This window comes from Lepidochelys kempii, chromosome 1 (assembly GCF_965140285.1).
Source record: "Lepidochelys kempii isolate rLepKem1 chromosome 1, rLepKem1.hap1, whole genome shotgun sequence".
NCBI lineage: Eukaryota > Metazoa > Chordata > Testudines > Cheloniidae > Lepidochelys > Lepidochelys kempii.
The window spans coordinates 1,941,241-2,078,689 of record NC_136380.1 but is presented as its reverse complement, the minus strand read 5'-3'; the positions used below and the strand labels follow the sequence as shown (position 1 = coordinate 2,078,689).

The 137,449-nt window shown below is 45.3% G+C and overlaps 8 protein-coding genes and 2 pseudogenes across 8 annotated transcripts; 5 read left to right on the top strand and 5 right to left on the bottom strand.

Moving 5' to 3' along the window:
- Positions 1–8,153: 8,153 nt before the first annotated feature.
- On the bottom strand, positions 8,154–9,152 carry LOC140911801 (olfactory receptor 52M1). Its single transcript, XM_073345700.2, has one exon. The coding sequence runs from the start codon at positions 9,150–9,152 to the stop codon at positions 8,154–8,156; it is 999 nt and encodes a 332-aa protein (XP_073201801.2).
- A 16,522-nt stretch (positions 9,153–25,674) lies between these two features.
- On the bottom strand, positions 25,675–26,673 carry LOC140911605 (olfactory receptor 52K2). The gene has a single exon (XM_073345019.2). It carries the CDS (start codon positions 26,671–26,673, stop codon positions 25,675–25,677), a length of 999 nt encoding a protein of 332 aa, XP_073201120.2.
- A 9,604-nt stretch (positions 26,674–36,277) lies between these two features.
- LOC144930842 (olfactory receptor 52P1-like) lies at positions 36,278–87,003 on the bottom strand (annotated as a pseudogene).
- LOC144930240 (olfactory receptor 52E4-like) lies at positions 56,173–57,201 on the top strand. Its single transcript, XM_078851778.1, has one exon. It carries the CDS (start codon positions 56,173–56,175, stop codon positions 57,199–57,201), a length of 1,029 nt encoding a protein of 342 aa, XP_078707904.1.
- Positions 65,661–66,689, top strand: LOC144930239 (olfactory receptor 52E4-like). Its single transcript, XM_078851777.1, has one exon. It carries the CDS (start codon positions 65,661–65,663, stop codon positions 66,687–66,689), a length of 1,029 nt encoding a protein of 342 aa, XP_078707903.1.
- On the top strand, positions 76,174–77,202 carry LOC144930568 (olfactory receptor 52E4-like). Its single transcript, XM_078852946.1, has one exon. The coding sequence runs from the start codon at positions 76,174–76,176 to the stop codon at positions 77,200–77,202; it is 1,029 nt and encodes a 342-aa protein (XP_078709072.1).
- A 6,175-nt stretch (positions 87,004–93,178) lies between the features above and the next one.
- LOC144930710 (olfactory receptor 52R1-like) lies at positions 93,179–94,125 on the top strand. The gene is given in 2 exon segments (XM_078853534.1): positions 93,179–93,803; positions 93,806–94,125. Coding segments are annotated over 2 exon segments (945 nt in total).
- Positions 94,126–97,992: 3,867 nt separating this feature from the next.
- Positions 97,993–98,934, bottom strand: LOC140914443 (olfactory receptor 52K2-like). Its single transcript, XM_073352273.2, has one exon. It carries the CDS (start codon positions 98,932–98,934, stop codon positions 97,993–97,995), a length of 942 nt encoding a protein of 313 aa, XP_073208374.2.
- A 7,080-nt stretch (positions 98,935–106,014) lies between these two features.
- LOC144930835 (olfactory receptor 52R1-like) lies at positions 106,015–117,777 on the top strand (annotated as a pseudogene).
- Positions 117,778–129,668: 11,891 nt separating this feature from the next.
- On the bottom strand, positions 129,669–130,610 carry LOC140913429 (olfactory receptor 52D1-like). Its single transcript, XM_073349855.2, has one exon. It carries the CDS (start codon positions 130,608–130,610, stop codon positions 129,669–129,671), a length of 942 nt encoding a protein of 313 aa, XP_073205956.2.
- Between the last annotated feature and the right edge of the window lie 6,839 nt (positions 130,611–137,449).

Sequence of the window (137,449 nt, the reverse complement as noted above, 5' to 3'; positions counted from 1 at the left end):
ATTAAGGCCGTGAATACCTTGTGCATGAGGAGAGATTAAAACAAACTGGGATTTTTCAGCTTGGAAAAGAGACTAAAAGGGGATATGAGAGAGGTCTATAAAATTATGACACGTGTGGAAAAATTGAATAAGGAAATGTTATTTACTCCTTTACATAACATGAGAACTAGGGGTCACCCAAAGATATTAAAAGGAAGCAGATTTAAAACGAACAAAAGGAAACATTTCTTCACAGTCAACCTGTTGAACTCTTTGCCCGGGGAGGTTGTGAAAGCCAAAATGGTAACAGAGTTCCCATAAAAACTAGGTACGTTCATAGAGGATAGGTCAATCAATGGCTATTAGCCATGATAGGCAGGCATGGTGTCCCTAGTCTCTGTTTGCCAGAAGCTGGGACTGGGTGATGCTAATAACTTGGTAATTGCCTGTTCTCTTCATTCCCTCTGAAGCACCTGGAATTGGTCACTGTCCGAAGACAGGATACTGGGCTAGATGGACCATTGATCTTACCAAATATGGCCCTTCTGATGTTTTTATATAGAACCCACATTAATCTGCCCCCATGGTAACCCACTAGACCCCACTCCTCTCCCACAGCTGAGATAGAATCCAGGAGTCCTGACAGGGTCTCTGTCTCTACAGAGTTAGTAACAAAGTATATATATAATATATAAATAAATATATAAATTTTAAACCTAACCAGTGTCTCTTATGTGACTTGCTATAAGATGTAAGAACATATTGGTTTTAGATATGAGTGGGTCAAATACTTATTTCATTTTCTTTCTTTCATATAGGACTTAGATGCAGTGCTCTTGTCAGCTATTTCCTAATTTATCTGCCAATAAACTAGAATTTTTCAAGAGTTTAAGGCAACCTTGGAATCACGTTGCCACCCTAAAAAAATCTGAAAAAGCTACATTCCAGCAGGGAGGTGGAAATGACAGGGGCGGTGCCTTAGGGGGAAGAGGGAAAGCAGGGGTGGAGTCTTGGCAGAAGAGGTGGGGTTTTGAGCAGAGTTATAGGGTCCATTTACCAGCAATTAGAAAAATGGCAAACGAGTGAGACTGATTCCCCAGATTGTCAAACTGACACAGCACAGTAAGGCCAGGAAAAGGTTTAATGTCTCTGTCACTGTCCAGTCAGTAATTCAGTGAAGAGGGCTGTCATAAATATAAAGGGAAGGGTAAATGCCTTTAAAATCCCTCCTGGCCAGAGGAAAAATCCTCTCACCTATAAAGGGTTAAGAAGCTAAAGGTAACCTCGTTGGCACCTGACCAAAATGGCCAATGAGGAGACAAGATACTTTCAAAAGCTGGGAGGAGGGAGAGAAACAAAGGGTCTGGGCCTGTCTGTTTGCTGCTTTTGCCGGGAACAGAACAGGAATGGAGTCTTAGAACTTTTAGTAAGTAATCTAGCTAGGTATGTGTTAGATTATGATTTCTTTAAATGGCTGAGAAAATAGCTGTGCTGAATAGAATGACTATCCCTGTCTGTGTGTCTTTTTTGTAACTTAAGGTTTTGCCTAGAGGGATTCTCTATGTTTTGAATCTAATTACCCTGTAAGGTATCTACCATCCTGATTTTACAAAGGTGATTCCTTTACTTCTATTAAAAGTCTTCTTGTAAGAAAACTGAATGCTTTTTCATTGTTCTCAGATCCAAGGGTTTGGGTCTGTGGTCACCTATGCAAATTGTTGAGGATTTTTACCAAACCTTCCCCAGGAAGTGGGGTGCAAGGGTTGGGAGGATTTTAGGGGGAAAGACATGTCCAAACTACGTTTCCCAGTAAACCCAGTTAAACTTTGGTGGTGGCAGTGGAAATTCCAAGGGCAACCTACCTTGGGGAAGTTTTAACCTAAGCTGGTAAAAGTAAGCTTAGGAGGTTTTCATGCAGGTCCCCAAATCTGTACACTAGAGTTCAGAGTGGGGGAGGAACATGACATGGTGGCAGCATGGTGGGATTAACCTGAAATCCTTTTGAGATCAATTTGAGATTTTTTGAACCAGAAAAACAGATTTTAAAAAGGAAATATTTTTTTTCCTTTGGGGCTGCAGGAAACGAGGTGCAACTGAAAGCAGCTAGCTTTTTCTCTGCTTTCGGGCCAGAGCAGAAACAAAAGGGGATTATCTTTGTGAATTGCAGGTTTTGTTTGCCTGGAGGCAGAGTAATTAACTCCTGCAGGGAAATGCACAGTCTTCGCAAACCAAAGGTTTTTTTTTCCTCTAAAAGTAAATGGAGGGGGGGGGGGGGGGTTGTACCCATTTGCCTGGAGACAAAAGTGGCAGGGTTTTTGGGGTTTTTTTTAGGATTTTGATTTTTTTTTTACAAGAAGCACTGGTTTGAAAGGAATTTTTTTTTCCTCTGGGCTGCTGGTAAGCAGGTTTCCAAGTAGTTGGAGGTTTTTTGCTTTGATTTGGGGCCAGAGCAGAGACAAAGGGAATTGTCTTTTTCTGTAGGCTGACAATCACTATCAGAGAATAGGCATCCTATTCCAGCACAGCAAAATTTTACAGCCAAGTTTTCTTTGTTTATTTCTAAAACTCAGGTGTAAAGTTAGTTAAAAACAGAGAGGTTAGGATGACAGAATCCATAGCTCAACAAAAGCTGGAATTAGCCAGATTTCAGGCTGAGGAAAAACAAAAGGAACATGAAAGACAGATAGGACATATGCGGCTGGAGAAAGAGGTACAGGAGGCTGCCCACAGGAGGGAAATGGAGGCAAGGGCCAAAGAACTGGAGGAGAAGGAAAAAGAGAGGAAGCTGGAGATGGAGAAGGTAAAGGCTCAGCAGAATATACCAACAAACCCTAGCAATCCTTCTCCAGGTACCACTTCCCATCCCAGAAAGTTCCCCACCTACAAGGCAGGCGATGATATGGAGGCCTTCTTAGAAAACTTCAAAAGGACCTGTCTTGGGTACAGCATCTCTACCGACCAATACGCGGTAGAGCTGAGGCCGCAGCTCAGTGGATCCTTAGCTGAGGTGGCAGCTGAAATGCCTAAGGACCACATGAACAAGTATGAACTGTTATAATCCAAGGCAAGAGTCAGAATGGAGATAACACCCGAGCATTCTCGTTGGAGGTTCAGAGCCCTAAGGTGGAAACCAGACGTGTCATTTACCCGACATGCCGACCACATTGTGAAACATTGGGATGCCTGAATATCAGGATCAAGTGTTGAATCTCCAGTAAATTTGCCCTTACTAATGCAAATGGAACAATTCTTAGAGGGGGTTCCTGAGGAAATAGAAAGATACATCCTAGATGGGAAACCCAAAACTGTAATCGAGGCAGGAGAGATTGGAGCCGGATGGGTGGAGGTGGCAGAGAAGAAGAAAACTGGTCACAGTTGGAGCGGAGACCAGAAGGGACAACCCCAGACCACACCCTATTACTGGGGGCCTCCCAAAGCCCCACCTACGTCCCAAAGGACCCTCCAGACCCCTTATCGTCCCACCACCCCGTTCTCCAGCAACCCGCCTTGCCCCAGTGACCCGTCAGCTCTACAATGTCTTAAATGTCTTAAAGCTGGGGCATGTAAAGACCAACTGCCCCAAGAACCCCAACAGATTACAGTTCACTGCACCGGACTCACACCAGAGGTCCGCAGGCCCCGATACCTCCCAGATATGCTTGGAGCGGAGGGAAACTGTGAGTGTGGGTGGGAAGAAGGTTACTGCGTGGAGGGACACCGGAGCACAAGTGTCATCTATCCATGCTTCCTTAGTGGACCCCAATTTAATCAATCCAGAGATCCAAGTGACGATTCAACCCTTCAAGTCCAACTCTTTCAATTTGCCTACAGCCAAGTTGCCTGTCCAGTACCAGGGCTGGTCAGGAACATGGACTTTTGCAGTCTATGATATTTATCCCATCCCCATGCTGTTGGGGGAAGACTTGGCCAATCATGTGAAGCAGGCCAAGAGGGTGGGAATGGTCACCCGCAGCCAGGCAAAACAAGCCATGAGGCCTAGCTCTGTCCCGGAAACTTCTGTCAGGACCTGGTCAGAAGTGATGGATCTGGACCCCAGGCCAATGTCTGCAACAGCAGTAGTGGATCCAGTCCCAGAGACCCAGACGGAACCAGTCCCAGAACCGGAACCAGCCGAACAACCAGCACCAGACCCATTGCCAGCACTGAATCCAGTACTTGCAACCTCAACACCAGAGGGCACCACTGAACAGGCAGCAGCCCATAACCCTACACGAGTGGCTCCGCCAGAGCCTGAACCCCAACATAGTGTCCCAGCGGAGAGCGGTTCACAGTCAACGGAAACAGCCCCATCCACTACATCGCTTCCAGAGGGAACAAGCATAGATCCACAATCCAATGAGGAACTGATGTCTCCAGCATCAAGGGAACAGTTCCAGACTGAAGAGAAAGCAGATGAAAGCTTCCAGAGAGCTTGCACGGCGGCACAGAGCAACCCACCGCCTCTCAGCTCTTCTAATTGATCCAGGTTTGTTGTAGAAAGAGGACTTTTATACAAGGAAACTCTTTCTGGTGGACACCAGGAAGACTGGCATCCTCAGAGACAGTTGGTAGTTCCAACTAAACAACAGGCCAAGCTCTTGAACTTAGTCCACAATCACCCTAGTGGCCATGCTGGGGTGAACAGGACCAAAGACCATTTGGGGGTGTCATTCCACTGGGAGGGAATGGGCAAGGATGTTTCTACCTATTTCCAGTCTTGTGAAATATGCCAAAGAGTGGGAAAACCCCAAGACCAGGTCAAAGCCCCTCTCCAGACACTCCCCATCACTGAAGTTCCATTTCAGCGAGTAGCTGTGGATATTCTGGGTCCTTTTCCAAAAAAGACACCTAGAGGAAAGCAGTACATACTGACTTTCATGGATTTTGCCACCCAATGGCTGGAAGCAGTAGCTCTAAGCAACACCAAGGCTAAAAGTGTGTGCCAGGCACTAGCAGACATTTTTGCCAGGATAGGTTGGCCCTCCGACATCCTCACAGATGCGGGGACTAATTTCCTGGCAGGAACTATGGAAAACCTCTGGGAAGCTCATGGGGTAAATCACTTGGTTGCCACTCCTTACCACCATCAAACAAATAGCATAGTGGAGAAATTTAATGGAACTTTGGGGTCCATGATACGCAAATTCGTAAATGAGCACTCCAATGATTGGGACCTAGTGTTGCAGCAGTTGCTCTTTTCCTACAGAGCTGTACCACATCCCAGTTTAGGGTTTTCCCCATTTGAACTTGTATATGGCCGTGAGGTTAAGGGACCATTACAGTTGGTGAAGCAGCAATGGGAGGGATTTACACCTTCTCCAGGAACTAACATTCTGGAATTTGTAACCAACCTACAAAACACCCTTCGAACCTCTCTATCCCTTGCAAAAGAAAACGTACAGGATGCTCAAAAAGAACAAAAAGCCTGGTATGATAAACATGCCAGAGAGCGTTCCTTCAAAGTAGGGGACCAGGTCATGGTCTTAAAAGTGCTCCAGGCCCATAAAATGGAAGCATTGTGGGAAGGGCCATTCACGATCCAGGAACGCCTGGGAGCTGTTAATTATCTCATAGCATTCCCCACTTCCAACTGAAAGCCTAAAGTGTAGCATATTAATTCTCTAAAGCCCTTTTATTCCAGATAATTAAAGGGTTGTCAGTTTACAGCCCAGGGAGGAGACAACAATGAGTGGCCCGAAGGTGTCTACTATGAAGGGAAATGTGCTGGTTGTGTGGAAGAGGTGAACCTCTCCATGACCCTTGGACGTATGCAGCGAAGCAGATCAAGGATCTGTGCACTAGCTACGTGCCAACATTCTCAGCCTCCCCAGGACTGACTGAATGGGCATAACACTCCATTGACACAGGTAATGCTCACCCAATTAGGGTCCAACCTTACCGGGTGTCTCCTCAAGCTAAAACTGCTATAGAACGGGAGATCCAGGATATGTGACAGATGGGTGTAATCTGCCCCTCTGAAAGTGCATGGGCATCTCCAGTGATTCTAGTTCCCAAACCAGATGGGGAGATAAGTTTTTGTGTGGACTACCATAAGCTAAATGCTGTAACTCGCCCAGACAACTATCCAATGCCACACACAGATGAACTATTAGAGAAACTGGGATGGACCCAGTTCATCTCTACCTTGGACTTAACCAAGGCGTACTGGCAAGTACCGCTAGATGAATCCGCCAAGGAAAGGTCAGCCTTCACCACACATCTCGGGCTGTATGAATTTAATGTACTCCCTTTCGGACTGCGAAATGCAGCCGCCACCTTCCAAAGACTTGTAGATGGTCTCCAAGCAGGATTAGGAGAATATGCAGTAGCCTACCTTAACGATGTGGCCATATTTTCGGATTCCTGGGCAGAACACCTGGAACATCTACAAAAAGTCCTTGCGCACATAAGGGAGGCAGGACTAACTGTTAAGGCTAAGAAGTGTCAAATAGGCCTAAACAGAGTGACTCACCTTGGTCACCAGGTGGGTCAAGGAACTATCAGCCCCCTACAGGCCAAAGTGGATGCTATCCAAAAGTGGCCTGTCCCAAAGTCAAAGAAACAGGTTCAATCCTTCTTAGGCTTGGCCGGTTATTACAGACGATTTGTACCACAATACAGCCAAATCGCTGCCCCACTGACAGACCTAACCAAACAGAAACAGCCAAATGCCATTCAGTGGACTGAAAAGTGTCAGAAGGCCTTTAACCACCTTAAAGTGACACTCATGTCTGACCCTGTACTAAGGGCCCCAGAATTTGACAAACCGTTCCTAGTAACCACAGATGCATCCGAGCACGGTGTGGGAGCAGTTTTAATGCAGAAAGGACTGGATCAAGAATTCCACCCTGTCGTGTTTCTCAGCAAAAAACTGTCTGAGATGGATAGCAACTGGTCAGTCAGTGAGAAAGAATGTTACACCATTGTCTACGCCCTGGAAAGGCTACGCCCATATGTTTGGGGACGGCGTTTCCACCTGCAAACCAACCATGCTGCGCTACAGTGGCTTCATACCGCCATGGGAAATAACAAAAAACTTATTTGGTGGAGTTTAGCTCTCCAAGATTTTGATTTCGACATCCAACACATCCCAGGAGCATCTAACAAAGTGGCTGATGCACTCTCCTATGAAAGTTTCCTAGAATCAACTGGTTAAAATCATCCTTGATATGTGGAAAATATTCTTAGTCTTTATGTACTTGGTAGTATATTTAGAGGTGCATGTGTCTTATTAACTCTGTTTTTCCTAGACCTCCAGGAAGAAATCCCAGCCAGCGTTTCACCCTAGCTGAGATTTGGAGGGGCATGTCATAAATATAAAGGGAAGGGTAAACCCCTTTAAAATCCCTCCTGGCCAGAGGAAAAATCCTCTCACCTGTAAAGGGTTAAGAAGCTAAAGGTAACCTCGCTGGCACCTGACCAAAATGACCAATGAGGAGACAGGATACTTTCAAAAGCTGGGAGGAGGGAGAAAAACAAAAGGTCTGTGTCTGTCTGTAGGCTGCTTTTGCCGGGGACAGAATAAGAATGGAGTCTTAGAACTTTTAGTAAGTAATCTAGCTAGGTATGTGTTAGATTATGATTTCTTTAAATGGCTGAGAAAATAGCTGTGCTGAATAGAATGAATATTCCTGTCTGTGTGTCTTTTTTGTAACTTCAGGTTTTGCCTAGAGGGATTCTCTGTGTTTTGAATCTAATTACCCTGTAAGGTATAGACCATCCTGATTTTACAGAGGTGATTCCTTTACTTCTATTAAAAGTCTTCTTGTAAGAAAACTGAATGCTTTTTCATTGATCTAAGATCCAAGGGTTTGGGTCTGGTCACCTATGCAAATTGGTGAGGATTTTTACCAAACCTTCCCCAGAAAGTGGGGTGCAAGGGTTGGGAGGATTTTGGGGGGAAAGATGTGTCCAAACTACATTTCCCAGTAAACCCAGTTAAAGTTTGGTTGTGGCAGTGGAAATTCCAAGGGCAAAGGGTGAAATTAATTTGTACCTTGGGGAAGTTTTAACCTATGCTGTCAAAAGTAAGCTTAGGAGGTTTTCATGCAGGTCCCCACATCTGTACCCTAGAGTTCAGAGTAGGGGAGGAACCTTGACAATGGCCTAGAACCAAGTCACCAGTCAGCTCTGCACGGGGCTTGTTCTGAGCACCAGAGCACCAGGAGAAACATTTACACTCCTTTATGAGTGAAGAGCTGGAGCAGCTTGTCACGGATCTCTTTGGTCCTCACACCGTAGATGAGGGGATGTAGCAATGGGGGCACCACGAGGTACACGTTGGCACTGAGAATGAAGAAATGCCGAGGCACATTGCGGCCAAAGCGATGTGTGAGGGAGGAGAAGAGATCTGGGATGTAAAAGGTTAAGATGGCACAGAGGTGAGAGCTGCAGGTCCCAAAAGTCTTAAGCTGGGCGTCCTTTGTGGGGAGGCTGAAGATGGCCCTAAGGATCTTGATATAGGACATGGCAATAAAAGACACATCCAGACCAGTCATCAAGAATGCAAAAGAGAGGCTGTAGAAACTACTGACGCTGGTGTCGGTGCAGGCCAGCTTCACCACAGCTATGTGCTCACAGTACGAGTGGGGGATGATGTTCGTTCTGCAATATGGCCACTGCCTCGCCAGGATTGGACAGGGCAGTGAGAGAATGCTTCCACGCAACACCACGGCCAAGCCGATCTTGGCCACCACAGTGTTTGTCAGGATGGTGGAATGTCTCAGGGGATCACAGATGGCCACGTAGCGATCAAAAGCCATGGCCACGAAGATCCCAGACTCCATCGCTGAGAAGCAGTGAATTACGTACATCTGGATGAGGCAGACATGGAAATCTATCTCTCTGGAATTAAACCAGAAGATGCTCAGTATTTTGGGCAGGATGGATGTGGACAGGACCAGGTCGGTGACAGCCAGCATACAGAGGAAATAGTACATGGGCCCATGGAGGCTTGGCTCCGTCTTCACTACTAACAGTATGGTGAAGTTCCCCAAGACAGCTAATACATATATGGTGCAGAAGGGGATGGAGATCCAGACATGAGCAGCCTCCAGGCCAGGAATGCCCATCAGGATGAAGGTGGAGGGGTTGGTGAAGTCGGTTGTGTTGGAATCTGACATGGAGTAGGGGAGAAGGTGTCCAACTCTGAGGCAGAACGGTGTCTCCTGCATGTACCGTATGTCCCCCTGACTTCCTGTATGTGCCCAGGGTCTAGTGCAGTACAAATGCCTGGAAGGAGAGACAATGTTAATATGAACAGTAAAAAAGAAGTAACAAAAAAAGAATCACTTCTGTAAAATCAGGATGGTAAATACCTTACAGGGTAATTAGATTCAAAACAGAGAATCCCTCTAGGCAAAACCTTAATTTACAAAAAAGACACATGGGCAGGAATATCCATTCTATTCAGCACAGCTTAATTTCTCCACCATTTAAAGAAATCGTAATCTAACACATACCTAGCTAGATTACTTACTAAAAGTTCTAAGACTCCATTCCTGTTCTGTCCCCGGGAAAAGCATCACACAGACAGACCCTTTTTTTTACCCTATCCCCAGCTTTTGAAAGTATCTTGTCTCCTCATTGGTCATTTTGGTCAGATGCCAGCGAGGTTATCCTAGCTTCTTAACCCTTTACAGGTGAAAGGGTTTTTCCTCTGTCCAGGGGGAATTTTAAAGGGGTTTACCCTTCCCTTCATATTTATGACAGGCACCATCAGGAAACAAGAGTGTGGATACTGGTTATCTCTCATTGTTCCTTAATGCAATGAAACCCAGGCTAGAGAGTCCATGCTGTAGGGACTTCCCCATTCACCCAGAAACTGAAAATCTGAGAGTGGAAAACAACCAAACCTTTGTCAAGACATGTTGAGACAGACATCTCAACTCGAACAGACCTCAAGGAGAAGACCTGTGTGTCACTGATAGCAGCTCCATGGAAACCCTGGCTCATTTGCAGGAGTGGCCTGTCAAGGTTCCTCCCCCACTCTGAACTCTAGGGTACAGATGTGGGGACCTGCATGAAAACCTCCTAAGCTTACTTTTACCAGCTTAGGTTAAAACTTCCCCAAGGTACAAACTATTTTACCTTTTTCCCTTGGACTTTCGCTGCCACCACCAAAAGTCTAACCGGTATTACTAGGAAAGAGTCAGTTTGGAAATGTCTTTCCCCCAAAAATCCTCCCAACTCTTGCACCCCACTTTCTGGGGAAGGTTTGGTAAAAAATCCTCACCAATTTGCGTAGGTGACCACAGACCCAAACCCTTGGGTCTTAGATCAATGAAAAAGCATTCAGTTTTCTTACAAGAAGACTTTTAATAGAAGTAAAAAGGAATCACCTCTGTAAAATCAGGATGGTCTATACCTTACAGGGTAATTAGATTCAAAACACAGAGAATCCCTCTAGGCAAAACCTTAAGTTACAAAAAAGACACACAGACAGGAATATTCATTCTATTCAGCACAGCTATTTTCTCAGCCATTTAAAGAAATCATAATCTAACACATACCTAGCTAGATTACTTACTAAACGTTCTAAGACTCCATTCTTATTCTGTCCCCGGCAAAAGCAGCCTACAGACAGACACAGACCTTTTGTTTTTCTCCCTCCTCCCAGCTTTTGAAAGTATCTTGTCTCCTCATTGGTCATTTTGGTCAGGTGCCAGCAAGGTTACCTTTAGCTTCTTAACCCTTTACAGGTGAGAGGATTTTTCCTCTGGCCAGGAGGGATATTAAAGGGGTTTACCCTTCTCTTTATATTTATGACATGGCCAAAACAAAGACAATGTTCAGATGCCTCAGTAATGGAATGGAGAATAACTTGCTCTGGACATGAATTCAGTTTTGGTCACCCAGTCTCTATTAAAGGATGTAGCCAATAGAAACAGGCTTTCTGGGACAGACTGTGAGAATGGGGTAGGCTGGCATATGTGGACAGGCTGAAAAGTTTTGGACTGTTTAGTTTTGGGAAGAGACAAAGAAAGAATGGAAGTGATTCATTCAATTCATTCATTCAAATGTACCGAGAACAGTTCCCAAGCAGTAATATCTTTGGATACTTAATGCTTCAAAAGGTCTAATCCCCAGAGCTGAGACAAATTATCAGCAAATCTGACTTAGAGGAAAAATGTGGACAGAAAAATGGGAATGAAACTTAGGATTTCTTTGAGGATAATTTACTAGATAGCTAAAAAGTCACAATTCCAGAGTCAAGAAAGTGGGCAAGTTTGGATAAAAAGCCACGTCAGTGGCAAAGTGAAGGCAGCAATTGGGAGGTTGGGCGGGAGAAGCAGTATATAACAAATGGGGAAAAGGAAAAATAGATAGCAAGCAATACAAATCAGAAGTTATAAAAACTGATGAGACGTTAAAGATATCAGGGAAAAACCCATGCTTGGCAAAGCTACGGATCCCCAAAAGGAGACCATTAAGTATTTTAAGAACAAAAGAAATCCTAGAGAAGATTTATGCCAATTACTAGTGGGAGAAAGGAAAGTTGTTAATGTTGCAGAAAAGGAAGAAATGGTTCAAGAAATAGTTTTGTTCTGCATTTGGAAAGAAACTGTATAATGAACTCATATCACCTGAGGTGATGAAACACTTTCCAGTCCATTAGCAGGCAAGAAGGATGTTAAACAGCATCTACAGGAGAACCTTAGAGTTATGAACACCAGAATTACAAACTGACCGATCCATCTCTGTCTGGTGTTGTTCTAGCCTGCTATTAAAAATATCTAATGATGGAGATTCCACAACCTCCCTAGGCAATTAATTTCAGTGCTTAATCACACTGACAGCTAAGGAGTTTTTCCTAATGTCCAACCTAAATCTCCCTTGCTGCAATTTAAGCCCATTGCTTCTTGTCCTATCATCAGAGCTTAAGAAAAACAATTTTTCTCCCTCCTCCTTGTAACAAAAGTTTATGTACTTGAAAACTGTTATCATGTCCCCTCTCAGTCTTATCTTTTCCAGACTAAACAAACCCAGTTCTTTCAATCTTCCTTTATAAGTCATGTTTTCTAGACCTTTAATCATTTTTGTTACTCTTCTCTGGACTTTCTCCAATTTGTCCACACTTTTCCTGAAATGTGGCGCACAAAATTGGACACAATACTCTAGCTGAGGCCTAATCAGCACGGAATCGAGCCGAAAAATTACTTCTCGTGTCTTGCTTACAACACTCCTGCTAATACATCCCAGAATGATATTTGATTTTTTTTGCAACAGCATTACACTGTTAACTCATACTTAGCTTGTTGTCCGCTATGACCCCTAGATCCCTTTCTGCAGTCCTCCTTCCTAGGCAGTCATTTCCCATTTTGCATGTGTGCAACTGATTCTTCCTTCCTAAGTAGAGTACTTTGCATTAGTCCTTTTTGATTTTCATTCTATTAATTTCAGACCCTTTCTCCAGGTTGTCCAGATCATTTTGAATCTTCATCCTATCCTCCAAAGCACTTGCAACCCCTCCCAGCTTGGTATCATCCACAAACTGGTAGGGGATTAGTTCAAACAAAAGTCTAAGAATATAATTAATGCCAGTCAACAAAACAGTTTATGGAAAACTGTTCTAGTCAAATAAACCCAATTTTGTCCTTTAATGAGAGTGCACGTTCAATCTCTCTGAGACATTTGATTTACTGAGGAAAACAGTCAGATAAAAAATGAACCGTATAGAATATCAGTAAAGCTCACGTTAAATGGACTAAAAACTAGCTAACTGATGGAGGTCAGAAAGCTGTTGTCATTGGGCTATTGTCAGTCAATGGAGTTTTTTGTAGTGGTGTTTGATATTTACATCAACGATCTGGAAGCAAATAGAAAATTACTGCAGATAAAATTTGCAGACTACCCAAGGATTGGCAGCGTGGTTACCATGAGGAGGCCGGGGCAGGCGCACCGATTGATCTGGAGCATTTTGTGAGCTGGGCCCATGCAAACAAAAGGTTTTAGTGCTGTCAAATGCAAAGTGACCTTCAGAACAGGGAAGGCAGGCACGACCCATAGACTAGGGCACTATATTATGAACCTGCAAAAGGATTTAGGGGTCTCCATGGAAAACCAACTCATTGTGAGCTCCCAATGTGATCTTGTGGCCAGAAAGGGTGATGCAATCCTCAGATACATAAACAGGGGAGTGGTGAGTTGGAGTAGGGTGCCATAAAAAAGATGGAGAAAAGTTATTCTTTCTTACCACAGCTGGCGGGACAATGGGACAAGAGTCAGTGTGTTCAAACTGCAGGCTAGCAGATTTAGATGATATCTCTGGAAAAAACTTCCTAACTGGAAGAACGGTAGGGCAATGGAACAGATGCCGTGAGAGGTCATAGAAGCTCCTGCAATGCAAGTTTTCCAATAGAGGCTGGATAGTCATCTGTCTGGGATGGTTTAGACATTCTGTATCTCGGCAGGGGGTTAGACTGGATAACCCTTGTGGTCCCTTCTCACCCTGTGGCTCTATGATTCTATAATCTAAAATCCTAGTATAAATCAGGTTTGAGTCAAACACAAGGTATTGGTCCCAACACCGGGGTAACTGAGTGAAATTTAATCACCTGTGTGATACAGGAGGTCAGAATGGATGATCTTAGGCTGCCTTCTGACATTCAACCCCAGGAATTTATCAATAAAGGAAGTTGAACAGGCGTTTATATTTACTCTGTCTCACAACACACAAACACAGGAACATTCAATTACCTTGAAAGTCTGAACATATAACACTGAAAAAAGAAAATAGTTTACATAATCCATAGTTGGCCTGTGGAACTCCTTGCTACTGACGTTACTGGAGCAGAGAGCATAGCTAAGTGGGATTCACGAATGGATTAGCCATTGTAGGTGGTGATCGTGTCAGCACTTTTAATTAAGGCTGTCTGACACCTCCAATGGGGAGACCTTATTTTCAGTTGCCGATAAGTTTGCCAAACTTTAACAGTTTGGACTGAAATTTCCCACCCTGGTTGTCAGCTTCCGGCTGAATGGTTTTTTGAAAGTTTCAGCCATACCAGTTCAGCTGACTTCTCGAATGAAGCTCGGAGCCAAGATGTCTCGCCCATGTTGAAAAATGCTTACAATTGTTCCAGTGGGGAGCTCTTCCACCTCTATGCTTTCCAGCAGATAAAAGTCAGGCTACAACCCTCAGCATTCCCCTTCCTCCACCCACCTGTTCGCAGCCAGAGCCCTGAAATGGAAGAGGAGGATGCAACAGTGTCTGTGCATTAACAAAGCTGGCTCCTCAGGTCTTAGTTTTAACTCCAAGAGAGTTTTGCCTCAGCAGGGCCTGAGCAAAGTACGGACCACATCCTCTGAATTTGGTCTTCTATTGTCCATCTACTAACACCTTTCCTCCTGAAGGATCCCCTCTGCCACTGAAATGCAGCCACTTTTGGGCTGGAGGCCGTCAGCCGGGGCACTCATCCCATATGGCAAGGGCCCTGGGATGTTTAATGATTGTGCAGAGCTCAAAGAACCATGGCCTTACTCTCTATCCCACTACACCCATGTTACACTGGGTTTGTTGAGTAGGTGACTCTTCAGCAAAAGATGGTACCTGTGAATCCTGAGATGAAAGTGTCCTTCCCAGGAATCCCCCTCAGGTAGTCGTGTCCCACACGTCTCTCAGCCCAGCATCTGCCGCAGCATCCCACGCAGAGAGCCAACACTGGGATGTGCATGGTTTATAATATAGCTCTGTGCAATCCCAGGGGGGATCACTCTGCCTCTAGGGGAGAAGCAGCATCTGGATGTGAACAGGCTGGACACAAGCCTGCCTCCACCTCTTTTCTCTTCATCTAGTTTTATGAGTAAACAGTAATTAAGGGACCTTCCCAAAGGGAGATGAGAACTCTTGGACTCTGTGCTGAGTCAGAGAGGAATTGGCTGTTCTGTGTATTTGTGTATATTTAACAATTATAGTTGATTAGGAAGAAAACTAGCTACAATGCCTAGATCTCTATGGGGTTTGTAAAAGCCCAGGATGGCTGGGTAGAAAGTACACAGACAAATCTGGAGACAGATGACTGAGGGGAGACACAAACACTTTCTGCAGGCACACAGGGAAGTCGCTAAGAGATCAGAGATCAGTAATTGCCCCATAACCTCAGCCATGCGGAACGCAATGCCATCCACAGCCTCAGAAACAACTCTGACATCATAATCAAAAAGGCTGACAAAGGAGGTGCTGTTGTCATCATGAATAGGTCGGAATATGAACAAGAGGCTGCTCGGCAGCTCTCCAACACGAGTTTCTACAAGCCATTACCCTATGATCCCACTGAGAGTTACCAAAAGCAACTACAGCATTTGCTCAAGAAACTTCCTGAAAAAGCACAAGATCAAATCCGCACAGACACACCCCTGGAACCCCGACCTGGGATATTCTATCTACTACCCAAGATCCATAAACCTGGAAATCCTGGGCGCCCCATCATCTCAGGCATTGGCACCCTGACAGCAGGATTGTCTGGCTATGTAGACTCCCTCCTCAGGCCCTACGCTACCAGCACTCCCAGCTACCTTCGAGACACCACTGACTTCCTGAGGAAACTTCAATCCATCGGTGATCTTCCTGATAACACCATCCTGGCTACTATGGATGTAGAAGCCCTCTACACCAACATTCCACACAAAGATGGACTACAAGCCGTCAAGAACACTATCCCCGATAATGTCACGGCTAACCTGGTGGCTGAACTTTGTGACTTTGTCCTTACCCATAACTATTTCACATTTGGGGACAATGTATACCTTCAGATCAGCGGCACTGCTATGGGTACCCGCATGGCCCCACAGTATGCCAACATTTTTATGGCTGATTTAGAACAACGCTTCCTCAGCTCTCGTCCCCTAAAGCCCCTACTCTACTTGCGCTATATTGATGACATCTTCATCATCTGGACCCATGGAAAAGAAGCCCTTGAGGAATTCCACCATGATTTCAACAATTTCCATCCCACCACCAACCTCAGCCTGGTCCAGTCCACACAAGAGATCCACTTCCTGGACACTACAGTGCTAATAAACAATGGCCACATAAACACCACCCTATACCGTAAACCTACTGACCGCTATTCCTACCTGCATGCCTCCAGCTTTCACCCTGACCACACCACACGATCCATCGTCTACAGCCAAGCTCTGCGATACAACCGCATTTGCTCCAACCCCTCAGACAGAGACAAACACCTACAAGATCTCTGTCAAGCTTTCTTACAACTACAATACCCACCTGCAGAAGTAAAGAAACAGATTGATAGAGCCAGAAGAGTTCCCAGAAGTTACCTGCTACAGGACAGGCCTAACAAAGAAAATAACAGAACGCCACTAGCCGTCACCTTCAGCCCCCAACTAAAACCCCTCCAACGCATTATTAAGGATCTACAACCTATCCTAAAGGATGACCCAACACTCTCACAAGTCTTGGGAGACAGGCCAGTCCTTGCCTACAGACAGCCCCGCAACCTGAAGCAAATACTCACCAACAACCACATACCACACAACAGAACCACTAACCCAGGAACTTATCCTTGCAACAAAGCCCGTTGCCAACTGTGCCCACATATCTATTCAGGGGACACCATCACAGGGCCTAATAACATCAGCCACACTATCAGAGGCTCGTTCACCTGCACATCCACCAATGTGATCTATGCCATCATGTGCCAGCAATGCCCCTCTGCCATGTACATTGGTCAAACTGGACAGTCTCTACGTAAAAGAATAAATGGACACAAATCAGATGTCAAGAATTATAACATTCATAAACCAGTCGGAGAACACTTCAATCTCTCTGGTCACGCAATCACAGACATGAAGGTCGCTATCTTAAAACAAAAAAACTTCAAATCCAGACTCCAGCGAGAAACTGCTGAATTGGAATTCATTTGCAAATTGGATACTATTAATTTAGGCTTAAATAGAGACTGGGAGTGGCTAAGTCATTATGCAAGGTAGCCTGTTTCCTCTTGTTTTTTCCTACCCCCCCCCCCAGATGTTCTGGTTTAACTTGGATTTAAACCTGGAGAATGGTCAGTTTAGATGAGCTATTACGAGCAGGAGAGTGAGTTTGTGTGTGTATGGGGGTGGGGGGGATGTGAGAAAACCTTGATCTATGCAGGAAATAGCCCAACTTGATTATGTAAAGAGTTGTCACTTTGGATGGGCTAGCACCAGCAGGAGAGTGAATTTGTGTGGGGGGGTGGAGGGTGAGAAAACCTGGATTTGTGCTGGAAATGGCCCACCTGTTGATCACTTTAGATAAGCTATTACCAGCAGGACAGTGGGGTGGGAGGAGGTATTGTTTCATGATTTCTGTGTGTATATAAAGTCTGCTGCAGTTTCCACGGTAAACATCTGATGAAGTGAGCTGTAGCTCACGAAAGCTCATGCTCAAATAAATTGGTTAGTCTCTAAGGTGCCACAAGTCCTCCTTTTCTTTTCTCCTCAGTAACTATCATCATCCTGTGTAGCACCTTTAATTGAAGGATCTTAAAAACAGCTTGCAAACAAAAGCCACTATGAACATATCCCCATTATACAGACAGGTAAACTGAAGCACAGGGAGACACAGAGAATGGTGGCAGGTTGACAGACATAACCCAGAAGTCCCGACTTCCTTCTCGTAACTTTGGTCTCTCCATCACACCAAGGGGGAAATGGACTCCCGCTCTGGCAGGGACTGTTCATTGGGTAGGATGCAGAAGAAAGGCTGGAAGAGGGAGCCTGAGCCTTTGCCATCCTCTCAAGGTGACTCCGAGGTTCTCAGAACTAGCTGGGGTTTGCGAGCTCCCAGCTCCTGGGACTCCACTACTGCTTCCACTTAGAAACCTGCCAATGGATCACAGTCATGGAGAGCACTTTGGGGGAAGAGACTCAGCAAAAGCAACACCAACAGGATGTTCCTGTGGATAGACGGCAGCCAGCAGCCTTTCCTGAGGACCCAGCCCTCCACTTCCCACCCCAAAGCTGACATGGAACAAGTGTGGGGTGGGGGGGGGGGGGGATGCTATAGGCAGGATAGAGACTGGATTAGTGTTTGCATTGGATTTGTTCTCTCCCTCTTGGTTCATTTCCTCCCAGTCTCTCCCAGGTGGAATTGAATTCCCACACCTGAACTCACTGCCTGCTCCTCTGGTTCATTGTGGGTATTTCTCTGGTGCAGTGTACCTGTGTTTTTAAGCACTGGAATGAGACTGAATGAATTCTCCTGTCTGAGCCCAGCAGGGGTGCTGTGTCCACCAGTATTCAAGTTACTAACCCTATGTAGCTGGCGAGCATGGTTGGATCTTCCTCTCTAGCTAAAGACAAAGCATTCTTAAAACTACAATACCCACCTGCTGAAGTGAAAAAAAAAATAAAACAGATTGACAGAGCCAGAAGAGTACCCAGAAGTTACCTACTACAGAACAGGCCCAACAAAGAAAATAACAGAACGCCACTAGCCATCACCTTCAGCCCCCAACTAAAACCTCTCCAGTGCATCATCAAAGATTTACAACCTATCCTGAAAAATGATCCCTCACTCTCACAGATCTTGGGAGACAGGCCAGCTTGAAGCAAATACTCACCAGCAACCACACACCACACAACAGAACCACTAACCCAGGAACCTATCCTTGCAAAAAAGCCTGATGCCAACTCTGTCCACATATTTATTAAAGTGACACCATCATAGGACCTAATCACATTAGCCATGCCATGAGGGGCTCGTTCACCTGCACATCCACCAATGCGATATGTGCCATCATGTGCCAGCAATGCCCTTCTGCCATGTACATTGGCCAAATTGGACAGTCTCTACGCAAAAGAATCAATGGACCCAAATCTGACATGAGGAATCATAAAATTCAAAGACCAGTAGGAGAACACTTCAACCTCTCTGAACACTCAGTAAAAGACTTAAGGGTGGCAATTTTGCAATAGAAAAGCTTCAAAAACAGACTCCAATGAGAAACTGCTGAGCTTGAATTAATATGAAACTAGATACCATTAACTTGGGTTTGACTAGATACTGGGAGTGGCTGGGTCATTATACATATTGAATCTATTTCCCCATGTTAAGTATCCTCACACCTTCTTGTCAACTGTCTAAATGGGCTGTCTTGATTATCATACACAAAAAAACTACAAAATTTTTTTTCTCCTGCTCATCTTAGCTCATTAACCTCTCACAGTTTGTATTTGCAAACTGGATACAATTAACTTAGGCTTGAATAGAGACTGGGACTGGTTGAGTCATTATAAAAAGTAACCTATTTCCCCTTGTTCATTCCTTCCCCCCCCCCCCCCCCCCCCTGTTCCTCAGATGTTCTTGTTAAACCCTGGATTTGTGCTGGAAATGGCCCACCTTGATTATCATACACATTGTAAGGAGAGTGATCACTTTAGATAAGCTATTACCAGCAGGAGAGTGGGGTGGGGAGAGAGAAAACATTTTGTAGTGATAAACACCCATTTTTCATGGTCTGTGTGTATAAAAACATCCTCACTGTATTTTCCACTTTATGCATCCCATGAAGTGAGCTGTAGCTCACGAAAGCTTATGCTCAAATAAATTGGTTTCAGAGTAGCAGCCGTGTTAGTCTGTATTCGCAAAAAGAAAAGGAGGACTTGTGGCACCTTAGAGACTAACCAATTTATTTGAGCATGAGCTTTCGTGAGTTACAGCTCACTTCATCGGATGCATACTGTGGAAACTGCAGAAGACGTTATATACACAGAGACCATGAAACAATACCTCCTCCCACCCCACTCTCCTGCTGGTAATAGCTTATCTAAAGTGATCACTCTCCTTACAATGTGTATGACAATCAAGTTGAGGCATTTCCAGCACAAATCCAGGTTTTCTCACCCCCCACCCCCATACACACACAAACTCACTCTCCTGCTGGCAATAGCTCATCCAAAGTGACCACTCTCCCTACCATGTGTATGATAATCAAGGTGAGCCATTTCCAGCACAAATCCAAATTTAACCAGAACGTCTGAGGGGGGCAAGGGGGTAGGAAAACACAAGGGGAAATAGGCTACCTTGCATAATGACTTAGCCACTCCCAGTCTCTATTTAACCCTAAATTAATAGTATCCAATTTGCAAATGAATTCCAATTCAGCAGTTTCTCGCTAGAGTCTGGTTTTGAAGTTTTTTTGTTGTAAAATAGCGACCTTCATGTCTGTCATTGCGTGACCAGAGAGATTGAAGTGTTCTCCGACTGGTTTATGAATGTTATAATTCTTGACATCTGATTTGTGTCCATTTATTCTTTTACGTAGAGACTGTCCAGTTTGACCAATGTACATGGCAGAGGGGCATTGCTGGCACATGATGGCATATATCACATTGGTGGATGTGCAGGTGAACGAGCCTCTGATAGTGTGGCTGATGTTATTAGGCCCTGTGATGGTGTCCCCTGAATAGATATGTGGGCACAATTGTGATTATCATACACATTGTAAGGAGAGTGGTCAGTTTGGATGAGCTATTACCAGCAGGAGAGTGAGTTTGTGTGTGTATGGGGGTGGGGGGGGTGAGAAAACCTGGATTTGTGCTGGAAAGGGCCCACCTTGATTATCATGCACATTGTAGGGAGAGTGGTCACTTTGGATAAGCTATTACCAGCAGGAGAGTGAGTTTGTGTGTCTGGTTTTCGGAGGGGGGTGGTGAGAAAACCTGGATTTGTGCTGGAAATGGCCCACCTTGATTATCATACACATTGTAAGGAGAGTGATCACTTTAGATAAGCTATTACCAGCAGGAGAGTGGGGTGGGAGGAGGTATTGTTTCATGGTCTCTGTGTATATAATGTCTTCTGCAGTTTCCACAGTATGCATCCGATGAAGTGAGCTGTAGCTCACGAAAGCTTATGCTCAAATAAATTGGTTAGTCTCTAAGGTGCCACAAGTCCTCCTTTTCTTTTTGTGAATACAGACTAACACGGCTGTTACTCTGAAAATAGTTTGTATGGCAACTTCCAACTTATCTGTATGTATTTATCTATCTTCTTACTATATGTTCCATTCTATGCATCCGATGAAGTGGGCTGTAGCCCACGAAAGCTTATGCTTCAATAAATTTGTTAGTCTCTGTCAAGGTTCCTTCCCCACTCTGAACTCTAGGGTACAGATTTGGGGACCTGCATGAAAACCCCCTAAGCTTATTTCTACCAGCTTAGGTTAAAACTTCCCCAAGGTACAAACTATTTTACCTTTTGCCCTTGTACTCTATCCCTGCCACCACCAAGCGTCTAACAGATATATAACCAGGAAAGAGCCCACTTGGAAACATCTTTCTCCCCAAAATCCTCCCCAAACCATACACCTCCTTTCCTGGGGAAGGAATAAAAATACTCACCAATTTGCATAGGTGAACACAGACCCAAACCCTTGGATCTTAAGAACAATGAAAAAGCAATCAGGTTCTTAAAAGAAGAATTTTAATAGAAGAAAAAGTAAAAAGAATCACCTCTGTAAAATCAGGATGGTCAATACCTTACAGGGTAATTAGATTCAAAACATAGAGAATCCGTCTAGGCAAAACCTTAAGTTACAAAAAGACACAAAAACAGGAATCTCCATTCCATTCAGCACAGCTTATTTTCTCAGCCATTTAAAGGAATCAGAATCTAATGCATCTCTAGCTAGATTACTCACTAAGTTCTAAGACTCCATTCCTTTCTGTTCCTGGCAAATGCATCTCTCTCTCTCTCTCTCTCTCTCTCTCACTCACACGCACACACGCACACACACACAGAGCCTTTGTTTATCCCCCCCCCCAGCTTTGAAAGTATCTTGTCTCCTCATTGGTCATTTTGGTCAGGTGCCAGCCAGGTTATCTTAGCTTCTTAACCCTTTACAGGTGAGAGGGTTTTGCCTCTGGCCAGGAGGGATTTTAAAGGGGTTTACCCTTCTCTTTATATTTATGACAGTCTCTAAGGTGCCACAAGTACTCCTGTTCTTTTTATCCTGTGGGTGTTACCGAGGAGCAAACACATTTGAAATACTGGTACAGAGACAGTATTCATAACTATAGGTTCAAAAATAATACATGCATACAAATAGGGTAACCATATTCAGGAAATCATAACGTTTCCATTGATATCTTACATGATATACATTATAATACATACCATAATCATATCACTGTGGTAAGTATGGGTGTTGCTTTGCACTTCACCCCTCCCCCCTTAGTTTACTGCAGGAGTGTTAATCACAGAGGTCTGCCTCAGTTTCCTCTTCCACACAGTAGACCAGGTTTATTAGATTCCCCTGCTGTGACAAGATTTGACCTTGTTTACAGGTGTTAGTGAGAAGCATTATCCCCATAGGGCTGCTTGTTTACTACTCCTAGCTTGTCCAAAAGCTTTTTCTTAATATCATGCATATTACATCTTTTCATAGGAATTACCACCTGTACCAAATTCTTTATCTTTTAACACGCCCACCAAATCTTTTGTCACAGGTAGGCATTTTCAAGTATTTTTATTATAACACATTTTTTGCTTGGACAGTTTCATTTGTTCAAAACACATTGTGTCTTTCAAATCCTCCCCGACTCTTAACACATGTTTAATTGCTGATGTTCATTTCCCCTCAGTGTTCCCTTCAGTGTGGGATCTCAGTCTAAGGTCATTTTTGCTGTCGTGGTTTTCCAGGGTCTGGTGAGGTGAGGATGTAAGGGGACTTTGCATACTGAATAGCCCTCTCTGGAGCTGCTTCCCAACCCCAGGATTATGCTCAAGCAAAAAATCCACCAACTCCCATTTCATGCTTTCCTTGTGATCCCCAGTCCCAGCACTGGGACCTAGAGAGCTGTGATCTGTGCTCTCTGGAATAAGAGGTGTGTCTTCTCCCAGCAGCTATTTCATAGCTGATTTCTGTGTCACCCAAACCCTGGTCCAAAGCCTGACCAGTGTAAGTTTCTTACCCAGTGTGCCCCCACCCTCAATGTGGAAAGGACAATGCACCAGCCCCTGTTCCTGAGCCGATGTCCCTTTACACTTCAAACAACACACTTGTGATCTGGTGTGCCTGGGGCAGCCCTCAATGGAAATGCCGAGGTCAGGACGGGCTGCAAAAGGGAGAGCAGATACTCCCAAGACTGGCGGGTAACACTGAAATTAAAGTCCCCAAACAGTCACAAACAGTGCTTCTTATCCCCCACACTGGTTATCAAGAAATAAGAAAAGAAATCACACAGTCCTCGGGTTGCATTCAAGTTCTCTGTTTCCCAATCAGCACCTAGGTCCAATAGAGTGAGAAGCTTCTTAAAAAAAACTCTGCTCATATATTCAAAATGTTCTTCTGACCCCAAAGAGTCAGCCCTGTCACCAGGTCAGTATATTTGGATCTTATCCAAAATACCACGCTGCCAGCCAATCCTTAATGTTTAAAACTAAAGGTTTATTATAAAGAAAAAAGAAAGAACAAGAAGAGAGGTGTTAAATGGTAAAACTGTCACAGACATACAAAGACTTCAGAGTCTATATATCAGGTTCCCAGCGGTATTGGTGAGTTTGCTGGCTTGAAAGTCCCTCTGGAGCACGTCCACAGCTTGGCTGGGTCATTCAGTCCTTTCAGAGCTTCAGTTTGTAGCAAAGTTCCTCCAGAGGTAAGAAGCAGGATTGAGGGAAAATGGAGAAACTGCAAATGCCTTTCAAAGTCTTTTGCCATGTGGCCTGTGCTTCCTTTGTTTCAAACACAAGCTGCCCAGAACATGGCTTGAAAGCCTTAGAGTTCTGTCCATAGGCATGTCCCTGTGTGTCTTGCTGAGCCATAAGGTGTATCTGCCTTCTCTCAAGAGGTCAGTTGTATGGCAGTGGTCCTCAATGAGCCATCAAGCTGGCTAGGCAGTGCTGATGCCAAACTGACTTGGGGTGTCACCCAGAAGCATGGCAAAAGTTTGAAATACAGAGATATGCATCTATAACTCATAATACAAAGGTAATACAAATGCATGCATGAGATTATCATATCTGGCAAATTATAACATTTTTGCAGATACCTCACATGGTATATCTCGTACAACTCATTGTGATATTTTACTATATTATTATTCACAATATTGCCTCAATCATAGAATCATAGAATCATAGACTATCAGGGTTGGAAGGGACCCCAGAAGGTCATCTAGTCCAACCCCCTGCTCGAAGCAGGACCAATTCCCAGTTAAATCATCCCAGCCAGGGCTTTGTCAAGCCTGACCTTAAAAACCTCTAAGGAAGGAGATTCTACCACCTCCCTAGGTAACGCATTCCAGTGTTTCACCACCCTCTTAGTGAAAAAGTTTTTCCGAATATCCAATCTAAACCTCCCCCACTGCAACTCGATTGTCCCCCAGACTCCATACACTGTTGCAACACTGTTCTAGGTAAAAACTATAAAGAAGATTTATTAACTGCAGAAAGATCATTTAAAATCTATTAGCCCATCCACAGAAAAGTCCATCAGGTGGAGATAAGCTTCTTCCATGGCCCATTATGTTGACTGAGGGCCCATCAAGTTGAATAGTCCATTCACACCATAATTTTTCCATTAGCACCTCACATGATAAATTTTGTACAAGATTTGTTTTAATAATATAACAATGGTGAATACGGGGATGCCAGGGTGCTGCTTTGGGGTACAGAGTGTCACAGCAATATGTCTATGGAACTAGAGCTCTCTGAGGTCCAATTTTGTATTTTTATATAAGCCATACATCCAAGTCCTGGAAAAGACTGCATTCTGGTCTGTGCCACAGGAGAAAAGCAAGCCGAGGTATAAAGCAAAGGAAAATTAAAGAGTGATTTCCCCACTACCCATCACACACACAACACGTGGCCCCCTGACAATGATTAGGGGTATGGAATGGCTGCCATATGAGGCGAGATTAATAAGACCGGGACTTTTCAGTTTGGAAAAGAGAGGACCATGGTGGGGGAGGGCATGAGAAAGGTCTATAAAAATAATGACTGGTGTGGAAAAATTGAATAATGAAATCTTATTTACTCCTTTATATAACACAGGAACTGAGTGTCATCCAATAACATTAATAGGCAGCAGATTTAAAACAAAGAAAAGAAAGTATTTCTTCATAGTCAACCTGTGGAACTGTTTGCCAGAGGATATCATCAAGGCCAAAACTATAACATGGCTCCAAAAAGAATTAGATCAGTTCCAGGAGGAGAGGTCAATCAATAGCTATTAGCCAGTATGGGCAGGGATGGTGTCCCTAGCCTCTGTTTTCCAGAAGCTGGGAGTGGAAGAGAGGGCATGAATCATTTGATGATTGTGATGTTCTTTTAATTTGCATGGAAGCACCTGGAATGGGCCACTGTCAGAACATAGGTACTCTATCTGTCCCCCACTGTAACCCATTAGATCACACTCTGTTTCCAAGCTAAGGTAGAACCCAGGAGCCCTGACGGGGTCTCTCTCTCTATCCGTAGACTTAGTAACAAAGTAAGAATATACATTAAAATTTTAAACCTAACCAGTGTCCCTCAAGTGACCGGCCACAGGATGTCATGATATGTTAGTATTAGAGCTGAGTGATTCAAATATTTATTTAATTTTACGTCTTTTAGATAGAAATTAGCTGATAGGAGCATTAACGAATAGCTAAATTACATGCGAAAAATTAGATTTTTCAAGAGACTAATGGCCCCAGGAATCACCCTTAAAGTTGCCACCCCGACCAAAATCTGTAATGGAGAAAACTTTAGGTCCCTTTATGAGTAAATAGCCGGAGCAGCCTGTCCCAGATCTGTTTGGTCCTCACCCCATAGATGATAGGGTGTAGCATTGGGGGCACGAGCAGGTAGGCGTTGGCAATAAGAATGTGGAAATGCAGGGCCACATTCTGACCAAACCGGTGTGTGAGGAGGGAGAAGAGAGCAGGGATGTAAAAAGCCAAAATGACACAGAGGTGGGAGCTGCAGGTCCCAAGAGTCTTGAGCCGGGCATCCCTTCTGGGGAGGCTGAAGATGGCCCTGAGGATCTGGATATAGGACACAGTGATAAAAAAAAAATCCAGACTGATCAAACAGAATGCCACAGAGAGGCTGTAGTAACTACTGACGCGGATATCGGCACAGGCCAGCTTCACCACGGCTATGTGCTCACAGTATGAGTGGGAGATGATTGTGGTTCTACAATATGGCCACCGCCTCGCCAGGAAGGGAAAAGGCAGGACAAGTACGCTGCCACGCAGCACCACGGCCAGGCCAATCTTGGACACCACGGAGTTTGTCAGGATGGTGGAATGTCTCAGGGGATGGCAGATGGCCACGTAGCGATCCAAAGCCATGGCCACGAAGATCCCAGACTCCATCACTGAGAAGCAGTGAATGAAGTACATCTGGGTGAGGCAGGCACTGAAATCTATTTCCCTGGAATTCAACCAGAAGATGCTCAGCATTTTGGGCAGGATGGATGTGGACAGGATCAGGTCGCTGACAGCCAGCATGCAGAGGAAATAGTACATGGGCTCATGGAGGCTTGGCTCTATCTTCACAATGAACAGAATGGTGAAGTTCCCCAAGATGGCTAAGGCATAGATCATACAGAAGGGGATGGAGATCCAGACATGGGCTGCCTCCAGACCAGGAATGCCCATCAGGATGAAGGTGGACGGGTTGGTGAAGTCGGTTGTGTTGGAATCAGACATGGAGTAGGGAAGAATGTGTCCACATGTAAGGCAGAATGGTGTCTCCTTCATGTAACATATGTTCCCCCTGACTTCCTCTATGTTTCCAGGGTGTATGGTGAGGGTCGGAGTACAAAAGCTTAGACAGAAAGGCAATGTTAATATTAGACACTACATGCACTACTGGGGGCTGTTCTCATGGGGGAAGCAGATCGGTCGCTCCTCACACACTGATACATGACATTTTCGTTATTCAGATAAATGAATTATTAACAACTGACTTTACTAATGTCAATTCCATATTTCATGGTGCTCCACATTTCAATAATTCCTACACGTCATGGTGTGGGAAACCTTAAGAGGCACCAGCAGGAAACACAAGTATGGATACAGACATTCTTGTTAAACTCTGTTCTTGTTAAACCCTGGATTTGTGCTGGAAATGGCCTACCGTGATTACCATGCACATTGTATGGAGAGTGATCACTTTAGATAAGCTATTACCAGCAGGAGAGTGGGATGGGGGGAGGTATTTTTTCATGCTTTGTGTGTATATAATAAGATCTTCTACACTTTCCATAGTATGCATCTGATGAAGTGAGCTGTAGCTCACGAAAGCTTATGCTCAAATAAATTGGTTAGTCTCTAAGGTGCCACAAGTACTCCTTTTCTTTTTGCGAATACAGACTAACACGGCTGTTACTCTGAAACCTGTCAAGTATGGATACTGGTTATCCATCATTGTTCCTTAATTAAATGAAAGCCAGCTCGGAAGTTCACGGTGTTGGGAGTTCCCCATCACCCAGTTGCTCAAAATCTGAGAGTGAAAAAAATGAAACCTTTTCCAAGATGTGTACCATGGGAAACATTCAAACTAGAACAAACCTCAGGGAAAGGACCTGAGTGTCATTGATAGCAGCTCCATGGAAACACCTGTCCATTCGCAGCACTGGCCAAAACAAAGACAATATTCAGATAACTAAGGAATTGGATGGAGAATAACCTGTTCTGGTTATGCACTCAGTTTTGGTCACCCAATCTCTCTAAAGGATGTAGCATTTTAAAGGGGGTTTCCAAGACATGCTATGAGAATGAGGGAGGTTGTCATATGCAGAGATACTGAAAAGTCTGTAACAGTTGAGTTTGGGGAAGAGACAAAGAAGGTGGCATATGATAGAGGAGAGAAAAATAAAGAACGGAACTGATTACATCCACATGGACAAACAGAGAACAGTTCCCAACCAGTAATATCTATTGACATTTAATGCTACAAAAGGGTTAATTCCCCAAAGCTGAGGAAAATTATCCAGACATTTCAAAAGGATCTTGAAAAACTGGAGAGGTTGCAGAAAAGAGTGACAGAAATAAAATGGTTCTTTGTAACAACCATGTAAAAGAAGCAGTGAGAGATAAAAAGGCATCTATTAAAAAGTGGAAGTCAAATCCTAGTGAGGTAAATAGAAAGGACCATAAACACTGCCAAATTAAGTGTAAAAATGTAATGAGAAAAGCCAAAAAGGAGATTGAAGAACAGCTAGCCCAAAACTTAAAAGGTAATAGCAATATGTTTTTTTAAGTACATCAGAAGCAAGAAGACTGCTGACCAACCAGTGGGGCCACTGGACAATCGAGATACAAAAGGAGCACTTAAAGACAATAAAGTCATTGTGGAGAAACTAAATGAATTCTTTGCTTTTGTCTTCATGGCTGAGGATGTTAGGAAGATTCCCAAACCTGAGCTGTCCTTTGCAGGTGACAAATCTGAGGAATTGTAACAGATTGAAGTGTCATTAGAGGAGGTTTTGGAATTAATTGAGAAACGTAACAGTAACAAGTCACCGGGACCAGATGGCATCACCCAAGAGTTCTGAAAGAACTCAAATGTGAAATTGCAGAACTATTAACTATGGTTTGTAACCTGTCCTTTCAATCAGCTTCTGTACCCAATGACTGAAAGATAGCTAATGTAACGCCAATATTTAAAAAGGGCTCTAGAGGTGATCCAGGCAACTACAGACCAGTAAATCTAACTTCTGTACTGGGCAAATTAGTTGAAACAATAGTAAAGAATAAAATTGTCAGACACAGAGAAGAACATAAATTGTTGGGTAAAAGTCAACATGGCTTCTGTAAGGGGAAATCGTGCCTTACTAATCTCTTCGAGTTCTTTGAAGGGGTCAACAAACGTGTGGACAAGGGGGATCCAATGGACACAGTGTACTTAGATTTCCAGAAAGCCTTTGACAAGGTCCCTGACCAAAGGCTCTTACGTAAATTAAGTTGTCATGGGATAAGAGGGAAGATTGTTTCATGGATTGAGAACTGGTTAAAAGACAGGGAACAAAGGGTAGGAATAAATGGTAAATTTTCAGAATGGAGAAGGGTAACTAGTGGTGTTCCCTGAGCGTCAGTCCTAGGACCAATCCTATTCGACTTATTCAGAAATTATCTGGAGAAAGGGGTAAACAGTGAGGTGGCAAAGTTTGCAGATGATACTAAACTGTTCAAGATAGTTAAGACCAAAGCAGACCATGAAGAACTTCAAAAAGTGATAGGACAACAAAATGTCAAATGAAATTTAATGTGGATAAATGTAAAGTAATGCACATTGGGAAAAATAACCCCAACCATACATACAATATGATGGGGGCTAGTTTAGCTACAACTAATCAGGAAAGAGATCTTGGAGTCATTGTGGATAGCTCTATGAAGACGTCCACGCAGTGGACAGCAGCAGTCAAGAAAGCAAACAGGATGTTAGGAATCATTAAAAAAGGGATAGAAAATATGATGGAGAATATCTTATTGCCCTTATGTAAACCCATGGTACGCCCGCATCTTGAATACTGTGTATAGATGCCATCTCCTCATCTCAAAAAAGGTATACTGGAATTAGAAAAGGTTCAGAAAAGGGCAACTAAAATGATTAGGGGTTTGGAACAGGTCCCATATGAGGAGAGATGAAAGAGGCTAGGACTTTTCAGCTTGGAAAAGAGGAGACTGAGGGGGGATATGATAGAGGTATATAAAATCATGAGTGGTGTGGAGAAACTGAATAAGGAAAAGTTATTTACTTGTTCCCATAATATAAGAACTAGGGGCCACCAAATGAAATGAATGGGCAGCAGGTTTAAAACAAATAAAAGGAAGTTCTTCTTCACTCAGTGCACAGTCAACCTGTGGAACTCCTTGCCTGAGGAGGTTGTGAAGGCTAGGACTATAACAGGGTTTAAAAGAGAACTAGATAAATTCATGGAGGTTAAGTCCATTAATGGCTATTAGCCAGGTTGGGTAAGGAATGGTGTCCCTAGCCTCTGTTTTTCAGAGGGTGGAGATGGATGGCAGGAGAGAGATTACTTGATCATTACCTGTTAGATTCACTCCCTCTGGGGCACCCGGCACTGGCCACTGTCAGCAGACAGGATACTGGCCTGGATGGACTTTTGGTCTGACCCAGTACGGCCATTCTTCTTACGTTCATCAGCAGCGGGTGGGGGTGCACAGAAAAGTGTTACATTTTGGTCCATGATACTAGAGCAAACTTATCACCAGTAGAATAGGTCCTGGGATGCTTCATGGCTATGTAGGGTGGAAAGGACCACCAACATATTCTCTAGCCCATCATTCCCATGTTGCACTGTGTTTGTTGAGAGGTGAGCTCCTCAGCAAGAGACGGGTACCTGTGATTTCTGAGACAGAAGCGTCTTCCCAGGGAATCCCCTTCAGGTAGCCGTGTCCCACACCTCTCTCACCCCAATATCATCATCAGCATCCCACACCGAGAGCTGACACAGGGGTGTGCACCGTTTTTAATATAGCTCTGTGCAATCCCAGGGGGGATCACTCTGCCTCTAGGGGAGAAGCAGCATCTGAATGTAAACAGGCTGGAGGCAGGCCTGTCTGCACTTCTGTGTTCTTTATCCAGCATTAGGAGTAAACAGTAATTAAGGGACCTGCCCAAAGGGAGATGGGAACTCTTGGGCTCTGTGCTGAGTCAGAGAGGAATTGGCTGCTCTGTGAATTTGTGCATATTTAAAAATGATAGTTTATTAGTAAAAAAATAGGGATGATGCCTAGGTGTCCTTACGGCCTGATACCCTGTAAATGCCCAGGATAGCTGGGTAGATAGTAGACAGACAGATCTGGAGAAAGATCACTGAGGGGAGGTACAAACCCTTTCAGCAGACAGACAGGGATGTTGCTAAGGGATCAGAAATCAGTAATTCTCATCAGTAACTATCATCCTACTAAAACAACGAGGAGTCCTGTGGCACTTAAAGACTAACAAATTAATTTGGGCATAAGCTTTCGTGGGCTGGAACCCACTTCGTCAGATGCATGAAGTCTTCCCTTTTAAGCCCTGGAATGAGACTGAAAGAATTCTCCTGTCCGAGGTAAACGGGGCTGCCCTGTCCACCTCTATTCAAGTTACTAACACTGGCAAATGTGGTTTGACCTTTGTCTGCAGCTAAAGGCAAAGGGATTTGGCTGGATTATTGTGTTGATTATTTATTATCATTATTTGTATTGTGGAAGCCTCCAGAGGCCCCGCTCTAGTTCAGAGCCATTTGTTCTGGGTCCTTCATAAACACAGGAGCTACAGCCAGTTGACCAAGGAGCTTATAAATCACATTAAGAGAAGACACAGTTACTGTGTGTATCAAATGAGAAAGGGGACAAGAGGGGAGCTAGGGGAGCAATACCCTTAGAATGGGTGGCTACCTTGGTTGCTGGGAGGGTTTGAGATATCTAAAACGCATGGCCCTGCCCTGCCTGTTAGAAGCGTGTCCTGGGCCTCTAAGACCAGAGCACGTGTTCGGGGGAACTAGACTGGGCCTAGCGAGACTGGGCCATTGAGTGGCGGCTGCACCAGACACACAGCTGGGAGCGCGTGGCTCTCCGTTAGCTTTTGTAACTCTGCGTTAGTTCTAATCACACCTCCCTTCCTTGACTGCAGTCTGTGCCTCCTTCTGATGATTTCCCAAGAAAACCCATGATATCAGAGGGGAGACCAGAAGAGTGGGCAGAGAAAAGAGGGCTGTAGTGAAGGAACAAAGGTGCCATTCTAGAGATCGAACAGCTGAAAGTCCCCAAGGAGTTGAAACTCTCAGGTAATGCAGCAGACTCCAGGAAGAGATTTTTGAGATAAATCAATGCAAGCAGCTAGGTTTGGTGAGAAAGACCAGGAGAAAATTGCAATTTCTTAAACATTACAGGACTTGAGGCAGTGTCTACATTAGCACTTTTGTTGGCAAAGTTTTGTCGGCCACAGCTGTGAAAAAACACACTCCTGATGAACAAAAATGCTGGCGTGGACAACGCTATGTCAGCAGGAGGCGCTCATCGGTGGTGGTTTAATTATTCATGCAGGAGAGCTCTATCCCATCGGCATAGAGTGGTTACATGGCAGACCTTACATCAGCTCATCTACAATGGTACAGCTGAGCCACTGCAAGGACTGGGTGTAGCTATAGTCTCAGTCAGGCAAACAGAGCCGGTTATTACACAGTTTTGCAGAAATTTCAAGAGCCCTGAATAGAGCAAAAGAGCAAACATTCAAAAGGCAAAAGTTTCACTTTAGAAGAGATAAAAAAGGCAAGTCCCTTTAAGAATTCCTGACAAATGTAAGCAGGGGAACAGTCCTGCTCCTGTGGGGAACTTTCCTGGCTTAAAGAAAAGGAGGACTTGTGGCACCTTAGAGACTAACGAATTAATTTGAGCATAAGCTTTCGTGAGCTACAGCTCACTTCATCGGATGCATCCAGTGGAAAATACAGTGAGGACCCATTTTTTTCATGTTCTGTGTGTATATAAATCTCCTCACTGTATTTTCCACTGAATGCATCCGATGAAGTGAGCCGTAGCTCACGAAAGCTTATGCTCAAATAAATTGGTTAGTCGCTAAGGTGCCACAAGTCCTCCTTTTCTTTTTGCGAATACAGGCTAACACGGCTGCTACTCTGAAACTGTAAGGAGAGAGATCAAGGAAGGTGAGCTATTACCAGCAGGAGAGTGGGAGGGAAAAAAACCTTTTTTTCGTGATAATGAAGGTGGGCCATTTCCAGCAGTTGACAAGAACCTGCAAGGAACAGTAGGTGGGGGGGAGGGAATAAATATGGGAAAATAATTTTACTTTGTGTAATGAGCCATCCACTCCCAGTCTTTGTTTAAGCCTTAGTTAATTGTATCCAGTTTGCAAATTAATTCCAATTCAGAAGTCTTTCTTTGGAGTCAGTTGGCAATTCTTCAACAAAAAAACTTCAAAAACAGACTCCAACGAGAGACTGCTGAATTGGAATTAATTTGCAAACTGGATACAAATAATGAAGGCTTGAATAAAGACTGGGAGTGGATGGCTGATGACACAAAGTAAAACTATTTCCCCATGTTTATTTCCCCCCTACAGTTCCTCGGACGTTGCACTTTGGACTTCTGGTCTTCTGCTTTCTGTCTGCATAACAAGAACCAGGGGAGAGGGTGAAGGGAAAGCCCTGTAACATCTTGGTGCCGTATTCGGATGCATCATGTTGGATGAGTGAATAGCAACCAGATAAGTCCTCGTCCCCAACAGTCCACTGAATTTCATCTGCCATTGTGTTTCCCAGTCCCCTGTTTTGTGAGATCGCTTTGTAGCTCTTCAGAGTCATTCTCACCATTTATTCCTACCCTTCTTTTAACAGGAGTACGTTGCAATGCTTTCAGGTTCATCCTACATGGCAAGCCTTTTGTTATCTTAATCACCCATCCTCAGTTTATAAACAAATTCCTTGCCCCAAGGGTGGAGGCCACAGAGAACTCATCACATATCACACTGAAGCTGTGTTGCAGGTGACAGCTCCATCTCCGGTCTGGCGTGCACTATGACCAGACATCCGGTGCAAAACTGAAGGTGGGCTAGAGACCCCCAAACTCCCTAAATGGTGCCTCTGCCCAGCTGGGCTCCTTCTGCTCCAGAGTGGGATGGAAGCTATTTCTGTCTGACAAGGAGCCTGCCTGCAGGTAAAATGCGGCAGGGGCTGCGGTGGGTTAATGACCCGTCGCCTTCCCCAATCCTGCAGAGAGACTCCCAGATCCCTTTTAGATTGGACTTTCCAGTTGAAAAATGAGTACCTGGAAACCCTAAATGGCACCCAGATGCAGAAGCCAGACTCCAACTGGTGGAGAAGCTAGGAGTTCGAGGAGATCCCATATGTTTGGCACCCTTCATCTAGATAGATGGTGATGAGCTAAAGCATAATGTCCAAATGTGGCTGCAACCTTTAACATAGAGGATACATTGAAGTAGGTTGGCACAGGGGCTTTCCTAAGTTCATACCCTTTTAAAGTTAAGAGGTACACCACAATTTGGAACATGGAAAGAACCCAAATAACCAGTTAGGACAAAAATAACAAATATAATTCCTAACCACAAAAGGGCCATGGTAAAGTATGGATGTATATGATAATAGGTTAAAATAATGAATACACTAACTGATAGGAAAAAGACGATCCAATATTAGTAAGATGAGGAAATGCAAATAAGGAAAAGGAGAAAAAAAACCCCTATTGAATATGCATGAAATATAATGGCGTCAATGTAACATATTATAAAAGTGACATTCCAGCCTAGGGCTGGTAGGAGAGAGATGTAGTCCTTGGGAGGTGCCAGAATGATGGCCACTGGTGATAATGGGGAAGGTGATGGTGATATGGAAGATGATGACCAACGTTTCAAGTTATTCTACAGGAAAAAGTGAGAATATATGGATGGGCAGATGTACATTCTGTAGTATCTTCATCTACCTTACTGAGTTGGGGTGTTTCTGACTGCACTAAATATATGAATAAACTACATTTGTAAATATAAAGAGTTCCAATAGTGTGAGCATTGCAACTGTGCACATCGGGGTTCCCAACTAAAGAATAGTTTAAATAAATTTCTCCCTGATCTTGGGGCAAGAACCTGTCAACCCTCAAAGTGATATCTGGGGATTCTTAAATAATCAATATTATTAATACATAATCTAAAGAGCGGGCAACAAGATGTATCTGCCCACTACCCCTGGACATAACCCACTAAACCCAACTCCTCATCCAGACCTGAGGGTCTCTCTCTCCGAAAAGTTAGTAACTAAGTAAAAATATACATTAAAATTTTAAACCTACACAGGGTCCCTTAAGTCACCTGAAACAAGATGTCAGAACATGTTAATATTAGAGCTGAGTGAGTGTAATATTTATTTAATTGTATTTCTTTTAAACAGGAATTAGACACAGTGCTCCTGTCAGCTAATTGTTAAATTATCTGCAAAAAAATCTAGATTTTCAAGAGCTGAAGTAGCCCCTGGAATCACAGTTAAAGTTCTCTACCCTTCACCAAAATCTGGGAGTGGGGGAGGGAGGTGGAAATGATCCAGTGAGTAACAGAGGGAGGTAGAATAGAGGAGCAAGTGACAAAGGTTGGGCCTTGGGGGGAAGAGGCAGAGCAGGGGTGGAGTCTTGGTAGAAGAGGTCGGGCGAGGGGCAGGGTTTTGTGGACCCAGTTACCAGCAATTAGAAAGGTGGCATCCCACTGAGTTGTACATGAACTGATTCCCTAGGTTGTCATGCACAATAAGGTCTGGGAAGTGTTTAATGTCTTTGTTAGGGGGCTTATTCCTTCACCCACTTACTTCCCTGGTCCTTCTCTCATGAACAGAGAGCAACAATACCCGAAGTCCAAAGGTGCAAACAATTCGATGTTTATTGGGGTAAACTTCCAGCAAGCGTGATTCCAGTTTCCTTCCTTGGGTGTTCCCCTTCCCAGCTTTGACACCACAGAGCCTTACAATGTGTCCCTGTTCCCATTCCTGCCCTTAGCCAAACATGATTCCAATCTCCCCACCCCGATTCCCTGTTCCCATTTCCCACCCCCCCTTACTTCCTGATTGACTGCAGACTATATAGTAAAACTTGTGTTCTGCTTAGCTATACCTTAACCAATCATTTTCCTGAAATTTAACCAGTCCTAACATATTGTAACATGATTATGTAACCATTATATCGCATCATCTTCATTAGTTTACACCCAGCAAAATTAATTATACAGCAGACAAGAACAATCCCAGAACCAGACAGAGATTATACAGACAAACAATGGGGAAATGGGGACTACAGTGATAGAACAACACAGAAAAGAGGATTTCACATCCCAGCTATTGATAAGTGAGTTCTTGCCAGACAGGATGCTATCAAACTAAGTTTCCTTTTACATCTTCTTGGCTCTTCCCTTTCTCTGGAGGGGATAGGCACTATCAGGACATGATTGTATCCTAACAACCCCATAGCACCTTCTTTCAAGGTGACTAGTTTGGGATGTGAGGAGGTGGCCGGTCACTTTCCAGCTTATGGCTGCCTCTGCTGCTTAGCCAAAGGCCTTAGCCTACGAACAGGGCCACAGACGGTCACAGGGAGAGAAGGCCCTTACACCGGCAGTCAGTGACTTTGATTCTTTCTTTTATACCTCTAGAACTAGCTAAGTGATAAGAATACACCTAAATTCTTAGAGTCTAGGCCTTTACAGACAGGCTTGAATATCTATATCTGAACAGTCTTATTGCCAGTTTATTCAGTGATTCAGTGAAGAGGGCCCAGCACCATGTCACCATCCAGTTCTGCAAAGAGCTTGGTCTGAGGGCCAAAGCAACAGGAGAAAGCTTTAGGTCCCTTCATGAGTGAAGAGACAGAGCAGGCTATCCTGGATCTGTTTGGTCCTCACACCATAGATAGAATCATAGAATCATAGAATATCAGGGTTGGAAGGGACCCCAGAAGGTCATCTAGTCCAACCCCCTGCTCGAAGCAGGACCAATTCCCAGTTAAATCATCCCAGCCAGGGCTTTGTCAAGCCTGACCTTAAAAACCTCTAAGGAAGGAGATTCTACCACCTCCCTAGGTAACACATTCCAGTGTTTCACCACCCTCTTAGTGAAAAAGTTTTTCCTAATATCCAATCTAAACCTCCCCCACTGCAACTTGAGACCATTACTCCTCGTTCTGTCATCTGCTATCATTGAGAACAGTCTAGAGCCATCCTCTTTGGAACCCCCTTTCAGGTAGTTGAAAGCAGCTATCAAATCCCCCCTCATTCTTCTCTTCTGCAGGCTAAACAATGATGGGGTTTAGCATGGGGGGCAGCAGAATGTACACGTTGGCAATAAGAGCGTGGAAATGTAGGGGCACATTGTGGCCAAATCGGTGCGTGACTAAGGAGAAGAGAGGTGGTATGTAAGAGACTAGAATGACACAGAGGTGGGAGCCACAGGTCTCAAAAGTCTTGAGCCGGGCGTCGTTTGTGGGGAGGCTGAAGATGGCCCTGAGGATCTCGATGTAGGACAGGGCAATAAAAAACCCATCCAGACCGGTCACCAAGAATGCCACAGAGAGGCCGTAGTAACTACTGACACGGACGTCACCGCAGGCCAGCTTCACCACAGCCATGTGCTCACAGTATGTATGTGGGATGATGTTGGTTCTGGAATATGGCACCTAATCGCCAGGAAGGGGTAGGGCAATACGAGCATACCTCCACACAGTGCCACTGCCAGTCCGATCTTGGCCACGATGGGGTTTGCCAGGGTGGTGGAATGTCTCAGGGGATGGCAGATGGCCACGTAGCGATCCAAAGCCATGGCCACAAGGATCCCAGGCTCCATTGCTGAGAAGCAGTGAATGAAGTACAGCTGGGTGAGGCAGGCACTGAAATCGATCTCCCTGGAATTGAACTAGAAGATGCTCAGCATTTCGGGCATGGTAGACATGGATGTGACCAGGTCGGTGACAGCCAGCCAGAATGTTCACACCTGCTCAGCTGCATCCCATATTAACACCATTCACCAGCGTTAGATTATGTGAAAGAATCTATAAACAACTAATAAAACAAGCTTTAACATATTTAACATCCCATGTCCACTTCTTTACACTATACATGACAATATTCATTAAAACAGTTTGTACAACCAATAACATAATAATCATAGAATATCAGGGTTGGAAAGGACCTCAGGAGATCATCTAATCCAACCCCCTGCTCAAAGCAGGGCCACTCTCCAATTTTTGCTCTAGATCCCTAAATGGCCCCTTGAAGGATTGAACTAATAACCTTGGGTTTAGCAGGCCAGTGCTCAAACCACTGAGCTATCCCCCTACCCCAACTCTCTAAGTTTAACAGCCAGTAACCTCTTAGTAGTTCTCTGGGACTTTCTTAAGACTGGTGGTTTACTTGATTAGGAAGAAAACTAGTGTCAAGGTTTCTTCCCCACTCTGAACTGTAGGGTAAACATGTGGGGACCTGCATGAAAGACCCCCCTAAGCTTATTCTTACTATCTTAGGTTAAAAACTTCCTCAAGATACAATCTTTGCCTTGTCCTTGAACCCTATGCTGCCACCACCAATCGTGTTAAACAAAGAACAGGGAAAGAGCCCACTTGGAGATGTCTTCCCCCCAGAATATGCCACCAAGCCCTACAGCCCCTTTCCTGGGGAAGGCTTGATAAAAATCCTCACCAATTTGCATAGGTGAATACAGACCCAAACCCTTGGATCTTAAAAACAATGAAAAGGCAATCAGGATCTTAAAGGAAGAATTTTAATTAAAGAAAAAGGAAAAGAATCACCTCTGTAAAATCAGGATGGTAAATACCTTAGAGAGTAATCAGATTCAAAACATAGAGAATCCATCTAGGCAAAACCTTAAGTTACAAAAAGACACAAAAACAGGAATATATATTCCATTCAGTACACCTTATTTTCTCAGCCATTTAAACAAAAGGAAATCTAATGCATTTCTAGCTAGATTACTTACTTACAAGTTCTAAGACTCCATTCCTATTCTGTTCCCCGCAAAAGCATCACACAGACAGACAGAACCTTTGTCGTCCCGTCCCCCCCCCACTCCAGCTTTGAAAGTATCTTGTCTCCTCATTGGTCATTTTGGTCAGGTGCCAGCGAGGTTATCCTAGCTTCTTAACCCTTTACAGGTGAAAGGGTTTTGCCTCTGTCCAGGAGGGATTTTATAGTTCTGTATAGAGAAAGGTGGTTACCCTTCCTTTTATATTTATGACAACTAGCAATAATGCCTAAATCTCCATAGGATCTGATACCCTGCAAGTGCCCAGGATGGCTGGGTAGATAGTAGACAGACACATCTGGAGACAGATGATTGGGGGGAAATAGGAACACTCTCTGCAGGCACATGTGGCTATCACTAAAGGGTCACAGATAAGTTATTTTCATCAGTAACTGTCATTATACTGTGCCACAACTTTCACTGAAGGATCTTCAAATACCCTATCAAAGGAAAGTCCCTATGAACATATCACCATCATACAGATAGGTAAACTGAGACAAAAGGAGACATGAATAGGCAAGGTCTGACAGAGACTGAGTAGCAGTATGACAGAAAGAACCCAGGAGTCCTGATTTCCCTGCCATAACCATGGTCTCTCCATCACACCAAGAGGGAAAGGGACTCCCACTCTGGCAGGGGCTTTTCATTGGGTGGGATGCAGAGGGAAGGCTGGAAGAAGGATCCTGAGCCTTTGCCATCCTCTGAAGGTGCATCTCATGTTTTCAGAACTAGCTGGAGTTTGTGAGGTCCCCACTCCTGTGAGGTGTGAACTCCAGGACTCCACTTGCGCTCCACTCAGAAACCTACCAATGCATCACAGTCACTGGGGTCACTTTGGAGGAAGAGACTTAGTGAAAGCAACACCAGCAGAGTGCTCCTGTGGATAGAGTGCAGCCAGGGTCCTGTCCTGGGGACAGAGGCCTCCCCCTCCTCCCAAAGCTGGCACAGAACAAGGGGGGCACTATGGATGGGATAGAGACTGGATTAGTGTCTGCACTGGAGTTCTTCTCTCACTCTTGGTTCATTTCCTCCCAGTCTCTCACAGGTGGAATTGAAATCTAATGTTCCAAGCTGAGTCAGACTTTCCAGGACAGCACTAGCTGGAGGGTGCTCCAGTTCCCATATAGCTGAATTCTCTGCCTGCTCGTCTGGCTAATCAGGGATATTTCTCCAATGTGGAGCACCTTAGTTTTAAAGCTCTGGAATGAGACTGAACAAATTCTGCTGTCCGAGCTGAGCAGGTGTCTCATGTCCATTTGTGTGTAACAAACCACAAAGGAGGTAGGCAGGGAGATGGAGGAGTAACAGCACTAAGAATGGGTGGTTACATAGGCTGTTGGGTGGGTGTAAGAGAGCTAGAATGCCCAGCCCTGCTGTGGCTGTTAGAAGTATGTCCTGTGCCTATAAGAGCAGAGCTCATGTTTGGGAGAACTAGATCGGGGCTTGTGAGAATGGACCATTGAGTGGCGGCTGCACCAAACAAACAGCTAGGAGCACATATCTCTCCATTAGCTTTTGTATCTCCACTTCAGTTCTTATCATGCTTCCCTTCTTAGACTGCAGATTGTGCCTCCTTCTTATGAATTCCTGTCATAAATATAAAGGGAAGGGTAAACACCTTAAAAATCCCTCCTGGCCAGAGAAAAAGCCCTTTCACCTGTAAAGGGTTAAGAAGCTAGGATAACCTTGCTGGTACCTGACCAAAATGACCAACGATGAGACAAGATACTTTCAAAAGCTGGAGGGGGGAGAAACAAAGGCTCTCTCTGTCTGTGTGTTGTATTTTGCTGGGGACAGAACAGGAATGGAGTCTTAGAACTTAGTAAGTAATCAAGCTAGATCTGCATTAGATTCTGATTCCTTTAAATGGCTGAGAAAATAAGCTGTGCTGAATGGAATGGATATTCCTGCTTTTGTGTCTTTTTGTAACTTAAGGTTTTGCCTAGAGGGATTCTCTATGTTTTGAATCTGACTACTCTGTAAGGTATTGACCATCCTGATTTTACAGAGGTGATTCTTTTACTTTTTCTTCTATTGAAATTCTTCATTTAAGACCCTGATTGCTTTTTCATTGTTCTTAAGATCCAAACGTTTGGACTTTTATCAAGCCTTCCCCAGGAAAGGGGGTGTAGGGCTTGGGAGGATTTTGGGGGGAAAGACGTTTCCAAGTGGGCTCTTTCCCTGCTATATATTTGTTAGACGCTTGGTGGTGGTAGCAATAAAGTACAAGGGCAAAAGGTAAAATAATTTGTACCTTGGGGAAGTTTTAACCTAAGCTGGTAAAAATAAGCTTAGGGGGTTTTCATGCAGGTCCCCACATCTGTACCCTAGACTTCAGAGTTGGGAAGGAACCTTGCCAATTCCCAAGACAACCCCAGTACCAGAGGGGAGACCAGAGGAGAGGACAGAGAAAATCTCGCTGTGGTGAAGGAACAAAGGAGCCATCCTGGAGATGGAGCAACTGAAAGCCCCCAAGGAGATGAATCTCCCATGTCATGCAGTAGACACCAGGAAGAGATTGAGACAGAGTTTTGAGATATATCTTTTCAAGCAGCTGGTTTTGGTGAGAAAGAAGACCAGTAGAAAATAGCAATCTTCTTAAACAGTGCAAAGCTCAAGGCACTGAACGTCTTTACTATCGTGCCACTCAGACTTTGTCTACACTATAAGTTTTGTTGGTAAAACTTTTGTCAATCAGCAATGTGGAAAAAAAAAACCACCCTCCTGATTGACAAAAGGGCCGATGTGGACAGCGCTATGTGAAGGGAGACATTTGTTCAGGATGGTTAGTAATATAAGGACCCTACTGTCAATAAAATGCTAACCCTTGACCCCTTAAACCCCATCACTTGACCCCTTAAACCCTGCCATCCTGTCACCGGAAGTCCCACCCCATGGGGATATTATTTCCAGGGTCAAGGCTGCCACATGACCGGAAGCAAGGTGTGTCATGTGACCCCTCTAACAACTCCTCCCACTTCCCTCTACCAATCAGGAGGGTTTTCGCCCCTGTAGGACCGCTCCGAGGGGAGATATGACCAATCAGGGCGAATTCCAGGGTGGGGTGTCCTGTCTGGAAGTGAGTCGTGTGACCCCTCTAACAACTCCTCCCACCACCCTCTACCAATCAGGAGGGGTTTTGGCTGCATAGGACCACCCCGAGAGCAGATTTGACCAAAAAAGTACAGGTTCTGGGATGGGGTGAACCACCCAGAAGAGGGGCATATGACCCCTCTGCCAATCAGAGCACAGCACCATCAGCCCATAAGTCCCAGCACCAGGCAGAAGAGGCCATCTTTTACCAAGAGAGCGTGTTTTAGAAATCGTGGAAACATGGACTCCTTCACCACCCCTGTGAGAACTTTGGAATTTGTTTTAGCCCCAAGTGTCTTTGACAAACCGTGGAGAAAGCGCTACATCAGCAGGAGTTCCGAGCAGGAGGAGGGAGCGACGGAGGGGAGCCCTTTGGCCCAGCCATTGATGGATATGCCGGAACACGAACCAGAAACCCAGCTGCTTGTGAGGCTCCCCGATGAGCGTGATGGCCTCTTGTTGTGACCAAACCGGAAGATGCCTGCTTAGAGCGTTATATTGACCATCTGGTCCGCACAAAAAGTTACAGAACCCTGCTTCAGAAAAAGGCTAGTGAAAGTGAAAGAATGGTGAGGGGCCAACCAGGCGATATAAAACTTGGTAGCTGTATTTTTTTTTAAAAAATCAATTGAAAAGGGCTTTGTGACTATCTGTGCTTCTGTTAGAAGGTCTCTGGCCCCTAAGGGAGCTTAAAGTTTTTTTTTTCTTTTTTAATGGAGCATCTTGGTTTGTTTTCAAGGAGATGTATGTCTTTTAAATAAAAAATAAATAAATTGTCTGTGAGAACCTAGCTCTTGTGTCTTGTGTAAGAGAGACCCATTGACAGCAAAAAGCTGAAATGTATGTTGTGGGAAGGGAAAAAATATCCTAAAAATGTGTTTACAATAAAACAAACAGGGATGGTTCAGACATGCGGTTGAGTACAATAGAGCTGACTTATTCTGTTGAACTGAATGGGTTTAACCCCCCTCACTGAATAGCCAAGGGTGACTGTGATTAATCACCCTTGTTCCCATAGGGTTAAATTTTATGGGGGTGCACCCAAAGTAAGGGAGGTGGGTGGGTGAGGATGGTGAGTTCTAATTAATATGAAATTAAATAAAACCTCAGGAGTTCACAGATGCTATTGGACAGTTTAAATATAACCCCTGGAGCTGGCAGAACTCTATTGGACAGTTTAAATATGACCCAGGAGTTGGTTGAAGGCTATGGGGCACTTTTTCTAGAAAGCACCCCCACCCCACCAAACTTTAAGCATGAAAGAAACATGTTTTTTTAAAAAAAAACAAAAACAAGCCCCAAGACATTCATTGATATCTGCAAAGGGTCCCTAACTTGAAATGGTTACTGTAAGAAGGCCCAACAGGTGAAAAAACTATGTATTTGAACTTAAAAAAAGAAAGAGAAAAGCAGCCCAGTCGTGCAGACAACCTATTACCCCCCACCCCAATCACAAAAGGGAATGCTCGGGAGGGGGATCCAATCAACCTGCTAACTATTTTGAAACAAAGAGTCAGAATGGTATAAAAGCCTCAGGTCGCTTGGAGACTGTCTCTTTCACCAGAAACTCTCTTGAATTGCTGCTGGACTGCAAGAGGAGGGATGCTCCCTGTTTTTAACTCTGAAAAGATATATTCAGATATATACACAGATAGTCACAAAGCCCTTTTCAATTGATTTAAGTTCAAATACATTGGTTTTTTCCCCTGTAGGGCCTTTTGACAGTAACCATTTCAAGTGAGGGACTCTTTGCAGATATCAATGAATGTCTTGGGGCTTGTCAAGGTTCCTTCCCCACTCTGAAATCTAGGGTACAGATGTGGGGACCTGCATGAAAACTTCTTAAGTTTGCTTTTACCAGCTTAGGTTAAAACTTCCCCAAGGTACAAACTATTTTACCTTTTGCCCTTGGACTTTCGCTGCCACCACCAAACGTCTAACCAGTATTACTAGGAAAGAGTCCGTTTGGAAGCGTCTTTCCCCCCAAAATCCTCCCAAATCTTACACCCCCTTTCCTGGGGAAGGTTTGATAAAAATCCTCACCAATTTGCATAGGTGACCACAGACCCAAGCCCTTGGATCTTAAGAACAATGAAAAAGCATTCAAAAAAAGAAGAATTTTAATAGAAGAAAAGGTCAAAAGAATCATCTCTGTAAAATCAGGATGGTAAATACCTTACAGAGTAATTAGATTTAAAACATAGAGAATCCCTCTAGGCAAAACTTTAAGTTACAAAAAAACCGGAATATACATTCCATTCAGCACAGCTTATTTTCTCAGCCATTTAAAGGAATCAGTATATAATGTAGATCTAGCTAGACTACTTACTAAGTTCTAAGACTCCATTCCTGTTCTATTCCCGGCAAAAGCATCATCCAGACAGAGAGAGCCTTTGTTTCTCTCCCCACCCCTCCAGCTTTTTGAAAGTATCTTGTCTCCTCATTGGTTATTTTGTTCAGGTGCCAGCGAGGTTATATTCGCTTCTTAAGCCTTTACAGGTGAAAGGGTTTTGCCTCTGGCCAGGAGGGATTTTATAGTTCTGTACACAGAAAAGTGGTTACCCTTCCCTTTATATTTATGACACCCCCCAGCCCAAATCACAGATAGGGTGAAATGCTGGCTGGGATTTCTTCCTGGAACTCTAGGAGAAAACAGAGTTAATAAGACACATGCACCTCTAAATATACTACCAAGTACATAAAGACTAATAATATTTTCCACATCTTAAGGACGATTTTAACCAGTTGATTCTGGGAAACTTTCACAGGAGAGTGCATCAGCCACTTTGTTACAAGCTCCTGAGATGTGTTGGATGTCGAAATCAAAATCTTGGAGAGCTAAACTCCACCGAAAAAGTATTTTTGTCATTTCCCGAGGCGGTATGAAGCCACCGTAGCGCAACATGGTTGGTTTGCAGGTGGAAACGCCGTCCCCAAACATAGGGGCATAGCTTTTCCAGAGCGTAGACAATGGCGTAACATCCTTTTTCACTGATTGACCAGTGGCTTTCCCTCTCAGACAGCTTCTTGCTGAGAAACACTACAGGGTGGAATTCTTGATCCAGTCCTTCCTGCATTAAAACTGCTCCCACACCACGCTTGGACGCATCTGTGGTTACTAGGAATGGTTTGTCAAAGTCTGGGACCCTTAGTACAGGGTCAGACATGTGTGTCGCTTTAAGCCAGTTAAAGGCTTTCTTACACTCTCCTGTCCACTGAACGGCATTTGACTGTTTCTTTTTGGTTAGGTCTGTCAGTGGAGCGGCTATTTGGCTGTATTGCGGTAAAAATCACCTGTAATAATTGTCCAAGCCTAAGAAGGATTGGACCTGTTTCTTTGACTTTGGGACAGGCCACTTTTGGATAGCATCCACCTTGGCCTGTAGGGGGTTGATAGTTCCTTGACCCACCTGGTGTCCAAGGTAAGTCACTCTGTTTAGGCCTATTTGACACTTCTTAGCCTTAACAGTTAGTCCTGCCTCCCTTATGTGCTCGAAGACTTTTTGTAGATATTCCAGGTGTTCTGCCCAGGAATCTGAAAATATGGCCACATCGTCAAGGTAGGCGACTGCATATTCTCCTAATCCCGCTAGGAGACCATCTACAAGTCTTTGGAAGGTGGCGGGTGAATTCCGCAGTCCGAAAGGGAGTACATTAAATTCATACAGCCCGACATGGGTGGTGAAGGCTGACCTTTTCTTGGCGGATTCATCTAGCGGTACCTGCCATTGAAAATACTCCATGCATCTGAAGAAGTGGTTTTTTTACCCACAAAAGCTTATGCCCAAATAAATCTGTTAGTCTTTATGGTGCCACTGGGCTCCTTGTTGTATTTTTAGTACACATTTGGATGACCAAAGGAACCATGCAGATATAATAGACTTTGATTTCTCTGAGCTATTTGATTTACTATGGGGAAAAAATCAGAAAAGAATGAACATTCTACAGTATCAGAAGAGCACACGTTATATGGACTAAAATCTGGCCAACTCACAGATCTCAGAAAGCTGTTGTCAATGGGCCATTGTCAGAGAATGGGGCTGTTTCTAGGGGTGCTGCAGGGATTAGTTCTTGGACCAATGTTAGTCAATATATTCATCAATGATCTGGAAAGAAATATAAAATAACTGCAGATAAAATTTGTGCACAACCTAATGATTGGCAGATTGGTTACAATGAGGAGGCCAGGGCAGGCATACAGACTGATCTGGAGTATTTGGTGAGTTGGGCCCATGCAAATAAACTGTTTTAATACAGTGCAAAGTGAGCCTCTTAGAACAGAGAATGCAGGCACAACCCCCTGACTAGGACTCTGTATTATGGAATGCAGGGACCCTGAAAAGTATTTAGAGATCAGTGTGGAGAACCAACTCCTCGTGAGCTCCCTGAGTGATGTTGTGGCCAAAAGGGCTGATGTGATCCTTGGATGCATAAACAGGGTAGTGGTGAGCTGGAGCAAGGGAAGGATTTTTTCCTCTGCACATGGCATTGGTGAAACCGACTGCATCCAGTGCCAGGCTCCACATTTCAAAAAGAATATTGAATAATTGTAGTGGGTCCAGAAAAGAGCCACAAAATGAATGGAGGCTGGAGAAAATAGCAGACTTAAAGAGCTTCATCTGTTTATCTTAAATAGTAATACCAGGCTCTTTAATCTGGAGGAGAGAGGCAAAGCAAGATTCAATGGTTGGAAGCAGAATCTAAATGAATTCCAGTTGGAAATAACTACCAAATAGCACTGACAGTGATTATCCTTTGGGACAGCTGCGAAGGGAATTGGTGGATTCTCCAACTCCTCCCGTCTGCAGATCCAGACTGGATGCTTTTCATGATAATATGCTTGAGGGCTTGTCCACAAATTAAATGCTACAGCGGTGCTGTAATACTGCTTCAGTGTAGACACTACTTACGCCGACGGCAGAGGTTCTAACTTCATTTTTCTGTCCAAATTTTTCCCTCCCATCAGTTTTGCTGATAATTTGCTCTAGCTTTGGGGAATTAGCTCCTTTGAAGCGCTAAGTGTCTATCGATATTACTGGTTGGGAGCTGTTCTCTGTTTGTCCATTTGAATGTCATCAGTTCCGCTGTTTATTTTTCTCTCCTCTATCGTATGCCCCCTTTTATCTCTCTTCTCTAAACTCAACAGTCCCAGACTTTTCAGTCTGTCTGCATATGGCAACCTCCCCCATTCTCATAGCCCGTCTCAGAAACCCCTTTTCTTTCTGCTAGATCCTTTACAGAGACAGGACGACCAAAATTGTGTGCATATCCAGAGCAGGTAATTCTCCACCCCTTTCCTTAGGAAGCCGAACATTGTCTTTGGTTTGGTCACTGCTTCAAAAGAGCAGTGTTTCCGTTGAGCTGCCATAAATTATGCCCAGCTCTTTTCCCCGAGTTATGTTTTACTTGGGATGTTTCCCCCGGCACATGTCTTGGCAAAGCTTTGATTTTTTCCATTCACAGATTTTCAGCTACCAGGTGAATGGGGAACTCCCTACAGCATGAACTCTCTAGTCTGGGTTTCACTGCACTAAGAAACAAAGAGCAATAAGCAGTATCAGCCCTCATGTTTCCTGCTTGTGTCTATTAAGGTTTCCCACTCCAAGACAAATAGGAATTATTGATGCATGGAGCACTACAAAACATGGAATTGGCATGAGTAGGGTCAGGGGGGCATAATTAATTTCTGTGAATAATGAAAATGTCATTTTTCAATGAGTGAAGAGTGAACAATCTGCTTCACCCCTGAAACAGCCTCCGCTAGTGCATGTAGTGTCTCATATTAACAGTGTCTCTCCATCCAGGCATTTCTACTGTGACTGTCACCCTAGACCCTGGGCACAAACAGGAAGTGAGGGGAACATATGGTACCTGCAGGAAACACCGTTCTGCTTTAGAGTTGGACACCCTTTCCACTACTCTGTGTCAGATTCCAACACAACTGACTTCACCAACCCCTCTATCTTCATGCTGCTGGGCATCCCTGTCCTGGAGAAGGCCCACGTCTGGATCTCCATTCCCTTCTGTGCCATGTATGCCATAGCTGTCCTGGGAAACTTCACTATCCTCTTCATTGTGAGATAGAGCCGAGCATCCATGGGCCCATGTGTTATTTCCTTGGCATGCTAACTGTTAGGATATAGATATTCAGGCCTGTCTGTAAAGGCCTATACTCTAAGAATTTAGGTGTATTCTTATCACTTAGCTAGTTCTAGAAGTATAAAAGAAAGAATCAAAATCACTGTCTGCTGGTGTAAGGGTCTTCTCTCACTGTGACAGTCTGAAGCCCTGTTCTTAGGCTAAGACCTTTGGCTAAGCAACAGAGGCAGCCATAACCTGGGAAGCGACCGGTCACCTCCTCACATTCCAAACTAGTCACATTGAAAGAAGGTGCTATGGGGCTGTTAGGATACAATCCTGTCCTAATAATGCCTATCACCTCCAGAGAAAGGGAAGTACCTAGAAGATGTAAAAGGAAACTTAGTTTGATAGCATCCTGTCTGGCAAGAACTCACTTATCAATAGCTGGGATGTGAAATCCTCACTTCTGTATTGTTTTGTCATTACATTTCCCACATTGCTATTGTTCAGAGTGACTTTCCTTTGCTAGGTGTTTTCAAGATCCTTCGATTAAAGGTTCTGCACAGTATGACGATAGTTACTGATGAGAATTACTCATTTCTGATATGGTAGTGATTGCCCCGTGTGTCTGCAGAAAGTGTTCGTGTCTCCCCTCAGTCATCTATCTCCAGATCTATCAGTCTCCTATCTGCCTATCTGTCCTGGGTATTTTCAGTGTATGAGACCCTATGAAGACCTAGGTATTATCCCTAGTTTCTTTACTAACCATCCATAATTTTTAGTAATACACAAATGCACAGAGCAGCCAATTCCTCTCGGGCTCAGTGGAGAGCCCAGGAGTTCTCATCTACCTTTGGGAAGGTCATGTAATTAGTGTTTTCTCACAAAGCTTTATAAAGAGTGCAGACAAGCTTCTCCCCAGCCTGTTTACATTCAGACTATTGGGTAGGGGCTGAGTGAACCCCACTGGGATTGCAGAATGCTATATTACAAACGGCGCATACCCCTGTGTTGGCTCTTGGCGTGGGATGCTGCTGCAAATGCTGGGGTGAGAGAGGTGTGAGACACGGCTAGCTGAAGGGAATTCCCAGAGAAGACACTTCCATCTCAGGAATCACAGGTACCCATCTCTTGCTGCTCCCAACATGGGCATGATGGAATCGAGAAGGGGCAGGATGGGACCGAGGATAAGTCTGTGGCCCTTTCCACTCTGCACACCCATTAAATAGAATCATAGCATATTAGGGTTGGAAGAGACCTCAAGAGGTCATCTCGTCCAACCCCCTGCTCAAAGTAGGACCAATCCCCAACTAAGTCATCCCAGCCAGGGCTTTGTCAAGCCAGGCGTTAAAAACCTCTAATAATGGAGATTCCACCACCTCCCTAGGTAACCCATTCCAGTGCTTCACCCCGATCCTAGTGAAATAGTTTTTCCTAATATCCAACCTAGACCTCCTCCACTGCAACTTGAGACCATTGCTCCTTGTTCCGTCATCTGCCACCACTGAGACCAGCCAAGCTCCATCCTCTTTGGAACCCCCCTTCAGGTAGTTGAAGGCTGCTATCAAATCCCCGCTCAGTCTTCTCTTCTTTAGACTAAACAATCCCAGTTCCCTCAGCCTCTCCTCGTAAGTCATGTGACCCAGACTCCTAATCATTTTTGTTCCTCTCAGCTGGACTCTCTTCAATTTGTCCACATCCCTTCTGTAGTGGGGGGGATGAAAACTGGAACCAATACTCCAGGTGTGGCCTTGCCATATATTCCCCTTGCCACAAATGATGATTATGCTCCAGTATCATGTTCCAAAATGTGCCTCTTTGCTATGCCCCCTCCTCGGAAAATGTACTCCAGCCCCGAGATGGCTGCATTTCAGTGGCACAGTGGATCATTCGAGATGAAAGGGGTTAGTAGATGGACAATAAAAGGCCAAACTCTGAGGCAGTTTCCCGTACTTTGCCCAGGCCCCACTGAGGCAAAACTCCTTTTGAATTAAGAACTGAATAAAGATCTCAGTTAATGTAGAGACACTGTCACCCCTCCTCTTGCATTATGGAAACTCCTTCAAAGAAAGGTGTCAAAAGGAGGGTGAACAGTTTTCTGTCTTTCCTTCTTGGATGGTTCAGATGCAACAAATCCTGCATCTTCACAGGGCTTAGGCTACCTGACTCCTGCAGTGCCTTCTCACCCTGCGGCTCTATGATTCTATGATGTGAAATCTTGCATTTCAGGGCTCTGGCTGTTGCTGGGGGGGGGCACTAATACCTTGTTTTTATCTGCTGGAAAGCACAGAGATGTTAGGGCTCCTCCTTGCAAGATTGTTAAGAATTTTTCTATGTGACCAAGTCATCTTCTCTCTTAGCTTTGTTCAAGAAATTGACTGAACTGTTATGACTGAAACTTTCAAAAAACAATTCAGTCAGATGCAGACACCAGCATGGGGAATTTCAATCCAAACAGTTCAAGTCTGGAAAATTTATAAGCAACTGAAAATAAGTCCTCCTAATGGAAGGTGTCAGACAACCTTAACTAATGGTGGTGCCACCAGCACCACCGACAATGGCCAATCCATTTGTGAAACCCATTCAGCTAAACTCTTTGCTCCAATAATGTCTGTGGCAAGGAGTTCCACAGGCCAAATATGGATTTTGGAAACAATTTTCTTTTCTCAGTGTTATATGTTCAAACTTTCAATGTAATTGAACGTTCCCTTGCTCGTGTGTTATGAGACACCTTAAATATAAATGCCTGAACTACTTTCTTTATCGATAGATTCATAGAGTTTAAGAGTTAAAGAGATGGTTAGATCACCCAGTCTGACCTCCTGTATAGCACAAGCCATAACATTTCACCCACTTACCCGTGTATTGAGCTCCATGACTTCGGTCTGTTTGACTAAGGCCTGTTGTACATTAAGATTTCACATCATAGAACCATAGAGCCACAGGGTGAGAAGGCACTGCAGGAGTCAGGTAGCCTAAGCCCTGCGAAGATGCAGGATTTGTTGCATCTGAACCATCCAAGAGAGAAAGAGAGAAAACTGTTCACCCGCCTTTTGAGACATTTCTTTGAAGGAGTTTCCACAACCACACCAGACACTCGATTCCATTGTCCTACAGTTCTTGCAGATAGGAAGTTTTTCCTGAGACTTAGTTTAAATCTGCTATGCTGTAGTTTGAACACATTGCCTCTTGTCCTGCCCTCTATGGTAGGAGAGAACAACTTTTCTCCATCTTTTCATAGCAGCCTTTCAAGTATCTGAAGACTGTGATCATGTTACCCCTCAATCTCCTATATTCGAAACTAAAATTACCCAGTTCCTGAAGCCTTTGCTCATATGGCTTGCATTGCATCCCTCGGATCCTCTTTGTCTCTCAACTCTGAATCATTTTTAATTTCTCTACAAATTTTCTATATATTTGTGACCAAAACTAGACACAATGCTCCAGCTGAGGCTTAACCAGCACTGAGTATTAGGGTACCTTTGATGACTTGTAGGCTATCTCTCTCTTAATAAAATGGGAAATTGTATTTGCTTTTTTTGAAATATCAAAAAAATCCACATGCCTGAGAGATGCAGTTTGAACTGGGGGAGGTCTAGGTTGGATATTAGGAAACACTATTTCACTAGGAGGGTGGTGAAGCAGTGGAATGGGTTCTCCAGGGACGTGATGGAATCTCCATCCTTAGAGATTTTTAAGTTCAGGCTTGACAATGCCCTGCCTGCGATTTGTAATGCTTTGAGCAGGGGGTTGGGCTAGATGATCTGCTGAGGTCTCTTCCAACCCTAACCCTCTATGATTATGATTTACCTTTTTTTTTTTCTGGCTCTGTTGCTGCCTGGCTGCATATCAGTGTAACCCCAGTGTAGACAGCATGAGGTCAACAGAAGAATTCTTCCATCGACCTAGCTACCACCTCTCGGGGAGGTGGATTACCTATGCTGACAGGAGAACCCCTGCTGTCAGAGTAAGTAGTGTCTACATTTAATCCCTATGGCAGGGCTGCTGTAGCATGTAATTTGTAGATAAGCCCTCAAGGAGATCTTCCAGAAAAGCATCGACTCTGGATCTGAGAAGTTGGAGAATCCATGACTTCCCTTCACTGTTAGGTTAATCTTCATCAGTGCTATTTGGTAGTTATTTCCAACTGGAATTCATTTAGATTCTGATTCCAACCATTGAGTCTTGCTTTGCCTCTCTCCTCCAGATTAAAGAGCCTGGTGTCAAGGTTCCTTCTCCACCCTGAACTCTAGGGTACAGAGGTGGGGACCTGCATGAAAACCTCCTAAGCTTACTTTTACCAGCTTAGGTTAAAACTTCCCCAAGGTACAAATTAATTTTATCCTTTGTCCTTGGAATATCCACTGCCACCACCAAACTCTAACTGGGTTTACTGGGAAACATAGTTTGGACATGTCTCTCCCCCCAAAATCCTCCCAACCCTTGCTGGGAAACTTCCTGGGAAAGGTTTGGTAAAAATCCTCATCAATTTGCATAGGTGACCACAGACCCAAACCCTTGGATCTGAGAACAATGAAAAGACCTTCAGTTTTCTTACAAGAAGACTTTTAATAGAAATAGAAGTAAAGGAATCACCTCTGTAAAATCAGGATGGTAGATACCTTGCAGGGTAATTAGATTCAAAACATAGAGCATCCCTCTAGGCAAAACCTTAAGTTACAAAAAAAGACACACAGACAGAAATAGTCATTCTATTCAGCACAGTTCTTTTCTCAGCCATTTAAAGAAATCATAATCTAACACATACCTAGCTAGATTACTTACTAAAAGTTCTAAGACTCCATTCCTGTTCTGTCCCCGTCACAAGCAGCATACAGACAGACAGAGACCCTTTGTTTCTCTCCCTCCTCCCAGCTTTTGAAAGTATCTTGTCTCCTCATTGGTCATTTTGGTCAGGTGCCAGCGAAGTTACCTTTAGCTTCTTACCCCTTTACAGGTGAGAGGATTTTTCCTCTGGCCAGGAGGGATTTTAAAGGGGTTTACTCTTCCCTTTATATTTATGACACGTGGTATTACTATTTAAGTTAAGCATTTGAAGCTCTTTAAGTCTGCTATTTTCTCCAGCCTCCACTCATTTTGTAGCTCTTTTCTGGACCCACTACAATTATTCAATATTCTTTTTGAAATGTGGAGCCTGGCACAGGATGCAGTCGGTTTCACCAATGCCATGTGCAGAGTTAAAAATCCTTCCCCTGCTCCAGCTCACCACTCCCCTGTTTATGCATCCAAGGATCACATCAACCCTTTTGGCCACAACATCACTCAGGGAGCTCACGAGGAGTTGGTTCTCCACACTGATCCCTAAATACTTTTCAGGGTCCCTGCATTCCATAATACAGAGTCCTAGTCAGGGGGTTGTGTCTGTATTCTCTGTTCTAAGAGGATCACTTTGCACTGTATTAAAACACTATTTGCATGGGCCCAACTCACCAAATACTCCAGATCAGTCTGTATGCCTGCCCTGGCCTCCTCATTGTAAGCAATCTGCCAATCGTTGGGTCGTGTACAAATTTTATCTGCAGTTATTTTATATTTCTCTCCAGATCATTGATGAATATATTGACTAACATTGGTCCAAGAACTAATCCCTGCAGAACCCCACTAGAAATAGCCACTTTCCCTGACAACGGCCCATTGACAACTGCTTTCTGAGATCTGTGAGATGGCCATGTTTTTGGTCCATATAACATGTACTCTACTGATATTGTAGAATGTTCTTTTCTCAGAATGTTTTCCCCTACTTAATCAAATGCCTCAGAGAAATCAAAGTTTTCTATATCTGCGCGGATCCCTTGGTCATCCAAACATGTGCTCTCATTACAGGATGAAATCAGGCTCATTTGACAAGATGAGTTTTCCATAAACCATGTTGCTGAGTAGCATTAGTTATATTCCTAAACTTTTTTTGGAACTAATCCCATACCAGTTTTTTCATTGTTTGATAAACTTTTCCATTTTTTTAAAGTTTCCCTGTATCTTTTCATAATTTACATTTATTTATTGTCCTTTATTTAACACAATACTGTACTTTTCGAAAAGGACCTGGGGATTGCAGTGGACGAGAAGCTGGATAAGAATCAGCAGCGTGTCCTTGTTGCTAAGAAGGCCAACGGCATATTGGGCTGTCTTAGTAGGAGCGTTGCCAGCAGATTGAGGGAAGTGATTATTCCCCTCTACTCAGCACTGGTGAGATCACAGCTGGAGTATTGCATCTAATTTTGGGCACCCCAATGCAGAAAGGATGTGGACAAACTGGAGAATATCCAGCGGAGGGCAATGACAATTTTTAGGGGCTGGAGCACATTACTTACAAAGAGAGGCTGGGGGAACTGGGCTTATTTACTCTGCAGAAGAGAAGTGTGAGAGGGGATTTGATCGCAGCCTTCAGCTACCTGAAGGGGGGTACCAAAGAGGATGGAACTTGGCTGTTCTCAGTGGTAGCAGATGACAGAACAAGGAGCAATGGCCTCAAGTTGCAGTTTGAACTGGGGGAGGTCTAGGTTGAATATTAGGAAACACTATTTCACTAGGAGGGTGGTGAAGCACTGGAATGGGTTCCCTAGGGATGTGATGGAATCTCCATCCTTAGAGGTTTTTAAGTTCAGGCTTGACAAAGCCCTGCCTGGGATTTGTCATGCTTTGAACAGGGGGTTGGGCTAGATGATCTGCTGAGGTCTCTTCCAACCCTAACCCTCTATGATTCTATGATTTACCTTTTTTTTTTTTTTGGGGGGGGGAGGGTCTGTTGCTGCCTGACTGCATAATTCTGGTACCACATGAGATGTGTGGTTAATCGGTCACTTTGTAACTGTGGTGGTCATAACTCTAGCATTCTACTGTAGATGCTGTTTAACGTCCTCATTGATTGCTAATGGCCTGGAAATGCCAAACAAAAAATACAAATCTTTTTTTCTGCAAGATTATCAAATTTCCTTTGTCTCTCTAAAATTTGGCCTAGTTTTTTCCAATATTACTTTGTTCTTAAAATACTTAATCACCTCCTTTTTTGTGATGCGTAGCCTGGCCAAACATGGATTTTTCCCTGATGTCTTTAATGTCCCTTATCATTTTAATAAAGTGCAATTTGTATTTCTTGCTATCTGTATTCTTTCCCCCCCCATCCATTTGTTGTACATTGCTTGCCTCCTCCCTGCAGTTCATGCCTTCACTTTGCAACTGGATCAGATTTTTAGTGAAAGTTGTCTGCATTCTTGATTTATCATTGCTTTGTAGCTATGTAAGAAAGTCTTCTTAAGGAACTCCCGAGTTTCATTCCCATTTTTCTGTCTGAAATTTTCCTCCCCATCAGTTTTGCTGATAATTTGCCTCAACATTGAGGAAGGAGCCTTTTGAAGCACTATCTGTACATATTAGCGGTTGGGAGCTGTTCTCTGTTTGTCCATTTCAACACAATCAGTTTCACTGTTTATTTTCCTCTCCTCTTTCATATACCCCCTTCTTTCTCTTTTCTTTAAAGAGTGACAGTCTTTTCAGTCTCTCCGCATATGGCAGCCTCCCCCATTCTCCTAGCCTGTCTCAGGCCTGGTCTACACTGCGGGGGTGGATAATGTGAATAGCATAGCTGAAGCTGACATACTTAGTTCTACTGACTGTAGTGTCTTCACGGCAGTAAGTCGATGGCAGACGCTCTCCCATCGACTGCGCCTGCACCTCTCACCCTGGTCGAGTACCGGAGTTGATGAGAGAGGACTTGGTGGTCAATTTATCGCACCTAAATGAGATCAATCGACCCCCCGCTGGATCGATCGCTGCCCGTCGATCCAGTGGGTAATATAGAAAAGCCCTCAGAAACCCCCTTTCTCTCTGCTATATCCTTTATAGAGACTGGTCAACCAATACAGAGCACATATCCAGAGCAGGTTATTTTCCATCCCATTCCTTAGGCATTGTCATTGTTTTGGTCACTGCTTCGAAAGAGCAGCTGTTTCCGTTGAGCTCCCCGGTCTTTTCCCCAAGGTATGTTCTAGTGGGGATGTTTTCCCTAGCACATGTCTTGGAAAAAATTTGATTTTTTTTTTCAAATCTCATATTTTGAGCTACTGGTTGAATGGGGAACTACCTACAGCATGAACTCTCCAGTCTGGGTTTCATTGCATCAAGGAACAATGAGCAATAAACACCCTCATGCTTCCTGCTGTTGTCTATTAAGGTTTCCCACACCAAGACAAACAGGAATTATTGACATATGGAGCACCACCGAATATGGAATTGGCATGAGTAGGGTCAGGGGTTCACAATTCATTTATCTGAATTATGGAAATGTCATTTTTCAGTTTGTGAAGAGCACCCAATTGTACTTGGCAGAAGCCCATGAGAACGGCTTCCACTAGTGCATGTAGCGTCTCATATTAACATTGTCTCTCCATCCAGGCATTTGTACTGAGGCCATCACCCTAGGCCCTGGGCACATTCAGGAAGTCAGGGGAACCTATGGTGCATGCAGGAGACACCGTTCTGCCTTAGAATTGGACACCTTCTCATCACCTCCATGTCTGATTCCAACACAACTGACTTCACCAACCCCTCCACCTTCATCCTGCTGGGCATTCCTGGCCTGGAGGCGGCCCATGTCTGGATCTCCATCCCCGTCTGTGCGATCTATGCCTTAGCCATCTTGGGGAACTTCACCATCCTATTGATCGTGAAGATAGAGCCGAGCCTCCATGGGCCCATGTACTATTTCCTCTGCATGCTGGCTGTCACCGACCTGGCCCTGTCTACATCCACTGTGCCCAAAATGCTGAGCATCTTCTGGTTCAATTCCAGGGAGATCGATTTCAGTGCCTGCCTCGCCCAGCTGTACTTCATTCACTGCTTCTCAGCGATGGAGTCTGGGATCCTCGTGGCCATGGCTTTGGATCGCTACGTGGCCATCTGCCATCCCCTGAGACATTCCACCATCCTGACAAACGCGGCGGTGGCCAAGCTAGGCTTGGCCGTGGTACTGCGCAGCAGCATGCTCGTACTGCCCAATCCCTTCCTGGCGAGGCGGTGCCCGTATCACAGAACCAACATCATCCCCCATACCTACTGTGAGCACATATCCATGGTGAAGTTGGCCTGTGCTGACATCCGTGTCAATAATTACTATGGCTTCTCTCTGATTTTCCTCATCACTGGTGTGGATGTGTTTTTGATTGCCCTGTCCTACACACAGATTCTCAGAGCCATCTTCAGCCTCCCCACAAAGGACGCCTGGGCGAAGACGTTCTGGACCTGCAGCTCCCACCTGTTTGCCACCTTAGCCTTTCACATCCCAGGTCTTTTCTTCATCCTCACACACCGGTTTGCCCAGAATGTGCCCCTGCATTTCCACGTTCTCAGTGCCAACATGTACCTCCTGGTGCCCCCCATGCTAAACCCCCTTATCTATGGTTTGAAGACCAAACAGATCAGGAAGAGGCTGCTCTGGCTCTTTCCTCATAAAGAAGCTAAAGTTTTCTCCTGGTGGTCTGGCTCTAAAACCAGCCTCCATGCAGAGCTGTCTGGGGACATGGTGCTGAGCCCTCTTTCCTGAATCACCTACTGGACCCTCACATAGACATTAAATCCTTCCCCGACCCTACTGTGCTGTGTCAGCCTGACAAACTGGGGAATCGGTCTGTGTACAACTCATTAACTCATAGGTTGTCACATTTCTAATTGCTGGTCACTGGATTCCAAAGCTCTATCACTTCTGTCAAGTCTCACCCCTTCCTCTGCTTCTTCAACCTAAGGCCCCACCACTGGTGATTGGTCTTCTCTTGCCCTCCCGCTGTCACTCACTGGATCATCTCCACCTCCCTCCCCCCCGCAGGATCTGTAAGGGAGCCATTTCAGATTTTGGTGGGGGAGTCAACTTTAACCATGATTCCAGGGGCTACCTAAGCTCTTGAAAGCTTTAGATGTTTTGGCAGATAACTTAGCAATTAGCAGACAGGAGCACTGTATCTAATTTGTATATAAAAGAAAGAAAATTAAAAAAAAATATATTAAACCCAGTCAGCTCTAATACAAACATTTTCTGGCATTTTGTGTCCACTCATTTAAGGGACACTGTTGAGGTTTGTAATTTTAATTTGTATTCTCATTCTGTCACTATCTCTGTGGAGAGAGAGACCCTGACAGGCTTCTTGGGTTCTACCTCAGTTCTGGGAGGTAAGTGGGGTCTAGTGAGTTAAAGTGTGTGTGTAGCGGAGGACGAGGTTGGGAGGGAGATAGATCTGGTGTCTAGATAAGAATGTCAGAATGGCCATAGTAGGTAATACCAATACTCCATAGAATCATAGAATATTAGTGTTGGAAGACACCTCAGGAGGTCATCTAGTCCCCACCCCTGCTCAAAGCAGAATCAAGACCAACTAAATCGTCCCAGAGAGGGCTTTATCAAGCCAGGCCTTAAAAGCCTCTAAGGATGGAGATTCCACCACCTCCCTAGATAACCCATTCCAGTGCTTCACCACCCTCCTAGTGAAATAGCATTTCTGACTATCGAACCGAGACCTCTTGCACGGCTACTTGAGACCATTGCTTCCTGTTCTTTCATCTGCCATCTCTGAGAACAGCCTAGCTCCATCTTCAGGTAGTTGAAGGCTGCTGTCAAATCCCCCCTCACTCTTCTCTTCTGTAGACTAAATAAGCCCAGTTCCCTCAGCTTTCCTCATAAATCATGTGCCCCAACCCCCTAATCATTTTTATTTCCCTCTGATGGACTCTCTCAAATTTGTCCACATTCCTTCTGTCATGAGGGGTCCAAAATCGGACAGAATACTCCAGATGTGGCCTCACCAGTGCTGAATAGAGGGGAATAATCACGTCCCTAGATCTGCTGGCAATGGTTCTACTAATGCAGCCCAATATGCCACTGGCATTCTTGGAAACGAGGGCACACTGCTAACTCCTATCCAGCTTGTTGTCCACTGTAATCCCCTGGTCCTTTTCTGCAGAAATTCTGCTTAGCCAGTTGGTCCCCAGACTGTAGCAGTGCATGGGATTCTTCCATCCTAAGGGCAGGAACCCCCAGACGAGGGGGATGAGGTGGACGAGGCTTTCTTCCGGCAACTTGCAGAAGCTACTAGATCGCACGCCCTGGTTCTCATGGGAGACTTCAATCACCCTGATATCTGCTGGGAGAGCAATACAGCGGTACACAGACAATCCAGGAAGTTTTTGGAAACTGTAGGGGATAATTTCCTGGTGCAAGTGATGGAGAAACCAACTGGGGCAGAGCTCTTCTTGACCTGCTGCTCACAAAGCGGGAAGAATTAGTAGGGGAAGCAAAAGTGGATGGGAACCTGGGAGGCAGTGACCATGAGATGGTCGAGTTCAGGATCCTGACACAAGGAGGAAAGGAAAGCAGCAGAATACGGACCCTGGACTTCAGAAAAGCAGACTTTGACTCCCTCAGGGAACTGATGGGCAAGATCCCCTGGGAGAATAACATGAGGGGGAAAGGAGTCCAGGAGAGCTGGCTGTATTTTAAAGAATCCTTATTGAGGTTACAGGGACAAACCATCCCGATGTGTGGAAAGAATAGTAAATATGGCAGGTGACCAGTTTGGCTTAACAGTGAAATCCTTGCTGATCTTAAACACAAAAAAGAAGCTTACAAGAAGTGGAAGATTGGACAAATGACCAGGGATGAGTATAAAAATATTGCTCGGGCATGCAGGAGTGAAATCAGGAAGGCCAAATCACATCTGGAGTTGCAACTAGCAAGAGATGTTAAGAGTAACAAGAAGGGTTTCTTCAGGTATGTTGGCAACAAGAAGAAAGTCAAGGAAAGTGTGGGCCCCTTACTGAATGAGGGAGGCAATCTAGATGTGGAAAAAGACAGAGGATGTGGAAAAAGCTAATGTACTCAATACTTTTTTTGCCTCTGTCTTCAGGAACAAGGTCAGCTCCCAGACTACTGCACTAGGCAGCAAGGCATGGGGAGGAGGTGACCAGCCCTCTGTGGAGAAAGAAGTGGTTCAGGACTATTTAGAAAAGCTGGACGAGCACATGTCCATGGGGCCAGATGCGCTGCATCCAAGAGTGCTAAAGGAGTTGGCGGATGTGTTTGCGACGCCATTCTCCATTATCTTTGAAAACTCATGGCGAGCCGGGGAAGTCCCGGATGACTGGAAAAAGGCTAATGTAGCGCCCATCTTTAAAAAAGGGAAGAAGGAGGATCTGGGGAGCTACAGGCCAGTCAGCCTCACCTCAGTCCCCTGAAAAATCATGGAGCAGGTCCTCAAGGAATCAATTCTGAAGCACTTAGAGGAGAGGAAAGTGATCAGGAACAGTCAGCATGGATTCACCAAGGGCAAGTCATGCCTGACTAATCTAATTGCCTTCTATGACGACATAACTGGTTCTGTGGATGAAGGGAAAGCAGTGAACATGTTATTCCTTGACTTTAGTAAAGCTTTTGACACAATCTCCCACAGTATTCTTGCCAGCAAGTTAAAGAAGTATGGACTGAATGAATGGACTATAAGGTGGGTAGAAAGATGGCTAGATTGTCGGGCTCAACGGGTAGTGATCAATGGCTCCATGTCTAGTTGGCAGCCAGTATCAAGTGGAGTGCCCTATGGGTGGGTCCTGGGGCCGGTTTTGTTCAATATCTTCATAAATGACCTGGAGGATGGTGTGGATTGCACCCTCAGCAAGTTTGCAGACGACACTAAACTGGGAGGAGTGGTAGATACACTGGAGGGTAGGGATAGGATACAGAGGGACCTAGACAAATTGGAGGATTGGGCCAAAAGAAATCTGATCAGGTTCAACAAGGACAAGTGCAGAGTTCTGCACTTAGGACGGAAGAATCCAATGCACCACTACAGACTAGGGACAGAATGGCTAGGCAGGAGTTCTGCAGAAAAGGACCTAAGGGTTACAGTGGACGAGAAGCTGGATATGAGTCAACAGTGTGCCCTTGTTGCTAAGAAGGCCAATGACATTTTGGGACGTATAAGTAGGGGCATTGCCAGCAGATCAAGGGACGTGATCATTCCCCTCTATTTGACATTGCTGAGTCCTCATCTGGAGTACTGTGTCCAGTTTTGGGACCCATATTACAAGAAGGATGTGGAAAATTGGAAAGAATCCAGCGGAGGGCAACAAAAATTATTTGGGGACTGGAACACATGACTTATGAGGAGAGGCTGAGGGAACTGGGATTGTTTAGTCTACAGAAGAGAAGAATGAGGTGGGATTTGATAGCTGCTTTCAACTACCTGAAAGGTGGTTCCAAAGAGGATGGTTCTAGACTATTCACAGTGGTAGAAGAGGACAGGACAAGGAGTAATGGTCTCAAGTTGCAGTGGGGGAGATTTAGGTTGGATATTAGGCAAAACTTTTTCACTAGGAGGGTGGTGAAACACTGGAATGCGTTACCTAGGGAGGTGGTGGAATCACCTTCCTTAAATTTTTTAAGGTCAGGCTTGACAAAGCCCTGGCTGGGATGATTTAATTGGGGATCGGTCCTGCTTTGAGCAGGGGGTGGGACTAGATGACCTCCTGAGGTCCCTTCCAACCCTGATATTCTATGATTCTATGACCTCTTGTGGATAGAGAGAGGGGTAATGGAGAGGACCTCAATCCAGGTCTCGACTTTTCAGGACTTTGTTTTTGACGTTCTTGTGAACTAACTCTCTTTCTTTAAGACAGGATATAGATCCTACAGAATAAATGGTTGTCTGTGAAAATGATAATGACCAACCTGACAGAGGGGAGGAGGAAATTTCCTGGGTGGGAAGATACAGAAAGAAGCTATGAAATAGGTGCTGGGAGAAGACACACCTCTTATTCCAGAGAGTACAGATCACGACTTGCTAGGAAAGGGGTGGGAAAGGTCCCAGTGCTTGGAGTGGGAATCACAGGGAAGGCCAACATGCAATGTCCCCTTACAAGCTTACCTCACCAAGACCCCAGACTTGACCATAGACTGAGATTCCTATTGAAGAGGACACTGCGGGGAAAGGAAACCAGTAACTAAACACATATTTAGGTTTAGAGAGGAGTTGAAAGATACAATATCTATTGAAGAAACCAAACTGTCTAAGCAGAAGGCGTGGTATAATAAAAATACTTGGAAACAACAATCTGTGACAAAGTATTTGGTTTTATTGTTCAATCTCATGATGCAAAGTTTGTTGCTAATGGTGAACCTTATAACAAAGAATTTGTTAGTGATGGTAAATCCTATGAAAAGGTGTAACATGCATGAGTCTTTGAAAAGCTTCTGGACATGATAGGAGTCATAAACAAGAAGCCCTGTTGGGGATACTGTTTCTCAGCGAACACCTGGAACCAAGCTCAAATCTTGTCATAGCAGGGAAGCCATAATATACCTAGGCTGCTGTGTGGAAGAGAAACTGAGGCGCAACTCCTCATGGCGTTGATGAATAACCGTGTTGTTATCACCAGTTGGAAAAGCACAATGGTTAAGAATGCTGCACACATACAAAGAGAGGTTTTCTAGAGACCCAGAAAGGGCACACTTGCTGAATTTTGAGATGACTCGGCTGATTTACAAAGGGTTAAAAGGTACAACAGAACTCTGCAAGAACACCTGTGGGTAACATGACAGTGTTTGCAATAGTTGAGAGTTGTGTGGTGAAAACCTAAAGAGGGCCTTGGGCACACTGCCGCTGCATTACTCAATGACAAACACTCCTGCAGGAAACTAAGAGGGGCCGTGTGACCTTCTCTGCAAAGTAACACACATAGAGAACATAATCCCAAATATACATATACAATGATGGGGTCTAAATGCTCTGTTACCACTCAAGAAAGAGATCTGGGAGTCATTGTGGATAGTTCTCTGAAAACATCCATTCAGTGTGCAGCAGCCGTCAAAAAAGCAAACAGAATGGTGGGAATCATTCTGAAAGGAATAGATAAAAAGACTGAAAATATCATATTGTCTCCATTAATATCCATGGTACGACCACATAGTGAAAATTATACGCCAGACGGAGTGCAACATAGTTACTGATGAGAATTACTCGTCTCTGATACCGTAGTGATTGCAGAAAGTGCAGTGTGTCTGCAGAAAGTGTTTGTGTCTCCCCTCAGTCATCTTTCTCCTGATCTATCTGTCTCCTATCTGCCCATCTGTCCTGGGTATTTTCAGTGTTTGAAATCCTATGGAGACCTAGGTATTATCCCTAACTTTTTTACTAATCATCCATAATTTTTAAAAATACACAAGTGCACAGAACAGCCAATTCTTCTCGGGCTCAGTGGAGAGCTCAGAAGTTCTTATCTTCCCTTGGGAAGTACATTTAATTAGTGTTTACTCCCGAAGCTGTATAAAGAGTGCAGACAAGCTGCTCCCCAGCCTGTTTACATTCAGACTATTTGCGAGAGGCTGAGTGAACCCCCCTGGGATTGCACAGAGCTATATTATAAACGGTGCATACCCTTGTGTTGGCTCTCGGCATGGGATGCTGCTGCATATGCTGGGGTGAGAGAGGTGTGGGACACGGCTAGCTGAAGGGAATTCCCAGAGAAGACACTTCCATCTCAGGATTCACAGGTACCCATCTCTTGCTGCTCGCCAGACGGAGTGCAACATGATCGTGATGGAATTGAGAATGGGCAGGATGGGACTGAGAATAAGTCTGTGGCCCTTTCTGCTCTGCACACCCATTAATTAGAATCATAGAATATTAGGGTTGGAAGAGACCTCAAGAGGTCATCTAGTCCAACCCCCTGCACAAAGTGGGACGAACACCAACTGTATCATCCCAGCCAGGGATTTGTCAAGCCTGGCCTTAAGAACCTCTAAGGATGGAGTTTCCACCACCTCCCTAGGGAACACATTCCAGTGCTTCACCACCCACCACAGAAGGGAAGTGGACAAACTGGAGAGAGTCCAGTTGAGGGCAATCTAGATAATTAGGGGTCTGGAGAACATGTGTTACGAGGAGAGGCTGAGGGAACTGGGGTTATTTAGTTTGCAGAAGAGGAGAGTGAAGGGGGATTTGATAGCAGCCTTCAAGTAGAATCATAGAATCATAGAATATCAGGGTTGGAAGGGACCCCAGAAGGTCATCTAGTCCAACCCCCTGCTCAAAGCAGGACCAATTCCCAGTTAAATCATCCCAGCCAGGGCTTTGTCAAGCCTGACCTTAAAAACCTCTAAGGAAGGAGATTCTACCACCTCCCTAGGTAACGCATTCCAGTGTTTCACCACCCTCTTAGTGAAAAAGTTTTTCCTAATATCCAATCTAAACCTCCCCCAAGTACATGAAGCAGGGTTCCAAAGGTGATGGAGCTGGGCTGATCTCAGTGGTAGCAGATGACATAACAAGGAGTAATGGTCTCAAGTTGCAGTGGGGGAGGTTTAGGTTGGATATTAGGAAACTCTATTTCACTAGGAGGGTGGTGAAACACTGGAATGGGTTCCCTAATGAGGTGGTGGAATCTCCTTCCTTAGAGGTATTTAAGGCCTGGTTTGACAAAGCCCTGGATGGGATATTTTCTTTTTTTGTCGTCCGTAGCCAGGCCAAATATGGATTTTTCTCTGATGTCTTTAACATCCCTTATCATTTTCATAAAGTGCAATTTGTATTGCTTTCTATATGTATTCCTTTCCCCCCCCATTTGTTGTACATTACTTGCCTCTTCCCTGCAGTTGATGCCTTCACTTTGCCACTGGATCGGATTTTTAGTGAAAGTTGTCCACATTCCTGATTTATCATTGCTTTTTAGATATGTAAGAAAGTCTTCTTAAGGAACTCCCGAGTTTCATTCCCATTTTTCTGTCTGAAATTTTCCTCCCAAACAGTTTTCCTGATAATTTGCCTCAGCTTTGAGGAAGGAGCCTTTTGAAGCACTATCTGTACATATTACGGGTTGGGAGCTGTTCTCTGTTTGTCCATTTCAACACAATCAGTTTCACTGTTTATTTTCCTCTCCTCTTTCATATACCCCCTTCTTTCTCTTTTCTCTAAAGAGTGACAGTCTTTTCAGTCTCTCTGCATATGGCAACCTCCCCCATTCTCCTAGCCTGTCTCAGGCCTGGTCTACACTGCGGGGGGGATTGATTTAACTTACGCAACTTCATCTATGTGAATAACGTAGCTGATGTTGACGTACTTAGTTTAACTTACTACGGTGTCTTTACTGTGCTAAGTCGATGGCTGACGCTCTCCCGTCGACTGCACCTGCACCTCTTGCCCTGGTCGAGTATCGGAGTCGACGGGAGAGCACTCAGCAGTCGATTTATCGTGTCTAGATGCAATAAACCGACCCCTGCTGGATTGATCGCTGCCCGTCGATCCAGTGGATAATGCAGACAAGCCCTCAGAAACCCCCTTTCTCTCTGCTATACCCTTTATAGAGACTGGGCAACCAAAACTGAGCACATATCCAGAGTAGATTATTTTCCATCCAATTCCGAAGGCATTCTCTTTGTTTTGGCCACTGCTTCGAAAGAGCAGGTGTTTCCATTGAGATGACAGGTCTTCTCCCTGAGGTATGTTCTATTGGGATGTTTGCCATGAGCACATGTCTTGGCAAAGCTTTGATTTTTTCCACTTCAGTTTTTGAGCTACCAGGTGAATGGAGAACTCCCTACAGCATGAACTCTCTAGTCTGGGTTTCGTTGCATTAAGGAACAATGAGGTATAACCAGTATCCACCCTCATGCTTCCTGCTGGTGTCTATTAAGGTTTCCCACACCAAGACAAATAGGAATTATTGATATATGGAGCACCACTGAATATGGAATTGGCATGTGTAGGGTCAGGGGTTCACAATTCATTTATCTGAATTATGGAAATGTCATTTTTCAGTGTATGATGAGTGACCAATCTGCTTCACCCATGAGAACATCCTCCACTAGTGCATATAGTCTCTCATATTAACATTGTCTCTCCAACCAGGCATTTGTACTGCAACCATCACCCTATACCCTGGGCACATAGAGGAAGTCAGGGAAACGTATGGTGCGTGCAGGAGACACCGTTCTGCCTTAGAGTTGGACATCTTCTCCTCTACTCCATGTCTGATTCCAACACAACTGACTTCACCAACCCCTCCACCTTCATCCTGCTGGGCATTCCTGGCCTGGAGGCGGCCCATGTCTGGATCTCCATCCCCTTCTGTGCGATCTATGCCTTAGCCATCTTGGGGAACTTCACCATCCTATTGATTGTGAAGATAGAGCCGAGCCTCCATGGGCCCATGTACTATTTCCTCTGTATGCTGGCCGTCACCGACCTGGCCCTGTCTACATCCACCGTGCCCAAAATGCTGAGCATCTTCTGGTTCAATTCCAGGGAGATCGATTTCAGTGCCTGCCTCGCCCAGCTGTACTTCATTCACTGCTTCTCAGCGATGGAGTCTGGGATCTTAGTGGCCATGGCTTTGGATCGCTACGTGGCCATCTGCCATCCCCTGAGACATTCCACCATCCTGACAAACGCGGCGGTGGCCAAGCTAGGCCTGGCCGTGGTACTGCGCAGCAGCATGCTCGTACTGCCCAATCCCCTCCTGGCGAGGCGGTGCCCATATCACAGAACCAACATCATCCCCCATACCTACTGTGAGCACATATCCATGGTGAAGTTGGCCTGTGCTGACATCCGTGTCAATAATTACTATGGCTTCTCTCTGATTTTCCTCATCACTGGTGTGGATGTGTTTTTGATTGCCCTGTCCTACACACAGATTCTCAGGGCCATCTTCAGCCTCCCCACAAAGGACGCCTGGGTGAAGACGTTCTGGACCTGCAGCTCCCACCTGTTTGCCACCTTAGCCTTTCACATCCCAGGTCTTTTCTTCATCCTCACACACCGGTTTGCCCAGAATGTGCCCCTGCATTTCCACGTTCTCAGTGCCAACATGTACCTCCTGGTGCCCCCCATGCTAAACCCCCTTATCTATGGTTTGAAGACCAAACAGATCAGGAAGAGGCTGCTCTGGCTCTTTCCTCATAAAGAAGCTAAAGTTTTCTCCTGGTGGTCTGGCTCTAAAACCAGCCTCCATGCAGAGCTGTCTGGGGACATGGTGCTGAGCCCTCTTTCCTGAATCACCTACTGGACCCTCACATAGACATTAAATCCTTCCCCGACCCTACTGTGCTGTGTCAGCCTGACAAACTGGGGAATCGGTCTGTGTACAACTCATTAACTCATAGGTTGTCACATTTCTAATTGCTGGTCACTGGATTCCAAAGCTCTATCACTTCTGTCAAGTCTCACCCCTTCCTCTGCTTCTTCAACCTAAGGCCCCACCACTGGTGATTGGTCTTCTCTTGCCCTCCCGCTGTCACTCACTGGATCATCTCCACCTCCCTCCCCCCCGCAGGATCTGTAAGGGAGCCATTTCAGATTTTGGTGGGGGAGTCAACTTTAACCATGATTCCAGGGGCTACCTAAGCTCTTGAAAGCTTTAGATGTTTTGGCAGATAACTTAGCAATTAGCAGACAGGAGCACTGTATCTAATTTGTATATAAAAGAAAGAAAATTAAAAAAAAATATATTAAACCCAGTCAGCTCTAATACAAACATTTTCTGGCATTTTGTGTCCACTCATTTAAGGGACACTGTTGAGGTTTGTAATTTTAATTTGTATTCTCATTCTGTCACTATCTCTGTGGAGAGAGAGACCCTGACAGGCTTCTTGGGTTCTACCTCAGTTCTGGGAGGTAAGTGGGGTCTAGTGAGTTAAAGTGTGTGTGTAGCGGAGGACGAGGTTGGGAGGGAGATAGATCTGGTGTCTAGATAAGAATGTCAGAATGGCCATAGTAGGTAATACCAATACTCCATAGAATCATAGAATATTAGTGTTGGAAGACACCTCAGGAGGTCATCTAGTCCCCACCCCTGCTCAAAGCAGAATCAAGACCAACTAAATCGTCCCAGAGAGGGCTTTATCAAGCCAGGCCTTAAAAGCCTCTAAGGATGGAGATTCCACCACCTCCCTAGATAACCCATTCCAGTGCTTCACCACCCTCCTAGTGAAATAGCATTTCTGACTATCGAACCGAGACCTCTTGCACGGCTACTTGAGACCATTGCTTCCTGTTCTTTCATCTGCCATCTCTGAGAACAGCCTAGCTCCATCTTCAGGTAGTTGAAGGCTGCTGTCAAATCCCCCCTCACTCTTCTCTTCTGTAGACTAAATAAGCCCAGTTCCCTCAGCTTTCCTCGTAAATCATGTGCCCCAACCCCCTAATCATTTTTATTTCCCTCTGATGGACTCTCTCAAATTTGTCCACATTCCTTCTGTCATGAGGGGTCCAAAATCGGACAGAATACTCCAGATGTGGCCTCACCAGTGCTGAATAGAGGGGAATAATCACGTCCCTAGATCTGCTGGCAATGGTTCTACTAATGCAGCCCAATATGCCACTGGCATTCTTGGAAACGAGGGCACACTGCTAACTCCTATCCAGCTTGTTGTCCACTGTAATCCCCTGGTCCTTTTCTGCAGAAATTCTGCTTAGCCAGTTGGTCCCCAGACTGTAGCAGTGCATGGGATTCTTCCATCCTAAGGGCAGGAACCCCCAGACGAGGGGGATGAGGTGGACGAGGCTTTCTTCCGGCAACTTGCAGAAGCTACTAGATCGCACGCCCTGGTTCTCATGGGAGACTTCAATCACCCTGATATCTGCTGGGAGAGCAATACAGCGGTACACAGACAATCCAGGAAGTTTTTGGAAACTGTAGGGGATAATTTCCTGGTGCAAGTGATGGAGAAACCAACTGGGGCAGAGCTCTTCTTGACCTGCTGCTCACAAAGCGGGAAGAATTAGTAGGGGAAGCAAAAGTGGATGGGAACCTGGGAGGCAGTGACCATGAGATGGTCGAGTTCAGGATCCTGACACAAGGAGGAAAGGAAAGCAGCAGAATACGGACCCTGGACTTCAGAAAAGCAGACTTTGACTCCCTCAGGGAACTGATGGGCAAGATCCCCTGGGAGAATAACATGAGGGGGAAAGGAGTCCAGGAGAGCTGGCTGTATTTTAAAGAATCCTTATTGAGGTTACAGGGACAAACCATCCCGATGTGTGGAAAGAATAATAAATATGGCAGGTGACCAGTTTGGCTTAACAGTGAAATCCTTGCTGATCTTAAACACAAAAAAGAAGCTTACAAGAAGTGGAAGATTGGACAAATGACCAGGGATGAGTATAAAAATATTGCTCGGGCATGCAGGAGCGAAATCAGGAAGGCCAAATCACATCTGGAGTTGCAACTAGCAAGAGATGTTAAGAGTAACAAGAAGGGTTTCTTCAGGTATGTTGGCAACAAGAAGAAAGTCAAGGAAAGTGTGGGCCCCTTACTGAATGAGGGAGGCAATCTAGATGTGGAAAAAGACAGAGGATGTGGAAAAAGCTAATGTACTCAATACTTTTTTTGCCTCTGTCTTCAGGAACAAGGTCAGCTCCCAGACTACTGCACTAGGCAGCAAGGCATGGGGAGGAGGTGACCAGCCCTCTGTGGAGAAAGAAGTGGTTCAGGACTATTTAGAAAAGCTGGACGAGCACATGTCCATGGGGCCAGATGCGCTGCATCCAAGAGTGCTAAAGGAGTTGGCGGATGTGTTTGCGACGCCATTCTCCATTATCTTTGAAAACTCATGGCGAGCCGGGGAAGTCCCGGATGACTGGAAAAAGGCTAATGTAGCACCCATCTTTAAAAAAGGGAAGAAGGAGGATCTGGGGAGCTACAGGCCAGTCAGCCTCACCTCAGTCCCCTGAAAAATCATGGAGCAGGTCCTCAAGGAATCAATTCTGAAGCACTTAGAGGAGAGGAAAGTGATCAGGAACAGTCAGCATGGATTCACCAAGGGCAAGTCATGCCTGACTAATCTAATTGCCTTCTATGACGACATAACTGGTTCTGTGGATGAAGGGAAAGCAGTGAACATGTTATTCCTTGACTTTAGTAAAGCTTTTGACACAATCTCCCACAGTATTCTTGCCAGCAAGTTAAAGAAGTATGGACTGAATGAATGGACTATAAGGTGGGTAGAAAGATGGCTAGATTGTCGGGCTCAACGGGTAGTGATCAATGGCTCCATGTCTAGTTGGCAGCCAGTATCAAGTGGAGTGCCCTATGGGTGGGTCCTGGGGCCGGTTTTGTTCAATATCTTCATAAATGACCTGGAGGATGGTGTGGATTGCACCCTCAGCAAGTTTGCAGACGACACTAAACTGGGAGGAGTGGTAGATACACTGGAGGGTAGGGATAGGATACAGAGGGACCTAGACAAATTGGAGGATTGGGCCAAAAGAAATCTGATCAGGTTCAACAAGGACAAGTGCAGAGTTCTGCACTTAGGACGGAAGAATCCAATGCACCACTACAGACTAGGGACAGAATGGCTAGGCAGGAGTTCTGCAGAAAAGGACCTAAGGGTTACAGTGGACGAGAAGCTGGATATGAGTCAACAGTGTGCCCTTGTTGCTAAGAAGGCCAATGGCATTTTGGGACGTATAAGTAGGGGCATTGCCAGCAGATCAAGGGACGTGATCATTCCCCTCTATTTGACATTGCTGAGTCCTCATCTGGAGTACTGTGTCCAGTTTTGGGACCCATATTACAAGAAGGATGTGGAAAATTGGAAAGAATCCAGCGGAGGGCAACAAAAATTATTTGGGGACTGGAACACATGACTTATGAGGAGAGGCTGAGGGAACTGGGATTGTTTAGTCTACAGAAGAGAAGAATGAGGTGGGATTTGATAGCTGCTTTCAACTACCTGAAATGTGGTTCCAAAGAGGATGGTTCTAGACTATTCACAGTGGTAGAAGAGGACAGGACAAGGAGTAATGGTCTCAAGTTGCAGTGGGGGAGATTTAGGTTGGATATTAGGCAAAACTTTTTCACTAGGAGGGTGGTGAAACACTGGAATGCGTTACCTAGGGAGGTGGTGGAATCACCTTCCTTAAATTTTTTAAGGTCAGGCTTGACAAAGCCCTGGCTGGGATGATTTAATTGGGGATCGGTCCTGCTTTGAGCAGGGGGTGGGACTAGATGACCTCCTGAGGTCCCTTCCAACCCTGATATTCTATGATTCTATGACCTCTTGTGGATAGAGAGAGGGGTAACGGAGAGGACCTCAATCCAGGTCTCGACTTTTCAGGACTTTGTTTTTGACGTTCTTGTGAACTAACTCTCTTTCTTTAAGACAGGATATAGATCCTACAGAATAAATGGTTGTCTGTGAAAATGATAATGACCAACCTGACAGAGGGGAGGAGGAAATTTCCTGGGTGGGAAGATACAGAAAGAAGCTATGAAATAGGTGCTGGGAGAAGACACACCTCTTATTCCAGAGAGTACAGATCACGACTTGCTAGGAAAGGGGTGGGAAAGGTCCCAGTGCTTGGAGTGGGAATCACAGGGAAGGCCAACATGCAATGTCCCCTTACAAGCTTACCTCACCAAGACCCCAGACTTGACCATAGACTGAGATTCCTATTGAAGAGGACACTGAGGGGAAAGGAAACCAGTAACTAAACACATATTTAGGTTTAGAGAGGAGTTGAAAGATACAATATCTATTGAAGAAACCAAACTGTCTAAGCAGAAGGCGTGGTATAATAAAAATACTTGGAAACAACAATCTGTGACAAAGTATTTGGTTTTATTGTTCAATCTCATGATGCAAAGTTTGTTGCTAATGGTGAACCTTATAACAAAGAATTTGTTAGTGATGGTAAATTCTATGAAAAGGTGTAACATGCATGAGTCTTCGAAAAGCTTCTGGACATGATAGGAGTCATAAACAAGAAGCCCTGTTGGGGATTGTGTAAAGAGTTGTCACATTGTGTAAAGAGTTGTCACTTTGGATGGGCTATCACCAGCAGGAGAGTGAATTTGTGTGGGGGGGTGGAGGGTGAGAAAACCTGGATTTGTGCTGGAAATGGCCCACCTGATGATCACTTTAGATAAGCTATTACCAGCAGGACAGTGGGGTGGGAGGAGGTATTGGTTCATATTCTCTGTGTATATATAAAGTCTGCTGCAGTTTCCACGATATGCATCTGATGAAGTGAGCTGTAGCTCACGAAAGCTTATGCTCTAATAAATTGGTTAGTCTCTAAGGTGCCACAAGTCCTCCTTTTCTTGTTGGGGATACTGTTTCTCAGCGAACACCTGGAACCAAGCTCAAATCTTGTCATAGCAGGGAAGCCATAATATACCTAGGCTGCTGTGTGGAAGAGAAACTGAGGCACAACTCCTCATGGCGTTGATGAATAACCGTGTTGTTATCACCAGTTGGAAAAGCACAATGGTTAACAATGCTGCACACATACAAAGAGAGGTTTTCTAGAGACCCAGAAAGGGCACACTTGCTGAATTTTGAGATGACTCAGCTGATTTGCAAAGGGTTAAAAGGTACAACAGAACTCTGCAAGAACACCTGTGGGTAACATGACAGTGTTTGCAATAGTTGAGAGTTGTGTGGTGAAAACCTAAAGAGGGCCTTGGGCACATGGCCACTGCATTACTCAGTGATAAACACTCCTGCAGGAAACTAAGAGGGGCCGTGTGACCTTCTCTGCAAAGTAACGCACATAGAGAACATAATCCCAAATATACATATACAATGATGGGGTCTAAATGCTCTGTTACCACTCAAGAAAGAGATCTGGGAGTCATTGTGGATAGTTCTCTGAAAACATCCATTCAGTGTGCAGCAGCCGTCAAAAAAGCAAACAGAATGGTGGGAATCATTCTGAAAGGAATAGATAAAAAGACTGAAAATATCATATTGTCTCCATTAATATCCATGGTACGACCACATAGTGAAAATTATACGCAGATACGGGTTGCCCCATTTCAAAAAAAGGTATATCAAATTGGGAAAAGTTTCATAAACGGGGAACAAATATGCTTAGGGATATGGAAGAAATGTGGTATGCAGAGAAAGGCAAAGGGAAATCTGCTCAGGAACCAGGGCCGGTGCATTGTCCTCTCCACAATGAGGGAGGGGCAGACTGGGTAATAAACTTACACTGGTCAGGCTTCTGACAAGGGCCCGGCAGTACAGCTCTGGGGTCCTAGGCTGGGCAGCTGGGGGAACTGCTAGACCCTCTCTATTTTTGGTTTGTGAGTGGCTCGTGAAAGTATTCGTGTAACCGCAGCTGGGTGTGTCCCTGCCTGTGTATGGGTGTGTAAGTGCAAGTGCATCTGTTCACAGCCTCACCGTGTGATAGGGGCCCAGACTGGTAGGCCAGAGGGTTTAGCAGTACCCCAGATACAGGTTGCATCCCTGGGCCGTCAATCGTAGCCATCCAACGAACAGCCCCTGTTAGACCACGAGTCTGTTCCCTTCTTGTCATGCGCTCAGTTACTGATGGAGAGACAGTTGTTATGGCAAGGAAGTCAGGACTCCTGGGTTCTGTCTGGTATTCTCTGTGTGACCTTGGCCAAGTCAGATCAACCAGTGACTCAGTTTATCTCTCTGTAAGATGGAGATATGTTCAGAGTGACTTTCCTTTGCAAGGTGTTTTCAAGATCCTTCGATTAAAGGTGCTGCACAGTATGATCATAAAAGAACAGGAGGACTTGTGGCACCTTAGAGACTAACACATTTATTTGAGCATAAGCTTTCATGAGCTACAGCTCATTGAATGCATCCGATGAAGTGAGCTGCAGCTCACGAAAGCTTATGCTCAAATAAATGTGTTAGTCTCTAAGGTGCCACAAGTCCTCCTGTTCTTTTTACAGATATAGACTAACACGGCTGCGACTCTGAAACCTGTCAGTCTGATGATAGTTACCGATGAGAATTACTCGTCTCTGATACCGTAGTGATTGCAGAAAGTGCAGTGTGTCTGCAGAAAGTGTTCGTGTCTCCCCTCAGTCATCTTTCTCCTGATCTATCTGTCTCCTATCTGCCCATCTGTCCTGGGTATTTTCAGTATTTGAAATCCTATGGAGACCTAGGTATTATCCCTAACTTTTTTACTAACCATCCATAATTTTTAAAAATACACAAGTGCACAGAGCAGCCAATTCCTCTCGGGCTCAGTGGAGAGCCCAGGAGTTCTGATCTTCCCTTGGGAAGTTCATTTAATTAGTGTTTACTCCCGAAGCTGTATAAAGAGTGCAGACAAGCTGCTCCCCAGCCTGTTTACATTCAGACTATCTGCGAGAGGCTGAGTGAACCCCCCTGGGATTGCACAGAGCTATATTATAAACGGTGCATACCCTTGTGTTGGCTCTCGGCATGGGATGCTGCTGCATATGCTGGGGTGAGAGAGGTGTGGGACACGGCTAGCTGAAGGGAATTCCCAGAGAAGACACTTCCATCTCAGGATTCACAGGTACCCATCTCTTGCTGCTCGCCAGACGGAGTGCAACATGATCGTGATGGAATTGAGAATGGGCAGGATGGGACTGAGAATAAGTCTGTGGCCCTTTCTGCTCTGCACACCCATTAATTAGAATCATAGAATATTAGGGTTGGAAGAGACCTCAAGAGGTCATCTAGTCCAACCCCCTGCACAAAGTGGGACGAACACCAACTGTATCATCCCAGCCAGGGCTTTGTCAAGCCTGGCCTTAAGAACCTCTAAGGATAGAGTTTCCACCACCTCCCTAGGGAACACATTCCAGTGCTTCACCACCCACCACAGAAGGGAAGTGGACAAACTGGAGAGAGTCCAGTTGAGGGCAATCTAGATAATTAGGGGTCTGGAGAACATGCGTTACGAGGAGAGGCTGAGGGAACTGGGGTTATTAGTTTGCAGAAGAGGAGAGTGAAGGGGGATTTGATAGCAGCCTTCAAGTACATGAAGCGGGGTTCCAAAGGTGATGGAGCTCAGCTGTTCTCAGTGGTAGCAGATGACATAACAAGGAGTAATGGTCTCAAGTTGCAGTGGGGGAGGTTTAGGTTGGATATTAGGAAACTCTATTTCACTAAGAGGGTGGTGAAACACTGGAATGGGTTCCCTAGTGAGGTGGTGAAATCTCCTTCCTTAGAGGTATTTAAGGCCTGGTTTGACAAAGCCCTGGATGGGATATTTTCTTTTTTTGTCGTCCGTAGCCGGGCCAAATATGGATTTTCCTCTGATGTCTTTAACATCCCTTATCATTTTCATAAAGTGCAATTTGTATTGCTTTCTATATGTATTCCTTTCCCCCCCCATTTGTTGTGCAATGCTTGCCTCCTCCCTGCAGTTGATACCTTCACTTTGCCACTGGATCGGATTTTTAGTGAAAGTTGTCCACATTCTTGATTTATCATTGCTTTTTAGATATGAAGAAAGTCTTCTTAAGGAACTCCCGAGTTTCATTCCCATTTTTCTGTCTGAAATTTTCCTCCCAAACAGTTTTCCTGATAATTTGCCTCAGCTTTGAGGAAGGAGCCTTTTGAAGCACTATCTGTACATATTACGGGTTGGGAGCTGTTCTCTGTTTGTCCATTTCAACACAATCAGTTTCACTGTTTATTTTCCTCTCCTCTTTCATATACCCCCTTCTTTCTCTTTTCTCTAAAGAGTGACAGTCTTTTCAGTCTCTCTGCATATGGCAACCTCCCCCATTCTCCTAGCCTGTCTCAGGCCTGGTCTACACTGCGGGGGGGATTGATTTAACTTACGCAACTTCATCTATGTGAATAACGTAGCTGAAGTTGACGTACTTAGTTTAACTTACTACGGTGTCTTTACTGTGCTAAGTCGATGGCTGACGCTCTCCCGTCGACTGCACCTGCACCTCTTGCCCTGGTCGAGTATCGGAGTCGACGGGAGAGCACTCAGCAGTCGATTTATCGTGTCTAGATGCAATAAACCGACCCCTGCTGGATCGATCGCTGCCCGTCGATCCAGTGGATAATGCAGACAAGCCCTCAGAAACCCCCTTTCTCTCTGCTATACCCTTTATAGAGACTGGGCAACCAAAACTGAGCACATATCCAGAGTAGGTTATTTTCCATCCAATTCCGAAGGCATTCTCTTTGTTTTGGCCACTGCTTCGAAAGAGCAGGTGTTTCCATTGAGATGACAGGTCTTCTCCCTGAGGTATGTTCTATTGGGATGTTTGCCATGAGCACATGTCTTGGCAAAGCTTTGATTTTTTCCACTTCAGTTTTTGAGCTACCAGGTGAATGGAGAACTCCCTACAGCATGAACTCTCTAGTCTGGGTTTCGTTGCATTAAGGAACAATGAGGTATAACCAGTATCCACCCTCATGCTTCCTGCTGGTGTCTATTAAGGTTTCCCACACCAAGACAAATAGGAATTATTGATATATGGAGCACCACTGAATATGGAATTGGCATGTGTAGGGTCAGGGGTTCACAATTCATTTATCTGAATTATGGAAATGTCATTTTTCAGTGTATGATGAGTGACCAATCTGCTTCACCCATGAGAACATCCTCCACTAGTGCATATAGTCTCTCATATTAACATTGTCTCTCCAACCAGGCATTTGTACTGCAACCATCACCCTATACCCTGGGCACATAGAGGAAGTCAGGGAAACGTATGGTGCGTGCAGGAGACACCGTTCTGCCTTAGAGTTGGACATCTTCTCCTCTACTCCATGTCTGATTCCAACACAACTGACTTCACCAACCCCTCCACCTTCATCCTGCTGGGCATTCCTGGCCTGGAGGCGGCCCATGTCTGGATCTCCATCCCCTTCTGTGCGATCTATGCCTTAGCCATCTTGGGGAACTTCACCATCCTATTGATTGTGAAGATAGAGCCGAGCCTCCATGGGCCCATGTTCTATTTCCTCTGCATGCTGGCCGTCACCGACCTGGCCCTGTCTACATCCACCGTGCCCAAAATGCTGAGCATCTTCTGGTTCAATTCCAGGGAGATCGATTTCAGTGCCTGCCTCGCCCAGCTGTACTTCATTCACTGCTTCTCAGCGATGGAGTCTGGGATCTTAGTGGCCATGGCTTTGGATCGCTACGTGGCCATCTGCCATCCCCTGAGACATTCCACCATCCTGACAAACGCGGTGGTGGCCAAGCTAGGCCTGGCCGTGGTACTGCGCAGCAGCATGCTCGTACTGCCCAATCCCTTCCTGGCGAGGCGGTGCCCGTATCACAGAACCAACATCATCCCCCATACCTACTGTGAGCACATATCCATGGTGAAGTTGGCCTGTGCTGACATCCGTGTCAATAATTACTATGGCTTCTCTCTGATTTTCCTCATCACTGGTGTGGATGTGTTTTTGATTGCCCTGTCCTACACACAGATTCTCAGAGCCATCTTCAGCCTCCCCACAAAGGACGCCTGGTTGAAGACGTTTTGGACCTGTAGCTCCCACGTGTTTGCCACATTAGCCTTTTACATCCCAGGTCTTTTCTTCATCCTCACACACCGGTTTGCCCAGAATGTGCCCCTGCATTTCCACGTTCTCAGTGCCAACATGCACATCCTTGTATCCCCCATGCTAAACCCCCTTATCTATGGTTTGAAGACCAAACAGATCAGGAACAGGCTGCTCTGGCTCTTTCCTCATAAAGGACCTAAAGTTTTCTCCTGGTGGTCTGGCTCTAAAACCAGCCTCCATGCAGAGCTGTCTGGGGACATGGTGCTGAGCCCTCTTTCCTGAATCATCTACTGGACACTCACATAGACATTAAATCCTTCCCCGACCCTACTGTGCTGTGTCAGCCTGACAAATTGGGGAATCGGTCTGTGTACAACTCATTAACTCATAGGTTGTCACATTTGTAATTGTTGGTCACTGGATTTCCAAAGCCCTGTCCCTTGCTCCACCACTTCTGTCAAGTCTCACCCCTTCCTCTGCTTCTTCAACCTAAGGCACCACTCCTGGTGATTGATCCTCTCCTTCCCTCCCACTGTCACTCGCTGGATCATTTCCACCTCCCTCCCCCCCAAGATCTATAAGGAAGCCATTTCAGATTTCGGTGGGAGTGGCAACTTTAACCGTGATTCCGGAGGCTACCTTAGCTCTTGAAAGCTTTAGATTTTTTGGCTGATGACTTAGCAATTAGCAGACAGGAGCACTGTATCTAATTCATATATAAACAACAGAAAATTAAACAAATATTAAACTCTGTCAGCTCTAATACTAACATGTTCTGGCATCTTGTGGCAAGTCACTTAAGGGACACTGGTGAGGCTTATAATTTTAATGTGTATTCTCATTTTGTCACTAACTCTGTGGAGAGAGAGAGAGAGACCCTGTCAGTCTTGCTGTGTTCTAGCTCAGTTCTGGGAGGGAAGTATGTCTATCAATAGGTTGGTCATAAAAGACCATCAGCCCCAACAAGGTCTCACCCAGACAGAAGAAAAGAGTAATTATATTCTAGATAAAAGCCAGTTTTCTCCAGTGTCTCTGCAGAGGGGAGGGCGTGGAAGGAATGGAACCTCCCCAGACGGGGGAACAGAGAGAGGAGGGGTTGGTCCGTCCCTCTATAAACACAGAGACTGGATGAGTCAGAAGAAGCTGAGGGAGGAGAGAGGCAAAAGAGCAGTAGAGGGGAATCTATGGTTGCGGGGCTCTGGCTGCAGCGGAGAGACAGACTGCAGCTGGAGGAGAGGGCAGAAGCTGCAGGTGGTGGTCCCAGGGCTCTGACCAAACCGCAAAGAATGCTCCAGGGTGGTGAGAACACTGAGGCAGGGAATGGCATGCAGGTGTCAAATTGTGTTTCCCTAGATCTGGGTGTGACACTCTGCTCCCCATATTCATCACAGTGGTATGATTATGATGTGGTTAATTATGATGCATCTTTTCAAAATATTCTGATCTGCTGAATAGGATTATCCTATTCGTGAGCCTGTATCGTTTGTATCAGGAGCTATGAATATTCACAATGTATCTGTATTCCAAATGTGGTTGCTCCTGGGTGACCCCCACAAGGCAAGATGCTTTCAGTCTAGACAGCCGATTATGAAGGGTCAATTCAAGGTAATGGACTATTAAGGAAAACAATAGACCTTAGGAGAAGCTCATCCTCCACCTGGGAAGCCTTTCTGAGAATGCTTCAGTCAGCTTATGGATAATGGCTGCTATGACTCAGAGAAGTTTGCAAGGGCATTTTACTAAAGCACATGACACTGAGCTCCATTTTGGTACCTGTATTTTCCCAATCACTGGGCTGGGAACTTGGCTTGGAGCTATGGATTCCCATCATATGAAAAAAGCTATAAAAGGGGGCAGCAACATCACTCCCCAAACAAGAACACCTGGAAACACCTGCAGAACAAAGACTGAACTGTGGGAACTGCTGGAAGAAGGGAAGAAGGGAAGAAGGAGGATCCCGGGAACTACAGGCCAGTCAGCCTCACTTCAGTCCCTGGAAAAATCATGGAGCAGGTCCTCAAAGAATCAATCCTGAAGCACTTGCATGAGAGGAAAGTGATCAGGAACAGCCAGCATGGATTCACCAAGGGAAGGTCATGCCTGACTAATCTAATTGCCTTTTATGATGAGATTACTGGTTCTGTGGATGAAGGGAAAGCAGTGGATGTATTGTTTCTTGACTTTAGCAAAGCTTTTGACACGGTCTCCCACAGTATTCTTGTCAGCAAGTTAAGGAAGTATGGGCTGGATGAATGCACTACAAGGTGGGTAGAAAGCTGGCTAGATTGTCGGGCTCAATGGGTAGTGATCAATGGCTCCATATCTAGTTGGCAGCCAGTATCAAGTGGAGTACCCCAAGGGTCGGTCCTGGGGCCAGTTTTGTTCAATATCTTCATAAATGATCTGGAGGATGGTGTGGATTGCACTCTCAGCAAATTTGTGGATGATACTAAACTGGGAGGAGTGGTAGATACGCTGGAGGGGAGGGATAGGATACAGAAAGACCTAGACAAATTGGAGGATTGGGCCAAAAGAAATCTGATGAGATTCAATAAGGATAAGTGCAGGGTCCTGCACTTAGGACGGAAGAACCCAATGCACAGCTACAGACTAGGGACCGAATGGCTAGGCAGCAGTTCTGCGGAAAAGGACCTAGGGGTGACAGTGGACGAGAAGCTGGATATGAGTCAGCAGTGTGCCCTTGTTGCCAAGAAGGCCAATGGCATTTTGGGATGTATAAGTAGGGGCATAGCGAGCAGATCGAGGGACGTGATCGTTCCCCTCTATTCGACATTGGTGAGGCCTCATCTGGAGTACTGTGTCCAGTTTTGGGCCCCACACTTCAAGAAGGATGTGGATAAATTGGAGAGAGTCCAGCGAAGGGCAACAAAAATGATTAGGGGACTGGAACACATGAGTTATGAGGAGAGGCTGAGGGAGCTGGGATTGTTTAGCCTGCAGAAGAGAAGAATGAGGGGGGATTTGATAGCTGCTTTCAACTACCTGAAAGGGGGTTCCAAAGAGAATGGCTCTAGACTGTTCTCAATGGTAGCAGATGACAGAACGAGGAGTAATGGTCTCAAGTTGCAGTGGGGGAGGTTTAGATTGGATATTAGGAAAAACTTTTTCACTAAGAGGGTGGTGAAACACTGGAATGCGTTACCTAGGGAGGTGGTAGAATCTCCTTCCTTAGAGGTTTTTAAGGTCAGGCTTGACAAAGCCCTGGCTGGGATGATTTAACTGGGAATTGGTCCTGCTTTGAGCAGGGGGTTGGACTAGATGACCTTCTGGGGTCCCTTCCAACCCTGATATTCTATGATTCTATGATTCTATGGTCCCTGGCTAATGGGATTTCTAGCCTGTGTATGGAAGCTTGATGGACTGTTGTCATAAACATACAGCTAAGGGTAGCATAAAATCCCTCCTTTACCTGTAAGGGGTTAATCAGTTCAATTAACCTAGTTGGCATCTGGCCAGAAGGACCAATGGGGAAAGAAGATACTTTCAAATCTGGGATGCGGGTGGGTGGGGGGGAGGGAGGGAGGTTTTGTTTGTGCTCTTTGTTTTGTTCTCTCTCGGGACAAAGAGAGAGACCAAGCGCGTAACCCAGCTCCTACTGAAATGATACATCTAAAACTACAGAAATTGTAAGTAATACCAAGGAAATGAGTTAGATTATCTTTTGTTTTAGCTTGTGAATTTTCCCTGTTCTAAGAGGGAGATTTATTCCTGTTCTTGTAACTTTGAAGTTGAGCCTAGAGGAGAATCCTCTGTGTTTTAAATCTTTTTTTATTACCCTGTAAAATTACTTTCCATCCTGATTTTTCAGAGGTGCTTCTTTTACTTTTTTCTTTATAATAGAGGGACCTGATTGATTTTAGTGTCCTAAGCATAAAGGGTCTGGTCTGTACTTTTATTAAAGGCAATTGGTTTGTATGTTATTCTCAAGCCTCCCCAGGAAAGGAGGTGAAGGAGAGTGGGGGAGGAGGATTTTGGGGAAATAGGAACTCCAAGTGGTCCTTTTCCTGAAACTTTGTGTAAATCACTTGGTGGTGGCAGCAATACTGTCCAAGGACAAGGGAAGTAATTTGTACCTTGGGGAAGTGTGACGAAGCGGAACTGTTCTTAATGTTTCCTCTGAATATTCTGGGGGTACCTCAGTTTCCCTTATGCAGTTCTTAAGTATCTAGGGGTGGGATAAGGGTCTATGACCATTGCAGAGCCCTAGAGGGCAGGTGTGTGCAGGGGTCTGGACACAGAGAATGGCCGACACCCTGTTTTCTGGCAACTGATCGCCTGGGCCCTTCAGCCCTGCAAGGTAAGAGCTAAAGGGTTGGAGAAAGGAATCAGGTGACCTCCTGGCCCAGGAAAGGGACAAAGCCCAGAGGAGGAGGGGCTGGAGGGGGAGTCAGTTTGGGGCTGGCTGGGGATGTGGAATGAAGTGCAGACATGGTTGTCTGGCTCACTGCCCCACAAAATGGACCCAGCTGAGGGGTCCTGTTCTCTGCACCTACAAGCTCCGTTTTAGACCATGTTCCTGTCATCTAATAAACCTTCTGTTTTACTGGCTGGCAGAGAGTCACATCTGACTGTGGAGTTGGGGGGCAGGACCCTCTGGCTTCCCCAGGACCCCACCTGTGCGGACTCGCTGTGGGAAGCGCACGGAGGGGCAGAGGAGGCTGAATGCTCCGAGGTCAGACCCAGGAAGGTGGAAGCCAGGTGAGCTGTGTGTCCTGAAGACAGGCTGCTCCCAGAGAGGAGACTTCCCCAGAGTCCTGACTGGCTTCATAGGGAGCAGTTCCCGAGCACCGCCCGGGGACTCTGTGACAGGAAGTTTTTAACATAAGCTGGTAGCATATAAGCTTCAGGGGTCTTTCATGCGAGTCCCCTAATCTGTATCCCAGAGTTCAGAGTGGGGAGGGAACCCTGACAACTGTCAGTACTATCCAACAGGGTGAGACACTGTTTGGTTCAAATCTTATTTAGTATATGAGATTTAGACTGTGATTTCCTTTATTTTTTAGGTAACCATATTTGATCGGTTTGTTATTACTTATAGTCACTTAAATTTTATCTTTCTGTAGTCAATAAATATGTGTTCTATTTTTTAATTAAAACAGTGTGATTTGCTTGAAGTATGAGTAAAACCTCAGCTCATTTAATGGAAGCTTGTGCATCACCCTTTTCACATCAAGGGAGGGGTGGACTGGATAATAAATTCACACTGGTCAGGCTTTTGACCAGGACAGAACGGTACAGCTCTGGTGTCCTAGGCTGGAGACCTGGGGGTATTTTGGCTGTAGCTTCCCGATGGTGGGTTCATGAGTGGTTGGTCAGAGATTCATGAACGCAGCTGGGTGTGGTCCCTGCCTGTGGATGTTGGTGTGAGTGCAACCTTGGAGGGATTTTCAGCTTGCCACAACCTCACAGTGCAAGAGGGACCCTGGATTGGTGAGACAGAGATCTAAACTGTACCCCAGTTCCATGTGGCACCCAAGGGGGGAGAACTCATCACAGTGGGTATCTCTTGTGCTGTCTAAAATAGAGGAATTGTTTTAGCCACCCCTTTTGCAAGGCCGGGGTGTGTTTGCTGTAACGATCATGTGCAATATGGGAGGGCTGAGGAATGCTGAGGCATTCTGGGCTCCCCTTTTCAATGTTCCTGGTCTCCAGCAGCTGCTCTGTATCAAGGGGCAGTACAAGATCAGGAGTGAGGATTTTGAAAGCTGACCCAGCATCCCTCCCCATCAGTGCTGGGTCAGTTTTGGCAACTTTCTTCCTGCGGACACATTACTAGAGTGAAAGAGCAGCAAATTGTGAATTGGGCCTACTGAGAAATGTCACTACATGGCCAGCAATCACATGGACTACAAAAGCTTCTGTAACACAGCAAGACTGCCAGTGTGTGAATATACAGCTAGACCATCGTAATCACCTTCCCAGAGATTGATCCAGGCAGTGCTCGGTTTGCAAAGAGGCTACATTACTTCCAGATTTGCCATGAAGATGTTGATGGTGATTTATGGGATGAATGGTTCCCCAGATACTTTGGCAAAAGTCTGTTGATCCAGTAATGTGTATGAGACTGAGGTCTGACAAACAGAAATTGCAGGTGACGTTAGTGGAACAAGGAAAGTGAGAGGGATATTTTCACAGGGTCATGTGTTGCACATGTGATGGGTATTGGGGAAATTGTATTGTGATGGCTATGGACCAATTGGTCAGGATGTGTGAGTGTCGCAGCCGATAACAGATAGCGATGTAGCTATCAAAGGCCATGGCCAGCATGAACCCGGACTCCATGGTAGTGAGTGAATCAAAAAAATCTGGGCTAGGCAAATGTTGATGTGAATAGCCCAGTTGCAGAACCAGAAAATGCAGAGGGTTTTGGGTAGGGCGGTGGTGGAGATGACCAGGTCAGCGAGCGCCAGCATGGAAAGGAAAAAGTACATGGTCTCATGGAGGCTGGGCTCGGTCTTGATAATAGCCAGGAGGAGGCTGTTCCCCAGGAGGGTCAGAAGGTAGACAGAGCAGAATGGGATGGAGATCCGGACATGCACTGCCTCCAGCCCTCAGATGCCGAGGAGGATAAAGGTTGAGGGGTGGGTCGTGGTCCAGTTGGGTACATTCAGATCCACAGCACAGCTGCTTCCTGCCCCTGTAATTAACCTTGAAAATACTCAGGTTACTTGGCCCAGCTTTAGCTTCTGGCTTGGTGTGGGGGGACCTGAGGGCGAAGAGGAGGGACAGAGGGCCAGGCCTGTGGTGAAAAGTGGATGGTGCACTTTTCTAATTACACAATTAGAGTGCACTTTTCTAATTACACAACTTGAATATTGACAGGTTTCAGAGTGGTAACTGTGTTAGTCTGAATCAGCAAAAAGAACAAGGAGTACTTGTGGCACCTTAGAGACTAACAAATTTATTTGGGCATGAGCTTTTGTGGGCTAAACCCCACTTCATCAGATGCATGGAGTGGAAAATACAGTAGGAAGATAGATAGATAGATAGATAGATAGATAGATAGATAGATAGATAGATAGATAGATAGATAGATAGATAACATGAAAAGATGGGTGTTGCCATACCAACTCTAACAAGACTAATCAATTAAGGTGGGCTATTATCAGCAGGAGAAAAAAAAACTTTTGTAGTGATAATCAGGATGGCCCATCTCAAACAGTTGACAAGAAGGTGTGAGTAACACTGGGGAGCGGGATTAGCATGGGGAAATAGTTTTTAGTTTGTGTAATGACCCATCCACTCCCAGTCCTTATTGAAGCCTAACTTAATGGTGTCCAGTTTGCAAATTAATTCCAGTTCTGCAGTAACCTGGAAGAAAACATAAAATCATTATTAGTTGTATTTTCAGATAGCACAACAATTGGGGGAACAGCAAAGAATGAAGAGGACAGATCACTGAGTCTCTTCAGCCATTACGCCAGGGGAGACGGAGGGGCTCAGCCGGCTGACAGGAGCATGTATGGGAAAAGATCACCCTGCGGAGGTGATCACTCACCTGGCAGCTCACAGATCTGAACATTCTTCCCACAGTTGTGTCCACCCAAGTCGAGGGCCCCACTATACTTTGCACAGCTGACGTCAGTTTTGGCATTCGAAAACAGGAGACTGTGAGAGGTTGGGAGAGTTGGCAGAATTCAGTTTTTATTTTTTTATCATTTTGAAGTATAATCTCTCTGTTTTTAAGCATTTTAATTTTTTTTCATCAATTTATAGTTCCTTAACTATTTTGCATTTTTTTAAATGTTTATTGATTTAAATTTTCACAGTTGCAGGAAACTGGAGGGTGGGTCAGACAATAAATAAACAATGACAGCAGACACTGAGATTCAAGAAAGTAAAGCAGTATAACTTTAAAATTTACAGCCAGGCTACTTGAGACCATGTAAGCGTTTGATTTAAGACTCTACTTTGTATATTTTGACCTTTGATGTTAACAATTTGTGTTTTGATTATCATTAATGGAAATGGATGGGCTATCACCAGCAGGAGAGTGAATTTGTGTGGGGGGGGGGCGGAGGGTGAGAAAACCTGGATTTGTGCTGGAAATGGCCCACCTGATGATCACTTTAGATAAGCTATTACCAGCAGGACAGTGGGGTGGGAGGAGGTATTGTTTCATATTCTCTGTGTATATATAAAGTCTGCTGCAGTTTCCACGGTATGCATCCGATGAAGTGAGCTGTAGCTCACGAAAGCTCATGCTCAAATAAATTGGTTAGTCTCTAAGGTGCCACAAGTCCTCCTTTTCTTTTTATTAATGGAAATATTTTTCATCAATTTCTGCCTGTGAGTGACAGTTCTCAGGACATTCAGGATGGTGAGTCACTTTATTAGCTCCTGCCTCAGTGAGAGGGAACCTCTCTTATGGGGGCTAATAATAAGCTCCCTGACACTCAAGAATTCTCCTCTGAGCCAGCCCTGACTTTGCATCGCAAGTTAATAATAGGAGCACCGGAGTCCCCAAATCCCTCTGAATCAGTCCTCTGTGATAAACATCCCCTGATACTGGCTATTCACAGACATCCCAGATTCCCTGCCCCTGAAAAGCAGTGTTGCCCTGTTAATCAGTCTTACCTTAAACTACCACTCCTGTGTTACTGTCATAAATATAAAGGGAAGGGTAAATGCCTTTAAAATCCTTCCTGGCCAGAGGAAAAATCCTCTCACCTGTAAAGGGGTAAGAAGCTAAAGGTAACCTCGCTGGCACCTGACCAAAATGACCAATGAGGAGACAAGATATTTTCAAAAGCTGGGAGGAGGGAGAGAAACAAAGGGTCTCAGTCTGTCTGTAGGCTGCTTTTGCCGGGGACAGAACAGGAATGGAGTCTTAGAACTTTTAGTAAGTAATCTAGCTAGGTATGTGTTAGATTATGATTTCTTTAAATGGCTGAGAAAATAGCTGTGCTGAATAGAATGACTATTCCTGTCTGTGTGTCTCTTTTGTAACTTAAGGTTTTGCCTAGAGGGATTCTCTATGTTTTGAATCTAATTACCCTGTAAGGTATCTGCCATCCTGATTTTACAGAGGTGATTCTTTTTTACTTCTATTAAAAGTCTTCTTGTAAGGAAACTGAATGTTTTTTCATTGTTCTCAGATCCAAGGGTTTGGGTCTGTGGTCACCTATGCAAATTGTTGAGGATTTTTACCAAACCTTCCCCAGGAAGTGGGCTGCAAGGGTTGGGAGGATTTTGGGGAAAAAGACGTGTCCAAACTACATCTTTTCAGGAACCCAGATAAAGTTTGGTGGTGGCAGTGGAAGTCCAAGGGCAAAGGGTAAAATAGTTTGTACCTTGGGGAAGTTTTAACCTAAGCTGGTAAAAGTAAGCTTAGGAGATTTTAATGCAGGTCCCCACATCTGTACCCTAGAGTTCAGAGTGAGGAAGGAACCTTGACACATGGCACTTGTGAGCTTTTGTAATAAAAACAAAAATTGTTTTATTTAAGAAAGAATAAAGATTTAAAACCAGAAATAGGATAGAATGATGGAAACAAATTGTTACATTGCAAAAGAAAATCATAAAATGAAAACCTGGGTCTACACTTATCATTGATTACCTTTCCTATTTAACAAAGCAGATTCTCCCCCCCTCCCCCGCCTGCCTCCCAAGTTCAGTCTGTTGCAGAACTGGCTGGTTTCACAAGAACCAGGATCCAAATGTTCATGAAAAGACTCCCACACTCCAAAGCATTTTCTCAGTGGATGGATACAGAGTGCTTTTCCTTCTCTGTGATAGACTGAAAACAGCCTTTTGTTTCTAGTCACAGGCAGGGTGAACCCCAGTCTGGCTCTAAATTATTTTTTTCACCTTTAAGTGATTTTGATTAATTGTCATTGACTCTGATGGTTTTACATTGAAAATCGTAGTGTTTGTACAAAGCTAAAGAAATGAATCTTGCATTGCATCACCAGTCAGACAGGGCGAGGTGACAGCTCTCCCTTGACTGAATGGACCATCATTGAGACACATTACTGCATCTCCTCTGACTTATTTCTACTCCAAGCCCCTAAAGCACATTGTCAATATAAATACATTATTCCTTAAATATTACCTGTTCATACACTCACAATGACCATAATGAATCTTGACAAGTTATGAGCTTTCTGCAGATACTTTACATATTATTTATATGGATAAATATTCTGTAAGACTTGTGTTTGGTATGGTGAGTTTGTCAGGGTGGCGATGAGAAATGTTTTCAAAGACCAGGGGACCCCCTTTGCAAATGGGTCTCTGTGACAGTGTGTGTATGGTAAAGTTGATATTTATCAACATTTACTTATAAAAATCTAGACTCTCCAAGCCCATCTACATCTTAGTACAGTTACCTTCAAGGGCAAAGTGTTTGGAATATAGCATCCAAAACAGAAACAAGGTAAGGTACAGAACAACAAATTAATAAAGCGGTGGGTTGGATCTTTGGTGACATACAAAGTGCTTTCTAATATGTAACCAATTGTGCTATAAATATAAATGGGTTTGGGGTGTATTTTGAAGCACACCTACTGTATAAGATGGACATGCTGCGAGATTGGAATTGCTTCCCAAAAAGAGGGGTACGTAGGTCTACCTTTCGTATTGAACTACTTTTTCTTAGACAATAAAATGGGCTATCTTTGGTTATGTGGTCTCTTGAATATTTTTCATAATGAACTAGAGCTGTAGTCAATTAATTGACTATCCATATTACTGGGGCTGTCTGCATATTGGACTGCAGGTTTGGACCTTAACTCTGAACTGTCTGTCAGTTTGATACCTCTCCTATACATTTAGCTGAAACTTGTACTGCAGTCTCATTGTCGATGATGATCTTGACCCGTTCCTAAACTGCTAGGAGATCTGCTGGTGAAAAGTGTCATCTCGGAGCGAGGTAGTTGTTGTTGTTCATTATGAATTATTATTATTATTATTTATTACTTTGTTACTATAGTTACTGATAAAAAGAAAAGGAGGACTTGTGGCACCTTAGAGACTAACCAATTTATTAGAGCATGAGCTTTCGTGAGCTACAGCTCACTTCATCGGATGCATACCGTGGAAACTGCAGCAGACTTTATATATACACAGAGAATATGAAACAATACCTCCTCCCACCCCACTGTCCTGCTGGTAATAGCTTATCTAAAGTGATCATCAGGTGGGCCATTTCCAGCACAAATCCAGGTTTTCTCACCCTCCACCCCCCCACACAAATTCACTCTCCTGCTGGTGATAGCCCATCCAAAGTGACAACTCTTTACACAATGTGCATGACAATCAAGTTGATGGATCTGCTTTCCATCAAGGGGAATCAATTGAATCTACACAGACTGAGAGTCTGATGGCTCTGACAGTAAAGCGTGCTTTTCAGCCTTGGAATCATTCTTGTAGCTCTTCCCTGGTCTTTCGCTGAAGGCCGTGGACCATGGGCATATCACTACATCTCTCTGTACCTCAGTTCTCCATCTGTAAAATGGGGAAAAAAACATTTCTCTCTCTCTCAGGGGTGCTTTGTTGAGATATTAATTAACAGCCAGGAGATGTAAAGACATTACAGTGATAGGAGCTATATAAATACCTTCATAGATCACAGGCTTATTGTTGTCCCATTAAGTCAAAAATAACACGGACAAAAGAACAAAAGAATAGCCAGGCTGGGTCAGACCAAGGGTCTGTCTAGCCTAGTATCCTGTCTGCGGATAGTGGCCAATGGAAGCTTCTTCAGAGGGAATGAACAGAACAGGTAATCATCAAGTGATCCATTCTGTGTTGTCCAGTCTCAGCTTCTGTCAGTCAGATATATGGGGACACCCAGTGTGTGGGGTCGAGTTCCTGAACATCTTGCTAATAGCCTGTCGAGGTTCCTCCCCTACTCTGAACTCTAGGGTACAGATGTGGGGACCTGCATGAAAAACCTCCTAAGCTTATCTTTAGCAGCTTAGGTCAAAACTTCCCCAAGGTACAAAATATTCCACCCGTCGTCCTTGGATTGGCCGCTACCACCACCAAACTAATACTGGTTACTGGGGAAGAGCTGTTTGGACGCGTCTTTCCCCCCAAACTACTTCCCAAAACCTTGCACCCCACTTCCTGGACAAGGTTTGGTAAAAAGCCTCATCAATTTGCCTAGGTGACTACAGACCCAGACCCTTGGATCTTAAGAACAATGAACAATCCTCCCAACACTTGCACCCCCCCTTTCCTGGGAAATGTTGGATAAAAAGCCTCACCAATTTGCATAGGTGACCACAGACCCAAACCCTTGGATCTGAGAACAATGAAAAAGCATTCAGTTTCTTACAAGAAGACTTTTAATAAAAAAGAAGTAAATAGAAATAAAGAAATCCCCCCTGTAAAATCAGGATGGTAGATATCTTACAGGGTAATTAGATTCAAAAACATAGAGAACCCCTCTAGGCAAAACCTTAAGTTACAAAAAAGATACACAGACAAAAATAGTTATTCTATTCAGCAAAATTCTTTTCTCAGCCATTTAAGAAAATCATAATCTAACACATGCCTAGCTAGATTACTTACTAAAAGTTCTAGGACTCCATTCCTGGTCTATCCCCGGCAGAAACCAGCATTTAGACAGCACACAGACCCTTTGTTTCTCTCCCTCCTCCCAGCTTTTGAAAATATCTTGTCTCCTCATTGGTCATTTTGGTCAGGTGCCAGCGAGGTTACCTTTAGCTTCTTAACCCTTTACAGGTGAGAGGAGCTTTCCTCTGGCCAGGAGGGATTTCAAAAGGGGTTTACCCTTCCCTTTATATTTATGACATAGCCATTGATGGGCCTATCCTCCAGGAACTTATCTAGTTCTTTTTTTGAACCCTGTTATAGTTTTGGCCTTTTACAGCATCCCCTTGCAATGAAAATAGAGTATTCTTATTTTTCTGGTTTTCATCCATTTCCATGCAGGGAATGGAGATGTATTTAAGTAACGAGGACTAGGAGCACTGTGATGGAATTAAGACAAGGAAAATTTAAGCTAAATGGCAGGAAGAGTTTCCTGACAGTGAGACCTGTAGGCTGTGAAATTGACTTCTTGGGGAACAAAATGGTGGAAGCTCAATCAACTGAGTTATTGAAAACTTATTGGATGCATACAATGGAACAGGACTATTCTATTTTCTACCCAAGATCCGTAAACTTGGAAATCCTGGATGCCCCATCATCTCAGGCATTTGCACCCTGACAGCAAGATTGTCTGGCTATGTAGACTCCCTCCTCAGGCCCTACGCTACCAGCACTCCCAGCTATCTTTGAGACATCACCAACTTCCTAAGGAAACAACAATCCATTGGTGATCTTCCTGAAAACACCATCCTGGCCACTATGGATGTAGAAGCCCACTACACCAACATTCCGCACAAAGATGGACTACAAGCCATCAGGAACAGTATCCCCGATAATGTCACGGCAAACCTGGTGGCTGAACTTTGTGACTTTGTCCTCACCCACAACTATTTCACATTTGGGGACAATGTATACCTTCAAGTCAGCGGCACTGCTATGGGTACTCATATGGCCCCACAGTATGCCAACATTTTTTATGGCTGACTTAGAACAACGCTTCCTCAGCTCTTGTCCCCTAATGCCCCTACTCTACTTGCGCTACTTTGATGACATCTTCATCATCTGGACCCATGAAAAAGAAGCTCTTGAGGAATTCCACCATGATTTCAACAATTTCCATTCCAACATCAACCTCAGCCTGGTCCAGTCCACACAAGCAGTCCATTTCCTGGACACTACTGTGCTAATAAGCAATGGTCACATAAACACCACCCTATACTGGAAACCTACTGACTGCTATGCTTACCTACATGCCTCCATCTTCCATCCAGGACACACCACATGATCCACTGTGTTCATCCAAGCTCTAAGATACAACTGCATTTGCTCCAATCCCTCAATCAGAGACAAACACCTACAAGATCTCTATCAAGCATTCTTAAAACTACAATAACCACCTGCTGAAGTGAAAAAACAGATTGACAGAGCCAGAAGAGTACCCAGAAGTTACCTACCACAGGACAGGCCCAACAAAGAAAATAACAGAATGCCACTAGCTGTCGCCTTCAGCCCCCAACTAAACCCTCTCCAACGCATCATCAAAGATATACAACCTATCCTCAGAAATGATCCCTCACTCTCACAGGGGAGACAGGCCAGTCCTTGCTTACAGACAGCCCCACAACCTGAAGCAAATACTCTCCAGCAACCACACACCACACAACAAAAACACTAACGCAGGAACTTATCCTTGCAACAAAGCCCGATGCCAACTCTGTCCACATATTTATTCAAGTGACACCATCATAGGACCAAATCACATTAGCCACGCCATAAGGGGCTCATTCACCTGCACATCTACTAATGTGATATATGCCATCATGTGCCAGCAATGCCCCTCTGCCATGTACATTGGCCAAACTGGACAGTCTCTATGCAAAAGAATCAATGGACCCAAATCTGACATCAGGAATCATAACATTCAAAAACCAGTAGGAGAACACTTCAACCTCTCTGGCCACTCAGTAAAAGACTTAAGGGTGGCAATTCTGCAACAGAAAAGCTTCAAAAACAGACTCCACAGAGAAATTGCTGAGCTTGAATTAATATGCAAACTAGATACCGTTAACTTGGGTTTGAATAGAGACTGGGAGTGGCTGGGTCATTACACATATTGAATCTATTTCCCCACGTTAACTATCCTCACACCTTCTTGTCAACTGTCTAAATGGGCCATCTTGATTATCCCTACAAAAGTTTTTTTTTTCTCCTGCTGATAATAGCTCATCTTAATTAATTAGCTTCTTACCGTTTGTATGGCAACTTCCACCTTCTCTCTGTGTGTATATATATCTTCTTACTGTATATTCCATTCTATGCATCCGATGAAGTGAGCTGTAGCCCACCAAAGCTTATGCTCTATTACATCGGTTAGTCTCTAAGGTGCCACAAGTCCTCCTGTTCTTTAAACATACAAGTTTTATGAAAATATAACAGAGGAAACAAGTGTGCACTGTCCAAAGTACATGGACAGGTGGGGAATGCTACCTCTTCATAGATAACAAGGCGAGAAAGGACAACTGTGAACATCTATCTGACCTCCTGTATAAGACAGGCCATAGAAATTCCCTGAGCTAATTCCTACTGGAACCCCGCACACACACCACAAAAGAGAGAGAGAGCACTGATGACACCATCATCTAGCCATAATGTCTAAGAGCCAGCACCTGAAGGCCTTTTCCATTTTTTTTCAAAATGAACAAGCAGCTGCACTGAGATGCAGCACGATCTAGGGGCTAGTGTATGGGACTGGAAACCAAAGCTCTATTCCTGGCTCTTTCACTGACCTGAGAACTTTGGCAAGTCCTCTCTCTGTGCCTCTGTTTCTGCTCCCATCTCGTATATGTCTTTGCTATTTAAACAGCAAGCTCTTCAGGTCAGGGACTGGACAGTTCCCTAGCACAATGTGGTCCCAGTCTCAGGTGGGGTTTCTAGCCATTTCAGCAGTACAAAAATAAGTCAGCTTGTAAAGAAAAGACAGCCACCATTGTTTCAAAAACAGTGGCACAAAAGTTACAGCCCACTCTGATGAGAGACTCACTAACCAGCTCTGAATCTGAACTTCTCTGACTAGTCCCCTTCTCCTGAGGCTTCCGGGGTTTTAATCTTGTTTTCTTCTGCTGGGGCTGCCTGTTGCTAAAAGGCTGCACCTGTGTCTCCAACGAGGTTTGGCTAATCTAGCTCATACATTTGTTAGTAGCCCAATACCCATCCTAGTTGGTTTTTTTCACACAGGTTTATGCATTTGCCTATTTGTCCTTTCCTTTCCCTAGTTTTCTGGGATGGATCAAAAGGGAGAGACAGAATGCTGCACTGATTAACAAAGGACAAAGGAAAAAGATTCAGAGTGTACTACTTCCCATAACGCTTCATTGTTCTCACAGAAAGCCAGAAGAGGAAAGGGAATCAAATGTCAAAGGTGAGAAACAAATAAACCAAAAAACCTCAGGCTCCTGAGGAGATAGACCGTGCTGCCACAACCTCTGACTCCAGTGATTCTGTGTAAGTTGCTGTCCTGGGACTGGAGCTGGTATTTGGAACAGAGGAAATTCATCCAATATTCAGTAGCTCACTTGCACGCTGTTTCCCAAGAATTGAATCAGCCCTCATGGGTTCTTTGCTGCCTGTTTAGAGGGTAAAAGCTCTCCCAGCCTAGGTAGGAGAAGAACAGCACATCATGTCGTGTCTGAACACCAGCACCCGCTCCCACCCTGCCGTCTTCCTCCTGGTCGGCATCCCTGGACTTCTGGAGGCCCAGTTCTGGATCGCCTTCCCTTTCTGCATCATGTATGTCATGGCTGTGCTGGGAAATGTCATTGTTCTCTGCATTATAAAGACTGAGCCAAGCCTCCATAAGCCCATGTACCTCTTCTTGGCCATACTGGCCATCACCGACTTGGTCCTGTCCACATCCACCCTGCCCAAAATGCTGAGCATCTTCTGGCTGGACTCCAGGGAGATTGGGTTCCATGCCTGTCTCATTCAGATGTTCTTCGTCCACACCTTCTCATCAGTGGAGTCGGGCGTATTCATGGCCATGGCCTTGGATCTCTATGTGGCCATCTGCTGCCCCCTCCGGCACTCCAGCATCCTGTCTGTCCGAGCCATAGTGACAAGGGGGTGCCTGGTGCTGGCACGCGGGGTCCTTCTGGTGAGCCCCTTCTCCCTCCTTGTCCGCAGGCTGCCCTTCTGCCAGCTCTGCCTCATCTCCCACTCATACTGCGAACACATGGCCGTGGTGAAGCTAGTGTGTGGGGACGCTACAGTCAGTGTCATTTATGGACTATTTGTGGCTTTTATGGTGGTGGGATTGACTTGTTTATCATCTTCCTGTCCTATGCTATGATCCTCCTAGCTGTGCTCATACTCCCATCCACTGATGCCGGTCTCAAGGCCTTCAGAACCTGTGCATCTCACTTGTGTGTCATCCTTGCATTTTACATCCCTGGCCTCTTCACGTTCCTCACCCACCGCTTTGGCCACAATGTCCCCCACCATGTTCACATCCTGGTGTCCAATCTCTACTTGCTGGTGCCCCCCATGTTAAACCCTATTGTGTATGGGGTGCAAACTAAACAGATCTGGGAGAGGGTGCTCCGTAACTTCCAGCAGAAAGGAATGTGAGCAGTGTGTGCCTGTCTAATTTAATCTAGGAATATAAAACATTCATCACATTGGCCTCTGACCCATTCAGTCATAGAGCTATGTGATCATAGAAGTGTCACCACGGACTCCATGGGGGCTCCACCTTCCCTTCCTGACCCAGGAAGGCACCTCTTCCTTTCCCTTCCTGACCAAGGAAAGAACCTCTTCTCTCAGCTCCCATGATACCCCCTGCTTGGGTGCTGGCTGGCTCATTGGTGGGGATCTCTGTCACCCATCACTCTCAATGGTTTATATCAGCTTTTAGCTATGGTTTGTTGTACAACAAAAATAACGTGAATAAATTACCTGGCCACAGGTGGGTCCCAAAATACTGTGTCTAGTAAATATACCCTGAATTCAAGGCTCAAGTAGAAACTGGCTGGTTTCTGGTGGCTTCTGAAATGTAGAACACTTTGAGCTCTGTTACAGAACACACAAACTATTCAAAGGGATACTACTCTAATCCTATACACTACAGATATTAATGTTTGGTATCAGTTATACAGCTGCATAGCACCATACATAGACTGGAAACCATCCAGAACAAAACCCTGAACAGATCCCAGTTTAATTCACACACTATTCCTGAAATAGATGGCAACACTATTGCAAATAATGGATTGTAAGTGGCACACATCCCTACTTGGTGGAGGAATGGGCCCAAGAAACACAGGCACACACTGGCCCATTGGGCTGAGAGATGCAGACACACACAGGGCTCCTTTGAGACTTGGGCATAGGCCTGGCCCATGTGAGGGGAACTGCACCAACAGGTCCTGACACACACCTTGATGCTGTGAGGGGAATGCACTAGACAGATGCAGACACATGCCTCAACCCATGAGGGGAACAGTCTAGACAGACTCAGACACATCTAGACCCTGTCAGGGGAATGGGGCTGAGAGAGGCGGACACCCCCCCCCCGACTTCTGTGCGGGAAAAGGGGACAAAAGACACAGTACAGACACATGCCAGCCCCTGTGAAGGGAATGGGGCAAAGAGATGTAGACATGCCTGGCCTCTCTGCATGGAAGGGACAGAAAGACACAGACACACACACAGCTGCTAAGAGAGGAATGGGGCAGAGAGATGCATCACATGTCCATTCCCTGTGAGGGGAACAGGGCTGAAAGACACAGACGCATGTCTGGCCCCTGGGAGGGGAACACAGCCAAAAAACAGACACACACCTGGCTCCTCTATGAGGGGAATGGGGCAAAAAGATGCAGACACATGCCTGGATCCTGTCAGGGGAATGAGGCCATAAGATTCAGACACATGGCTGGCCCCTGTGTGGGGAAGAGTGTTTAGAGACACCAACACATGGCCAGCCTCTGTGAGGGGTTTGGGGCTGAGAGAGGCAGACACACATGTGACGGGTTCGGTCACAGACACCCCCTTAGGACTGTCACCTAATGTGCTGAAATTACCACTGAGCCCATTTTCCCTGCCAGCCTGGGCCTCCAGAACCCTGTCTTGTTGAGCCAAACACACTAGCGTCCTACAATGCAGACCCAGGGCCTGGGCCACACCCCCAAAGCTGCAGACCTAAACTGAAAACAGCTCAGCAAGGTACCTACCTCCAGCACTCAGAAACCCAGACCCAAGGGGGTCTAAACCCCAGAAAAATCTGCCTTACTTTGTATAAAGCTTATATAGGGTAAACTCATAAGTGTTTGCCCTCTTTATCACTGAAAGAGATACATGCACAAATTGTTTGCCCCCACAGGTAACAATTACACTGGGTTTATTAATAAACAAACATGATTTTATTAAGTATAAAATGAGGATTTAAGTGGATTTAAGTAATAACAGACAGAACAAATAAGTCATTAAGAAAAATAAAGAAAATATGCAAGGCTAAGCTTAATACACTAAGAAACTGGTTCTATTTATTAGCTCACCCTCAGAGATGTTCCATTAAGCTTCTTTCACAGACTAGACTCCTTCCTAGTCTGGGCCCAATCCTTCCTCCTGGTTCAGTCTTTGTTAATTCCAGGAGACATCTTAGGTGGTAAACAGGGAATTTCTTCATGACTGGCCACCTCCATTGTCCTGCATTGTCCTTATATAGATTTGGCAAATGGCAGAAGTTCTTTGTCTCACTTTGACCCCCTCCCCAGCTTCTCATGGAAAAGTACAAGGTTTAAGATAGATTCCAGTATCAGGTGACATGTCCGTGAAGACCCCAGTCTCCATTCTTTATGTGCTGGACCACACATCCACAGGAAGGTTAAGCTTTATTGTCTGCTAATGGGCAATTACGCCATGTCTGGCTTCCCCATTGAAGACCCTGAAGTGTAAGCAGAGGGAGTGACCCAAAGTCTTGAACATAAAATACAAATACACAAGATAATATCTCTAACTTCCTCTACAAAAATGATACATGCATGCAAATAGAATAATCATATCCAGCAAATGACAACCTTTCTAACGACACATTACTTGAAGCATATTCCAGTTATGTCATATTCATATTCATAAGTTTTCATAACACATATGGAGCGCAGCGTCATAACATACTTGGTCAGCAATTAAATGCCAGACACATTAACAGTGCCAGATGCAGACTGAGGAGCTGGGCCAGAGGCAGCAGCAGGCACCTGGCTCCTAGCAGGGAGGTGGGGCTGAGAGGTGGACACACAGCAAACCTCCTTAGGAGAGGATGGTGGAGAGGAGAGGAGACGGGCATGGTCCCCTCACTAGTAGTAGATCCTGTAATGCAATGCTAAACTGTACTACACTGTTGAGCCACTCAGTGTCCTTCAGGAAATCCTCTTGTTGCCAGCCCTATTGTCCTCTGCCCCCAGTCCATAGAGACACCCCCCTCCCCACATTCCTTTACAACTTCCAGTCATTAGGTCTCTGCCAAGTCCCAGTCATAGTTGTCTTCCCAAAGCTCTTTGCTGTAGAGAGAACCCTTCCTACCCCTTCGCAGGCCTCTCCTACTATCCCCAGGCAGAGGGTCAGAAGGGGTAGTCAGAGAGGTTCCTTCTGGAATGGGAACCTGTGAAAGATTATGAGAGGGGAGAGGGGCAGCCAGCTGGGTGTGAGAGCATGTGTGGCGGGGGAGAGTGGCAGTCGGCTAGGTGTGAGAGGGCACGTGGTGGGGGGGAGAGTGGCAACTGCCTGGCAGTGAGAGCGTGCATGGTGGGTGCGGGGAGATGCAGCCAGATGAGCATGAATTTGCCATGTGGTAAATCAGGTGCCTGGCCTTGTGGTCAAGGCTCTGGACCAGGGCCCAGATCTGGGTTCACTGGCTCAGGCCGGAGTCCAGTCTAGTACAATCTCCTCTGTCTGACAGTGACCAGACCAGGTGCAAGACCCTCACAAAAGGGGTTAATCTTTTCCCAGGAGACTTTTACCCCTCACCCCCAATCAGAGAGGTTGGCTGGTGCACTGAAGCAATTGCTGGCTTTGTCTTAGACTCCCTGTGTCATCTTGGGCAAGTACTTGGGCTGCCAGGGACACATCCCTCACCCGTGATGTGGGGTGACCACAACCCCGCCTTGCCCACAATTACTCCATCTTGTCTGTCAAGATTGAATCTCAGGGGGTGGGGACAGTTTCTAGCTGTATGTCGTACAGCACCTTGCACAATGAGGCTCTGATCTTGCTGGGTCGGGTGGAAATGACTAATGAGTAAGATGTTCTAGAGCAGTAAAAAATGAAAACTGTGTTGTACTGCAGACCCAGACAAGCGTGTTTATTAGCCCCGCTGCTCAGCAAGGCTAAGGTGGGTTTCCATATGGGGGGGGACTGGGCCATCTGGATCCCCGGCCTTACTGGACCTCATGTCACCTGCATGGACCTTGCTCCCCAGACACTGACCCATCCCGTGAGCCTTCAGGCTGGTTTGACGCCCAAGATGAGGAGCGCCCTCTGCCGGATCCCCGGGGTTCTCACCCCATAGATGATGGGGTTCATCATGGGAGGAAAGAGCAGGTAAATGTTGGCGATGAGGATGTGAATGTGGGGAACCATGTGGCCGAAGCGGTGGGAGAGGTAGGTGAAGATCGCAGGGGTGTAAAACACCAGCATGACGCAGACGTGGGAGCTGCAGGTGCTGAGCGACTTGTGTCGTGCCTCCTTGGAGGGGAGTCTGAAGACAGCCCGGAGGATCAGGATGTAGGACAGGACAATGAGGATAAAATCTAACCCCCCAGCGAGAAACACTACTGCCAGACTGTAGGAACTCATGACTGTCGTGTCCTCACAGGCCAGTTTCACGAGTGCCATGAACTCACAATAGGTGTGAGAAATGACATTGGTCCTGCAGTACGGGAGCTGCTTCAGCAGGAATGGGTGTGGGCCCAGTAACACGGCCCCCCTCATCACAATGACCAGACCTATTATGGCTACGACCTGATTGGTGAGGATGACTGAGTGTCGCAGCGGGTTACAGATAGCGACGTAGCGATCAAAGGCCATGGCCAGCATGAACCCAGACTCCATGGTAGTTACGGAGTGAATCAAAAAAATCTGGGCCAGGCAACCGTTGATGTGAATGGCCCGGTCACTGAACCAGAAGATGCAGAGGGTTTTGGGCAGGGTGGTGGTGGAGATGACCAGGTCGGCAAGTGCCAGCATGGAAAGGAAAAGGTACATGGGCTCGTGGAGACTCGGCTCAGTCTTGATAACAGCCAGGAGGAGGCCGTTCCCCAGGAGGGACAGAAGGTAGACGGAGCAGAAGGGGATGGAGATCCAGACGTGCGCCGCCTCCAGCCCCGGGATGCCGAGGAGGATGAAGGTGGAGGGGTGGGGCGTGGTCCAGTTGGAAGCTGCCATTGTGCGGCTGGTTGGGTATGTTCAATTCCACGGCACGGCTACTTCCTGCCCCTGTAACTAACCATTAAAACAATCAGTAACCGTCTGATGGGACCATGACAAGGTGGTGTTTTCTCAGCATTAGTTCTTCACGTGTCCTGTGCTAATGGCACAAAAAGAGTGAGGGACGAATAGCCTATTCTTGGCTCCTGCACTGCAGCCATTCCACTCTCATTACAGAGACAATAAGCGGTAAGTGAGGGCTCTGTAGCAGTTCAAAGCTCTGTTTCTTTTTCTCTACACTCCTCTCATTAGATGCACTATGAACTGTCCATGAAAAACCTGCCTTAAAATAGACTCATCAAGCTCAGTCCTGAGCTGTCAGAAATGGGCAGAGAGCCATTACAGTTATACCCATTTACACCAGCTGGAGATCTGTCCCATTGCAGCCAGCTGAAAGAGAGACCTGATTTGAACCGTTGTCACTGATTGTGCACTGCCTCCTGAATACCTGCAGCAGGGGAGTGGAGGGAAAGTGATGTGAGGATTACTGTTCATGGGGGTAATTGGATTTGGATGTCTCAGCCCTGATTCTTGACGGATAACAGTGGCTAATTAGTCCCTTTGAGGGAATCTTAGGCGAGAGGATGGGGTGGAGTGTGCAAGGATGGTAAGCAGCCCTGACTATCCTTAGAGGCAGCTTCTATTGGTTAGAGATAAGGCCTATTGGAATGGTGTCAGGGATTGTAGATTGGTCCCATGAAGCTTTCTACAGGGCTGTCAAGCCAGCATGAATTAGAATCATAGAATATCAGGGTTGGAAGGGACCTCAGGAGGTCATCTCGTCCAACCCCCTGCTCAAAGCAGGACCAATCCCCCACTACATCATCCCAGCCAGGGCTTTGTCAATCCTGACCTTATAAACCTCGAAGGATGGAGATTTTAAAAACTCCCTAGGTAACCAATTCCTGTGCTTCACCACCCTCCTAGTGAAATAGTACAGGAAGACTTGTGGCACCTTAGAGAGTAACACATTTATTAGAGCATGAGCTTTCATGGGCTGCAGCTCACTTCATCGGATGCATAGAATGGAACATACAGTAAGAAGATATATAGATATATATATAGATATATATATATATATATATATATATATATATATATACAGAGAAGGTGGAAGTTGCCATAAGAGGCTAATAAATTAAGATGAGCTATTATCAGCAGGAGAAAATAACTTTTGTAGTGATAATCAAGATGGCCCATTTAGACAGTTGACAAGAAGGTGTGAGATTTAAGGTTGGCAATTTTGCAACAGAAAAGCCTCAAAAACAGACTCCAATGAGAAACTGCTGAGCTTGAATTAATATGCAAACTAGATACTATTAACCTGAGTTTGAATAGAGACTGGAAGTGGCTGGGTCATTACACATATTAAATCTATTTCCCCATGTTAACAGGTTTCAGAGTAGCAGCCGTGTTAGTCTGTATTCCAAAAAGAAAAGGAGTACTTGTGGCACCTTAGAGACTAACCGATTTATTTGAGCATGAGCTTTCGTGAGCTACAGCTCACAAGTACTCCTTTTCTTTTTGCCCATGTTAAGTATCCTCACGCCTTCTTGTCAACTGTCTAAATGCGCCATCTTGATTATCACGACAAAAGATTTTTGATCCTGCTGATAATAGCTCATCTTAACTAATTAGCCTCTCACAGTTTGTATGGCAACTTCCACCTTCTCTGTATGTATATATCTATCTTTTTACTATATGTTCCATTCTATGCATCCGATGAAGTGGGCTGTAGCACATGAAATCTTATGCTTTAATAAATGTGTTAGTCTCTAAGGTGCCACAAGTCCTCCTGTTCTTTTTACAGATACAGACTAACACGGCTGTTACTCTGAAACTAGTGAAATAGTGTTTCCTAATATCCAACCTAGACCTTCCCCACTGCATCTTGAGACCATTACTCCTCGTTCTGTCATCTGCTATCACTGAGAACAGCTGAGCTCCATCCTCTTTGGAACCCCCCTTCAGGTCGCTGAAGGCTGCTGTCAAATCCCCCCTCACTCTTTTTTCTGCAGACTACTAAATAAGCCCAGTTCCCTCAGCTCAGCCACTCCTCATAAGTCATGTGTTGAAGTCCCCTCATCATTTTTTGTTTCCCTCAACTGGATTCTCTGCAGTTTGTCCATTGCTCATTTGAGCAATAAATTCACACGAGAAGAGCAAAACCTTCGGCTCGACTGATTCTGTTGTGTCTAACGCCTGTTTTTGCAGCATTCACAGTTAGAGCAAAGCTGCCCTGCTGGGGTGCTGGAAGACTCAGGGCTGAGCCCTGCATGTTCCTGGGAGAGATGTGGACATTCTCAAAGCCCTGCCTTTTGGAGGAAGGATGCAGGAGGTTCATACCAGTGGTCTGACTTGGGAGCCCTCTTGTTAGGGGGCTTATTCCTTCACCCGCTTACTTCCCTGGTCCTTCTCGCATGAACAGAGAGCAACAATACCCGAAGTCCAAAGGTGCAAACAATTCGATGTTTATTGGGGTGAACTTCCAGCAAGCATGATTCCAGTTTCCTTCCATAGTGTTCCCCTTCCCAGCTCTGACACCACAGAGCCTTACCTGTGTCCCTGTTCCCATTTCCCCCACTTAGCAAAACATGATTCCAATTTCCCGACCCCCATTCCCTGTTCCCATTTCCCCCCCACTTCCTGACTGACTGCAGACTATATAGTAAAATTTGACTTCTGCTTAGCTATACCTTAACCAATCATTTTCCTGAAATTTAACTAACCAATGCTAACATATTATAACATGATTACGTAACAAATTATATCCCACCACCTTAATTAGTTTACACCCAGCAAAATTAATTATACAGCAGACAAGAACAATCCCAGAACCAGACAGAGATTATACCGACAAACAATAGGGAAGTGGGGACTCCAATGATAGAACAACACAGAAATGCATCCAATGAAGTGAGCTGTAGCTCACGAAAGCTTATGCTCAAATAAATTTGTTAGTCTCTAAGGTGCCACAAGTACTCCTTTTCTTTTTGCGAATACAGACTAACACGGCTGTTACTCTGAAACAGAAATGAGGATTTCACAGCCCAGCTATTGATAAGTGAGTTCTTACCAGGCAGGATGCTATCAAACTAAGTTTCCTTTGACATTTTCTAGGCACTTCCCTTTCTCTGGAGGTGATAGGCATTATCAGGAGAGGATTGTATTCCTAGCAGCCCAATAGCACCTTCTTTCAATGTGACTAGCATTTGCTTCCCAGGTTATGGCTGCCTCTGCTGTTTAGCCAAAGGCCTTAGCCTACGAACAGGGCCTCAAACTGTCACAGTGAGAAAAGGCCTTATACAGTCAGACAGTGATTTTGATTCTCTTTTATACCTCTATAACTAGCTAAGTGATAAGAATACACCTACATTCTTAGAGTATAGGCCTTTACAGACAAGCCTGAATATCTATATCCTAACACCTCTGAGCCCAGGAGTCCCATGGACATTGATTGGAGCTTTGCACACAAAGCGCCCAAAGGATTGGGACCAAATGATTTCATGATGAGAATGGAGGGCACGCCTTGCCTGCTTCCCCTCCAGTAACATTCTCAGTCCTCCATCTAGTGTCTGCGGGTTTGTCAACACAGCATCTAGAGACATCGCTCCCAGCTCTGAGAGAGCCAGCATGCTAAACACAGCAGGATAGCCTTAATGGTGCGGGTGCCAAGTTCAAGCCCATCGGATCCCCTAGCTGTGTTTTTGGGAGGCTGCTTGCGCTGAGGCAGCTACACTTCTATTTGTAATGAGAACATAAGAACATAAGAATGGCCAGACTGAGTCAGACCAAAGGTCCATCCAGCCCAGTATCCTCTCTTCCGACAGTGGCCAATGCCAGGTGCCCCAGAGGGAATGAACAGAACAGGGATTCATCAAGTGACCCATCCCTTGTCGTTCATTCTGAGCTTCTGGCAAACAGAGGCTAGGGACACCATTCCTGCCCATCCTGATTAATAGCCATTGATGGACCTATCCTCCATGAATATATCTAGTTCTTTTTTGAACCCTGTTATGGTCTTGGCCTTCACAACATCCTCTGGCAAGGAGTTCCACAAGTTGACTGTGTGCTGTGTGAAGAAATACTTCTTTTTATTTGTTTTAAACCTGCTGCCTATTAATTTAGTTTGGTGACCATAGTTCTTGTGTTATGAGAAGGAGTAAACAACACTTCCTTATCCATATTTCCCCTTAGCTGTCTCTTTTCCAAGCTGAAAAGTCCCAGTGTTATTCATCTCCCCTCATAAGGAAGCCGTTCCATACCCCTAATAATTTTTGTTTTCCTTTTCTGAACCTTTTCCAATTCCAATATATCTTTTTTGAGACAAGGCAACCATATCTTCACACAGTATTCAAGATAAAGGCGTACCATGGATTTATATAGATGCAATATGATGTTTTCTCTCCTATTATCTAACCCTTTCTTAATTATTCCCAGCATTCTGTTTGCTTTTTTGACTGCTGGTGCACATTGAGTGGATGTTTTCAGAGAGCTATCTGCAATGACTCCAAGATCTCTTTCTTGAGTGGTAACAGCTAATTTAAATCCCATAATTTTATATGTATAGTTGGGATTATGTTTTCCAGTGTCCTTTACTTTGCATTTATCAACATTAAATTTCATCTGCCATTTTGTTGCCTAGTCACCCAGTTTTGAGAGATCCTTTTGTAGCTCTTTGCAGTCTTCCTGGGTCTTAGCTATCTTTAGTAATTTTGTATCATCTGTAGATTTTGCCACCTCATTGTTTACCCTTTTTTCCAGATCATTTATGAATATGTTGACTAGAACAGACCTCCTGGGGACATCACTATTTACCCCTCTCCATTCTGAAAACTGACCATTTATACCTACCCTTTGTTTCCTATCTTTTAACCAGTTACCAATCCAGGAGAACGCCTTCCCTCTTATCCCGTGGCAGCTTACTTTGCATAAGAGACTTTGGTGAGGGACCTCGTCAAAAGCTTTCTGAAAATCTAAGTGCACTATATCCACTGGATCCCCTTGGTCCATATGCTTGTTGACCCCCTTAAAGAATTCTAGTAGGTTGGTGAGGCGTGATTTCCCTTTACTAAAACCATGTTGACTCTTCCTCAACAAGTTATGTTCATCCATATGTCTGACAATATTGTTCTTTATTATAGTTTCAACCAGTTTGCCCGAGCTGGGTCACAGCTAGTGTGGGTACATCTGCAGGAGTTGGGATTTATATCTCCAGACATAGCCTGTCTTTTTTTTAAGGAACGCTTTTGGTAACTTTACTCCACACCATCAGGAGTAACCCTGCCAGCATTCACAGCTTAGCCTATAATGAATGAGCCATGAGCAGAGTTTTTACCGATTTTCCAAGTGCAATGTACTAGTTGCTTTGTGCATGCTAGGAAAAGTTTCCACTAGCTCCTGGCCTGGATTTTATAGGGTAACTGGGTGCAAAGTAGAGCTTGAAGCTCATGCAAACATGCGGTTGCACTGGTTAAATGTTGGGTGCAATTTTAAACTCATTCAGTTAAATGGATACAAAAGACTTTGTGGACGGTTTGATTGCCGTTTAGTTTAACAAGATTAGGGAGAGTTTTAAGCTACAATAAAAGTGTCCACACAAGGATTTACATATCTTTAATTAAACCAGTTTAATTACAATGGTGCAAGTCTGTGGGCTTGTCTTCCTGTACAGTGCTACAGCGTGCAGCTGCCTGAAGACATCGTCATCACGATTTCAATCCCATGCAGAGGGATTGAATGACACACTGACAATAACCTCCCAGCCAAATTCTACCTTCAGCCAGGTGCAAGCGGTTGCTGTTGGATCCAATGGGACCTAGGCGGGAGAAGCTTTGTGAAAGCAGAATCAGACCCTCACAAGGAACAGCATGGTCACATATTATCAAAGCACCAACCATGCCTAGAATATACAGGGGTCTCTGCCACAAAGCGGGGTGCTGGGAAACCTACAGGAGCTCTGTTACCCTGGGTTGTCAAAACCCCCAATGGGGTGAACTTAACTATTTCACTTCAGGCAGCGTGAAGAATAAATCAATAGGAACTGTTTGATCAAGGAGTAATGCAAGTCAGCATGCTCTTGGCTAACACTGCTGTTTATTACATGTAAGCACACACAGACATAAGCAATAGGTTTAGAACATCCCAGATATTCACCAATATTCTGAGACTGTATTGAGTAACCAGCGACATGCCAGTGCTGGCCAAACACCTCCCTGCCAGGGTGTAAAGATGTCAGGAAAACGTCTCTCCCAGTATGGCTCCTGAGGGCTATTCCCAAGTACCCTTCATTATTTAAACGTTTTATAACTAACTTTTATAAAACATATAGGCCATAATGACCCCTATTAAGTTATTACTTTTTAAATTTTTTTATTAAACTTTTATTATTAATGGCATCTAGACTTAATGATATTCATTTTTTTTCAGTTTTTATTTATTTACTTTTTTTCATACTGATTAGAAAACCTGTCAGCACTTTTGACCTTGCTCCTGAAAGCCTGTCCCCAATTTAACCCTTAACTATGTGGTGTTCTATTTTATTAATTTGTTGTGGCTGAGTGCACATAATATGGTTCCAATTAGCTTGATCACATTCTGGGGCATATACACCTTTTAAATCCAAGGCAACATTCCCCTTTTTAAAGACCATATATTTTAAATATTAATGCCTTTTCATATACATGAGTTCAGTGAGCTTCTTTTGAAAGTCCATCATTAGGCTCAAGGCTCTCAACCGAGACTGAGCAGGAATTTTCTCGCTGGCACTTTTCAGTTTTGCCCCGGATTTGGCCTTGTTAAAGTCCAGACATCATGAACTTACGTTTGGAAAGTGCCCATGGTTTGATTAATATTTTTTTTATTCAGCATTTCAGTGCTAAGATCACAACCAATGCCACTTGAAGCATTAGAATCACCACGATTGTAGGGAAAGTCAAATTGAACATTCCCAATGCCATTCCAACAATGTCATCCACCCATTGTGTTCCAAATCTTTGCTAACCCTTTTAATTACTGTTTAATTTTATTAGAAGTGTGATGGACGGTAACCATGACTTTACACTTCTCCTGCCTAGCAACTTGCAAATAATGTTTTAAATGGGAATGCTCAAATAACATTTTAATAGCAATTAAATGTATTTGAATAGGTACAGGCATTACATTGGAGTATAAGGTGTATTTTACTTTTAATTGGCTGAATTTTTATTAGGCACTTGATATTAAAAAATACATTTTTAATGGCTTCAAATTGTACAAAAGCACTTATTTTGGGGAGATTGTTGGTGATATTAAACACACAATTAATGATGAGCACAGGACACTAACTTTTAAGGCATAAATAATTATTACCCACATAAGCAGCTACAGATTTATTTGCAAATGGATTAATAGCAAAATGACATTTTAAACTACTTTTAAACATATATTTTGTGGTTGCAAAAAGTTTTTGGTAAATTTATATTTAATTACAGATTTTTTTTTAAAGCAGGCTTTCAATTTTACTGTTTTTTTTATTTGGGGCCTATTTTATGGACCATAACATATGATTTCTGGGTTCTATTACTGTTTGATGCATATTAAAGCCTAGAGCTATAATAGGAGAAACCTATTTATATTTGCTTTAGACATTAATAAAACAAATGTAGTGGTTTTTCTTAAACTTATGATTATAAGTAAAATTTATGATATTTTTTACCAGGATTGCAATTTTTTTTAATTTGGGTGGAATTTTTTAATACAATACTTTTAATTTTTAATGGGAGTATTTCATTTATGCCATTCAAAATTATACTTGTACCATATTGATAATTTGTGTTTGCATTTGCATGCATGCCAGGCCAAGGAACCATTGCTCTGGAGGAAACAAACTGCCTGCTCAAGGCAGAGGTGATCAATTTTTTGGGATTGCTTTTTATTTTTTTTAAAACCTGTGCCACCCCATTCTGTATGGAATTTAGCTGACCTAAGGATGCCTTCAGGGGCACTGCTCACTCCTTTAGGTGTTGCCCCGCTGTTTGCAATGAGCATTTTATTTATTCTATTAGGAACTTGCTCCTAAACTGTCCCTTTTTATTCATATGGAGTCTGGGAACATTATGAAGATTTATTAAATATTTCAGCTCCTATACCATGGTTGAACAAACTTTTTACCATGGGGTTTCATTGCTCAAATATTTGCTAATGTGTGATTGACATTTACTTTTTTTAGGGTGTGGGCTCTATTAATGACCAATTGCTTTTTTACATTTGTTTTAACCAATGTAAGTCAAGTATTGGTTTATGCTCCAATTAAATAATGTACGGGTGGTTCCAATATTTTTACTTTATGGAGTCACTGAAGGAGCCATTTTTCTGTTATATCCCTGATTAATACTCAGAATAAATAACTGTTTGGACCTCTAGCTGAAATTAAGACATTACAGGAATTTAATAAGGTTCAAAATGTTGTTTCCTTTTACAAAAATATTTTGTATCAAATTAAAAAAACAAAGAGCAATTTGATTTAATGAATCTATTGGGAAAAAAAAAACATTAACATTTTAAAAGAATTAAAAGTGTTAGTTGATTTTGCTAACAGGGTTCTGTGGGAAACACTGCTTGGAACATTCTGGGAACCAGTAAAGATTTCAGCAAGCTACCAGTTAGCAGTCCTTAAAACATTTAAAGAGTTGGAGTGGCCGCAATGGGCTCCAGACATTCTGTCAATTGCAGAGAAACTCTGGGAGATGTGGAACAAAAATAAAATAAAATGTGGTAAAATTAAAGCAAAAATCCTAGTTACAGGTCCTGATCCCCCACCTCAAAAGCAGTACAGGTATCCAGGAAAGGCAGAAGCCCACCTGAAAGGAAACAATTAATGGGCTTTTAAGCCAAGGGGTTTTAGTGAAACAGTCAAGTCCCAAGAGTGCTGATCTCTGGCCATTCCTAAAAAGTAATGGCAAGATTTGGAAGCTGGTAGTTGATTTGCATCCTCTTAATTGGGTTACAATTAACAGGGAGGAGGACCCAGTGGTTTTCAGTTTTGGATTTGGCCAGTTCTTTCTTTGCTATCCCTTTACATTGGAACAGCTATTACAGATTTGCTGTCACCTTTTTTTTTTAAAAAAGCTATGTTTTCCCAGTATTCCCATAGGATGGACGAACAGCCCTACTATTTCCCATGCCTGTGCCGTTAAGGTGTAGAATGGAATGCCTAAAAGGGAAAGTGTGATTTCTTATGTGGGTGACATCCTGATTTTCAACCAGACCAAAAAAAATATGAATCATAGAATCATAGAATATCAGGGTTGGAAGGGACCCCAGAAGGTCATCTAGTCCAACCCCCTGCTCGAAGCAGGACCAATTCCCAGTTAAATCATCCCAGCCAGGGCTTTGTCAAGCCTGACCTTAAAAACCTCTAAGGAAGGAGATTCTACCACCTCCCTAGGTAACGCATTCCAGTGTTTCACCACCCTCTTAGTGAAAAAGTTTTTCCTAATATCCAATCTAAACCTCCCCCACTGCAACTTGAGACCATTACTTCTCGTTCTGTCATCTGCTACCATTGAGAACAGTCTAGAGCCATCCTCTTTGGAACCCCCTTTCAGGTAGTTGAAAGCAGCTATCAAATCCCCCCTCATTCTTCTCTTCTGCAGGCTAAACAATCCCAGCTCCCTCAGCCTCTCCTCATAAGTCATGTGTTCTAGACCCCTAATCATTTTTGTTGCCCTTCGCTGGACTCTCTCCAATTTATCCACATCCTTCTTGTAGTGTGGGGCCCAAAACTGGACACAGTACTCCAGATGAGGCCTCACCAATGTCGAATAGAGGGGAACGATCATGTCCCTCGATCTGCTCACTATGCCCCTACTTATACATCCCAAAATGCCATTGGCCTTCTTGGCAACATATGGAAGTTCTAGACAGGGTGTTACAAAAAATAAAGGTGAAACTGAAAGGCCTGTTGTATTCCCAACAAATGAATTCTCTTGGAGTGACTTTGGGACAGGAGAGACATTCCCCTGATCAGCGGAGAGTGGAACTGATTCTTAAACTACCAGCTGCTGCATATGTGACAGCTCTGAAATCCTTTCTAGGAATGGTTAATTTGTCTCAAGATTTTATTAAGGGATTTTCAAAAAAAGGCACTGCATAGTTTGTTAAACAAGGGGGTGGTATGGAACTGGTGCCCCCCACATCAGGAAGCCACGATCCAGTGAAAGCAGGCCTTCGTTCAGGCCCCAGCTCTGGCATATCCTCAGGTGGGACAACTGTTTGTGTCACAGCTGGCAACTACAGAAAAGGGACTGGGAGCTGCGCTGAGATAGAACCATGGAACAGGGCTCCATCTGGTGGCTTATGCAGCCAAAATTTTAAATAAAACAGAAAGGGGGGTTACTCCATGTAAAAACAACAGTTTTAGCCATTAGTTTGGGCTTTGCAGCATTAAGAATGTCTGGTAGGATTGTCCCCAGTGATATTAAAAACTGCTCACTCCCCAGTAAAGTATGTGCTCACTAAAACTATTAACAAGGGTCATGTGTCCACCCCAGACTAGCAAAGTGGACCCTAGTCTTGTTGAATAAAAATGTAAATATAAAAAATCCACCTCCAGTGATATCCCCAATACCCTACAGTCTCGTGACAGAGGGAGAGGAGCATGAGTGTCCCTTACTAGAGTCGGTACCCCTAGACTCCTCACCCTCAGAGGCAGGAGCTGTGTTAAATGAAATACAGGACAAGGTGAATGTCATATGGTTTGTAGATGGCTCCTGTTTTCCCCCCAAAAGTGAAACCAAACACAGGATATGGTGCTGTAAAATGTCCTCCTAATGAGGAATTTAAAGGACTATTTAAATACCTGCCGCACTCTGCCCAGGCAGCTGCAATTGTGGCCACTGCAGTAGCCCTTCAACATATCCCCACCGTTCAGAGGGTAGCCATTTTACTGATTCGGACTGGGTCCCCCATGCCCTACTGCACTGGGTTCCCAAGTTATAAAAAAGCATGAAATCTGCAGATGGGAAACCCACAGAGCATGCTGACAAGTTAGTGTACATGTGGGCTTTAGCAAAGGCACAGAATACAATAACATCTTAAAAGTACTCCTTTTCTTTTTACATCTTAAAAGGGGGAATGCTCATACAATAAAAACTGAGGCAGACCAATAAAATAACCAGGCTGATCAGGAAGCAAAACAAGGGGCAAGGGAAGGCATTTGAAAATAAAATAATAATAAAAAAAAACCCTTGGCTAGATTGCAAACTGCTGGCAGGTGGCCAAATATGAGCAGGGATGTGGAACAGTTTGTAAATAACTGTCTTCCCTGTGCAGCCAATAATCTTGATTCCAGTCGTCAAAGGACCTCTAAGACACCAGAGGATTGAAGGACCTTGGGCCCATTTACAGACTGATTGCATTGGCCCTTTGCCAAGAACGGCCAGGGGTAATCAGTATTGTTTAGTAATTATTGATCCATTTACAAAGTGGATTAAAAGAATTCCCACCCGAAATAATAGAGTCCAAATAACAGGCTGGGTGCTGATTTAGCAGGTTATAACTAGGTGGGGAATCCCCTCTCCCCGCCCCCAAATTAATTCAGATTGCAGTCCGCAGTTTATCAGGGACATCACCAAAGGAATTTGTCAAGCATTAGAAATTAAGCAGGGACTGCACATAGCAGGGCACTCTCAAAGTTCAGGCCAAATAGAAAAATTTAACCTCACTCTTAAAACTGCTCTAAGAAAGGGTAGAGAACCAGCAGGGTAATGACTACGATCAGCAACTGCCATTTATTCTTATGGCCATAAGAGGTTCTGTGGTCCCCCATGGAGTTATCCCATTCAAGGCAATGACTGGAAAAGACTTGTGCCTTCTAGAACAACGGTGGGTAGATGGGACACCATGTGATAACTGGCAACCTTGAGTCCTTACCAACCAATGGATGCAGCAGCTGTTAAAAGCTGTCACTAGTACTCGTAGGCAGGTTGCTGTGGGTTCATTCCTGAACAAGAACTGGCCAGGCATGATAGTTTGGACTGCAATAGATGTACACTGGTGATTACAGAATCCCGACCACTTTAGAGCCAACATCATCATCATTCTTATGTATTCACATGGACTTGTTGGAAAAGCATATTTGTTAATACACAAAATAAAGACTGCTCATGCAGTGGTTGTCACTGGGTAGGATCTGACAGGCTGCTAATTAATTGTAGCAAGCCCAAGTGCACTCACTTGTGGAATGACATCCCAACGCGAACAACCCAGGGGAAAAGACAATCCACTGTAGGCTGAAATATTCCCCCTTGTTTCCAAATGCTAAAAACCCCATCAAAACAGCAAAATTGAAAATAGTGACACGAAAAAACAAAATGGACAATTCTTTTGTCTTGCACTTAAAAAGCCCCAGGTTTTCAGAAAGTTTACAAAAAAAAAAATTAAAAAAGCATGGCTAAATGGTCTTAATGACCCCTATTTCATTGTTACTTTATAAACCTTTAATAAACTTTTATTATTAGAGGAGTCTAGATCAGTGGTTCTCAATGGCGTCGCCAGGGCTGACTTAGACTTGCTGGCTCCTGGGGCTGAAGCCTGGGCCCCACTGCCAAGAGCTGAATCCAAAGCCCAAGGACGTCAGCCCTGTGTGGGAGGGCTCAGGCTGCAGGCCCCCTGCCTGGGGCTGAAGCCATTAAGCTCTCAGCTTTGGCCGCCCTGCTCGGAGTGGTGGGGTTCAGGCTTTGCTCCCCTGTAACCAGGACAGTGGGGTTTCGGTGGGCTCAGGCTTCAGTCCCTCCTCTGGGGGTTGCGAAGCAATTTTTGTTTGTCAGGAGGGGATCACAGTGCAATGAATTTTGAGAACACCTGGTCTAGACTTAAGGCTGTTTATTTACTTTTTTTTTTTAGTTATTTACTTTCTTATATTTATTAGCAAAACTGCTAGTACTTATGACCTTGATTCTGAAAGGCTGTCTCCAAATTAACCCTTAACTAAATTGTGTTCTATTTTATTAATTCATTTTGTTGGAATGCACATAATAGGGTTGCAATTAGCTCGATCGCATTCTGGGATATATACGCGCCTTAAATACTGGGTGACACCACTGTATGGGAGAGGGAAATTCACACTGAATTCACATTTCCCAGCCAAGCCCCACTGAATAACCCTGCCTCTTCTGGGCAGTTAAAGGGGGATAAAGCTAAGAGGGTCACCCAGGCTAAGCGCCTTTCCTGCAGAGTAATCTTCCAGAGAAGTGGCTCTCACAGCTCTCTCCCCAGTCCCTCAGCCTGCCCCTATCTCAGCTTCCCTGGCCAGGTACAACCTTTGGGATCCCCCATTACCAATCTTAGTTCTGTGATTCCTCGGGGCTATTATGTGGGACAGGTGCTGCAAATGTGGGACATTCTTGAGCTCCAAAGCCCTGCACTCACCCAGCTCCTGCGCAGCAGAGAGGGGCTGCCCTGGGCAGCGGGAGGTGTCCGGAGAGTCTCTGTGCCATGCTGGAGGAGCGCTGGGCAGGGAGGTTTATAGCCATCACCGTGGAATCCCAGCCGAGTTTCTGCCTCACCTGAGGAGCCGCAGCTTCACAAAGAGCATGAGATTGATAAAGAGTCCCCGGTTTTCCCCCTCCCTGGTCATACAGTGCCCCAAGGGGGCTGGGCAAGCCCATGCACCAGGGACAAGTGGAGACAATTGGGAAACTCATTATTTTAAAACAAATTAAAAGCCATACAGGGTTTGCCGAGGGTCATGAAGTCTAGAAGCCTGTTCAAGTGCTGTATGTTTCTGGAGTCATTCATAGATCCAGCTGCAAGAACATTGCTGGCTGTGAGCTGGTTGCAGAAACCACAACTTTTGATAGGCCCTCTCCGCAGCATGGCTCCTGCATGACCTTGAGGACTTCACAATGTATGGCTCCTCCACACCTGTTGGCTTTTCCCCAGCCTTTAGTTTAAAAAATCCTCCATAGCCTTTTTAATTTTACTTGCTTGTGAGCTCATCCCTCCTGTATGGGCCACTCCTTCCCCAAAAGTTTCCCCAGTTCTAATAAACCTAAACCCCTCCTACTTACACATTGTCTCATCCACAGATTGAGACCCTGCAGCTCTGCCTGTTTTACTGGTCCTCAACGTGGAATAGGAAGCATTTCAGAGAATGGTACAATGGAGTTTCTGAAATTTTATCTCTTACCTAGCAGCCTAAATTTGGTCTCCAGGACTCAAGGACCTCTCGCTTACCTTTCCTTATGTCATTGGTACCTACCTGTACCACAGCCACTGGCTCCTCCCCAGAACTACCTATAAGGCTATGTAGATGTTTTGTGAGATCCTCTACCTTCGAACCCAGCAGGCAATTCACCAGGTGGTTCTTCTGGTTATCATAAACCCAACTATCCATATTTCTAATAATGGGAATCCCTACTACTATTGCCTGTCTCTTCCTAATAACTGGGGTCACAGCCCCCTGGAGTGCAACAGGATATCGTGACATCATCTAGAAAGTGGGTACCAACTATGGAATTGTTTCTCCACTATCATTAAAGTTCAGTATGTATCAGCCTGTTAAGTGCCTCTGGATCCTTCTGTTTTTCTCATTACATAACTTCAATGTGTAACAGCTTGGTTTTCTGGATGTTGCACCAACTGTCTCTGGTCATTCTGGAATCTTTGCATCTTCTTCTTCTTGTTCTCCATCTGCCATCTTTGCTCCGTCCATTGCTCCTTCTGAGGAACAAACAGTAGATGTTGACGGTTTGTGTTGGACTCTTCATTGTTAGTCTCTATCAGAGATGATTTGGGCTCTGAAATATTTTTCTTTACCACAGCTGGAGTTGTCCATCCTTTTTCTCCATCCAGTTTCACACAAACACAGTCGACAGGTTCTAGACTCAGCAGTTTTTGAGTGACATCTGTGGTAAAAGTGTTTAGAATCTCAATTTTTGCCTTTTTATCTGATTTGGTGACTCTCTTTATGTCTGGCCACTTTGGAGTGGATTTTCCTGGAACATGGGGGAAATTCCGGGAGACTGAAAGAAAGCTGTTGATGGGCCAATATTTAAAAATGGTCAATTAGATTGTGATCCTAGCCCCATATTATTCATAGAATTATACATATGATATAAATATGGCATAACTAAGATGTATTTTATGCAACATGGATCATGTGAGATATCATTGGAATCATTTATGATTCACTGAATATGATTATCCTATTTGTATGCATGTATCATCTCTGTATCTGAAGGAAGGAATATTGACTATGTGCGTTAACTAAACTAAACAGTAACAAGTCACCAGGACTAGATGGGATTCACCCTGTAGTTCTGAAGGAACTCAAATGTGAAATTGCAGAACTACAGACTCTAGTCTATAACTGGTCATTTATATCAGCTTCAGTTCCAAACAACTGGAGGAGAGCTACTGGGATGCCAATTTTTTTAAGGGATCCAGAGGTGATCCCGACAATTACAGGCCGGTAAGCCTGACTTCAGTACTGGGCAAACTATTAGTAAAGAACAAAATTTTCAGACTCATTGATGAACATAATTTGTTGGGGAGGAGTCAACGTGGTTTTTGTAAAGTGAAATTATGCCTCACCAATCAACTAGAATTCTTTGCAGGGTCAACAAGCATGTGGAAAAGGGGGATCAAGAGGATATAGTGTACTTAGATTTTCAGAAAGCCTTCAACAAGGTCCCTCAACAAAGGCTCTTAATCAGAGTTAGCTGTCATGGGATACGAGGGAAGGTCCTCTCATGGATTGGTAACTGGCTAAAAGATAGGAAACAAAGGGAAGGAATAAAGAGTTAGTTTTCAGAATGGAGAAAGGTAAATAGTGATGTCCCCCAAGGGTCTGTACTGAGCCCAGTCCTATTCAATATATTCAAAAATATTCTGGAAAAAAGGGAAAACAGTGAAGTAGCAAAATTTCAGAGGATAGACAATTGATCAAGATGGTTAAATCCCAGGCAAAAACATGGAAGATGAAATTCAATGTTGATAAATGCAAAATAATGCCCAATGGAAAACCTAATCCCAACTATACATATAAAATGATGGGGTCTAAATTGGCTGTTACCTCTCAAGAAAGAGATCTTGGAGTCATTGTGTTTTATTCATTATCCTGTTAATTCCCTCTGGGGCACCTGGCATTGGTCACAGTCAAAAGATAGCATTTGGGGCTAGATGGACCTTTTGTCTGACCCACTATGGTTGTTCTTATATTCTTATGTTCTTATTAGTTACAAAAGTCTTTGAACCTGGAGAACACCCACCAGACAAAATGCAATCAGTCTGGTTGGTCAGTCAATCAACCATTAGGAAGGACAATACGTCTTTCAAGATGCTAAACTCCCTCCTGCCTGAGAAGTTTCCTGGGATGCTGTTTTGAGACAGCAGGGTGAGATGATCATGTCACCTGGTTCTGGACACCATCTTGGACGTTTAGTGTTTCTGTACTAAGAAGGGGTTCGGGTCAAAATGGGGAAAAAAAAGAATTCCCACCATATGCAAAACCTATTTAAGGCTGGGGAGTGAGTTAATCTTGGCTCATTCTTCACCGAATCCCCACCCAGAACAGCAACTGGAAACATGTAAGAAAGAAAGGGAAAGGAAGGAAAGTACTGAACCCGGGCTGGGAATGGTGTCTGGCCCATGAAGGATATACCTGGAATTTTCAGCTGCAAACAAGAGCAGTTTGTCCGCAAGAAATTCTGCATCCTGCCTAAAACAACATTTAGGGAGAGAAATTACTATTTGTAGCCAATGTGTTTACTGTATTAAGTCTAGTTTGAGTGTTTGCTTATTGCCACAAAAGATCATAAGAACATAAGAACAACAATACAGGGTTAGACCAAAGGTTCATCTAGCCCAGTATCCTGTCTTCTGACAGTGGCCAATGCCAGGAGCCCCAGAGGGAATGAGCAGAACAGGGAATCAACTGATCCATTCCCTGTCACCCATTCCCAGTTTCTGGCAAACAGAGGCTAGGGACACCATCCCTGCCTTTGCTGAGGGACCTTGTCAAAGGTGTTATGAAAATCTAAATACACTATACTGTATCCCCTTTGTCCACATGCTTGTTGACCCTGCAAAGAATTCCTATAGATTGGTGAGGCATGATTTCCTTTCAGCAAAATCATATTGACTTTCCCAGCAAATTATGTTCATCTCTGTGTCTGACAATTTTGTTCTTTACTGTAGTTCCAACCAGTTTGCCCCATACTGAAGTCAGGATCGCCTTCCCTTTCTGCATCATCTATGTCATTGCTGTGCTGGGAAATGTCATTGTTCTCTGCATTATAAAGACTGAGCCAAGCCTGCATGAGCCCATGTACCTCTTCTTGGACATGCTGGCCGTCACCGACCTGGTCCTGTCCACATCCACCCTGCCCAGAATGCTGAGCATCTTCTGGCTGGGCTCCAGGGAGATTGCCTCACCCAGATGTTCTTTGTCCACACCTTCTCATCGGTGGAGCCGGGCGTGCTCATGGCCATGGCCTTGGATCACTATGTGGCCATCTGCTGCCCCCTCTGGCACTCCAGTATCTTGTCCGTCCCAGCCGTAGTGACAGCGGGAAGCCTGGTGCTCGCACGTGGGGTCCTTCTGGTGAGCCCCTTCTCCCTCCTTGTCCGCAGGCTGCCCTTCTGCCAGCTCTGCCTCATCTCCCACTCATACTGAGAGCACATGGCCGTGGTGAAGCTGGTGTGTGGGGATGCTACAGTCAGTGCCATTTACAGCCTGTTCGTGGCTTTTATGGTGGGGGGGGTTGATGTGCTTATCATCTCCATGTCCTATGCTATGTATGCACAGCTACAGACTAGGGACCGAATGGCTAGGCAGCAGTTCTGCGGAAAAGGACCTAGGGGTGACAGTGGACGAGAAGCTGGATATGAGTCAGCAGTGTGCCCTTGTTGCCAAGAAGGCCAATGGCATTTTGGGATGTATAAGTAGGGGCATAGCGAGCAGATCGAGGGACGTGATCGTTCCCCTCTATTCGACATTGGTGAGGCCTCATCTGGAGTACTGTGTCCAGTTTTGGGCCCCACACTTCAAGAAGGATGTGGATAAATTGGAGAGAGTCCAGCGAAGGGCAACAAAAATGATTAGGGGACTGGAACACATGAGTTATGAGGAGAGGCTGAGGGAGCTGGGATTGTTTAGCCTGCAGAAGAGAAGAATGAGGGGGGATTTGATAGCTGCTTTCAACTACCTGAAAGGGGGTTCCAAAGAGGATGGCTCTAGACTGTTCTCAATGGTAGCAGATGACAGAACGAGGAGTAATGGTCTCAAGTTGCAGTGGGGGAGGTTTAGACTGGATATTAGGAAAAACTTTTTCACTAAGAGGGTGGTGAAACACTGGAATGCGTTACCTAGGGAGGTGGTAGAATCTCCTTCCTTAGAGGTTTTTAAGGTCAGGCTTGACAAAGCCCTGGCTGGGATGATTTAACTGGGAATTGGTCCTGCTTTGAGCAGGGGGTTGGACTAGATGACCTTCTGGGGTCCCTTCCAACCCTGATATTCTATGATTCTATGATTCTATGATCCTCCAGGCTGTACTCAGACTCCCATCCACTGACGCCCGTCTCAAGGCCTTCAGAACCTGTGCGTCCCACTTGTGTGTTATCCTGTCATTTTACATCCCTACCCTCTTCATGTTCCTCACCCACCGCTTTGGCCACAATGTCCCCCACCATGTCCACATCCCGGTGTCCAATCTCTACTTGCTGGTGCCCCCCATGTTAAACCCCATTGTGTATGGGGTGCAAACTAAACAGATCCGGGAGAGGGTTCTCCGTATCTTCCAGCAGAAAGGAATGTGAGCAGTGTATGCCTGTCTAATTTAATCTAGGAATATAAAACATTCATCACCATGGCCTCTGACCCATTCATGACCTGCCATCACTCACACTAGTATGTGATCATAGAGATGTCACCATGGACTTCACCTCCACTTCCTGCCCAAGGAAAGCATCTGGTCAGATCACCTCAGTGGAGCTCTAAGGACAAATGTGAAATGGAAACCTCTTCCCTCAGCTGCCATGATACCCTCAGCCTGGGTGCTGGATGGCTCATTGGTGGGGATCTCTGTGGATCTCTATCACCCATCACTCTCAATGATTTATATCAGCTTTTAGCAATGGTTTGCTAGGTCCCAAACAGGTGTATGTTCTAAATATACCCCAAAGTTCAAGGCTCAGGTACAAACTGGGCTCAGGTTGAAACTGGCTGGTTTCTGGTGGCTTCTGAAACATAGACCACATTGAGCTCTGCTACAGGGCTCTGAAATGATTCAAACGGATACTACTTGTTAGGATACAGATATTCAGGCCTGTCTGTAAAGGCCTATACTCTAAGAATTTAGGTGTATTCTTATCACTTGGCTAATTATAGAGGTATGAAAGAAAGAATCAAAATCACTGTCTGCTGGTGTAAGGGCCTTCTCTTACTGTGACAGTCTGAGGCCCTGTTCTTAGGCTAAGGCCTTTGGCTAAGCAGCAGAGGCAGCCATAAGCTGGGAAGCGACCGGTCACATCCTCACATTCCAAACTAGTCACACTGAAATAAGGTGCAATTGGGCTGTTAGGCACTATCAGGACAGGATTGTATTGCTATCACCTCCAGGGAAAGGGAAGTGCCTAGAAAATGTAAAAGGAAACTTAGTTTGATAGCATCCTGTCTGGCAAGAACTCACTTATCAATAACTGGGATGTGAAATCCTCACTTCTGTATTGTCTTGTCATTATAGTTCCCACTTTGCTATTGTTTGTCTGTATAATCTCTGTCTGGTTCTGTGATTGTTTCTGGCTGCTGTATAATTAATTTTGCTGGGTGTAAACTAATTAAGGTGGTGGGATATAATTGGTTACATAACCATGTTACAATATGTTAGGACTGGTTAGTTAAATTTCAGGAAAATGATTGGTTAAGGTATAGCTAAGCAGAACTCAAGTTTTACTATATAATCTGTAGTCAATGAGGAAGTGAGTGGGTGTGGGTGGGAGGGGGTGGGTGTGGGAGATGGAAACAGGGAATGGGGGTAAGAAAATTGGAATCATGTTTTGCTAAAGGGGGAAATGGGAACAGGGAATGGGAGTAAGGAAGTTGGAATCATGTTTGGCTAAGGGTAGGAATGGGAACAGGGACACAGGTGTAAGGCTCTGTGGTGTCAGAGCTGGGAAGGAGGATACTAAGGAAGGAAACTGGAATCATGCTTGCTGGAAGTTCACCCCAATAAACATCGAATTGTTTGCACCTTTGGACTTCAGGTATTGTTGCTCTCTGTTCATGCGAGAAGGACCAGGGAAGTAAGTGGGTGAAGGAATAAGCCCCCTAACACTACTCTTATCTTATACGCTACAGATATTAATACTTGGTATCCATTATACAGCTGCATAGCACCATACATAGACTGGAAACCATCCAATACAAAACCAAAACCGGTCTCTTCCCTGAAGAGATCACAGTTTAATTCACACAGCCCTACTTGGTGGCTGAATAGGCCAAAGAAAGAGACACATGCCTGGCCCCAGTGAGGGCAAAGGGGCTGAGAGATGTAGACACAAGCCTGGTTCTCAAAAGGGGAACAGGATTGAGATACATAGACACACACTTGGCCCCTGTCAGGGGAACAGGGCTGAGAGATGCTGACACATGTCCTGCCCATGTGAGGGGAAAGGGGCTGAGAGACACAGACACTCGTCTGGCAGCTGTGAGGGGATTGTGGCTGAGAAACACAGACAGAGACCTATCCCCTGTGAGGGGAAAGGGGCTGACAGACACAGCCCATGTGAGGGGAAGGGGCTGAGAGACACAGACACACGCCCAGCCCATGTGAGGGGAAAGGGGTTGACAGACAAAGACACACGCCTATCCCCTGTGAGGGGAAGGGGCTGAGAGACACAGACACATGCCCAGCCCCTGTGAGGGGACAGAGCCGAGAGTCCCAGACACATGCCTGGCCCCGATGAGGGGAACGGGGCTGAGAGATTCAGATAAACACCCTGCCCCTGTGAGAATGGGGTTGAGAGATGCAGGAACATGACCAGCCCCTTTAAGGGGCTGATAGACAGACACAGGTCCGGCCCTTGTCAGGAGAATGGGGGCCAGAGATGCAGTTACATGACTTGCCCCCTCCAGCTCTGAGCAGCAGCAATGGTGTGCCGGACATATTAAGAGCGCCAGATGCAGACGGGGGAGTTCGGACAGAGGCACCAGCAGGCCCTTGGCCCTTGGCAGGAGGATGGGGCTGAGAGGTGAAAGCACAACAAATGTGCCTAAGAGATGTAACCTATAGGGCTAACTGCTTGCTCGCCTATAGAAATATATTTTCTTCTAGATTTCTTATTTCTTTATGTTTTGATTATTTGTTTTATTACAATGGGTTTATATTAAAGTAGTTCGGCTGTAACACGAGGGACTTACAGGCTACATCCTATATGTTGCGCTAGGGCAAATTTAGCATACACAGGTCTGGGACCATTCACCCAGATAGCGAAGTGGGCTCACATATGTTTGGGACCTTTCAGCCAGCTAGATGGTGATGAGCTAAAGCATAAGGTCCACATATGATGTGTAAAAGCAGGTTGGCAAAGGGGCTTTCCCAATTTCTGACCCTTTTAAATGTAAGAGGTACACCACAATTTGGAAAAAAAACCAAAGTAACCGTTTAAGACCAGACTGAAATGTCTGGTTAGGACGGAAATAACAAATGTGACACATAACACAAAAGGGCCATGGTAACAAATTGGAGTCTGTGATAGTAAGTTAAGATCAATGATATATTGACCTATAGGAAAAAGACGCTTCAACATTAGTAAGGTGAGGAAAGACAAATAAGGGAAAAATTCCCTGCTGAATTTGCATCAAACATAACAACAGCACTGGAATGCGTTACCTAGGGAGGTGGTAGAATCTCCTTCCTTAGAGGTTTTTAAGGTCAGGCTTGACAAAGCCCTGGCTGGGATGATTTAACTGGGAATTGGTCCTGCTTTGAGCAGGGGGTTGGACTAGATGACCTTCTGGGGTCCCTTCCAATCCTGATATTCTATAATTCTATGATTCTATGATCAGCATAACATATAAAAGTGGCATCCCAGGCTATGAGCAGTAGGAGAAGGAGATGTGGTCCTTGGGAGGTGCCAGAATGATGGCCACCGGTGATGATGGGCAAGGTGATGAGGAAGATGATGGATAACACTTCCGGTGGTTCTACAAGGGATGGTGTGAGTATGTGGAAGTGCAGATGTACATTCTTTATCTAGCTTGTTAAGTTGGGGTGTTTCCAACTGTGCTACCTGTATTAATAAACGATAGTAAAATATAAAAGAGTTCCTACAGTGTGGTTGTTGTAACTGTGCACATCGGGGTTCCCGACTATATAATAATTTAAATAATACTGGGCCTGATTTGGGGACAAGAATCTTTCAATCCTTAACGTGATAACTGAGGATTCTTAAGTGATCTATATAATTAATACACAATCTAAAGACAGTAGTGGAGAGAGGCCTGGCAACCTCGCTAGTGCTGGGACCTATAATGCAATGCTAAAAGTGTACTATACTGTTGGAACCAGTCTGAATACTTTGTGTAAAATACCTTATTGATGCTAACCTCAGCCAAACCTGGCAGAGTATTAATGGATTCTATGCTGGACACACCTAGAGTGCACAACAAGGTTTGTAACCAGTCTGTATCTGGTACAGGAACATTACACTGTGTCAGGAAGAAACTAAGAACAAAAAAAGAAGGGAAACAACAACAAAGGTTGCAGACAGATGGAACAGCTACAAAGAGGACAAGATCTCAATGACATGTCACTTTTTAATGCCCCAGAGAACTTCAGCTTTGATAAGCCTCACCAAACAGTAATTGTAATGGGGGATTTGATCATTAGAAACATAGCTAGGTGGGTTTGTGATGACCGGGAGAAATGCATGGTGACTTGCCTGCCAGGTGCGAAGGTTGCATATCTCTCGAGGCATCTAGATAGACTTATGAGTAGAGCTGGGGAGGAGCCGGTGGTCATGGTACATGGAGGTACCAATGACATAGGGAAGGATAGGAGAGAGGTCCTGGAGCCCTATTTTAGGCTGCTAGGTAAGAGAGTGAAGTCCAGTACCTCCATGGTAGCATTGTCTGAAATGCTTCCAGTTCCATGCGCATGGCCAGTTAGATAGGCAGAGCTTCAGGGTCTCAATGCATGGATGAGATGATGGTGTAGGCAGGAGGGGGTTAAATTTATTAGGAACGAGGGAACTTTTCGGGAAAGGATGAGTCTACACAGGAAGGACAGCGTCCACCTAAGTCAACATGGAACGATCCTGCTGGCATATAGAGGATTTTTTAAACTAAGGGCTGGGGGAAAGCTGATGGTGCTGAGGAGCACATAGAATCATAGACCCACAGGGGAAGAAGGGACAGCAAGGGTCAGCGAGTTTAACCCCTGCCAAGATGGAGAATGTGTTATGTCTAAACCATCCCACACAGAATACTGTCCAGCCTTCGCTGGAAAATCTCCACAAAGGAGCTTCCACAAACCTCCTCAGACAGCTGTTCTATTGTCTTACTGGTCTGACAATTAGGGAATTTTTCCTCAGATTTCATCTAAATCTGCTATGCTGTAGTTTGCCTTCTGTGGCAAGAAAGAACAATCTTCCTCCATTGTTTTTATGGAAGCCTTTCAAGTATTCAAAGACCACTATTATGTCCCCTCTTAATCTTCTCTTTTCCAAACTAAACATACCCAGTTCTTTCAGCCTTTGCCTGCAGGGCTCGCATTCCTTGCCTCCTGAGCCTTTAGTATCTGATTCTACCCCTCCAGGCTAGGTCCAGTGTCTGGGCAGTCCCCCCCACTGTCTGTTCCCAGCCACGCCTCACTCCTGCTGCCTCGTGTAAACTGTCAGCTAGTTCAGGGTTGTTTGCAGTGCAGGTGTAGTTGTGCTGGTCCCAGGATATCAGAGAGACAAGGGGCAGTTTGCATGGAAGATGCTGCATAATGTGAAGTGACAGAAGACGTTGGAGAACCTGCGAGTTCCTGTGGGGAAGACACAAATGCAGACGCGCCTGGAAAAGCTAGTGGCTTTTCACAGTAACCTTCCCCCTCCCCTGAGCCCAGTGGGGCAGGGAACAAGGCCCGCTCTGCTCAATAGCTATTTGAACCAGAGTCTGCATCTTTCCTAGAGATTGTCCCAGCTCGAGGGCCCTTTGTGGTTGCATTGCTGGGCATGTGGAGGCTGCAGGTTCTGCCCAGCACACACAGGGCACTGGGGAGGGTTGGGGGCACTAACAAGTCCTACGGAGAGGCCTGGGGCGACTGACGGGGCCCTGGTGGGGAAGGGGATTTCCACTGGTGAGCAGCAACTGCCAATCATGCCCAAGGGGCTCTGACGAGTATTAATAGGAGTCAAACCATCTGCAGCTGAGCTTCTGGTGTGCGGGTGTGTGGCAGGAGCCCGGTTCAGCCCAGCGTGAGCTCCGAGGCGGCGACCCCAGGCCACCAGAGCTCCGGCAGAGAGAGGAAGGCTACCATCAGCCCCAGGATGCCCCTAGGGCAGGCTGTGGGGACAGGAGACCTGACTGTGACGGGGTGTGGGAGGCACAGGCAGCACCCCTGTCTGGGTCTGCTCATCAGGGCATGCTGCAACACTGCTCCCCCTCTTCCCCGGGCCTCCATGCCAGCCCCCCCCACACACCTTTCCCCCTTCCCCCTGCCCTGTTCTGCACTCCTGGGGCTGCTGGGTGGTGGTGAGTGGGGTTTTGTCCCCTTTGCTCCCAAGGCCGTCCCAAAAGAAGGCAGCCGGCACTAAACCATAGAGATTAAGCCCATCATGAGAGACTTGGCTTCTTCCGTCCCCTCCCCTGTACCTGCCAGCTGTGTGATGCTGCCCTGGCAGGTGGGAGCCAGACTATAGGAGCCTGGACCTGAGTGAGCTATGGCTTTAAACTGAGTTTGGACCCCAGCGTGTGTAACGGCTCTTGCAGAAGGAGGTCTATGCTTTAACCTATTCTTGCAGGCAGGGGACAGAGTCCTTCCCTGAGTGGCTTCATCTGGCCTTGGCTAAGGTCTGAATCAGCAATACTCCCTGTCAAGTTTCCTCCCCCACTCTGAACTCTAGGGTACAGATGTGGGGACCTGCATGAAAACCTCCTAAGCTTACATAGAATATCAGGGTTGGAAGGGACCTCAGGAGGTCATCTAGTCCAACCCCCTGCTCAAAGCAGGACCAATCCCCAATTAAATCATCCCAGCCAGGGCTTTCTCAAGCCTGACCTTAAAAACTTCTAAGGAAAGAGATTCTACCACCTCCCTATGTAACGCATTCCAGTGTTTCATCACCCTCCTAGTGAAAAAGTTTTTCCTAATATCCAACCTAAACCTCCCCCACTGCAACTTGAAACCATTACTCCTTGTTCTGTCATCCGCTACCACTGAGAATAGTCTAGAACCATCTTCTTTGGAACCAACTCTCAGGTAGTTGAAAGCAGCTATCAAATCCCCCCTCATTCTTCTCTTCCGCAGACTAAACAATCCCAGTTCCCTCAGCCTCTCCTCATAAGTCATGTGTTCCAGTCCCCTAATCATTTTTGTTGCCCTTCGCTGGACTCGCTCCAATTTTTCCACATCCTTCTTGTAGTGTGGGGCCCAAAACTGGACACAGTAGTCCAGATGAGGCCTCACCAATGACGAACAGAGGGGAACGATCACGTCCCTCGATCTGCTGGCTATGCCCCTACTTATACATCCCAAAATGCCATTGGCCTTCTTGGCAACAAGGGCACACTGTTGACTCATATCCAGCTTCTCGTCCACTGTCACCTCTAGGTCCTTTTCCGCAAAACTGCTGCCTAGCCATTTGGTCCCTAGTCTGTAGCGGTGCATTGGATTCTTTCATCCTAAGTGCAGGACCCTGCACTTATCCTTGTTGAACCTCATCAGATTTCTTTTGGCCCAATCCTCCAATTTGTCTAGGTCCCTCTGTATCCTATCCCAACCTGCCACCATATCTACCACTCCTCCCAGTTTAGTATCATCTGCAAATTTGCTGAGAGTGCAAACCACACCATTCTCCAGATCATTTATGAAGATATTGAACAAAACCGGCCCCAGGACCGACCCTTGGGGCACTCCACTTGATACCGGCTGCCATCCAGAATGGAGCCATTGATCACTACACATTAAGCCCGACAATCTAGCCAACTTTCTACCTACCTTAAAGTGCATTCATCCAGCCCATACTTCTTTAACTTGCTGACAAGAATACTGTGGGAGACCATGTCAAAAGCTTTGCTGAAGTCAAGAAACAATATATTCACTGCTTTCCTTTCATCCACAGAACCAGTAATCTCATCATAGAAGGCGATTAGATTAGTCAGGCATGACCTTCCCTTGGTGAATCCATGCTGACTGTTCCTGATCACTTTCCTCTCATGTAAGTGCTTCAGGATTGATTCCTTGAGGACCTGCTTCTTGATTGTTCTGGGGACTGAAGTTTTACTTTATGTTTTACTTACTTTTACCAGCTTAGGTTAAAAGTTCCCCAAGGTACACATTATTTTACCCTTTGCCTTTGGAATTTCCACTGCAACCACCAAACTTTAACTGGGTTTACTGGGAAACATAGTTTGGACTTGTCTTTGCCCCCATAATCCTCCCAACCCTTGCACCCCACTTCCTGGGAAAGGTTTGGTAAAAATCCTCACCAATTTGCATAGGTGACCACAGACCCAAACCCTTGGATCTTAGAACAATGAAAAAGCATTCAGTTTTCTTACAAGAGGACTTTTAATAGAAGTAAAGGAATCACCTCTGTAAAATCAGGATGGTAGATACCTTACAGGGTAATTAGATTAAAAAAACAAGCAGGGAAACAAGCAGGGAGAACTGGAGGTCCTGGTGATGTCAAGGAACTATGACGTGATCGGAATAACAGAGACTTGGTGGGATAACTCACATGACTGGAGTACTGTCATGGATGGTTATAAACTGTTCAGGAAGGACAGGCAGGGCAGAAAAGGTGGGGGAGTAGCACTGTATGTAAGGGAGCAGTATGACTGCTCAGAGCTCCGGTACGAAACTGCAGAAAAACCTGAGTGTCTCTAGATTAAGTTTAGAAGTGTGTGCAACAAGAGTGATGTAGTGGTGGGAGTCTGCTATAGACCACCGGACCAGAGGGATGAGGTAGATGAGGCTTTCTTCCAGCAGCTCACGGAAGCTACTAGATCGCATGCCCTGATTCTCATGGGTGACTTTAATTTTCCTGATATCTGCTGGGAGAGCAATACAGCGGTGCATAGACAATCCAGGAAGTTTTTGGAAAGCGTAGGGGACAATTTCCTGGCGCAAGTGCTAGAGGAGCCAACCGGGGGGGGGGCGCTTTTCCTGACCTGCTCCTCACAAACCGGGTAGAATTAGTGGGGGAAGCAAAAGTGGATGGGAATCTGGGAGGCAGTGACCATGAGTTGGTTGAGTTCAGGATCCTGACGCAGGGAAGAAAGGTAAGCAGCAGGATACGGACCCTGGACTTCAGGAAAGCAGACTTCGACTCCCTCAGGGAACGGATGGCCAGGATCCCCTGGGGGACTAACTTGAAGGGGAAAGGAGTCCAGGAGAGCTGGCTGTATTTCAAGGAATCCCTGTTGAGGTTACAGGGACAAACCATCCCAATGAGTCGAAAGAATAGTAAATATGGCAGGCGACCAGCTTGGCTTAATGGTGAAATCCTAGCGGATCTTAAACATAAAAAAGAAGCTTACAAGAAGTGGAAGGTTGGACATATAACCAGGGAAGAGTATAAAAATATTGCTCGGGCATGTAGGAATGTTATCAGGAGGGCCAAATCGCACCTGGAGCTGCAGCTAGCCAGAGATGTCAAGAGTAACAAGAAGGGTTTCTTCAGGTATGTTGGCAACAAGAAGAAAGCCAAGGAATGTGTGGGCCCCTTACTGAATGAGGGAGGCAACCTAGTGACAGAGGATGTGGAGAAAGCTAATGTACTCAATGCTTTTTTTGCCTCTGTTTTCACTAACAAGGTCAGATCCCAGACTGCTGCGCTGGGCATCACAAAATGGGGAAGAGATGGCCAGCCCTCTGTGGAGATAGAGGTGGTTAGGGACTATTTAGAAAGGCTGGACGTGCACAAGTCCATGGGGCCGGACGAGTTGCATCCGAGAGTGCTGAAGGAGTTGGCGGCTGTGATTGCAGAGCCATTGGCCATTATCTTTGAAAACTCGTGGCGAACCGGGGAAGTCCCGGATGACTGGAAAAAGGCTAATGTAGTGCCAATCTTTAAAAAAGGGAAGAAGGAGGATCCTGGGAATTACAGGCCAGTCAGCCTCACTTCAGTCCCTGGAAAAATCATGGAGCAGGTCCTCAAAGAATCAATCCTGAAGCACTCGCATGAGAGGAAAGTGATCAGGAACAGCCAGCATGGATTCACCAAGGGAAGGTCATGCCTGACTAATCTAATCGCCTTTTATGATGAGATTACTGGTTCTGTGGATGAAGGGAAAGCAGTGGATGTATTGTTTCTTGACTTTAGCAAAGCTTTTGACGCGGTCTCCCACAGTATTCTTGTCAGCAAGTTAAGGAAGTATGGGCTGGATGAATGCACTACAAGGTGGGTAGAAAGCTGGCTAGATTGTCGGGCTCAACGGGTAGTGATCAATGGCTCCATGTCTAGTTGGCAGCCGGTATCAAGTGGAGTACACCAAGGGTCGGTCCTGGGGCCGGTTTTGTTCAATATCTTCATAAATGATCTGGAGGATGGTGTGGATTGCACTCTCAGCAAATTTGTGGATGATACTAAACTGGGAGGAGTGGTAGATACGCTGGAGGGGAGGGATAGGATACAGAAAGACCTAGACAAATTGGAGGATTGGGCCAAAAGAAATCTGATGAGGTTCAATAAGGATAAGTGCAGGGTCCTGCACTTAGGACGGAAGAACCCAATGCACAGCTACAGACTAGGGACCGAATGGCTAGGCAGCAGTTCTGCGGAAAAGGACCTAGGGGTGACAGTGGACGAGAAGCTGGATATGAGTCAGCAGTGTGCCCTTGTTGCCAAGAAGGCCAATGGCATTTTGGGATGTATAAGTAGGGGCATAGCGAGCAGATCGAGGGACGTGATCATTCCCCTCTATTCGACATTGGTGAGGCCTCATCTGGAGTACTGTGTCCAGTTTTGGGCCCCACACTTCAAGAAGGATGTGGATAAATTGGAGAGAGTCCAGTGAAGGGCAACAAAAATGATTAGGGGACTGGAACACATGAGTTATGAGGAGAGGCTGAGGGAGCTGGGATTGTTTAGCCTGCAGAAGAGAAGAATGAGGGGGGATTTGATAGCTGCTTTCAACTACCTGAAAGGGGGTTCCAAAGAGAATGGCTCTAGGCTGTTCTCAATGGTAGCAGATGACAGAACGAGGAGTAATGGTCTCAAGTTGCAGTGGGGGAGGTTTAGATTGGATATTAGGAAAAACTTTTTCACTAAGAGGGTGGTGAAACACTGGAATGCGTTACCTAGGGAGTTGGTAGAATCTCCTTCCTTAGAGGTTTTTAAGGTCAGGCTTGAGAAAGCCCTGGCTGGGATGATTTAACTGGGAATTGGTCCTGCTTCGAGCAGGGGATTGGACTAGATGACCTTCAGGGGTCCCTTCCAACCCTGATATTCTATGATTCTATGATTCTAAAACATAGAGAATCCCTCTAGGCAAAACCTTAAGTTATAAAAAAGACACACAGACAGGGATAGTCATTCTATTTAGCACAGTTCTTTTCTCAGCCATTTAAAGAAATCATAATCTAACACATACCTAGCTAGATTACTTACTGAAAGTTCTAAGACTATATTCCTGTTCTGTCCCTGGCAAAAGCAGCATACAGAGAGCCCCAGACCCTTTGTTTCTCTCCCTCCTCCCAGCTTTTGAAAGTATCTTGTCTCCTCATTGGTCATTTCGGTCAGGTGCCAGCGAGGTTACCTTTGGCTTCTTAACCCTTTACAGGTGAGAGGATTTTTCCTCTGGCCAGGGGGGATCTTAAAGGGGTTTACCCTTCCCTTTATATTTATGACAGCTCCTATACACATTATCCGTAATGGGGAGGCAGCCTTGGGTGGAGCTTAGTAAAGGCTCTCAGGTGCAGGGGGCTCTCCTGTTGGCATGACAACTCACTAACCCCACCCTTTCCCCATAGCAGGCAGCCAGGGTGCCCAGGTTGTGTCCCCTGGTCACTCCGGAGCCATGCCACCACACCAGAACCGTGGCTAAGGGCTCAGTGCTCTCTGGGGCCTGCTCCTTGTATCTGCGGGAGGTTGGTGCCTAGGAATCTCCTCGACTGTAGCGAGCAATGGATGGTCAGGGAGATGAGGTCGTCCTGACACCCAGCACCCAGGACAGCCCAGCTCTGACCCAGGGGAAGGGAAACTGCCTTGCCTCCCAGGCTGGGGTGGGTAGGTGGACAGGAGCACCAGCTTGGCATAGCATGTAGGCAAGTAGTAATGGTGTCAGGCCGTAATGTAGCCACTGCTGTGCAATGAAAAGTTGAAGCCGTGTTGTGCTACAGACCCAGACAAGTATGTTTATTAGCCCTGCTGCTCAGCAAGGCTGTGGTGGGTTTTCACAGTAAGGGGTGAGTGACTTGTCTGGATCCCTGGCCTTGCTGGCCCTCACATCACCTGCACAGACCTTGCTCCCCAGCTGCTGACCCATGCCGTGGGTTTCAGGATGGCTTGATGCCCAAGACGTGGAGCACCCTCTGCCGGATGCGTGGGGTTCTCACCCCGTAGATGATGGGGTTCATCATGGGAGGGAAGAGGATGTACATGTTTGCGATTAGGATGTGAACATAGGGAGCCACGTGGCCAAAGCGGTGGGAGAGGAAGGAGAAGAAGGCGGGGGTGTAAAACACCAGCATGATGCAGATGTGGGAGCCGCAGGTGCTCAAGGATTTGTGCCGTGCATCCTTGGAGGGGAGGTTGAAGACAGCCTGGAGGATCAAGATGTAGGACAGGACAACGAGGATAAAATCTAACCCCCCTGTTAGAAACGCCACAAGCAGACTATAGACTCTCATGACCGTCGTGTCTGCACAGGCCAGTTTCACGAGTGCCATGAACTCACAATAGGTGTGAGAAATCACGTGGGTCCTGCAGTATGGGAGCCATTTCAGCAGGAATGGGTGTGGGCCCAGTAACACGGCCCCCCTCATCACAATGCCTACCCCTATCTTGGCTATGGCCTGATTGGTCAGGATGGCCGAGTGTCGCAGTGGATTACAGATAGCGATGTAGCGATCAAAGGCCATGGCCAGCATAAACCCGGACTCCATGGTAGCAAGTGAGTGAATCAAAAAAATCTGGGCCAGGCACGAGTTGGTGTGAATGGCCCGCTCGCTGAACCAGAAGATGCAGAGGGCTTTGGGCAGGGTGGTGGTGGAGATGACCAGGTCGGCGAGTGCCAGCATGGAAAGAAAAAGGTACATGGGCTCGTGGAGACTCGGCTCGGTCTTGATAACAGCCAGGAGGAGGCCATTCCCCAGGAGGGACAGAAGGTAGACGGAGCAGAAGGGGATGGAGATCCAGACGTGCGCCGCCTCCAGCCCCGGGATGCCGAGGAGGATGAAGGTGGAGGGGTGGGGCGTGGTCCAGTTGGAAGCTGCCATGGTGGAGTCGGTTGGGTATGTTCAATTCCACGGCACGGCTACTTCCTGCCCCTGTAACTAACCATTAAAACAATCAGTAACCGTCTGATGGGACCATGACAAGGTGGTGTTTTCTCAGCATTAGTTCTTCACGTGTCCTGTGCTAATGGCACAAAAAGAGTGAGGGACGAATAGCCTATTCTTGGCTCCTGCACTGCAGCCATTCCACTCTCATTACAGAGACAATAAGCGGTAAGTGAGGGCTCTGTAGCAGTTCAAACCACAGTTTCTTTTTCTCTACACTCCTATCATTAGATGCACTATGAACTGTCCATGAAAATTCTGCCTGAAAATAGACTCATCAAGCTCAGTCCTGAGCTGTCAGAAATGGGCAGATAGCCATTACAGTTATATCCATTTACACCACCTGGAGATCTGGCCCATTGCAGGCCGCTGAAAGAGAAACCTGGTTCAAGCCATTTTCACTGATTGTACACTGCCTCCGGAATACCTGCAGCAGGGGCTGCAGGTATTGGGGCAGAACGAGGAGTAATGGTCTCAAGTTGCAGTGGGGGAGGTTTAGATTGGATATTAGGAAAAGCTTTTTCACTAAGAGGGTGGTGAAACACTGGAATGCGTTACCTAGGGAGGTGGTAGAATCTCCTTCCTTAGAGGTTTTTAAGGTCAGGCTTGACAAAGCCCTGGCTGGGATGATTTAACTGGGAATTGGTCCTGCTTCAAGCAGGGGGTTGGACTAGATGACCTTCTGGGGTCCCTTCCAACCCTGATATTCTATGATTCTAGGGGAGGGGAGGGAAAGTGCTGTGAGCATTACCATTCACGTGGGTAATGGGTTTGGATGACTCATCTCTGAAGCTTGCCTGCTTCCCCTCCAATGACATTCTTGCTCCTCCATCTAATGTCTATGGGTTTGTCAACACTACAGCTGTTGACGTCACTCCCATTTCTAGTAGATCCAGCATGCTAAACACAGCAGGGTAGCCTTGGTGGTGTGGAGGCCAAGTTTAAGCCCATCAGAACCCCTAGCTGTGCTTTTGGGAGGCTGGCTTGTCCCACGTTTTGCACTGCAGCAGCTACGCTTCTATATGTAGTGAGCGAGTTGGGTCAGATCTAGTGTGGGCACGTCTGCCCAAGTTGGGAATTACACCTCGAGGTGTAGCCCGTCTTGCTCTAAAGAACCTTTTGGTAACCTTACTCCACACCATCAGGACTAACGGCACCAGCATTCACAGCTCAGCCTATAATGAGTAAGCCATGAGCAGAGTTCTGCCCATTATCCAAGTGCAACGTATTAGTGGCTTTGCACAAGCTAGAAGAACTTCCAGCAGCTCCTGGCCTGGGTTTCCTGAGGTCACTGGGTGCAAAGTAGAGCTTGGGGTTCATGTAAACACGGGGTTGCACTGGTTTAACGTAGGGTGCAATTTTAAACTTATTCAGTTAAATTGGTGCAAAAGACTTTGTGGACATTTTGATTTCAGACTAAGTGTGGCTTATTGCTATTTAGTTTAAGAAGAGTGGGGAGAGATTTAAGACATAATAAAAGTGTCCACACAAGGATTTGCATCTGTTCAACTAAACCATTTTAGTTAAAATAGTGCAGGTCTGTGGGCTTGTCCCCTTGTACAGTGCTTCTCCTGCCTGTGTAGTTAGTCCACCACTGCAAGAGGCGATAGATATGTCAAGGGAAGACATAGGGCTGTCTACCAGTGGGGTTAGGTTATTCAACTGGTGCAAACCTGTGTGTGACTTCCTTTATTTTGATTTAGGTAAAGCTGATCGGGAATCAGTCTTAGTTAAACTGCAGTAAGCCCTTCATAAGTGAAATAAGAGCATCCTCAGAGGAGTTTGCACCAGTTTACCTAAATTGGTTTAAAAACTAGTTCAACTGTCTCATGTAGACAAGGCCTCAATGAAGCAGCAGTGATTCCCCAACCCGGAGCCTGCCTGTCACTGGAGTGAGAGGCAGAGTACTAGTCCTGGAATGGCAGCCTCCTGTCACGTTTTGGAAGAACCCGTTTCTATTCCATTGGGATTCTCACCCACAGGGCACGGGGGCAGGGACATTCCCAGGGCAACAATGCAAACAACCAGCCCCATGGCATGTCTGCTACCCAAAGCACACACCTGGACCAGGGCGTGTGGCTTTGGTCTCAGGAAAACCAGGTGCTCTTCAGATTCCCTCTTGCACCATCAGTTCCCCTGCGAGTAAAATGGGGATCATGATACTGTCTACCTCACGGAGGGTGGCAAGGCGGGATCACAAGTGCCTGAGCTAGGTTCCAATGAGCACTATGGACATGCTTATTCATAAATCACTGCCCCCTAACCTGGAAGTGAATGAGACCAATCTGCTGTCAGAGGAATGTTACAAACCTGTAGGAAGAAAAGTAGTACTTGTGGCACTTTAGAGACTAACCAATTTATTTGAGCATAAGCTTTCGTGGGCTACAGCTCACTTCATCAGATGTTGCATCCGATGAAGTGAGCTGTAGCCCATGAAAGCTTATGCTCAAATAAATTGGTTAGTCTCTAAGGTGCCACAAGTCCTCCTTTTCTTTTTGCGAATACAGACTAACACGGCTGCTACTCTGAAACCTGTAGGACACTCCCAGCAGTGGGTATTTCTCTTGGGATCTCTCATTTAACTGACAGGTATCTCAACACTTAGGCAGACAAACAGCTCTTTGCCAATGCCTAGGCTGGCTGAACCAGAGGGCTCACTCCATCCCAAGTGAGGTGTAATTTGTACGTGGTGCATTTAGATCTGCGCATTTCAAAGTCTGGCTAGAAACTATTTGTGATGAGACCTCCATTGTCCTTTGATGGAAGGACAGAGAGAGAATTGGGCAGAGAGCTTCTAATTGCAACTTCTGATTACTGCTGTACTACAAATAAGTAACAGCAGATGAAACCTAGAAACCTGTCAGCATGCTCTTGGCTCACACTGCAGTTTACTAGATGTAAGCGCACACAGACATAAGCAATAGGTTTAGAACATCCCAAATATTTAGGTCTATTTTGAGATGGTATTGAGTAATGAATGACAGGTCAACGTTGGCCAAATGCCTCCCTGCTGGGGAGTAAAGATGTCAGGAAAACGTCTCTCCCAGGAGAGGTCCCAAGGACTGCTCCCAAGTACGCTTTATTATTTAAACTTTTCATAACTAACTTTTATAAACATGCAGGTTGTAGTTATTGCTTTTATTATTAGGGGCATCCAGACTTAAGGATGCTTATTTACTTTTTTAATTTTTAGTTATTTACTTTTTTTTTTAAAAAAACTGACTAGGAAAAACTGCCAGTACTTGTGACCTTGCTTCCTGTAGCTCCCGTTGGCCAGGAACGGTGAACCGTGGCAAGGGGTAGCCGTGAGTGACCGGACCTGCAGATGCTCAGGTAAACAAAATGGCTCATGGCCTGCCATGGGTTTATCGTGAACAAGCCTCGGCCCAAGGTTGGGAACCCCTGCTATATGGTATTATATTTAAATAATTCATCATGGATGAGTGAACACAATCGGGTTGCAATTCATTTGATCACATTCAGGGGTATATACATCCCTTAAATCCAGGGCAACATCTCCATGTGGGAGAGGGAAATTCACACTGAATTCATGTTTCCCAGGCAAGCCCCACTGAACAATCCTGCCCCTTCTGGGCAGGGAAAGGGGGATGAAGCTAAGAGGGTCACCCAGGCTAAGTGTCTTTCCTGCAGAGCAATCTTCCAGACAAGTGACTCTCAGAGCTCTCTCCCCAGACCCTCAGCCTGCCCCTCTGTAAGCTTCACTGGCCTGGCACAACCTGCAGGATCCCACCTCACCCCGTCTCAGCTCTGAGTTTCCTCTGGGCTATTATGTGGGGCAGGTGCTGCTAACGAGGGCCATTTCTGGGCTCCAAAGCCCTGCACTCACCTGTCTCCTGTGCAGCAGAGAGGGGCTGCCCTGGGCAGCGGGAGGTGTCCAGAGAGTCTCTGAGAAGTGCCAGAGGAGCGCTGGGCAGGGAGGTTTATAGCCATCGCTGTGGGATCCCAACAGGATTCTGCCTCACCTGAGCAGCCGCAGCTCATCAGGGAGCGTGAGACTGACAAACAATCCCCTGCTTTTCCCCTCCCTGAGCATACGGTGCCCAAGAAAACAGGGAAAGCTCATTATTATAAAACAAATTAAAAGCCATGCAGGGCTTGCCAAGGCTCATGAACTCTAGGAGCCTGTTCCAGTGCTGTACGTTCCTGGAGTCATTCATAGATCTGGCTGCCGTTTGGTTGCAGAAACCACAACTTTTGATCATTGCTGCGAATTTGAGTGGCATTGTGACCCCACAGGCCAGGTCACAAGGCCACTCACTCCCACTGGGTCTGGCCATCTCTGCCTGTGGGTGTGGGCTGGCCCCACGCCTGGGGACGTCACCGTGTGAGGCTGCCTGGCCACGTCAGAGGCTGGGCTCAGGAAGTCCCCAGCGAGTGGGGCGAGGCAGGGCTTGTGCTGGGACTGGGGAATCTCTGGGGTCTCTGAGCTGGGGCTGGCTCTAGAGTGCAGGGGTCAGGCCTGCCCCCCCCCGCCCTGGGACTGGGGGAATGTGGGGAGCATGTATCCCCTGTTGGATGGTAAAGGACCCTGCTGCCAACTCAGTGTCCGGTCAAGTTACAAAACTAGGGTTTAGGTCCCACGCCTGACCCAAGTTTTATGACTCCATCAGAGGCAGTGTAGCCCTACTGGCAAAGGCTCCTCGTGTAGACGCAGCTCATACGAGCAGCAAGTGAAATAAGAAACACCAGCAAAAGCGCTTTTATGCCGGTATAACTGTGTCTACACTAGGGCTTTTACCCAGCTAGAATTGTTGCAAAAAATCACCCCCTGTCCAACGTTGCTATCCCAGCAAGTTTCTAGTGTAGCCCTGATCTAAAACAGCTTTAATTGAGAAGCTCATTAAAAAACTTTCTCCAGTGCTGCCTGAAAGCTGCACATCCTGGTTCTCTCTCAGTCATGGCTCAGGCCAGGGCCTGGTGCTGGGGCAGTATTCCTCCATTAGCTGGCCTAGGAATGGGAGGTCAGACACTAGATGGTAGAAGGTGAGATCGCTGGCATTTCTTCAGATCTTCAACCAGTTTGCCTGGTACTGAAATAAGGCTTACTGACCTGTAATTGCTGGGATCACCTCTAAAGTCCTTTTTTTAAAATATGTCATCACATTAGTTATCCATCAATCATTTGGTACAGAAGCTGATTTAAATGATATGTAAACGATGACTGTTAGTAGCTTTGCAATTTCACATTTGAGTTCCTTCAGAACTCTTGGGTGAATCCCATCTGGTCCTGGTGACTTATTACAGTTTAGTTTATGAATTACTTCCAAAACCTCCTCTAACGATACCTCAATCTTCGATGGTTTCTCAGATTTGTCACTTAATGTGGAGGTGTTTGGCTGGGACTCAAGTTGCCGGAGGGGAATCAGTCTGGCCAGAGGAGCCTCTCCATGGCAGCAGTAGAGGCAAACAATTGTAGCTACCTGCATCTGGCCTATGGTTGGGCGAGTAGCAATCCGTCAGGCCTCAGGTTGGGGCTGAGTAGCGGTACATAAACAGCAAGGCCCCTGGCCTGGGTCAGGACAACAAAGATTCAGGACTCAGGCAATCAGCCCAGGCTCTAGTTCATAATGACATGGGGTCCTCCAGGTAGCTGGTGAGTGGCAGACTGGGAAGGTCCTCTGGGCTCTGATCAGAGCAGGCTACTGGCGGGTCTGGCCACTCTTCTGTTCTGCCATGGTCCATGGTGGGTCTCCCAGCCAGGAGCCAAATCAGTGGTGTCTGGTCTCGCCTGCAGCTGGCCCCTGAGTGAGCACGGAGGCTAGCCTTTTATGCTTTCTGTCCTGCACCTTGAGCTATTCAGGAAGGCCCAGGGTGTTCCGGCTGCACTCCCTCCAGCACCCAGAGGGGCTCATCCCTCTCCGGGGTGGCAGGTAACCATACCGCCTCACTACACCTAAAAACGAATAACTCAGGATTGGGAATGTACCTCACATCTTCAGCCAGAAAGACCAATGCAAAGAATTCATTTAGTTTCTCTGCAATGACCTTATTGTCCTTGAGTGCTCCTTTACTGTCTCCATTATCCAGTGGCCCCAGCGGTTGGTTAGCCGGCTTCCTTCTTCTGATGTACTTCAAAAAAATTGCTATTACTTTTTGAGCCTTTCGCGAGCTGTTCTTCCAATTCTTTGTAGGGCTTCCTCATTATATTTTTATGTTTTGTTTATCAGAGTTTATGTTCCTTTCTATTTTCTTGAATTTAACTCATGGGTTCTTTGCTGCTTGTTTACAGGATGAAAGCACCCCCAGCTCAGCTAGGAGAAGAACTGCAAGTCATGTCATGTCTGAACACCAGCACGTGCTCCCACCCTGCCATCTTCCTTCTGGTCAGCATCCCTGGAGTGCAAGAGGACCAGGTATGGATCGCCTTCCCTTTCTGCATCATGTATGTCAGTGCTGCTTTGGGAAATGTCATTGTTATTAAGAGAGTCTAGCCTGTATGAGCCCATGTCCCTCTTCCTGGAGATGCTGGCCATCACCGACCGGGTCCTGTTCACGTCCACCCTGCCCAAAATGCTGAGCATCTTCTAGCTCGGCTCCCTTTCATACTGCGAGCCTCTTCACATTCCTCACTAAGAGTGCCAAATGCAGACTGAAGAGTTGGGCCAGAGGCACCGGCAAGTGCCTGGCCCCTGTCAGGGTGATGAGGCTGAGAGGTGAACACACAGCAAATGTCCCTCAAAGAGGGTGGTGACGATGAGGGGAGATGGGCCTGGTCCTTTCACTAATAGTGGGATATATATTGCAATGCTTAGTTG

Bases quoted from the DNA above. Each gene is read 5' to 3' on its own strand.
- LOC140911605 (XM_073345019.2), bottom strand. From the start codon at position 26,673: ATGAAGGAGACACCATTCTGCCTTACATGTGGACACATTCTTCCCTAC.
- LOC140914443 (XM_073352273.2), bottom strand. From the start codon at position 98,934: ATGGCAGCTTCCAACTGGACCACGCCCCACCCCTCCACCTTCATCCTC.
- LOC144930239 (XM_078851777.1), top strand. From the start codon at position 65,661: ATGTCTGATTCCAACACAACTGACTTCACCAACCCCTCCACCTTCATC.
- LOC140911801 (XM_073345700.2), bottom strand. From the start codon at position 9,152: ATGCAGGAGACACCGTTCTGCCTCAGAGTTGGACACCTTCTCCCCTAC.
- LOC144930240 (XM_078851778.1), top strand. From the start codon at position 56,173: ATGTCTGATTCCAACACAACTGACTTCACCAACCCCTCCACCTTCATC.
- LOC140913429 (XM_073349855.2), bottom strand. From the start codon at position 130,610: ATGGCAGCTTCCAACTGGACCACGCCCCACCCCTCCACCTTCATCCTC.
- LOC144930568 (XM_078852946.1), top strand. From the start codon at position 76,174: ATGTCTGATTCCAACACAACTGACTTCACCAACCCCTCCACCTTCATC.